Source organism: Lytechinus variegatus, chromosome 7, assembly GCF_018143015.1.
Source record: "Lytechinus variegatus isolate NC3 chromosome 7, Lvar_3.0, whole genome shotgun sequence".
Taxonomy (NCBI): Eukaryota; Metazoa; Echinodermata; class Echinoidea; order Temnopleuroida; family Toxopneustidae; genus Lytechinus; species Lytechinus variegatus.
In genome coordinates, this window is record NC_054746.1 from 1,008,344 (window position 1) to 1,152,522 (window position 144,179).

Genomic DNA, 144,179 nt, shown 5'->3' on the forward strand with positions numbered 1-144,179 from the left:
ATAAGTGTAATGTAGGTTTTGTGCATGAGAACGATCCAAATGATTTAAATATATATTGTACTGGTAACCATTTTATTCATGTTACATAGATAGAATGGAGATTAAGCATAGATTTTTGTCGTATCAACGGATAGTATTGAATAGCACCATCCCATTCAATAATGTGTAATTTATCTCCTATTTCATGTATGTGAAGTTTTAATGCATCGATATATAGCGGAGGGCAAAATGCAATTACTTTTTCTCACAAAGTCTCTTCCTGCTAAACTTATTTTATACAAATTTAAGCAAATCATTTATAGCCGTGAAAAGAGTTAGTATTGGTCTTTACATTGACTCCGACTTTTTATTGTTTTTCCAAGGGTCTATATGTAAAAAATAGTGTTTCAGATTGGTATATTAAAACCATTTATTTATAATATTTTCCAAATAAAAAATTATTGTAAAAAAGATATTTAAAAATTAAAGTTGAATGACATGAGATAAATAATCAAAATCATTAAGCTAATTTATTTTTGTGAAAGTGAAATTTCCATGTCATCCATTGTTTTTTACTTCTTCTATAACCGTTGCTATCAATATGAGTCCAAGATTGAACATAGCGACAGAGACTGGGCAAACAATGTGACTTTTTGTTTCATGTCATTCGCATAGAAGCTGTATAGTCGCTGTATTTGTATGCAAACAGCCTAATCACTTCTCCTATAATTGAAAAATTATTCCACCGTCATCTGCTGATTAATCAAACGCAGACCTTTCTTTTTTTTCAGAGGCCTTCGTTTTTTTTTTCCTTCACCAAACACATGGGACTGTTTGGACTGTCATTAGATTTCATTTGCCCAGAAGAAGGGGAAATTGACTGGGAGTATTTCGCTTTGCATGTGGAGTATGCACTTTATATTACGAAAGACGGAACACAAAGTTTGGTCTCACAGTGGGAATCTACCCGTTAATTGCATTCGTCTTTTCGAGCCTCCCACTTCTTGAATCTCCATATCTCTTTGCCCCCCCCTCTCACTCTTTCTCTCATTGTTATCTTTCCGTCACACACGCACATTTTCAATCACTCTCGAGCACAAACGCACACCCTCCCAAAACACACAAAACACGCACGCACACACACACGTGAATACGCATGGTTACTTGCTCGCTATCAATCTATATAGCCATCTTATTTTTCTCTGCCCTTCTACTTTTTCATCATTTTTACGCCTCAGTATTCTTTTTTGTTTTCACACTAATTCCCACTAAGACAGCTGCATGGAAGAAAAGCATATGTATATGCAATGATAAATATTGCTGTTTAATCTGCAGTTATAATTAGGAAATACTTGTATGGTTTCTCGCTATTCTTGTCAGCAAAGTTAACTTCCCCAAGGAACAAAGCAATATCTTATTCTTTATAATTAATTTTCTAATAATAGAATGTTCTCCACACGCGAATAGAATAATGGTATTTGATCGATTGATATCGAATTTACTTTGGGTGTCTGTGTTTAATAATTTCTCTCTTGGTTTTTAGTGCATTCATATTTTCCATTTATCTATCTTCCAATTTGCTATATATTGTTATAATTATTTCCCGACAACACTGTCCTTGTATATATTTATATTTTAATTACTATTGTCACTCTGTACATTATTCATGTATCATCTTGTTTTAATGAATTGGAAATAAATGACGAATTTAATTGAATTCTATTCCTTAAATATCAAACTCTTAGAAATTAAAAAGCGATAGTTTTATACACGAAAAAGGCCACTTAAAAGCGATTAGAATCGTGTTTCTACTGTAAGGTGTGCGCGGTTGTTTTTACCTTTAAAAAGCATCTTCGAAAAAACAAAATATTTTTCGATGTCTACAAAGCAAGTACTTCTTTCATTCACATTTGAAATCCATTTAAAGATCTCTCTATCTCAAAATAAATCAGGTAATTGCATGCACAATCATATTCCATCAAGACGAGACAGCTGATGTATTAAATGAGTGTCTGCTTCATTTATTTATATCTTTCAGTCCATTTTGAAGGAGCCAAATGAGTCACCAAATTCCATCCTCATTCGCCATTTTTGCATTTTATTTTGATTGACTGAGTCACGACCAGATTACACAGACCGCCGAAAGCTCACGTGGGCTATATAAGGTCCAAAGATTACAGGTACATTGTATATGACGTAATCAATGTGAATGACGTCCTACTCTTTTGGAGAGAGAAAGAGGGAGAGAGATAGGGGGAGCTGGAGAGGGAAAAAAGGACAAATATATTTCAAAGAGCGGAACAATGCAAGATATTATTTTTTCTTCCATAAGCAGAATGGAGCAATCTCGCCCCTTTTTTTGGGGGGGGGACTCATTACAAAAGATGAAATCTTTAGATGCCTAATGTCACAGAAGGCTATAATAAAAAAAAAACGTTTACTAATATATATGTATATCCATAACATGAATAACAGTTTATGGAGATGAGTGGAAATACATAATAAAGGAGATAAATAAAAAAAAACATGAACATTTTTTTAAACGGCGGAGAAAGAGAAATCAAGAAATATTTTGAGAAAAGGGGGTTGAGAAGAAGGGGGTGAGGGAGAGGGGGGGGGGGCTAGTTGAAAGAGGGAAAATTGCTAGCATTAGGTTCCATCAAATAAAAATTCAATTGTTATAGCTACAGCGTTTTTCCCCTAACAAAGTGGATTTATCCATTTATTTGGGGGCGCGCTACATGCTGCAGGGATCAATTCTCATTCATAATTCAATACGCGTATTTTCCATTTCTGGAGGAGGAAGTCAATGAAATATGGGTAGTCGAGATTGCAATGCCATCTCATTTCCCTACTTATTCCGTCAATTGAGTTTCTCGATGATACACTTTCGGCAGCATGATGGATGATATCCATGCTTTTTTTTCATACAAGAAATGCAATGAAAGCGTATTTAGGTTTCCGACTTCCAACCATGCCAGCCAAGGTTTTCATAACCCACTACACGTGTACAAAATGTGACTGCGTTGGCCTATCTTTGCGATTGTTTCCAGAGCATTAATTCACTTAGGCCTAAGAAACATTTAGCTATGATATAAGACATGATTTTCAGCATGAATGGGTGAAATGTGGAACCATGTTCAAGCATCGAAATGTTGTTTTGTGGTTCACATTTATCAAATTGTTGAGTCAGGTATAAACATGTATAGCGTTTGATAAAAAGTTTTTTTTTTACAGATCTACCGACGATCACAACATTTGAGAAAAACAACAACCTACTAACCTTGGACCCGTTTCACAAAGACTTGCATGTACAACTGTAGTACCTATTATTGTAACTACCGTGGAAACTTTGATTGTCATTGGCTAATAAGCCCCGTTATCATGGAATTCTTCATAACGGCAAAGTTACCATTTGTTGTATCTCCTATGAAACGGCCCCCTGTACATTGACACTTTCAATAATGTCTGGTTAAGGAAAACTGACTCAATTATTGAAATGTTCTAAATGCAAAAGCAAAATGTGAAGAAAAAGACTTGCGTCTTAAAAAAAATAGTTCGTCATGCATTACCCCCAAAATATAAACATTGCACATTTATTATAATTACCCTTTCCAAACAGTAGAAAATCATTGTACATCTGATTTTATATGTGTGAAATTGCCTATGCATAATTTATCAACGGGTGGTCCATATGCCATAAACATCTCCTTTCTTCACTTTATCTCTCCCCACTGTGGATCTTATAAATGTAGAATCTTATCGCTTAACTGGCGGTGCGTAGAACATATTTCTTTCCATTTAACTTCTCATCGGTTATCCGTTCAAGACCAGCGCTCCCGGGCTGCTAAGAGCGATGCATCGTGACCAAGTCTGTTGCATGCACCAGCGCTCCCTGTATATCTGACTGAAAGCCGCGCATAATATCGGAAAGGGGTTAACGGAAGAATGCCGCCAGTCGTTAGTGGAAAAAAAACACGGTAGTTTAAAACTGATAAAAAAGAAAAAAAAATCTTCTGCATGCACTGATGAGGAGTGCACAAATAATAGAGAATGTTCAATTTGTTGCCAGTGCATTCATGTAAATGTATAGCAAATTAATATCAGGTATATTGGTACATGTTCCTAAAATGGAAAATTTGAAAATAATTTTCTCCTAATTCAACATTCCTTGCGTATAATTTCGGGGACAGGAAATTAACGATAACCATTTTAAAAACCATAATCGATTTGATCCCTATCTTGTCAAATGTATATAGTATTGTGAAAAAATGAAATTGCCATCAAACTTAGCTATGTGCCTTGGGCTAAAAGATGTTCTTCAATCCGATTTGCTAGAAATTTGACGATTGCCGGTTTTTTTTATATGTCATTATCTAGAGTAGATGTGAATATGGGGGAAATGTAAAAAGGTTAATAACCGCAGAACAAAGAACACGACAAACTCCTAACAACTATCAGCTGTTTTTGTTGGTTAATTTAGTATGACTGTTCACATCAAAGATATAGACTCATGATGTGTTTTTTGTATGGCTTTCTTTAATAGCAAACACTGCGTAATTATAATTGTTCAAATGCGTGGTGTCTATGACTGACTGAAAACACGAGGATAAGAACGTGCAAATTAACGACAATCAATAAAATTGAAAAATAGTTGATATGATTTGGCAATATTTCCTTGGCGGTCCATCATAGTGAAACCGACAGTAATTTGAATAAATATAAAAATTTGAGATGACAAAAAATATATATCTTATTTGGGGAGATTTTTTAGCTGACGGGTAGAGTAGTTTAACGGTCATTGCCTTATTGAGATAATTGACTTTTTGTAGCTAAAAATGATGACTTATTATTCCAAAATATGAAAAACTTAAGGAATGGGAAAGAAAAAATATTCATGGCCCCTTGAACATTATGATGTGTAGAAATATAAATTGTGGGCTTCAACATCAAACATAGTTTATATTAGTATGCCCAACACCCATTACAATACACGTATTTCTTCGATATTCAATGTGCATGCATTCAGTTTGAATAATATAACCGTAATTACTTTTACTCTCATATGAAGTTCATTTCTTCATTGATGCAGAGTTAAATGCTTACACGAGCTAAAATTAAACAGGCAGTTTCGAGATAACTATAAATGTCCCATTAATTCATCCTTGCTTTGAAAATAAAACTGAAGATGTAGGAGCGGTATTGCCATTCGTTTCTTTCATTATTAAATGTTCGATGATAACGATCCTTTCTATGCTTTGTTCCTATTTTAAAAAAGTAAGTAGTATTCGACGGGTTTAAGAAAAACAGTAACAAGGTTTGTCTTAGAATGAAACCACTAAGACTTAATATTTACTGCGGTAACACTAATATTGAATTGATAGGAATGAACCAGATTAAACATTTTCTTTTTAAATTAGAGACACGGAAATGATGAAACAATTACAAACAGATAGTAAAAACGTTTACTATTCAATACTAATGAGTAGATATGATTTTTAGCACTATGAAAAACATATTGTAAAAGACAACTGTAAGTTGTTGTTTTTATAGCGTTTTTTATATCCTTTGCAAATTGACCTTCCAGAAAGAGGGAAAGAAAGTAGCAAATGAAGAAAAAAAAATCGGGCAAGGACGGAAAAAAAAGAAAGGTGGGTATGCAGTTGCATCCACCCCTGCATCCAGGAATTTTTTGAGGAGCCAGAAAAAGAAACAAACTTCAAATCGTGTCATTTGCTGGAACGAATTAAAGGTCAGTGCACTTATGCGATCGACTTACGCTTCCTATACGGGTCATTTTGCGTGTCCCTTGGGTAAGATTTGATTTCAAACTTTGCCAATTCTTCTTTTACAGTCGATCCTGGTGAGGTCCCGAGCACCTAATCCCTCCTGCGCGGGATATTGGCAGCCTTCTGTCACGTCAGTTGTTTACCTTAGGAGAAGCTCTACCCGAGCACTTTGGCTGCATCCGCGTGGTCAGTGTGACAGTTTGATTATTTTCAATCCGCCAGACTGACCACACTAGTATACAGAAAATCCACTTAAATGCGTTATTTCATAATATTTTAAGAAACGCGATTAAAAAAAATAAATAAATAAAGTACCATCAGAAAATTGACGGTCGGCCTATTTTCAGTTAGCCCAAGAGGACATTTTTAATTTATATATGCACGTACAGGCACCCTCATACACGCCCTCTCAGATCCTCACCCCTCCAACACACACACAAAGAGACATACAACGCTTCCCACGCGTATAAACGTACTTTGTATATCTATAGTAACCGATAAGAGCACGCAATTTTAGTATTATCTAACAAAATCATCATGCTAACTGTCCATGATAATTATGAAAGCAATTTAGGACCAACTTTGATCCGCATATATTTTTCCTAATATTTTTGTCAGAGCTTAAAACTATGAAATGAAATATCCTTTAATAAAGGTCACTCAAACGGTTTTCGAAACTCTGTTTGAATTTAAATAACGAGGTATTTAATTGAGTCAGAAATCAAACTATTCATAGTTTTCCAAATCTCTCGAATATGATGGACAGATGGTATCGAGATGAGATGAAATTTTAAGTGATACATTGATATAGATGGATCGACACCAGTGGGGGTACACACGGTTAAACAAAGGTTTTCTCTTTTCTTTTTTTTTTGCTCTACGGCTATAGTAACACAAAATAAGGAAAACAGAAATTATAATTCACAAAGTCTGCATTTTCCAAACATTTCTTTCCAGCTGCCTTGACATCATGGCTATCTGTTCGTTTACTATAAGCTAATAAGGGAATTTTCGCAATAACTACGCGGACGCTATCCAGAACGAATATATTTTGCCCTTCAATGACAATAAAGCCTTTGCCAAAAGTAACATGGGACAGCAATGCCGTCATGCTTTCTAGACAAACGACGTATTTGCAATTTTTTGTCCGGTCCGAATCTTAGGACGGTCAGTTTTCCCTGTTCGCCAATTTTCGACAAATACCTTCCCGCTTTCGATTGTAATTTGACTTACATCATTTTCAATGCATTTGCTGTTTGCTAGGATCGACTCAGCGTAATTGAGCAAAAACACGTTAAAGAACCGATGTAAGACTGAGAGAGTGATCTCGAGCTCATTAAGTAATCCATTGATCAACGTCACCGCTTTGCATCCAAGGAGACAATTTGGCAACGCATGGATGGTGTTTAATTAGGGGGAGGGAATCTTAACAGCTTTTATGATTTTCTACGACATCAATACGCAAAGCCAAAAACATGTGGGGCCCCTTAGAACAAAAAGTCTTATTTTTATTAGGTCCTTCTAAACATTTTAATCAATGCAAGTCGCGTGTTTTGGCGGTTTTTGCTTGGTCACGTGCCTTGCAGAGTGACTTCAAATCACAATGAACAGCATTGTTTCGTCAAGTATGGGATCAAGAGTGTTAACATGGATCTGATTCACTAATCAGCAGATGAGTAAACAATAATTTCTATTTAATTTTGCATATGATTACAAGAACTAAAATTAGGGACTGCAATTGTCGTCTTCCTCTGAATAGTACTTATAGGTCGAAAATCTCCATAGATTCTGTTCATGATGGTGATCCCCTCCCCCCCAAAAAAAAAAAAATATGAGGCCATGACATATTTTATGGAACTTTTTTACATTTTCAATTTTAGGGATAAACCCAGTAATACATTCTTTTAATACAAACGAATATGTTATAATCAGTCGAACATATAACCCCATGGTTACAAGGCTATTTCCAATAGAGCATAGCAATGCGCGCTTGGAAAACATTTTATTTTGTTTACAGTTACAATTTGGCGCATCTGAGGTATAAAAGGGTGCGAAGTTGCACCTATACTAGTAACTGAAAACATTTCAGGACCCGAAATTGAGGTGCAAAAAGGTACTCTCGACGGTGCTTCCATAGGAGAATTCGGTTTGCCTCTTTTAAAAGTGCAAATCTGAGCCTCTTTTTACCTAACTGTAAATGATCATTTCATTTAACCCCTCCTTTTAAGTCTTCCCGGAAGCCATGTTTTTTTGTTTAAATATTGTTGATAATTCCATGAAATTACCTGTATTCTCAAGAGCTTTTGTTTGTTTCATGTTCCTGGATTATCAATATCCCTCTACAGACTTGACTAAACTACGTTTACAGGAACTTCTTGCCTTTACATTCTGCGAGAGAGGCATACCACACAAGCGGCAAAGACTAATAGATCCTTCAAAGGCCATATCGCAATGGTTCAAACCAGGCATACAGAATCATGTTTCATCATAATACCACCGTGTATGCCAAGCTTTCAGTAATGGAATCCTGCCCGGTGTTGTGTCAACAAACTTGGGATTGTAGCCCGCGCTGCCAATTGCCAATGATGCAAAAATCGATGAAAATGATCAATCACATTCCATTTTTCTTCTCTTCACCTCTCTTTGGATGGCACACACGGCCACAGATTTCAAAGGTTGGATCATTGCCGATCGATGGGCTCTGACAAACCATTTTTTTCTTCACCTCTGTTGAGGATAATACCGCGGTCACACCGACACTGCGACTTCAGACCGATCAAATATATTGCGTTATGTCAAATAGCTTAACATCGCTTGGTTCGGATCGGTTCTTTGGTGCGACCGACTTCAGACCGATCAAAGATATTGCGTTATTTTAATGGCTTATCATCGCTTGGTTCGGATCGGTTCTTTGGTGCGACCGATTTCAGACCGATCAAATATATTGCGTCATGTCAAATGGCTTATCATCGCTTGGTTCGGATCGGTTCTTTGGTGCGACCGATTTCAGACCGATCAAATATATTGCGTTATGTCAAATGCTTATCATCGCTTGGTTTGGATCGGTTTCTTTTGTGCGACTGAGTCATTCGAAAGCCCTGCATTGTGTTGCCATGGGAACTATACCGTTCCGCAGTAGAACATATGTCTCACTATGACGTACGTGCATTGTTTCTAACTCCCCCCCAAAAAAAAAAAAATAATAATAATAATAATAAATAAATGAATAAATAAAAACCTAACGATGTAATATTTTCGAAAATGAGATCAATTAAACCGATTTCTTACAAATGGATGCTATTTATTCCGCTATCATATTATATATATGGTGTATTATAATCATGTTGTAAACTAGATAATATTACACATCGTTATACTACACCGTAAAATATGTAAATTTAACCTTCCAGTCTGTGTTGTTGGTCAATCCTCATTCCCCGTTTATATAGATAAATTAATAGATTAATAAATAATGAAAAAATATATAAATGAAAACCGATACAACTATATGTACTCTTTCTATTGCTGTTGCTGCTACTACTACTACTACTCCTACTACTACTACTACTACTACTACTACTACTACTACTACTACTACTACTACCACAACTACTACTACTACTGCACTACATATCAATAACAATGATGATTACAATGGTGATAATTTTTAACCAATAATAAATGCGATTTTTTTATAATAATAATGATAATGAATAGAAATAATGACAAAATGATAATTGTCTTTCCTTTTTTTTTGCCCACAATAAAAGTGTTCATTATTATGGCAAATGAATGATTAATTAATGAATAGTTACAATAAGATGATAACATCGTTGGTATTTTTAACAAAATAATGATTATAGTAGTAAAACAAGAATTATATCTGCAACCATATTCATCTACAAGAACGTTATTTTGTGATATTAATTTATGTTTTGAGAGCCCAGACGAGTTTACACATTAAAAATATTGATACAAAATCAGAAAAAGTTAAGGTAGGGACATACTTCTGTAAAATGCAATTATTTTTTTTTCTTTTTCTTATGAAGGCAGAGACATGATCCAGGTTAAGGCTCGCAGCAAAAATTATTTGAAATTTTGACCTTGACAGGGGAGGTGCGAGCAATTTCACGTGATCTGTCAAATTGACGTTCTGTAGAATTGGTTTTCTTATTTTCCGCCCGCCGACTGTTTTGGAGAGATTGTGAAAAACATTAATATAAAATGATTCTTCTCCCTCTCCCTCATACAAACACACATCCACACGCGCAAATTTTATATCTTTCTTTCTCTCTCTCTTACTCTCAAGATTTTAGGATTCTAGAGATTATTAAGTATTTTACTAACAAAAAACCAGTAACATGATCTAAAATGAAGATGTATACACAAGTTTTCATAACTTAATAAATATCCCTAAACACCTCTTTCTCTCTCCATCTCTCCCTCTTTCTCTCTCTATCGTACATAATCATAAAGAACGTTTCCGCCCAATGCAACGTACTGTTTTCGTCTTCTTTGTTGTCGACCTTTCTTAAGTTTAGGTAAAAACACACACACATATATATATATATATATATCCACAACCAATTAGGAGTCCAATATTCAAAGTGGCTGATATGATCTTGATATTTTGGGGCTTGTGTCCTGTTTTCTTTTTTTTTCTTGTGATTCGGTGCGTTAGTAATACAATTTTAAAGACAAATTCGCACTAGTAAATGTATTCAGATTTATCCTACTGAAGTTATCACGCGTTGTATGTTTGAGAAAATAAACAGCTCCGCTGCATTCTTATACGAAACGTTCCTTTATATTCGATACCTAGTGCTTTCAACAGCAGCAACAACAGACTGATTGACTGCAATAAACACACTAGTTCTGGACACATAACTAACATCAGCAGTGAACTATAGCGATTCATCTCTATGAATGTATTGATGCACACCATGAAACACATCATCTGCTCAGTGACGATACCGAGAATATTTGAGTTTAACCATTCGAAGTGCAATATTCGTTGCTAAGAATACTGGATAAAATTGACTTGTCAGAAAGTGCATGTTCCTCTCACACATTAGTTTACATCCTGCTCTACTGAAGCCAATCTTTCCATTTACATTTGTATTCATTATTCCTTTCTCTCTTTCTTCATTCCTTATGTCACATGCTAAAGTATTGATACCCATCATACCAAGGGTAAACTAACATCCCAGGAAAAAAAATCGTATCATACTACTATATATATATACATATATATAATCGAGAGATTGGCGTTAGAATACATTAATAAAGGAACGAAGACACACAAAGTACGCAAAAAGCAAGTATCTAATCATCATACGACTATTCGTTCTAAAATATCAGTCATTTGGAAGTCAAGACTTCCCACACAATATGATATCAGGCTTAATATGCCCATGTCACATCGATGATTTCGACTCCAGTCCGACAAAACATATAACACTATTTTCAATGACAGACTGTCGATCGGTTTGGTATTGTTCGCTTTGGGGTGACTATAGCATAAAGTAGTCAACATGGACGAACCAGCGAGTATTATTGTCCTTCCTTTTTTATTTCTAGGAAGCCAGACATTATTTTTAGTAGGATAGTTGAGAGAGGCTCACCTGCTTGGGCCCATTTCAGACAACTTGTTAGAATAAAAGATTTGCAATAACAGTTAAAAGCTACTGAAATCACTCGATTAGATTGGCTGATCTTGGGCACTGTTCTGATAAGGGACCCAATTAAAGCCACAGTGCGATGCATAAAGTTATTATCTACCGTAGATATGAAACAATTCATTGTCTACTCAGGGTACTGTTTCATAGATCATTGGGCTAGTAACTACAATCGTATTGATTTTTTTTGTATTATTAATCATAAATATAATCACCAAGATCAATCATTAAGTTTTATGATAAAGGGCCCAATACTTTTTATTATAAACATTCAATTTTTAGCAAAGTTTTCTTATCAAAATGAGATTTTGCTCATCAAATGTAAATTAAAACAGTAGAATAGAGTGAAATACATCATTTAATGGTCGGATATTCACCAATGCGTGTTTGAAAAACTGTTTGATTTATCATTACGAATGTACAAATTCTGCTGGTTTAGCTTAAGTTGTCATCTGGGCTCAAGTTATGGGTCTTCACATTATTACGACCAGTCGTACAGTAGAATGATGGAAGCACTGTCTTGCAAGCTCGGTGACAACCTCATTCAACCAGCGCCAGATTGCTTAACAAGCTCTGCGCCCTAACCCCGTCTCTCCTTGATCAAGATCAAATCAAGAATCCTTAATGGAAATACCCAGCGATTTAAGCACATCCTACCCTGGTTTCCCCTTTCACGACCCGCCATCAGTTAAGTGGAGTGGCTGGCACAACCCGACTGAGGACTGGTGCTGGGTTATAAGGGGGTATATGGTATCAATGCAGAGGTACATATCGTATACCTGTCGTGCTCATCCTTTCAGTTTTATGAGTATTCCATTATATCTACATAAAAGACGACATCGCGTTGATATTCAATAACAAATTAAGAGGAACTCCCTGGGAATATAACTCCGCAGAAAATAATGGCAAATATGTTTTATATAAGATGCTACAAATATAATTATCATCTGCTAGACGCGTTTAGACGGTTATGTATTTTTTCTTTTTTTTGCAAATCGTCCATAATAGGCAAATGAAACGGGATATTGAGTAGTGGTTTAGAGACTATTATGTAATATCGTTACCATGGGTTACATCATCATAAGCAACATAACTGATAATATGATGGCCGAAACGGGATATTCTAAGCATGGTAAACCATAAACAAGCTATGTAACTTTGCTTTATAAAGATTATAATAATTATTAATGTTAATTCCCAATTTAACATCTCCCGGAAGTCAAACCGGTGTAATATATATATTTTAATTCCACCACTTTTCCAGATAAGGTTCTACCAGGGGTTTGTGGGTGTGGATTGGTAGGGTGTAGGGTATGTTCCATCACCCCCTTCGCTCTCCTAAAGCTACACCAATATCACTTAATAACGTAATGGCGTGCTGTTCGGTGTTGAATGTTATCAGGCCTGAGTCTTTCATTTGGCGATTCCGCTGGAATTACTTTCATGATCTTGTGATGAGCGGAGGTTGCTATGCATCTTCTTTCTCATTAAAATGTCTCATCTTCGTCTAATATAGCAACAAATAGTCCACACCGTTTACTTCAAACTGATATGGGAGTGCTTAATCCCCCCCCCCATTTTAATAACCAGCAAAAATAAATCACACGGTCATCAAATATTAGAATAAAACAATAAATGTACTTGAGTTTGTTATTTTGGTTTAAAAATGCGTCCATTATTTTCGATCAAATTCACAAACCAAATTTTCATGATTGTTTGTAATGAAACTAGCAAGTGGCATATTATTCAAAGATGCTTAGTAGCATTTCAGAGATATCTGAATTAGGGTTTTAAGACCAAGAATCGCAGGAAACCATTGTTCGAAATAAGCAGTGCATAATCGCTGGTGGTTCACCGCCACTGCACATTGTTACAAATAATAGTTCATATTCCTGTTGCGCCTTTTCCACGAGACGCAAAGAAGCAACATAAGATATATATATATATATATATATATATATATACATACATATATATATATATATATATTTTATTATTTATTTATATATATATATATATATATATATATATATATATTTATATATATATATATATATATACATATATATGGAAATTGTGGATGTGTGCCTTTGGAGAATGGAATTATGGATTGTCCTGTTAACATCACTTACATAGAGATTTATTCTTATGCGGTCAAATTGGTATCTATAAACAGAGAATGGCGCCATTGGAGTCATCACCATTATTCCAATGTGAGCTCGAATATCAATGTCACATAAAATAACAAAAGAAACTTAAACTAGATTGCATTTAGCCTGAGGAAAAGGGATCCGTCATTACTCGAGAAAAAAAATTCCCCCAAAGGAGAAAAAGTATAAGGATTTCATGGAGCTGACGTTTCTAAACTAGACGTGGAGGTAATGGTAAAACAAGAGTGATTGCAAGTGAGAGTGACTCGAGTCCGTACCTCCCCAGAGCTGCACAAACATTAGAGGCCTTCCGTTGTCTGCATTTCACATAGAATTATGCGCACACATTATATGGCTGAGGTGTTAGTGATCCGACGCCTCGGGCTGGTGTACAGATAGCACATCTAAAATCCGTTCCATTATCATGCTAAATTGGTTCAAGACGTCTATTCTTTCCCTGAATTTATATCTTAATTCACCTTCTTCCTTTCTTTTCCTCACTTTCTATTTATCTCAATTTTTATATTTGTATGTATTCTAACATTTTCAGTTAAATCGTTAGCGTCTTCTCGTAAAATCTCGATTTCCACGAGTTTTTACCAGCGTGATTCGCGGTTGTTTATCTCCGTCAATGCTAACCGATTTATATCGCTCATGATTGAATTGCGATGGTAATGTTTATCGATTTTCCGTTTGATTTACAAAGCTGTTTTCTTATTATTACATCTTGGACTCGTATTAATGAAATTTGTTCACTGTTCTCCTTTTTGTACAGAAAATACTTCACCGACTCGCAAATATTTTTTTGCGATTCATTTTTAGCGATGCAATCTAATATGAAAGACGGTATTCTAAGAGTGCATTTGGTTCAAGAGCTTGCTATGAACTCACATTTAGTGATGGCAATATCTGTTATTTCGAAAATAGGGATGATAATGATTATCGAACTGACTTCACTGATCATGATAATCATAATGAAAGCAATTATAAGTTTAATTTCGTTTGATTGTGTTTCCCGAAATCGCATAAAGCAATATTATTTTAAACTATAGATAGGAGAGAAGCAGCTTTTGGAGAAGCTTGAATTTAAAGACCTAAAGTTATAGACAAATTTTTCATTACTTAAAAATACATATAGTATGACAAGCCGGAGACCAATACCATGATATTTAGTATATATCTGGAAGCATAATTATTTGAATAATAGTTTGTGGTATGTTACATTGAGAGGAAAAAGTAGAAGAAGGATGAGGAGAAGAAGAAAAAAGGGAAGCAGAAGAGGGAGGACAAGAAGAAGGAGAAGAAGAACAACAACAACTACAACAAAGAGAATTAGGAGTAGTAGTAATAGTATTAGTAGCAGCAGCAGTAGTAGTAAAAGTAGATTTATAAGTAGAAGTAGTAGCAGTATAATACTAGTAGTAGCAGAAGTAGTAGTAATAGTTGAAGTAGAAGTAAAAGTATTAGTAGTATAGTACTAGTATTAGCACTACTAGTAGTAGTAATAGTAGAAGAAGTAATAGTAGTTATAGAAGTATTATTATTATTATTAGTAGTAGTAGAAGAAGTAGTAGTAAAAGTTGTAATAGAAATAGTAGAAGTAGTTGAAGTAGTAGTAGTAGGAGTAGTAGTATTACTAGTAGTGGTGGTGGTGGTATTAGTAGTAGTAGTAGTAGTAGTAGTAGTAAAAGTAGGAGTAGTAGTAGTAGTAGTAGTAGTAGTAGAAGTAGTAGTAGGAGGAGTAGTAGTAGTAGTAGTAGTAGCAAAAGTTGTAGTAGAAGTAGTAAAAGTAATAGTAGAAGTAGTAGTTGTAGTACTGGTAGTAGAAGTGGTAGTAGCAGTAGTAGTAGTAATAGAAGTAGTAGTAGTAGTAGTAGTAGTAGTAGTAGTAGTAGTAGTAGTAGTAGTAGTAGTAGTAGTAGTAGTAGTAGTAGTAAAAGTAGTGGTAGAACTAGTATACAATTGCTTTGTTAGGTCAAAGTACAACAAATCATCGATTTCACAGATTTTTCTTCCTTATTTCCGATATCGGAAACCAAGTTTTACGCACTACTCGGTAGTGTGGACATGACCCCTATAAGTGATGTATACAGTATACAGTCTTAAGTGCTTGGGTATTATGCCTGGTCCCAATACAAATACGCTGTGCAGGTGGCCGCGTCTGTGCTTAGATTTCCCATCGGAGAGCGTGAGTGCACGAAGCTCGATTGCTGATGATGATGATGAGCCTTTTCCACTTTTTTCATGCCACTGCTAGTTTGCCGAACGAGCCTATAGCACTCATCATGAATTTAACATCAGCAAGTGGTGGCGACACGGAATACACATCAACATTCTGTCCCCTTTGTACTACCTTCATTAGTCCGACATATTGACATTTATGGTGTTCATTAGAGTCTTTTTCACTGTTTGAGCAGACGATAAATAAGCCAAAGGTCTTGTCAATTTCCCTTTTAATTACACATTTTGCCTAAGGTTCTACTGACATATCTGCTGTGTGTGAATGTGTGTAGCTGAATTACGGACATTTAATTACGAGAGAGAAAATTGCAGGGCCATATCACATAAAAAATGTATGTATATATATATATATATATATATATATATATATATATATATATATATATATATATATATATATATATATATATATATATATATAGTGCGTCCCATAAAAAAGCGAAACCGTGATTTATAGATGGTTTATCATGCCTTAATCGCAAATACAATAGACAAATGACCTATCATTGTAAAGCTTAGGATCTCCTCTTTCATTTGAAATAACTCAGATTTTTCATCAGTCATGCATAAGTGAGCAAAAAAAAATGAAGAAAGGAAACCAAAAGCTCACTTGGCGGGCGGTATCTGTTTCAAAAGGAAAAATAACAATAATTTGTATAAAGTTCAATATAATTATGCTCTTTGATTTGATACCTCAATTACAGAAAACGGTGACAAAATATCAAAGTTTTGTTTATTTAAAATAAGGCTTAAATTCCAATAATTTCATAAATTGAAGAGGTTGTACAGGAAAGCATTTAGACTTACTCGACACTCCGTTTTGTTGACTATCAGCCATGCACAAAGTCTTTTGTTAACTCTGCGATAGCACCGGTGGGAAACCGGTGAAAACACGTATGTTTCATGAAATTATGGAAATAATGGAATTATGGAAAATGGAAATGTTTTATGAACAAGCATTAAATTCGTAACTCTCTTGTGACTAATCGCAGGCTTCAGATCTCTACCTATTATTTCTTTGAATACAAAATATGCTTCAGATCCCAACCCCACACTAACAAACACACTTATACACCCACACATACATTAACCCACACGCACACACACCCTCACATATACACAAAACACACAGATATACTGCTACCTACTTCCCTTCAAACACCTCATAGAGTCGGTCCCAAATCTTACACGAGTTTAAAGGTCAATGCTTTTACTAGAGTTTAGGCATTCCCTCACTAGCACGCCTTACGAGTTTGTGAAAGCAGGCAGGCAGACATGAGATAGTAAGATCTAAGCACTCAGATTGACTGTAAAGAAAGTGCACTCACATTATTATTCACGACCTGCTAATCACTCAGCATCATTCCCACCCGAGCTTTCTTCGATTTCATTGTCTTTTCCTCTCCCCTCCCTGATAATTATTCTCTAGATTCGACCACACTATGAACAAGTTATCTTTGATTCCCTAACCCTCAAGTGATTGTCTTGTAAACCATGTCGGCTTTTGACCTATATACATACTTATATTTTGTTTAAGCATGTGTGCATAGATTGGGTATGTGTGTTTAACTTTGTCAGAATTATCAATGTTTCAGTATAAATGTGAGGAAATTTGACTGGTCAATTTATGACGTTTGAAAGTATTTACAGACAGTTGTATCATTATAAGCATGGCAAACTGCAAAATACAATCGGAATGAAGTAATAACTTGGTTAACCTTTCAGAAATAAATTAACTTGCAGATCATGTCATTTCCCTTAGAAGGTATAACTGGTTTGATAACACTCTAATTTCACTCCATTTGTTTTATTTTGTGATGAAGCAGCTAATTTCTTTTCCTATCCACTTTATTCGGGGTTTTTTAATGAAAGTACAAATTGAATACAAGTACTTTTTGGATATTATTTTGAATGCGTTGTGTTGTTTGTAACTGAAATAATAATAGGTTATTGATATTCTTCAATCTTTAATGTTTAGCAATTCTACAAAGCAGTGATTTCATTTCAGATTGGCCAACATTAATTCTTCTGTTCTTCTCGAAAATTATAATCAAATTCAGTAAAACTGAATCCGGACAATATCCCGTATAAAATGCGAAATAACCAACTCTTCTCAACCTTTACATTTACATTCTTCTTATTCACATGAGTCCACCAATCCATCAAACTGTATTCTTTTCTTTCCTTCCCTCTTAATCTCAATTTCATACATGCTCGAAGTCCATTTTATCATCATCATGCCCTACATCCAAGCACACAAAAGCCGATGACAAAGAAATCCATATAGCCTTTCCGTATATGATATTGCCCAGGTCGCTACAGCCAAATATATGATTTGTGTATTTTTAGCTCCATGACCTTTTCTTCTTGAATCTACACTGTCCGCAACGCTTTTGGAATAAAATACGTGTGGAAAATTGGCACATATTAATGGATTTTTTTTGGTGATACTAAGTGTATTTCTCTACAGCCATCCAAATGTTGTTAGAAATTAAGTGGATGTGGACGACCTCATTCGTGTGATATTTTGCATGACATGGCTCATAGGTGTATTGGTTTGATATCCGAACAGCAAAGCGATAGAATTTTCCTAATATTTTCTTCTAAAAGTTTGTTATTTCGAAGATATTTTTATTTCACGACCAAATATAATATATTACTAAGATGGTCATTTTAAAGGCAGTGAAAACGGGATAAATGCTTGTTGCAGGGAAACACGCCTCAACTAGGGTAATTGGTAAAGTTCAGGTCCCATGAAACATAATCATATTGATAAAATGATGATAAATAGATGTTGAATGCCAGAAAATGCGTTCACTTTATTGGAGAATTAATGAGAGATGTACAAGGTCCCATGAAATAGATGATCATATTAATAAAAATGATGATAAAGAGATATTCGATGCCAGAATATGTGTTCACGTCATATGAAAATTAATGAAAGATATACAACATTAAGACGTACATAGTAACTAAGTTACAAAGACACCTGTTATCGCCTGGATGCTATGGAAGGAAATTCTGATTTCTCCTTTTACCGCTCAACGACAAGCCTCGTAATCGAGTTTAGCATACTGTGCATCCTCTAATGTTTGTACAGAGCCCATTAACCTTTATACATAAGAGGCAATAACTCGTTACAAAATCAATGCCGAATATTACGACTTGGGCTCGCGCCATGTCAGAAACGGGGGAAAGGATGTATTTTGGATACCCTACTGCGAGAGCGGAGAATTATGAAACTGTAAATCCCCTTCGGTTCTTGTTAATAAACCGTGTGTGTAAACGAGAGTGGGTGGGCTGATAATGCGCGAGCGTGGACTGGTGTGTGTTCTTGTTTGTAAAGTAAAGAGATTTTTAATGATGTGAGGAAGGCCTTGCGTTGGTTCGTGGTAAATATGCGCTACATTTGCATTTTTTTGTCGCGGCGGCAACAAACTGAAATCAAATATAAAAGAATTTTCAAGCCTTTGTGCGCGCACAATGATGGCGGTCATTTTGAAAGGCTCGGAAAGCGACGCGCGTTATTAATGGATCATCATCGGGGAGTGCAAAACATCGGCTTTGGTGTGGAATTCCTCACATTAGGTGACACGAAGAGAGGGAAGAAGTTGCTGTCGGGGGACACTGCTTGAATGCAAATGAATATCGAGTGATATAGTCCTGCAAAGGTTAACTCTTATCATGGCGGAAAGTATCTGTCTTGAGCCAATTAATAATGCAAGAATGCATCCGAGTTTATTTTACCTCACTTGATGCAAGGGACGCTAGCATTTCCTTTTGTTTAGTGATATAGTCATGGTAAAAATATTATTCAAGTGGAAGGTAAGCAAAAGTTGCCATAAAAATTACAATTTTTGAATAAATTTAGAGTGATTAAACTTCCATATTTAATATATCAGTTGACAAATGATTCATATGAAGAGATCTTATCTCAGTCATCATGAACCTTTAAAAAATGACAATTCTGTAAAAAATGAAATTCTTCATGTCATATTTGTTGAGTGTTGCTCCTATTTGTAGTAAAAAAAAAGGCAAAACTCTTTAAGTTTACGATTGATAATCTCCAAAATTTTACAGTTTTATTCAAAATTCATCTCATTTTAATGATTTTTACCAAACCCTATATACTTTATGATTATCTGGATGAACTTCTTTTTAATATGGTTTCCATTCTTTCCAAATATATGTGTCGCATTACTTTGACTTATATTATTTATTTTGGAGGAAGGTTGTTCCTAAAAGTTGCCATGGATTTTCATATCAATTTGTTTGCGCTCCTTTTTTGCAGTGCGTAGCGTGTTAAATTATTTCCCTATGGAGAATATTAAAAATAGAAAATACGCCGTTTTTGAGGGATTTGCTAAGATATCTCCCAAACGCGTCAACAAGGTGATCTATCAAAACAGAATAGAATAGAGCAGATTCTCACCTTGAACATGATATGATTTTCATTTAATTTTAGTCAAATTAAGTTCTGTCACTTTTGAGATTTTTGGAACCTTTCTTGATGATTTTGGAAATCCATTTGTACATGAGCCAATGGGCAAGTGCGGGAAACGAAACGTTTGGTGCGACTTCACATTGTTGTAAAAAAATATATACGTCACAATAGACCCTATCAAAAAAAGACATTTTGCAGAAAATGCTGTAGATTGCGAATACCTAAGAATGATTTTGATTGGATAAAAAAAACCTCTGTCACTTTTCACATTTGCAAAAGCTTTTGCAATAATTGGTCACTATAGTTTGGCGGGTTCAGCCGATGGCATTGTGTGTACACAGTACACACGCATAGCTAGGCAACGCAGCGCGTGAAGAATTTTGCACGTTTTCATTTATTCGTACAGCGACGACTTGAGTGTATGTTGGATAGGACCGTACCATTTTGACCGGGGGGTGTGCCAATGAATGCAAGTTTTCAAGAAGAGTTACAAAACTGAAGTAAGTGAGAAAAAAAGGAAAGTGAGAGGGAAATTTATGAAAACAAGTAATGCGAGGAAAAATGACAAGAAAAGGAGAGAAAGGAGAAGAAGTGAAAACACGCAGCTGAGTGCGCTCACGATATGTAAGTTGAACACCCCTGCACCGCAATGTAGCAGCCCGCCACTATACACGTAGACTGCCTGCACGATGCGAAGACAGCGGCGCGTATTAGTGACTGTGCGTTAAACGTCCCATTTCTATGCCTTATAAAAGGAGCGTTTTTTGTACACAACAAATTGATATGTAATTATTTTCCCATTCTAAAATTATACCTTCCACGCTTAGTACTCAATGCCTATGCAAAAATTATGCATTCTGAATGGTGGGAATGGAAAAACGTCGGATAAAGCTAATTAGAACCTAATATAGTCCTAAATATACTGTACGTCCTAATCAAGGCCCTTTTGCATCATTCATTCCCTGGAGCTAAAAATATCAATTGTTTTGACAAAAAGAAAGTCAAAGCTGTAATTAGTTGACGACGAGTAGGCTTCTTTAATTGTCAAACTTCTAAATTGGGATTCAAATGGACGGGACACATTCATTTTGGGGGCAAAAGTTTCTAACAAGCTGATATCAAGCAAAAATGTATACCTTTTTTAATCCTAATATCTATATCTTCATAGATTTTACATGATGTTTAGAAATAGAATCACATTTTACTATTCTCTTTCCTTTCATTTCCTTTTCTTTTTTTCTTGGTCATTTTTTTTATTGGATCCATGACCCCCAAGGCCCCCCCCCCCCATAAGAAGACACAAGTGAGAGAAAGTGCATCTGGAGTCGTATGGAGTTTGATTTGGGGGGAGTGTAGACTAGTTGCTTCTTGAAGGCGTGACGGCCGCCCGAAAGCAATCGTTCCTAACAAGCAGAGATCGATTCAGAAATACACAACACCTTCCCTCCACTGAGAATTCATATCGATCAGGACCCGATCGAATGACACTCCCAATGCTGGCGCGGCAAGCAAGGTGTCAATATTTTGGGTTCTCACAAAAAAAAAGAAACGCAAAGAATAAACACGGGGAATATTGTTGACATTTCATTTACCAGTGCGATGGATGCCCCGATAGTGACGTAACAAAGGCGAGGTGTGTGACAATTGTGTCGTCATCGTTTTGAGTAATGAAACTCCCAAAGAGTAAAATCGTGATTATGGTCAAAGCGGAAAACGTGGAAAAGTTGTGCAAGATTTATGTTTTGCAAGTGTATTTAAAGCATCGATATATCGATATCATTACCTACCTAGCTAACATCGTTAATACATAATTATGTAGGAATAACCGCTTTGATATTTCCATAAACATCATAAAGACAATATATGCATTCATTCTCTTACGACATTGATTTAGCACCAACCCCACAACCTTTCGGTGACATGACATCTGCTCTGGCGACATTTGCCCCAGTCTTAATATCTCAGAGGGCATAGGGTTAGGATTGGGGATTATAGGTTTTGGAGGTGGGTATTATGTTTGGATTAACCTGAAGATTTTCCATCGGAGTAATTGTCGCCAGAACAAATGCCATGGAACCAATTTCCCCAAACAGTCATGTTGATGCATATGAAAATACATTATATCATAAAGGTATTTTCCCTTAGAGAAATGACACCATATTGTATTGAAATGATGCTCATGAAAACAGTTTCTCTGGTAGGTGCATCATTAAGAAAATACGTGATGTATTATCATTCGTAATTTTCTTCTTTTTTTTTAATAAGGAACCGCATTATCTTTACAGTTAGCTCCTGTTTCCTCATTCTTTTGGATCTGTGAACAATACGATTCCATGACATTTTCTCCTGCGACAACTGCTCCGATGGAAACTCTGCACGTTCAGCCAAACTCACGATATCGGTTCAATACAACATGGTACTCATTTCTGATATGATGTATTTTCATATAAAACAACATAACTGTTTGGGTTAGACTTTACTCATCGCAATCACATACCCCCTATATCAAAGAAAGGCCGTGAATCGAATAGGTCCAATATCAATGCAAACACATTGCAATGTGAAGCATCTGTTTTCATTCGATAAGAAACTGACGTGCTATAAGTATTATGAAGGGTAAATTATGGAGATATCATGTGCGAATTGAGCGTGCTCAAATGAATACAGTCGCGGACGATTTCGGCATCGAGTCCTTGAATTTTCCACCGTGAGCTCGGCGGGAAAAAAAGCTACTTTCTTAAAGTTTACTGCCGGGGCTTACGAGGAATTGGATTCACTTCAGGCACAGGAGCATGCAAAATGTCACGTCTACTCTGGAACTGGCGACTTTACATATCACACAAGAATGATCGGTTTAAGTAAAACGAATCACAAAAGGGCAATGTATTCTGAAAGGTTTGTTGGATATTCAGGAACAATATAAATTTAATGGAAGCAAGATTCTTGTTTAAACCAATCATACGAAAAGAATCTTTTTAAATGTATAAGTAATGTCTTAATATGATCTGACTTGGGTGATTGGTTTGTGTCCTGTGTTATCATCAAATTGTTTATACAAAAATCAGATTTATCTCCAAGCCATAACCCAGGCCAGCTGGCCTAATAGATCGAATCTACATTTTAATCAAATTCTCTCAGTTATCTTGCCCCGTCTTGAAAACCAACATTTTGTTATAAAATGTTTATTTAATATCACTAGAAATGTTTAAACCCCCAGTAATACGTCATTCATGTGCTATTCTTTTTTCAATTCCGGATCTTTAAGGAATAAAATGCAATTCTTCCAACGTAATTTAATTTAGGTTAATTTCACATTGTCTCCTGACATATAATAGTGTTTATATCATTTTGTGTATCCGTTATTTTTTTTTTTACTTTTAATGATTATTTTTCGTATTATTCATATTGCTTTAATTGCTGAATTCATGACCTTGCTGTAAAATGGCTCGTATAGCTGATAAAAATAAATGCAATATAAAAATGATATGATAATGCAATACATCAGATAAGTATTTCAATGAAATTTTTTTTCCTGTAATAAAAAAAGTAATAGCTTACTTCATATAAATAGTATTCTTAAATAACGATCTTTGAAAATCATGGTTGTAATTCTAAAAGTATACCCTCGCTGTATCCCATAATAATGGATTTATAAAGATTGAAAGAAGTAATGTTTCATATCAGCTGCAGACAATAGCAACCCGTGTCATCATCATCCAGGCTGCTACAGTGTGTTATTTGCATGGTGAAGGTATCTTGGGTGCATTGTGTATATCTATGCACAGCAGAACACGTCTCCGCTGTCATATGCAAATGCTATGCATACTCGTGAGAAGGCGAAATCTTACCCTCTCCAGTTCAACAAGCTTCATCGCCCACGTAAATCACTTTTCTATTCTTCTCTCTCTTTTACTCTTTGTTTTCCCTCCTTTCAATCTTGTCATTATCTCTTTCTTCCATCAAACCTCTTTCTCTCTCTCTCTCTCACGCACACAGAACCTCACACACTCTTTTTTAGCCATCGGTCTTGATCAAATCTAATATATTAATTTTCCTCTTATAAGCCTAAGATTTGTAATTCTGATTATGACAAGATAGAGGGCGGATAAAGATGTGGAGAATTGATGAGAATTTTCTTGAGGTTTTAAATGTCGCTGCCTTTTTGAAATGAATATTCTCTCATCAAAAGCCCACTCTCCAAATTCCATAGATTGAAATAAATTGTGATCATGGACCAATCGGAAGTTGGATTGAAGTTTTCAATCTAATAGATTTAGAATTAAATCTTCTTCGTCCCTGACCCCAATCTATTATATTGACTTTCAATTTATTGGTGAGCATGCAAGATGATGAGCACGGCTTTTGATTACATTTTAATCTATAAATATTTTCATCTGACAAAAAACAGTTTTATCTAACAAAAATATAAGGTAGGTTTTCGCTATGATTATAGCTATGACTTTGAAAATATGGATATCACAATTTTTTTGGGGGGGAAAGAAAGTGGATAGGAGAGTGACATGTCGAAACCGTGAATCTGACCCAACGAATCACCTTGTGGTACAACATAACAAGAGCGGTCGATCACATCATTTGGGACATTCGAATAGAAATAGAAGAGTCGTTTTTTTTTTCTTTGCCTTCAAGATGTTGCTCCGACGTTCAGGGGGCAGTTGTCTCCTTCAAATAACACTGAAGAGTTTCGGAAAACAAAAGTTGGCGTGTTCCTACCCCGGGCGATATGTCAAAGTCAACAGTGGGACATGATCTGGGAACGCTTGCCTGCAGAAACAAGACAACACCAGTCTTATTATTTTGTAAAGGAACAAGGAGGGAGAGACAATCAGAAAGGGAGAGAGGATATAAAGAGGGTGATGATATTTTAATATAATAATATCTCTTCACATGTTCCCTCGAACTCACAACCTTACAATATAAAACTTAGGCAATTACGTAAGGCCTATCGTTTGACAATACTGGTGACATGATGGTTATTACTATATCTCGAATTTCGTTTATCCTATACTCCCTCCTGTATTCTCAGTATCTTTTTTTTTCGCTCCGCAACGTACCGACGATTCAAGAACATCGTAAATGCATTGATTGTGGGGGCAGGCGCGAATACAGGGGGCACATGTCTCCTCCCCCCTTGAGAAGCAAAATTAAAAAATTTTGATGTACAAATGCCATGAAAACAGAGGTGTCGCCCCTCTCTTGAAATTGAAGACCTTTTTTTTGCTGTCATTTTTTGGGGGTACAAAATAGCCTTAATTTGTGGTAGAAAATCCCCCTTTTTTTGCTTTTCCAATTTTTTCGGGTACGAAATACCCTTGATTTATGGTTATAAACCGTTTTTGTTTTGTTTTTGTCATTTTTTTCGGGTACGAAATTTCGTTGTCGCTTTGTCGTTGAAAACCTTTTTTTTTTTTTGGGGGGGGGGGCTGGTCAACATTTTCATCCGAAAAATTCCCCCCCCCTTGGAAAATCCTGGATCCGCCCCTGTGTGGGGACGTCCTGGTCTAGTGTTTACGAATCCGCCTGTCAATAAGAGTGGTGTGGGTGCGAATCCCAGCCACGGCGTGTTTTTCCTTCAGTAAAAAATTATCCACATTATTCTGTACTCGACCCAGGTTAGGTGAATGGGTGCTCGGCAGGATTAATTCCTTGAATGCACCAAGCGCCATTAGCAGCTGGAGCTCCAGCCGGGGTAATGTATAGTGGGCCATCGAATAGGAAACTATATAAATCGGCACCTCATAAATTCTATATTGTTATTATTATCATCATCATCATCATTTTTGACAATGCCCGGTAAATGACAAAGAACGACTGAGAGATCCTTGTCGTAAATTAGTGAACTGGAAGAGAAGTTTTATCCTAAGTTTTAGAGCTGACGAAAATTGCAGACAAGTCGTTTGCCCAGAGTCAAGGACTAAACTGCTGTTTTGATTTATCAAATTTTGACACAAAGACTTCATGTTTTGTTTGTCATGAAGGGCATTTCTATTCTTCAATCCTTCGTAGTTTGCTGTGTGAAAGCTTCCTAATAGCAAGGAGATGGGTTGACAGAAAGAGGCACGAATCCCAAACGAAATTTAACCAAAACATTTGTCTTTATTTCAACGTTTTAAGATTGAGCACCTCCACTTTGCATCTATAGTTGTGTTCTGAAATTCAAATAATACGGGAAGGGCTCGCGTTTCACAGTTTTAAGAAGCAGCGGTATTGGCGACAACCTCCCAACCCATGCATAAACTTGAGATCGCATTCCATAATATGGATGACTATTTTGGACAGTTATCCGCCACGCAAACTTTTCTTATGTGTGCTTCAGTCAGATCAACGAAAATGACCCCAAACCGAGAGTTGGTCTGTCATTTATTGGACATTACGTTATAGCTTTGTTCGGCCTGGAGTCGGTTTCGTATGTGTGACTGTCGCATATTGCATTATTTCTTCTTGTTTGTCATGTTTACTGGAGACCCTTTACCTCTCTTTAATGGGCTACAGTCACAACAACGTGATCGACTCCGATCTGACCGGTTGTATGTCATTAATAATGAGGTTATAAAGCTTTCGAAGGTGTGACTGTGCATGGCATCAAGGCCTTAATGAGCCAATTATTTTGAGGGGGCAGACAAAGAGTATGGGGCAATGTTCTAAACAGCTGCGAGCAAGCGAAGTGGGCGGGCAGAAAAAAATTCAACTTTTAAATATAAAATCTACTTTTGTGACATAACAAAGCTCACATTTCACTCATATTCCTTTCATTTTTGTTTCTCTTTTATTTTCTTTATCATATAAATTTTGAGGATTTCCTTGGCCCCCAAAACTCCCCCCCCCCAACTGTATGCAATTGGTGAAAGGGTCATCTAGTCCTGCATGGTGTTCTGGGAAATTTAACTGACTTTACTGTTTATTGTATAGACGCCTATCATCCAAGACAATTTGGTTGAAGCAGATCAATAAGCTGCCGCGCTTATAGGAGTTAATCTGATTACATATTGTAACTCCAGTGGACTAATTTTTCGTCACACTGACCATTTTCGAAGAAATAAATAATCAATACTGGATCTAAACGGTTCTCTTTTTACATCACTCCTCTTTCATTATTGTAATACATTTGAGAGTAGACAGAGGTGTCTCCAAAATTGGACGAAATTAAAATGATTGCATACAGCTTGGTGTAGTAAAAATCATTCCTCCTCGAGAAGAACTTAATACATCTGCAACTGATTTATTCGCTGTTATCTTCTCGTTGGTTTGGACAACGAGGCTGTATAGCTACTGCTAATTTCCGGTGAGAAAATTCAAGGCGTATACATCATGTACATTGACGGAAGGACCAGGCACTGTACTTTTGATGTTGTATAAGCCGTTCAATGTAGATCGGATGACGGACTCGCTTGCCGTCACATCACAATTCAAGAGGTCCCATCATGGATTGTTGACAGGCAGGTTAAGAAGACTAGTATCCCATTTCTTCTCCTTCTTTTTTATATTTTCCTTTTCTTCTTCTTTTATTCTTCTTCCTTTCCTTCTCTTTTCTCCTCCTTTCCTTTCTTCTTCTAGTTCTTATTTTATGTCTTCCTTCTCCTCCATCTTCTATGCTTCTCCTTCTTTCTATCCCCTCCCCCATCTCTTATACTTCTCCTTCTTCTTTCTATCCCCTCCTCCATCTCATATGCTTCTCCTTCTTCTTTCTATCCCCTCCTCCATCTCCTATGCTTCTCCTTCTTCTTTCTATCCCCTCCTCCATCTCCTATACTTCTTCTTTCTATCCCCTCCTCCATCTCCTATGCTTCTCCTTCTTCTTTCTATCCCCTCCTCCATCTCCTATAGTTCTTCTTTCTATCCCCTCCTCCATCTCATATGCTTCTCCTTCTTTCTATCCCCTCCTCCATCTCCTATACTTCTCCTTCTTCTTTCTATCCCCTCCTCCATCTCATATGCTTCTCTTTCTTTCTTCTATCCCCTCCTCCATCTCCTATGCTTCTCCTTCTTCCTTCTATCCCCTCCTCCATCTTCTATGCTTCTCCTTCTTCTTTCTATCCCCTCCTCCATCTTATATGCTTCTTCTTTATATCCCCTCCTCCATCTCCTATATACTTCTCCTTCTTCTTTCTATCCCCTCCCCCATCTCTTATACTTCTCCTTCTTCTTTCTATCCCCTCCTCCATCTCCTATGCTTCTCTTTCTTTCTTCTATCCCCTCCTCCATCTCCTATGCTTCTCCTTCTTTCTATCCCCTCCTCCATCTCCTATACTTCTTCTTCTTTCTATCCCCTCCTCCATCTCCTATACTTCTTCTTCTTTCTATCCCCTCCTCCATCTCCTATACTTCTTCTTCTTTCTATCCCTCCTCCATCTCCTATACTTCTTCTTCTTTCTATCCCCTCCTCCATCTCCTATACTTCTTCTTTCTATCCCCTCCTCCATCTCCTATACTTCTTCTTCTTTCTATCCCCTCCTCCATCTCCTATACTTCTATTTCTTTCTATCCCCTCCTCCATCTCCTATACTTCTTCTTCTTTCTATCCCCTCCTCCATCTTATATGCTTCTTCTTTCTATCCCCTCCTCCATCTTCTATGCTTCTCCTTCTTCTTTCTATCCCCTCCTCCATCTCCTATACTTCTCCTTCTTTCTATCCCCTCCTCCATCTCCTATACTTCTCCTTCTTCTTTCTATCCCCTCCTCCATCTCCTATGCTTCTCCTTCTTCTTTCTATCCCCTCCTCCATCTCATATGCTTCTCCTTCTTCCTTCTATCCCCTCCTCCATATTATATGCTTCTCCTTCTTCTTTCTATCCCCTCCCCATCTCTTATACTTCTCCTTCTTCTTTCTATCCCCTCCTCCATCTCATATGCTTCTCCTTCTTCCTTCTATCCCCTCCTCCATATTATATGCTTCTCCTTCTTTCTATCCCCTCCTCAATGTTATATGCTTCTCCTTCTTCTTTCTATCCCCTCCTCCATCTCCTATACTTCTCCTTCTTTCTATCCCCTCCTCCATCTTCTGTGCTTCTCCTTCTTTCTATCCCCTCCCCCATCTCCTATGCTTCTTCTCAATCTTTCTCTCCCCTCTATCTTCTTAGAAACACCAATCACAAAATCCTTGTTTGAATAGAAAATATTTCCTATTGATTGCATGAACAAGAGGAAAGCTGAAATAAAATGCAAAAAATAATGTCGTCAAAACATAATTTCAGATGCTATTTTTATGTACATAGCTCTTTTTCTGAAGCGAGGCAGACGGAAGATAGAGGCTACTTTTATATCACTTTATAATTTTATCATTTTATTTATCTTATTTTTTATTCATTTATTTTTATTTATCATTATTTATTAATTTTTTTTTTTGGGGGGGGTTCATTCACTGAAAACAAAAGGTGAGTATTTGCTTCCATTTTTACATCCAATATTATATACAATCTTATTTTGACTCTATGTTTTAGAAATTGTATTTAATCACAGAGGCTATTTTTTTTTATTTTAACCCCCCCCAAAAAAAAAAAATCAATCATGTCGCGAATGATATTTAGGGATGTGTTTGATTGCAGTTTTTTAGTAACAGGTCCCTGGCGGGTTTTTCATAAAGCTTTTAGTAAGTTACGAGCTACTTTACGAACTACTGGTGATCCTTTCTGAGGAACTAAATTAAAACCAATGAACATCCGATGTTATTCAATATCATTGACAACGAGAAATGCTCATCAGTCGTTCGAGAAGTCGCTCATAACTTACGAACAGCTTTATGAAAAACCCTCCTAGAATTAAAATTAAAAAAGTCTATCACTAGGAGTATACTATCATGTTTATCGTAATTATGAACAAAGATAACTTTGTTTTATACGGGACCATCAAATATGAAAAAAAATTGTCAAATTCGCTATCTCAATTCAAAATGGACATAGACGTAATAATGATGGTTATATCATCAAACATCATACTCATTTTACTTTGTGAAGTGAATTCTTGTCTAGAAAGTGGGCAAGATTTCCAAATTATTATAACCTACGATATGAAAACTTTTTTTTACAACTATCATACCATTTTACAAATTAAAAAATGAAATGAGATTTAAATTTTAAATCAGACAGTTTGTTTCACCATTAACACTTTGCAATACAGCTTTGTTATTATATTTTTGTTGTTATGATAATAATAATCATTTTTCATCACATTTTTCCATTATAGTGGTTGTTGCTGTTATGATCATTCCTATATCTCTCTCCTCTCTCTCTATCTTCTTTCCCTCTCTTTCTCTATTCTTTCTCACTGTCTCTTCAATTTTTTAAATTCATATCTAGCTGCATCGTTGTATTTATTTTCCTTTCTCTTTTTGATATTGCTCAACAAAGATTTCACAGCTAGTCACTGATCTAATCAGTCTAATGGATCCATCACCCGCCCTGTACCATCAGAACAATTGTTGTTATAAAGACAAAAGCAACACCTTATCCAATTAGATTAATTTAAAACCACCATGATGTCCTTATGGACATTTCAAGAGTTCTATTTAGAACTTATTTTATAAGAAATTCCCCATGCAGGAGAAGACTCGGGATTTGAATTTGATGAGGGGTTGAACAAGGTAGTAAACACATGCCATTGATTATGAATAATCTTATATGAACGAATAATATGTGTATTTTAATTCCATGCATATATCCTTGGTCATTCAGCCATTGATTTTCAACAGCATTCTTCCCGCACAATTCTGTAAATATCCTCCTTCCTAATGAAGGTTTTCATTAATTATTATTTTATTTTACCTTGTACTAAGGTATTGTTAGACAAATTAGTGATAGTGAAGTCTGCATCGTTATATATTTTTTAAATATTCATTTAAGCGTTAGTTTCCTATAAAAAAAAAAAGAGTGCCATAAATGAAAATACGATTCCAGATAGCCAAAGATGCATTGGAAATATGTTTCAATTTTCTAAAAATGTGACGGATAATTCTGATTTGATGTATTCAACACCTAATAAGTGTTGATTATGATTATATATAAGACTGCGTAAAGGAATAAGAGGTCGATGTTATTTATTGTTTGGCTTGAAATTAGGAAGAAATGAAATCTGCAGCAATGCGTTCAAAATTGAAATGATCGAAATGACATTTGGTTCGAAAAAAAATCGAGGTCATATTTATGACGTCAAAACATCAATTTTGGATTACTTTCATGTCGTCATCTCTATCTGGTGCCCGTAAAGCAGAACTTAGCAATGATCATAAAACATTTTTCTACGATTGATTACATTGACTACAATGCAGGGGCCGCGGAACGGTGTTCAAAGTAAGGGGGGGGGGCTGAGCCAAAAGTGGGGGGGGGGGGGGACTGATCATGCAGAAAAATATGGTCATTTTTACGTTTTTGTACACGGTTTTGGAAAAAGAGTGGGGGACCGAAGCCCCCCCCCCCCTCGCTTCCGCGGCCCCTGCAATGTACAATCAATCGAGAAAATCAAGCGTACGATCAATCGCTAACCTTTGTGTTACGAGACCCTGGATATTCTCCTGTCACATCAACAAAACAGACTCCAGACCGATCAGAGCGTTTACGTTATATCGAATGGCCTATCGTTCATGAATAGTGTAGGTTATGTTATTTGGACTGTTATTTTATTAGCATCAGTATGCAGATGAGCTATTAGTCTAAAGATAGTTAAGGGGGATGATATAATTTTAGGATGTTTTAATCAATAAGATTACGAGCTTTAATGAATAGGTTTCTGATTCGATAATATTAAAATCGTTTTCGACTTTTTAAAAGTGAAGGTGCTGTGGCCGAGTGGTCTAAGGCGCCTGACTATTAAGGGGGTTCGATTCCCGGCCGCGGCATCTCTGCCAATGAGCAAGGCATTTAATCCACAGTGCTCTTTTATCCTGCATTTAAATAAATAGAAATGATATGCATTCTTGGTAACTAGGTGTGCACTTGTTAATAAAAAAACACGCTTATTTCATCTGAAACCTTGTTGGTTCGCATCGCATGTGGCTAATACTAGAAGATTAAACATTAAAACGCCATAAATCTTTATAATATTCATTGCCTGAATAAATATTATTAGTTCTTGTCAGTCGACTGCCCACAACCGTTCCCATCGAAATAAATCGAAATCATGTCACAGTCAATTGTAATTATGTCGTTTTCATAAACCTTACACTCACATACCCCCGACATACCTCTACTTTTTCAAAATGACAAAAAAGTATTTCAGATACCGACTGTAAAAAACTCCGTGTCGCTGTAGGCTAAAAAATGTTTTTGTTAACAATAAATTGTTACGTCAGACTAGATAATCATGTTAGGTATTTCCCCAAATATTTCCTAAATCTCTACTTGTCTAACCAATACCAAGGCATTGACGATTAAACACGTTGACGATTTACCTGGGGGAATCACTCTTAACCAACGTGGCTAGCCAAACGCCATCCAAGGCTTTTGATTGGTCAGTACTACAAGTCATGTGATCTCAACGCTCATTCGTGCGGCACCACCATTCTGCCGCCAGTGTAAGTTTTAACACCCAAAGTACATGGCGAATACTCAACATTCTAAATTCAAGGTTTAGGGTCGAACATTAAAATGTATATAAGTCATTTACATCCTCTCAAGGTGAAACATTGCAAAAGTTTATCCAGTTCTTGGAAAAGTGTGTCAAAATGAACTTTTGACGGAAAAGGTGTTCACTTTAATGCTACCAAATATCAAAAGCATTTCCTTCATCTTCTACAGCACAATGATGTCAGTATTTAAGATACAAATTATTTTTTTTAATCATCTAAATGATATTACTTATCTTTTATTTTGTTTCTCCCGTCCTTTGAATTCATATATTCAGTCTTAGTCCGATTGCTACATACTCTTTGCTTAATAAGAATTTGGTTATGCCTTTTCTTTTGCAATTTGACAACCTTCAGTATTTCCGTGATAACAGAGTTTTCATATTGCAATTATTTTTTTCCCAATATTGCATTCTGAGACAATGCCATTGTTGGCATAAATATGTGAAATATATAGATTATAACATCATCAACATGATCACATAGGCATAATGTGATACATTTCACGATTACTATGGGGTTTTTTTTAGTGTGTGGGAGGATCAAACCTGATGACTACTCCAGAGTATCCAATAGGCATATTTCCTAATGGACTGGAATGATTGGTTGATATCTACACTAGCAAAATGCAGGTCACGATTTGATAAATTCGGACTGTATTATACGCAGATAAAGCAACGGCGTCGGAAAAGCGCTCCGTCTTCTTTTAATGATTTATGAATGCCTCGAACGGCAACATTAGCAAGTAATGTATGATACTGGTGAAGTCACGCATGCAAGCCAGCGATTCGCCGAAGAAGAGAGTCCATATTTTGAGCAAAGCATGAGTTGTATTATATTTCCATGTACTTAATACCAATTTTGAAGTGATGTTCAAATCTGCGTTAACAATTTCTTCGGAAAATACAATTTTTTGTCCGTGATATTCCATGTCCAGTCGTGCTTAGAATTGCTCAAGAATTGAAGGAAGGTAGACGTGTTTTTTACCATTATTCTTGTTTAATCGTTCATGTTAATCCCCTGCCGAATAGAAAAATATGTTTATGCATTCTAAAGATAAAAATGATGTACGCCTACGGAAAACAATTCACAATAAAATGTAAACGATGATGTTGCACTGAAGCGAAGCATAGCTACAAAAATGGCAGAATGAATATTGTTGGCGTCATGACTTAGCAACGAAAATATCACAGTTTTTTTATACAGTGATAAACAACACATGAAATTAAAATGTCACTTAAAGATAACTAAAGTGATGATATCGGGGCGTTTTAACTCACTGGCTGGCGTAGATGGAGTGTGTAAGAAACTAATATCAAAACACAACTTTTTATGTATCCAACTTTCGTGAACTTTAGAGGTATTTTTTTTACTGCTCAAGTCTCCGATTGACACTAGCTGTCATTGGTTACCTGGCTTGTATGCAAGCCCTAACGATGGCGCTAATTTCTCTCCATTATAAATTAATTTCGTCCATCGTTGCCCAGGCGGAGCGAATATCATCATCACGGGTACTATAGTAGTTTTAGCCGTCGCTCTCCATTAATCGCTATCCTTACATTAGAAAGCAGAGGGTTTAATTACACAGAGAACTTAACAGGTCCATGTCCCGCTGACGTCGGGCTTGGTTGTCTTGACGCCCGCATCCGGTATACTCTCTCGCTCCGTGCTCTTCAAGACCAGCCAGTCCGTTTGCACAAAAGCGCAGAGAGAAGGGGTGAAAAACAAACAAAAGAGTTTTTGGACCCACTTCCAATTATCATCTTCGGTTTCTTGCTGGTTTCATTTAATTGATGAGAGCGAATTTTAATTGCTTTTTTTGTTACTCCGGTTCTTTTCTTATCAATAAAGTGGAGAGCGCTCGATATAGCTCGGTGTCCTCTGAAAGCACTGTTATGTAAAATGAACGTCATTAATAATGTCAATAGATATGGTTGAATTACCAAAGACGATTTTCTTCTTGTTGTTTTCTCCTTAACATATATTTCCTCTGGGATGCAACATACATAACAAACATTTTTTTTTCATTTCTTCCTTTGCGACAAATGAAGCAAATTATGGTATAGGTATGCTTATACACCCTCTAAAATGCCTTTCAGGCTGTAATGTGTTCGTTTAGGCACTCATTTGGAATGAAACATTCCCCAAAATATGATGGTCTTCGAGTATTAATTATACCAGAGATATTTGTAAAAAAAAGAGGTGGGGCACGTAATATGACAGCCAATCGATATTTCCTGCATGCAGTTGGATTGTCATTAAGTTGATATTGTATTTTATCGGTATTTTTGTCTTTAGTGCACTTAAATTATATTACATTGATATTTTTTGGATGAAGCTGGATATGATTTTGATCCTAGTTCCACAAACTTGCTGCTTTTCTATGAAGACCTAAAGCAACAGACTAACATGATTTCATATCATATGAAACTATAGCTAACTTCAGTTTTATTCATTGGTATAAAACAACGGATGGATATAGGACTTTCTAATGTGATGGATCTGAAGTAACCCGCCATTTTTCTCATGCTACAGTCACACAGACGAAACCAACCCAAAACCGACAGCTGTTATGTCATAGCTAATAACGTAATAGCTTTGGTCTGTCTTGAGTGAATTTTGCCAGTGTGACTGAGGCAAAACTGACGTGGAGAAAGTCCATATCAACCAGAATTCGTCGGAGGTATTAATTATATTTCCTCTCACTCTTTCAAAGGGCAATTTTTTTTTCATGTTATATAAATACACGTTACAATTAGTGAGATTGTTGGGTAAAATTGAATGTTCAAGTGGACTTTGCATCTCCTATTATGTAAGAGTGAACCTTGTATGTTTCCCTTTTTAAACTGTCTATATAAATAATTCTCAAGCTGATGAGTATATCCACTGAACTATTCCAATTTTTTTATATTATATTTTTGCTTTACTCAATCAAAATATTTGATTTCAATAACATCTACTTCAAAATTCAGATAAGATTGATCCACCTATATCAGTTTTAAATCCATAGTGAAAAGACGCAATATTATCGTTTTCAAAACAATCGTTGTCCTTCTTTCATAGAAGTAAAATAATAACTATAGAAAGAATAGAATTTTGTTAACTATTCAATAATAGTGTAATAATACTACTTTCAGATTCATAAAACTCACATATTATCTGTCGATACATAACACTGAATGCACACAATATAATTGATAAACTTGTAAAATACCCAAAAATAAGTGAATAAATAGATAATAATATAAATAGCTATTGAACTAATCGATTGATAAGAAAAAACAACAACGAAAATCCGGTAATCAGCTGGAGGTTAAAGTGGAAAGTAAGCCTATAACAATCAAGCACATGCTTGCTTCACAAAGCGATTCTTAAATTTGTCGCGGAAGAATGTGTTCGTAAAGCTGATGTGTGAAATTAAATAATTAAAATAAAAACAAATCACAAATTTAATGAGTGATAAAGCAGATAGGCTTGGAATCGTGTTTTTTAATCTTAACAGAATTCCATCCATGAAAAATTATTGTGTCACAACGAAAACATCTGTGTATTAGGTGGAGATGTATGCATGGAGGAAGATAGTTTAAGCTTAATTCAGGCAAAAGAGAGAGGAATATAATTTACGTTTGTCAGATATTTCAAATACTAGGGAATCAGTAATGTGATATCTTCAGGAATATTTATATGATATCACAGGCTAAAATAGTATACTGCATGCCAATTGTAACCAAACAGCTGTTGTGAGTGAAGTAGCTTTTACATAACCCCAGGGCATAAGTATCAATTATTTCAATGAAAGGTCATTTAGGTCATCATCTACTAGAAATTCCAAAATTGAGATTAGCTTTGCTTGAACTTTCATTGTTTTAAAAAAGGCTTGAAATATGAGTTTTTGCTAACAATATGACTAACTCCACCGTCGCTATTATAATCGGTCATTACTGATACAGACGACTCTTTACATTATAGTACTACATGAAATGAAAATGTCCGTAATTTTACACAGAAATGTTAACAAAGTGGTTAAAATATAGGTATAATAAATTCGATTTTAAACAATCGAAAACTATATAGGATGGAAAGGTGTGCAGGAACTAAAGTATTTCAAAGTTACCAAAAAAATGTCATAGATCATTTGCATTTGACATTTTGTTATGAATATCTATTTAAAGGATTTGAATAAACTTGTAGCTATCGTAGAAAGGGATACTTTGAGTTGACATTTATAATATAGAAGGTCGCTATAAAGGGTTTAAAAGTCATCAAGATTTCTAGCATCGAGCTCGGCTCAATCATTAAAGAAAATATGGATGTTATTTGAATGGGCATCATCTCCCAAACAGGGGGTTGTGAATACGTCCAATCGCAAGGCTGAGTCTCAAACTGCACACCCATTTATACTCCAACGGATACAAACATACATCCACCCACACCCCCACACACTCACCCATTTAAACACTCAGAAACGCACCTATACAAAATAATTCACATCATCGGTGTCTGCATATCCGCAATAATAAAAGAACATGTATAATTATACATAAAATTGATTAATCTATTCAAAATTTTTATAAACCGATATTTGCTCTCAGGAAGCCCATGAGAGGCCGAGTTAAAAACTTTTGTGAGTTGTTCAAGGCAATTTGTTTTGCATCTCATTCCGCATGTAGTAGAGACCGTCTCCTAGCTACAAACATGCACAGCGTATAAGCATTCTTTTTACATTGGATGACAGACATTGGATGATTTAACATTCTTGTTTAAGATAAATTGATAGACTTTGTCTTACCTATTGTTGATACCACCGTTGCGACAAAATAGAATGAACCTGGGAAATCCCATCGCGGTCTTTTATGAGGGAGCAGTCCTTTTGCAGACGCCGTGGCGTATCTTTCTAATACCATCCTAAATTCTGTTGCATTGAAAACTGCATTCATGTTACTGTGTCTGAATATATAATCATCAAAATATTCTTGGTATTCATTCCTTTCCTTAAGCTCGTAATCCCCTTCGATCACGTGAAATATCCCTGCACCGATTAGCATGTACAACATAAGAATTATTATCAGAAGAACAAAACGGGCGTTGTCTTCTTTGAGATGAAGAATTGCACAAAATGTTGTGCCCCGCGCCATCACGATGAAACCCTGTTTCTACCTCTTTTGGGTTTTTTTTTTGTTCCTGCCGAAAAGATCCCTGAAAACAAATATTTCTTTAAGGGTTTCAAGACGACCACACGGTCAGGACAATGGATTACATCCTACAGAATTTTGCGTAATTCCATTATTTATGTTTAGGTTATCCACGGTATAGGTAATCCTCCATCGCACTTGGTTTGGAGATCGTCGGATGCAATCCAATTGTCTTTAAGTTGGTTTCGGAATCCAACGTCCGCTTCTTTGATCAAACTCTGATCCAAAAAAATATATGAAACAACTTTCAAGCATACAAAGGATCGTTACAGAGTTTTGGTGGATGTAATGTTCCAGAGAAGCAAGCTTGTGAACCTCCAGATTGATGTTTCGATGCTATCGTGATATCCTGGTGATTCGAAAAACCAAGATGGCTAAATCTCATCGGAACACCATCCGCAGCATGGTTTGGGTTGTTGGGTCTGATGAGTTACCATGGCCCTGGAGGCTGAATTAACGAAAACCACTAAAGAATCCATGTAGTCACAATATCAGCACTGTAGATCAAGATGGCGGATAAAATCTCCCACCAGACTGACACTTTCTATATACATACTGCGCACTAATTGTTCGTTGAGCACTATCCGCACTTTCGACACAAGTCGTCAACAACAGTTTGGAGAAACCTGTTTGACGTTTTATCGGCAGGATCCTCAAACTGCAGACATCACTTTATATCTGGACATCCACAACACCCTATGAGAATGTTGAAAGGCATTATCTTTTCCTTTCACGCTTTGCCTTAAAACAAGAATAGTGATTTGCAACCATCGGGCTTAGATTTTGATTGTTGGCCATCTTGAATGCTCACCGACAACAGATTTCAGTTTGTAGTTGAGAAACATCGCATGCAATGGGCGGCGAGGCATCTGTATCACCATGGTTTCGTGTAGCACTGTACACTGTAGTAGGAAACCCTTCATGTGGAAGAGAGACAGAGAGAGAAAGAGTGGAGGGGGGGGGGTAAGCTTGCTCCACACCTAGTCATGTTAATTGCCAGCTAGGATGTCGAGCTCGCTGATTGGCTGAGCGTTGCTTCATAATTTATGAATATTAATGAAGTCGCCAAAACCCCCGCACCTGATGGGATCGCATTAAAGTGATTGAAGCGACGACAACGACTCGTATCGCATCATTGCTATAAACAAACTTCATCTGCGCATCATGCACATGTTTTTGGAGGGACTGCTTCTTTAGAGAGGAGGCGAGTAATAACTCTCATCCATGTTCATTCGTCGTATGATCAGAGGAATATTTTTCATAATCTATCGACACTGTGTTAAAGTTTAAAAAAAAACGTATCAAGACTTTCAACAGGTGTTTTGAAGGCTGATCTAGAGTAGATATGGAATGATTCACCTGCCAGTCTTTCCTAACCAATGCGGACCCACTATACTGTATTCATTGTCAATGCGCATGCTCCCTTTATCGTGTCGGGTGAGAAAAAAATTATCGCAATACCCCAGACGAGTGGAAAATAAATATTGCCTATATAATTCATCAAAAGCTTCGCAGAAGTTACTTTTACAAGTTTATCGACGATTGATATTGACATATTCGTTTTCTCAAATGATTTAAACATTAATAAAATGGCGTTTTAAGGAGTGGAGGGGTGCGTCCTAGGCCTTCTCCCTAAAACCATTACAATTTAAAAGTATCCAGGTTTGAATCCACGGGTGTAACCCTCGTATGTAATTTCGTTACGTCATTCGTCATAATATAACTGGGTTAAGAAGAATGGATTCGCATGGTTTATATTAACCATATAACAAATCATTAATATTAGAAGGGGTACTCCAGGTAGAACAGAAATATGATATGAACAGAAAGAGAAAAAAAAAACACGAACAAAAAATTGCAAATTTCATCAAATTCTGACAATGAATAACATGGCTATGACATTTGAAGCTTTTGAATTCTTTCAACAAATAGGTCCATGCATGTCTTCATGAATATGTTAGGCCTATGAGAAAGCTGATCCCCACTTAATCTTTTATTATGTATTTCATCGTAAAAATTTATGTTTATTCAATTTTGTCATACAAAAATTAGAAAATTGGATTGGCAACTGATTTTTTGTAACAGAGGCAGTATGATACAAACCTGATAATTATGTAGGCCTATATATATTAAATAAATATGATTTCATGTAATAATTACAAAATAATTCAGACCATTAAAAAAATTCTTGTACAATTCACCAATCGATTGTTCAGAAATTTCTTGTGAATAGCCATGAATAAAATCATACAGGCTTATAAAACTGGTCTATGAATACTCGTTTGAGTGCTCATGTGCATAACCAGTAGGCCTAGCGAACCTAGTGCCAACTGCGGAACGATTTTGAAAGTGGGGGGGGGGGGCTGACCATACAAAAAATAACTTTTACGTTTTTGTACACGGTTTGGAAAAAAAGTGGGGCGGGGTGCTGAAGCCTACCCACCCCTCCGTTTCTGCGGCCCCTGCTCTATCTACGAACTCTCTCATTACAATAAAAAGTGCCAACACTTCCCAAAAATACAGTATCGTATGACAGTTTTTCACAAGTTTATTATTTCTTGTAAAACCGTTCACCATTTCCACGTTTCCACAGTTCCGATATATGAAGAGTAGTTCATGCTCATACGAAAAGAAATAGTGGGAATTTGGCGCGCCCGCTGCAGCTGCGAGCCCTCAATGAAGAGAGCGGCCAATTGCCAGCTGCCCTGTTCCCATATATAAATTTGTAAGCACTTAGTGTGTGCAAACAGTATCACTGGTGCTTTTATAGTTGTTCATTGATTTATGGATTATTAATTTCTGCTTCACTTGATTATCGACACATTTCCTACTGTTATGATGTCAAAAGAGTCGAGATTGCAGGCCTGCATTGATTTTTTAACCGTATATAGCAAACTTGAATTCATTTGTTTCAATGAATTACAAAATTTCCAAATAAAATACAGTCACTGTCACTGGCGTATAAATAGAAGGGTATGGCCCTCCAGCCCTCACAATAAAAAATATCTAGAAATACGGCCAAGAAGAAGAAAAAAAGAATAGGGAATGGGTGAAATATTATGTTATTTTAAGATTATACATTTATGCATGCATTTTTTATTTTGGTGTAAAAAAGTTGAAAATTTTCGACCGCTTGTTCGCGACTTTTTAAATTAAATACGCTCCATATGCCATGTTTGTCCCCCAAATACTTTTGGCTAATTCTATTTGTTTGGTTATTTTTGTTGCTGTTGTTGTTGAAAATATCAATATTGGTATGCATTATCTAATTTACTCCCCACCCCCCCCCCCAGAAAAATAATCAAAGTAACAAATATTAATTGCATGTAAACACCAACAAGAGGAGCACCTCTGGCAGTCTCACCTGCATCACGCGGTTTTAATATAGCAGCAGTGCTGACTTTGAAAACTACTATAAAATAATTATTCACAAAAAACACCATTCATATAAAAATACAATACTACATTCATTGACAATAAATGACATTTGACCATGATCATGCGACCTAAGACTTGTCAGTGATACTTGATCACCCCTATATCCACATTTTATAAACTATATCTATATCTTTGAAAGTTATGACAGGAATCTAATAATTACCTCCAAAATGGCCAAAGTTCAATGACCTTAAATGACCTTTGACTTTGCTCATGTGACCTGAAACTCACACGAGATGTTCAGTAATACTCGATTACTCTTTATGTCCAAGTTTTATGAACTAGGTCCATACATTTTTTAGAGTTATTATAATTATTCAACAAATACCCCCAACATAGCCAAAGTCCATTGACCTTTGACCTTGGTCATGTGACCTGAAACTAGCAGAGGATGTTCAGTGATACTTGATTACTCCTATGTCCAAGTTTTATGAACGAGAACAATAAACAATCAATTTATGATGGTAATTCAACAGATACCCCCAACATTGCCAAAATTCATTTACCTTTGACCTTGGTCATGTGACCTGAAATTTACACAGGGTGTTCAGTGATACTTGCTTACTCTTGTGTCCAAGTGTCATGAATCACAATCATAAACTTTCAATTTATGATGGTAATTCAACAGATACCCCCAACATTGCCAAAGTTCATTGACCTTCAACCTTGGTCATGTGACCTGAAATCCGCACAGGGTTCAGTGATACTTAATTACTCTTATATCCAAGTTTTATAAACTAGACCAATAAACTTTCAAAGTTATGATGGTAATACAACCAAAAATCCCAACTTGGCCAAAATTCATTGACCTTAAATGACCTTGATCATGTGACCTGAAAATCGCACAGGATGTTCAGTGATGCTTGATTACTCTTATGTCCAAGTTTCATGAATCAGATCCGTAAACTTTAAAAGTTATGATGGTAATTCAACAGATACCCCAACTTGGTCAAAGTTCATTGACCCTAAATGACCGTTGACCTTTGTTATGTGACTTGAAACTCAAGCAGGATCTTTAATAATACTTGATTAATCTTATGTCTGAGTTTCTTGAACTAGGTCCAAATATTGTCAAAGTTATGATGACATTTCAAAAAATTAACCTTAGGTTAAGATTTTGATGTTGATTCCCCAAACATGGTCCAAGTTCATTGACCCTAAATGACCTTTGACCTAAGTCATGAGACTTGAAACTCCGGCAGAATGTTCAGTAATACTTGATCAACCTTATGGCCAAGTTTCATAAATTAGGATGAATTAGGTTCATATACTTTCTAAGTTATGCTGTCATTGTGTTGACGCCGCCGCCGTCGGAAAAACGGCGCCTGTAGTCTCACTCTGCTATGCAGGTGAGACAAAAATGCCTATTGCAAAGTATTCATCGTTCATTTTTGTAAAATGGCATTAAGCTATGCTGCCTAATTTGAAGTACATAAAACGAAATCAATTTACACAGTGATATACAAAATGTATTCTGATGTTAATCGAGGGGCCGAATAAACGTTACATGGATTCCTAATAGACTATGGATATAAATAGCAAAATATGCGTTTTAAGGATTAGTTCTTACACAGCAGGCCCAAGATTATTGTCTGAGGGATCCACTCCCGAAAAACACTGCCTGTCCGTTCATCTCCCATTTTCCATACATATAAGAAATAAACAAAATCATTATCATAATTTCACCCCCCCCCCCGCCCCGATGACAGTTGGTAAAAACACCAACACATGTATATTATATGAGGGAGAAAGAGTTGTTCTAAAAAGCATACTAATAATATCCTCTTATTTATCCCATTCTTTACAAATAATATTTGCTAAATTTTAATGTTATTTACTCCTTCATCAGAATTACTTCCTACTCTTTACGAACGATAAAGGCATAAAGGATGTTCTTTAAAGTTAACTGTGTGGCTCTCTCTTACACTGGACCGACGGCTTAAAGCCTCATCTGAAAGACTATAGGCAAGTAAAAATAAAATAAACTTGTGTCAATTGGTTGTGACAGGATTTGCCGAAGATGACCGCTGTCCTCACGGTCGGAGCAAATATGAAAGGAAGAAGCGGTGGTAGAAAAGAATGAATAATGATGAAATTTAAGAATGAAGGAGCAGAATAGGAATTTAAAGGAAGAAAAAAAAGAATTTAAAAAAGGAGAAAACGCTGAGAGAAGAAAGGAAACACAGATTTTCAACATTTTTTTTTCAAACAAGACAAAAACAAATACATTAAAAAGTAACATTGTTCTTATGAGACATGAATATTATCGTGGACAAGTCATCACAGAAAATGCACACAAGATCTCCATCACAACTCCCTCATGCAAACATGACAAACTCAGAGGTCTGAACACCAATATGATTACATCTGCTACATACTCATTGCATTAAAAAAAAAGAAAACATAGATGTATTTTAACTATAACCATTCATTTGATCAAAAGTTGTCAATACAATGATGATATACAGATAATAGTTCATTATAAAATGCAAAAGAATCACATCAAAACAAGTGGAACGCCTCTGGCAGTCTCGCCTGCATTACACGATTCAATGCCGACTTTGAAAATGACTAACATAATTATAAAAAAAAACATTCATACAGTACTAAGTTCATTGACCCTAAATGACATTTGACCAGTGTTGTAGTGCCTTGATGCTCGGCCTTGGCCTTAAGGCCTACTTTTTCTAAGCCTTGACCTTGAACATTCAAACCTTGGCCTTGAGGATTTTGAGTCTTGAAGTTTCAAGGCATTTTGTATTTTGCACTTTCATTTTTTTTTATATAAGCAATTATAAATTTTTAAATTTTCTGTATATTTAATTACACTAATGGTTGATTCTACCAGTCAACAATAGCAGAAGCAGCAACAGTAGTAAGTGTACTAGCAGTGCCATCAATTGTAATTATCACCATTATCAAGAATTATTATCACACTGTTACAAAGACCAAACAAAGTAAAGAAAAATGTTAATTTCTTTTTAATCATATGGTTTGACAGTGAATTTCATTTCACTACAGTTTCAAGGAAATAAACAACGTATTTGTTTTGGTTTCAATATGGTTTAATAGAGAACTCCATTTTACTGTTTCAAGAAATTATTAAGATTTACCCTCCCCCAATTATGGGGTGTGCCTGCGTATTTTATATCCTTTTGAATATAACTTTATTTTGTAAGTATTCTTTATTCCGGTTTTTAGGTAAAATAAGAGTAGAAGATACAAAAAATGAGAATGGAAATTGAAAAGTAGTTGTAAGCAGAAATAAGCATGAAAATCGAGTCCTAAAAATGACTAAATTTCAGTCCAGCATCTGAGAATTTCAACTTGCGCTTTGTGCTCTCTTGCCCCCCCCCCCCGAAAAAATTTCATGCAGGAAAATAATGCCCCTTTTCTAAATCGAAAATGCCCTTTTTTCCCCAAATGAAATATGCCTTTTTCAAAAAAAGAAATACCTTTTTTTCTAAAATTTATAGTAAACCATGCATTTTAAGTTAGAAAATCACCAAATTTTGGATCGCGCTTGCATCAATTATTGTTTAGTATGGTACTAATCCTGTTCATGGTTTCAAAAATGTTGAAATTGGCATATCAGTTTTGGCTCGCGGTTCTGCACTCGCATCATTTGTTAAGTAAGGTACTCATGTGTCCGTTTACAAAAATGCTTAGAATGTCCAGTTTTCAGGTTGCAATATCACAAAATTTCTGAACTCACGCTTTGGGTTCACATTATTTTGATTGGTGAGTTATGTATCCTCTTTAAGAGTCACTCAATGCAGTCAGTGAATTAAAAATTTCAGCTCGCGCTTGTGTTATTTAGTTAGAAACTTTTTATGATTACAAAAACAGCTTGGCAACATCTCATAAGGATGCCCTTTTAACAGTGATTAGCCCACAATTGACCAAAAATCAAGTTTTACCACTTCAGAATTGATTTTTTTTTTCAAAATTGCTTTCTCGCGGAAAAGTAATTAGAAATCACTTAAAAGGGCTTTGCTCAACATAATTTCTTAAAAACACACAACTACATCACGCAGTCATGGCAGTTGATAATCTCATTTTCAAAGTATCTGTTTGCACCAAAATGTCCATTTTGACATACAAGTGCCCTTTTTGGGTTTGACCCCCCCCCCCTCCCCACAAACAAAAATACATTCTGCCACCCTTGTCATGGGGAGTGGGGAAAGACATACGTTGAGAATGGGCCTGCCAGGATCAGATGACCATGGTAATAATGATTGCAATGTAAATGGCCTAGAAAAATAATGTATTAAATGTACAAAGGTAACTTTATGATTATTTTAATATTATGTCTAAGTCTATCATAAAATTATTTTTGTTTTACATGTACAAGGAGCAAAATTTTGCTCGCTCACACCTTTTATACAGTTTGCCCTGTGAGCCATGTCTGCCGCCTAAGCATTGTTGACTCATTGTTCTATATATCATTTGAAATGCCTTTGCCTTGAGGTTTTTAGGCCTTGGCCTTGGAGGTTTGAGCCTTGACTACAACGCTGCATTTGACCTTGATCAAGTGACCTACGACTTATGCAAGATGAGCAATTATACTGGATTACCCCTATGTCCACATCTCATTAAATATATCCATAAACTTTCAAAGTAATGATGGAAATTCAAGAAATACCCCCAACATGCCCAGAGTTCATCGACTCTAAATGACCTTTGACCTTGGTCATGTGACCTGAATCTCACACAGGATGTTCAGTAATACTTAATTACCCTTATGTGTAAGTTTCATGAACACATTTCAAAACTTAAATCTAAGGTTAAGATTTCAATATTGATTCCCCCAACATGGTCTAAGTTCATTGACCCTAAATGACCTTTGACCTTGGTCATGTTACCTGAAACCACTGCAGGATGTTCAGTAATACTTGATTAACCTTATGTCCAAGTTCCATGAACTAGGTCTATATACTTTTTAAGTTATGTCATTTCAAAAACTTAACCTTGCTTAAGATTTCATATTGACGCCACCGTCGCCACCACCGTAGGAAAAAACGACGTCTATAGTCTATGCTATGCAGGCGAGACAATAAAGACACGAAAAGCAAAAATATGGACAAGGAGTATTGAAAAGAATTATCTTTCTTACTTAGCTGAAAAAAGAAAGAAACTCAAATTTCAATATTTTAATATTTTAATGTAAACATGTGGTTTTAGTGAACACATGAATTACATACAAAAGCTTATTATACACACACAATTCCCAGAAATACAATATGAACCAGAGATTTCTCTTTCAATTATGCTCATGATAAACAAATGGGTCTTAACAGGAATAAGATATATGTATAGTACATCTGGTATATATTTATTGCAATCATCAAATAGATATACATGACTTATGTCATATAACCATTAATTGATCTTCTAAAATTGTCATTGTAATAATGTAAAGATAATTCATTTAATAATGCAAGAAAAGAATTAGATAGTATGAAGATCTTATACATTCTATTGATTCTAATGATAGTTCTACTCATTAGCATTAAAAAACATTTGGAAAATAATCCTGACAAATAAATACAAATGGTTTATACCAGGCTCAAATATTCATTAATTAAATTTAATTTAATTCAATCAAATTAAACCAAATTAAATTGAATTTAATTAAATAAAAAATTAAGAATTTAACAAAAATGTTGTATGCCACCTCCTCCAAGCATATTAATAGGTTACAAATCCCAAAGCCAAATATTGGTTTCCGGTATTTTGATTATGGGTCTCAAACTTTCAATAAATGACTTCAGGTGCATCTCAACAGGTGACACTAACACCATTGAAAAGAATATGTTACATATATTGTCCAACATAGCAAGCTTCTGCATTCCAATTTCATGAAAGAACAAATGACCAAGTCAAAGATCATATTGGAAAGCATATCTGTTGCATGGTCTTCTTTTCATGCATTAGAGCACATAGAATATCATTTTGCCTCCTGTACTATTACTAGTACTATCTATTCATGAACACTGTAATTTACAAGATTTGATAAACAGTACATAATTAAAAGAATATATGTGTTTTTAATGTTGCCATGGTCATTCAGTTTTGGCTTGAAGTGAAATCTTTTATAAATATTAAATGTTGAAAAACATTGAAACCACTGCAATTGAAATCACTACTGACAACAACAGAGTTACCAACATTGAATTTTGACATCGATGCAAATTTATCAAGAGTCCATGATTATATAAGTATTAAAAAAATGACACATCATTGTAAAAAGGAATAATCAAGGTTTCCAATTACATGTATACCGTTTTCATTTACAATGAAGATGATGCCAGAATAAGAAATTCATTACCATCTCCAAAAAAAAATCTTTTTAGGGGCTTAGAAACTTTTTATTACCTTTATTTCAAATCTCTGATTGTTGACATCAAGCTAAAAAATATGGAGAACCTTAACGGGTAAATTCTTGAAAGATAGATAAATTCAAATGAAATCATCACATCTCAGTTAAAAACTGACATAAACATGAATTAAGAATTTTAAAAAATCTTAAAGAATATTACCAACAACATTGGACACCAAGAGGCCATTTTCCCAGAACACTCATATTCAGTATTGAAAAGAAAAAAAACCCCATTACATTCACATGTCAACTACATGCATGAAGCATACCACCTGAAAAGAGATATAGATAACGAAAATTGCTGAAAATAAAGATATTCTTTACTAAACTTGGTGTAACAGGCCCCATAAGGGGTACATGGGGGAGCTTTTCATGAAAGGACTTGTTTCATCCAACAAGTCCTGTTTTGTCCGACATTTACCAGAGAAACTGTATTTCTCCACCTATCACAATCAAGGAAAGATGTCGGATCAGACAATTTATTACAAGAAATATTCTCCAGGAGACATTTGAACTTGATACATTCATCCAAAGTAAAGTGTATTATGAAAACAATCCATCATGTGTAATGTACATGATATTCAACTGAGTGAGTAGTGAGAAAGAGAATACAACCGTAAAACTATACAACCAATAATATAATCCATGTTATTAACCATGTTACATTGGCAAAAACTGAAGAAATGGTTTGCAAATATTTCATTCAGAGCATCCCTTTAATCATGGAATACTAACAAAACTATTATTTAGAGAGTCAAAACGGGCCTAAGCTTTCGATCCTAGCAGAATCTTCTTCGGAGGCAAAAATAGGTCATATTGCCTCTGAAGAAGATTCTGCTAGGATCGAAAGCTTAGGCCCCTTTTGACTCTCTAATTTACTCCATTGGCTCTTTTTTTAGATAAGCAGTTTTCAGCAGCTTTTTTGCCATAAAACTATTATTTATTCGGTTTTATTTTAAAAAGAAATCATGGAAAAGATGTATTCCCATAATCATTTATGATATATGAATTGCTAAATACATAATAGAACAGGGGTCCTCAAACTTCTTCTTTGAAGGGCCAGATGAGACTCAAAATAAACCTGAAAGGGCCAGGGTATAGTGGATACTTAGAAAAAAAAAATGTGCGCGAAGTCTCTTGCGGCCGTAGACCTAGATACTCGATTGCGGCAAAATGAATGCATACTTGTCTGTCCATCCTTCACGGAAAACACAATTTTTAGCATCCACCTTTCTTTTTTTCATGCCATCTTGACCTGGCTACCAATTAATGATGACTAATGTAACCCTGAGAAAATCTGCAGTACTGAACCAGCAAATAAGCTAACGTCTTAGCCAAATTGATCGTGTGTAGGAATGTGTGCGCACATGTTTTCAAATGCAACGTGTTATCAACATTTTATGTGAAACAACTTTTTCAATGTGGCGCTGTGCTGGTCATCTAATAAGAAAGTACAGCAGACAGAAAAGACTCCACTAAGCTTTGTTTTAAAGTCAAATTATTTTGACTGCCATTACTTTTATTACGGTTTCATGGATACACAATGTAATCATTTTGAGCTATGTTTCATATTGTGACTTAAAAGTGATTTAAAAAAAACAACAAAAAACAGCAGAGTCTTGTGGGCTGGATTCGGCCTACGGGCAGTAGTTTGAGAACCCCTGTAATAGAATATAAGACTGATTGCACTTTAATTTCTTACACCTGGTCAGTTTTTGTTTGACTGTAATATTTTTGTACTTCATGATTGACGGATCAACCCAGATCTATCAGAATCTGAGATCTTTAACACTCACTGACATCCGTTGGAGCACATTTATAGGTGGAATCCAGTTCTGACTTGGAGGAAACATAGTTGCAAGCCTCCTCCTCCTCCTCTTACTTCTCCTTCCTTCTTCTTCTTCTTCTTCTCCTCCTCCTTCTCTTTCTTCCTTCTTCTTCTCTTCCCTTTTCTCTTCCCTTTTCTCTTCCTCCTCCTCCTTCTAATTATTCTTCTTCTTCTTCTCCTGATTCTTCTTCTTCTAATTCTTCTTTGCCCCTTTCTATTTCTCCTCCCCTTTCTCTTTCTCCTCTTCCTACTTATTTTTTTAATTCTTCTTCTTCCTTCTTCTCCTCCCTTTCTCTTCCTCCTCCTCATTATTCTTCTTCTTCTCCTTCTTTAAATTCCCTTTCTGCTCCTTTCTCAAATTTTATCATCTTTCATTCTGTTTCTACCACCGCTTCCTTCTTCTTCTCCTACTTCTTTGCTATGCTGCCTCCTACATTTCTGAAGTTTCTTGTAGCATTGCAGGGTCCAGCAGGTGCAATACACTGAGTGAACACCCTCCTCTCTTATGCAAAGTGTAATGGTTTTAACATGGATAGGTTGTGACCCTCCTACACACAAGACCAACAGCAGCATCCATTCCAATGGATGGAGTGTTTCCAACTGAATTCATACCTGCACTGAATACAGCCAGCACATCTGTTTTGTAAGACGTCTTTCGCCATGTTGGACTCGACCGAAAGCACATTGCGAGTATTTAATCTTATCCCAAATACAAGGTGTTCTTACTGACTGATCTACACCACCTTTTGAAAAATTTGGAAAGATCTGTCATATAGACTTATAAGCCCCTGTTTATCCTGTTTTGGATCTGTTTGTAATGATTGAGTTCAAGCTCTGAGATAGATGGAACTAATCTATCAAGAGCTTGCAAGAAGTCATTCTCCTCTACCACTATGCTGCTTTGGTCAGTTGTTTCACCTGGAAAGTAAACAAGAAAAAAATCCAGAGAATGCAATCATTAGTTCCTTACTGGACTACTGGATTACCTGGATATAGCTTTTATCCTGCCACATCACTTCAGTTCTTTTAAAGTTCAGTATATTTCATAATCACAATCAGCTGATTTGCATGACAATATGCAATCAAGAGTGTTGACGCCCTCTACATTTCTGTTTATGGTAACTCCCGCACGAACTCGGCAGGACAACGTTTTGCTAGTGGTTAACGCCAAGCTGGTACATAACCAATTACCTAGGAAACATTATACATCTAGCTTAATCAGTCATAGTGACTGTCCTCATAGACAACAGATATTGTTCTCGGGCCCTTTTATCAAAGTGGAGACAATGGCAGAGTATGGATTTGAACTCACAGCCTTGCGATTATGAGTTCAATGCTCTAACCACTGGACCATACGACCCGTTCGTCTGCTAGTAACTGCCTTCAATTTGGTGATTTATTTATCTTTGGTACAACATGGTGAAGAGCACAGACAACTCAGAAATACATGCCATTTTCAGAAAATGCATTTTAAAAAAATTTCAGCAATTTCAGAAATGCACCATCACCGTACAGAAATTATTGAATTCCCTAAAATCAATTTTGCACACAATGTGTCTTTATTTTCATTACATTTTTTTATGGTTCATATCTCCAAGAAAAAAGTCCTTGCAATTTTCTTCTATCATTTCCATCATCTGCCATGTATATTTGGCTAGAACCTGACACATTGCACAGCCTTATTTACAGTTAGATTACTCATTGAGGTTAAGACATTAAGGGAGTAAGACATGTACAAGAACAGCCTGGGAAATAATTATTAGACTGCAAAATACCGGAGCTTAGTAGGAAAGTGGTCTAATAATTTATTTCCCAAGCTTCATTTAAAAAAAGGTTAAGGTATGATTTGAATGAGAGCGGTTACCTGCTTCTAGACTTGCTATCTTTCTCTTGATAGCCCCAAGCATGGCATCAGAACACAGTGCATAGAAATCAGCTCCAGTCAGGGTCAAAGGGCATTGCTCGGCAATCACATCAAGATCCAGTGACTGACTCAGATTAAATCTAGTTAAGAACATAAAAATGACATCATTATGACATCATAACATGGTGTAGTGGTTCTTATTCTTGCCTGGAATGAACCATATTAAAAGTCCCGCAAATGGTAGCTATTGGACCAACGGTTGTTGAATTATGAGTGATAAGAGTATAGCAGGTACACTTTAATGTTTGAAATGAAATGACCTTTGACAAAACGATGTGACATCCCGGCCCCATCTTACAAAGAGTTGCGATTGATCCCATCAATGACAGCTATGGACAGCCAGCAATGTCAACATCTATTATGCATGTTTGTTCAAAATATTTTCTAACTATGATGTACATTCATGCATTCATTGTTTTCTTGAAAATTCACTGTGCTTCTCTTTAGTTACAAACTAAGGACATTGTGCATATTTCCTGGAGAAAAAAATTATGACACCAATGGATTTCCATAGAGTTACAATTGATTGGATCATCATAACTGTTTGTAAGACGGGGCCCAGGACCCCGTCTTACAAAGACATAAATCCATCAGTGTCATAGATTTTTCTAAAGGAAATTTGCAAAATGTCCTTTGTAAGCAAAGGATAACACACCAAATTGTCAAAAAATCAATTTATGGATAATATCTATTTTTTTTTTTAAATCAAACATGCATTTTAGATGTTGACTTTGCTGGCTTTCTACAGTGCATACCAAAAAAAGTTTACACTTTGAAAAAGCCCTGGGAATTAAAAAAATATACAACATGTGGGTAATTTTTTCACCTATAATGCTGGGTTTGGGTCTCATCTATTCCATAAAAGTAAAAATTTTGACAGAATGTTACACTTGAGTGAGCACTGTCCATTTTTGTAAAACTCGCAGAAATCTGTTTGCGCAGAAATGCTTGTTTCATGCTGTGTCAAGTGGAAAGGGCGAAATCAAACTTACCCTGCGAAACATTTCTCATACATTTCCCTTGCGCTTTTAGTCAATAAAAATAAAACGGATACATTCAAGCATTGTGTAACAATTTTGCCACCCAAATTGAAATTTCATCACTTAGTAAGCACAACCTTAACCCTGTTTGTGCCAGCTAGATCTGAGGATATAACTAAATCTGAACAAAAGTTTATATCAGACATCTCCAGCATTTTTCACTAAGTTTTTATCATTTAAAGTGGGTTTACATTTTATTTTTCATTTAATACTTGTTTCTCCACACTTTTTCCAAGCTTGACAATGATTAGCAAAATGAAAATGTAAATGAGTGCTCAGTGTAAAGCAAATATCATCACGATGGCCTCAGTGTGTGGTGGAGTGGGGTGCAATGCACTCTTTGAAGTGTTTTGGGCAAGGAAACAACTTAAAAAGGGTAAAAGATATCTTCAAATCAATTTTATTAGCTAATTTCCATGTGTTCGTCGTGATTAAGATCTACTTTTATTAAAATAACTATCTCAAAGTTCATCGCAAATAATTTTTCATGAACTTTTCAAAAGTAAGTGGTGCTCACTCATGCGGAAATATTTTTCGACAGTTATATTGTCATTTGCTTAAATGGGTCTGTACTAATGTAAAAATGTGGAAAAATCTTCAGGATATTACAAATGTATAATTTTACAGGATTTTTCTAAGTGTAAATTTTTTTTGAAATGCACTGTATAGTTGCGATTGATTGCATCAATCACAAGTCTTTGTTAGACGGGGCCCCTGATGCCACTACACAATGAAGGTTCCCCATATGCATCATCACTCAAGTTTAGTTGGAAAGGGAGCAATTGTCTTTTTCTGTACAAAATAATCAAAACAATAAAGTCAGGACTTTTTCATCATAATACTCCATACAGACAAGCACCTTTGAAGATCATTGGTGTATTTGCTATTGTTTAATCCTGGTTGTTCCTTCGTACATTGACCTACAAACGTAATGTAGGGCAAAATTGTAACAATCAATGAAAATCATGGAATATGAGAGAAAAAGAAGGAATCCCTAGACCACCTCCTCCCCCCCCCCTCACACACACATGTGCATAGTCTTATTAGATTTCATGAATTTTTTCTGCAAAATCATTCTGTCAAAAGATAATGAAGAATTTTTTTTCATTATCAATCAGAAATAGCGATAAAAATTAAAAAAACACTGGTTTCTCAAGTGGCTTACGTCATTTGATTTTAAAATGTTTAAAATAATCAATGAAGATCAAGCTTTATTTCCGCAAATAAAGTATTTGCAATGAGCTGGAAAGAAAGTTTATAATATAAAACTACTTGTCAACACTCATCCATCCTGAACAATGCTATACAAATATCTTTGACATTTAGGGTATGCATATGCTGTCATCAAACAACAATTTATCAAAGCTTTAATCTTTACTGCATTATACTTTCTTTTATAAATAAGATTTACAGCATGATCAGGAACATCTTTATGCATTAATTATGTCATGATGGATATCTTGGATTGCTATTGCACTTTGTTCATCTCATGGGAAGGATTTGTACTCAGCATGCCTTGTCAATTAAGGACTTGATGAGATCATTTATCAAATCATAAGAAAGTAGGCAATGTACTTGAAGAATACATACAAAACATTCTGCAAAATACCAAAATGCACTGATACAATCATGTAACAATTTCATCGCTCAAGTTTATCATCAGTTTCTTGCAGATTGATGTTTTATTAAAGGAGAATAAAACCTTTGCAGGGGCCGCGGAACCGGGGGGGGGGGGGGGGGGGGGGGGGGCTTCAGCCCCCACTTTTTTCCAAAACCGTGTACAAAAACGCAAAAATTACCATACGATTGTGATTTTTAGCATGGTCAGCCCCCCACTTTTGGCTCAGCCCCCCCCCCCCCACTTTGAAAACCGTTCCGCGGCCCCTGCTTTGGACCAAGATAGCTTGTGTGAAAACAGAAAAATCAAAGAAACAAATCAACGAAAGTTTGAGAAAAATCGGACAAATAATGAGAAAGTTATGAGCTTTTGAATATTGCGATCACTAATGCTATGGAGATCCTCACATTGGCAATGCGACAAAGATGTGTGATGTCACTCTTGAACAACTCTCCCCATTACTTTAGTATATATTTCACTTAAATTGCCTCTTTTATTACATCTATCAGTAGAACATGTATTCTTTCTATAGGAGGGCATGTAATACAGATTTTTAAAGAATACATCATGGATAAAGAGTTTGTATCACCATACGAAAAAGCAAAAAGACACATTTTCAGGGTATTTCATAGTCCATCAAAGGGAAAGTTGTTCATGTGTGACATCACACATCCTTGCCGTGTTGCCAATAGGAGGATCTCCATAGCATTAGAGATTGCAATATTGAAATGCTCATAACTTTCTCATTATTTGTCCGATTTTTTTCAAACTTTCTTTGTTCTTATTTTTTTATTTTTCTGTGTTTCGACACAAGCCTACCTGTTCCAAAGGTTTCATTCCCCTTTAATTTAGTAATGGTTTACCTATAAACTCTGACATCAATTTTTTTTTTCATTTGGCCTGGACTTCTAAGAACCTCCTACAGTATGCACTTGCATACAGGTACAGACCTTCACTCAATATTACTTACTTACTTTCCTCTCTTTTCACTTAAAAAATTATGATTTTGGATACATTTATTTCTTAATGTATGTGAGGCAGAGGGGTTGGGGCCAGGCTCAAACTTATCATGCAATAATGCAAAAGATATCAATGAAAAAGGCATTCAAAATAAAATCACTTCGGATTTTCAACCAGAAAAGTGCAGAAATGATAAAAAACATTGGGAAGTATCATGGTATATTTTTTAAGTCTCTAATAATCTATGAACCATATTAAGGTCAAGGTCAAAATTGAATTACAGCATCAAATACTAGGGTAGATTGACCTACATAAATATGTACCTAGAAGAAATTCACATGTATGTCCAGAAATGCTACAGACCATTATTAGTTTCTATTCTGAAGCCATGATTAGTGTGTGCCAGAGTTCCTGGATCCACCCCGATACAATAGCTTTGAGAGACCGACTATTGTGCAAAAACACTGTGGGCCCTAAAATGCTATTGTGTCTAATCCAGCTCGATTTGTGCCTGGACAGAGTCCAGGGTAAAACTTGTGGATCAACACGGGTCGTATGTCTCACAGACATAGCATTGTACAAGACATCATGGTTGATATACTTATCAATTACTGAAAAGTTCATGTTGATGTAAACATGTTTTTTATAAAAACAGAAAAAATGAGGAGACATATTCATGAATTTTGACAACAACAACAAAAATGTCAAAGAACCCTGTTATTGGAATAACATAAATTGCATAAAAGTGGAATGCCTCTGGCCGTCTCACCTGCATCACGCGGTTCAATATAGCAGCAGTGAACTTTGAATACTACTCTAACTCGCACAAGATGTTCAGTGATACATGGTTACTCTTATGTCCACTTTTTATGAACTACATGTAGACCAATAAACTTACAGAGATATGATGGTTATTCAACAAAAAACCCCAACATGGCCAAAGTTCATTGACCTTACATGACCTTTGACCTTGATCATGTGACCTGAAACTTGAACAGGATGTTCAGTGATACTTGATTACTCTTATGTACAAGTTTCATGAATCAGATCCATAAACTTTCAAAGTTATGATGGTAATTCAACAGATACACCCAGTTCGGCCAAAGTTCATTGACCTTTGACCTTGGTCATGTGACCTGAAACGCGCACAGGATGTTCAGTGATACTTGATTACTCTAATGTTCAAGTTTAATGAACTAGACCAATAAACTTTCAAAGTTATGATGGTAATTCAACAGATACCCCCGATTCGGCCAAAGTTCATTGACCCTAAATGACCTTTGACCTTAATCATGAGACCTGAAATTTGCACAAAATTTTCAGTGATGCTTGATTACTATTATGTCCAAGTTTCATGAATCAGATCCATAAACTTTCAAAGTTATGATGGGAATTCAACAGATATTCCCAATTCGGCCAAAGTTCATTGACCCTAAATGACCTTTGACCTTGGTCATGTGATGTGAAACTCATGCAGGATGTTCAGTGATACTTGATTAACCTTATGTCCAAGTTTCATGAACTAGGTCCATATATTTTCTAAGTTATGATGACATTTCAAAAACTTAACCTCAGGTTAAGATTTGATGTTGACGCCGCCGCCGCCGCCGTCAAAGCGGCGCCTATAGTCTCACTTTGCTTCGCGAGTGAGACAAAAATGCCATTTCTCATGACATTCAAGAAGGAATTTTACCTATGCATTCAATATGTTATCAGACACATTTAATTTTATACACACTTCTGTTCTATGAAAAAAATGTTATTAATCATCATGACCCATTAAAAATGTGTATTTATATAATTAATATTTCATGACCAATTGACAAGGGCTGCTAATCCCATATGACATCGCAAATTAAAAACTTTAATATTATAACTCTCTTCTTCTTTGATGAAATTTAGTCAAAACTACACCAATATTTTCCTGCTTTAAAATAATGTTTAGATACATCTATACTTTAGATAATTTTTACACCAGTTCAAAGGTCAATAATACTCACTTTCTTGTCAGGGCATGAAGAATTCTTGACTGTGATGATCTATCTTCACTTACTCCTAGGTAAAGAAGTTTATCAAACCTGAAAGACAGGAGGAAACCCAACCAAAAAAAAATAGAGAATTGATACATGGAAAAGGCAACAGAAATATTCAACACAAATCTAATGAAGTACAAATTTGTCAAATGCTTCAAAACCGTAATCAACTGCAACTGAAACACCATTTAACAGCAATCTGAGAAAGTATTAGGAATCAAGATGATCAGAAATTTGAATTATAAGAGATTGTAAACAAATGAAAATGTTCCAGTGTGTGAAAATTAATTGACAAGAGATTCTTATTCTAGGAGCATACCCCAAAGGAGGGGGGGGTCAATTTTTCAGTATCCGTGAAAGTGATGCTGAGCTGGTCTTGTTGATTATATTCTTTTCATTATATTACAATCTCTTATAATTCAAATTTCTCATCATCTCTCCTATTAGCATGTATAAACCAAGAAGTTGAGCTGTCAAAGGGTTTATCATGGAAACAAAACATAACGCCTCCAAGAAACCACAACAGGCAAAAAAACACAAGAAACTACAGATTTTCTTTGCTTCGAAAATGAAAATGTTTGATATGAGTGTAAGTAACTGTCCCTTATCTTGAATTCCTAACTTTCCATTAGAGTCATACAGAGGCAATCCAAATACCACTCTCAATACTTAATAATTATTATAATATGCAGCATTTATATCAAAGCACTTCATACAATGTTCTGAAGTGCTGCATATTAAAACCTTGGCTTGGCATGGCTACCCTGATTAGGTGTCATTTACTATGCCTGGGTGAAGAGTGTCAAATGCAGATAAACACTTCATGTAAGAACATGAGTGCTACCTGTAGGATTTGAACCCTGGACCTTGGGGTTCAAAGTCTGGAGACTTAGCCATTGAGTGACCATACCTCTACTCTATTTACACATACCTTCCAGGTCTTAGAAGGGCTGGATCTAGGAGGTCGGGTCTGTTGGTGGCGCCAATCACAAAGACGTCCGCAGACTTGTGGAGTCCATCCAACTCCGCAAGTAATTGAGAAACCACCCTAAAGACATTCACCAAATGATAACAATCTTTAGTTACAGGTACTTCAGACAGTGGGTAATTGTGAAACCTGAAAAAAGTGGTTTAGAGGTTTGGCAAAAACATCAAAGATTGACTGTCCAGACAGCCTTCAATGCTCATCTACTTGTCATCGCTCATATACTCATAACTGCCAGGACTTCTAATCTGAACTCATCTACTCATCTTCCTCTCAAAGCCACCAGGAATTCTCATCTCGTCTCATCCAAGTCATCAATTTTATTTGCATAACAATCCCTTTAAGGACTACACATTATAGCATGAAAGATATTTCACAATTTCATGTTCTTCTTCCCCCTCCCCGTTATTTTCATCTATAACCAAATAGCAGTGGCGGATCCAGCCTTCGCCAATACGTTGGGCCCGGAATTTTTCTCGGCCCATATTTTCACTGATCGGCCGCTCAAAGTTTATTTTTGTGTTTCTTTGAAGAGGTAGTGATAATAGTCACATCTTAGCTTTATTCTTTTAAATCAACATAAATATATAATAATCTCAAAATCCTTATTAAAACAGTGCAAGCCCGACGCGCAAGCTAATTTATTTTTTTTTAATTCTATGTACTTTTTATAAAATCTGAACATTCTGGGCAATGCTTGTGATCCTGAACAATCCCCCAAAACAATGAAAGTTTGATTTTCAAGCTGAAATATGTTTTGTATATTGACTTCCAAACTTTTTTAAGCTCCACATTGAGCAAGATATGTAAATCACCTAACAGGCAATGCGAGCGCAAAGCGCAAGTGAAAATTTTATATAGTGACATGAAAGATTTTTTTATCTACCAAGTTTTCCCCTTATCTTTTTTATTCACTCATCTTCCTACTCTTCTTTTTTATCTCCCTTGTTTTCCCTCCTTTTTTCTTCCCACCCCCCTTTTTTCTTCCCACCCCCTTTTTTTTCTCTTTTGTGCTCTGCCAAGGGGGGAGGGGCAGGCCCCTTGCCCCCCCCATCTGCCTTTGCCCAATAGTAATGATGTTTTATTGATTTAGTCATAAAAATCTCACCTAATCAGTTTGTGTGTTTGGAACTGGTCTGCTTTCCATATAGTAATGTTTGAAAATCTAATTATGTTGTAATACCATTAAACTAAACTTTATTATCACATGCATCTCTTGCCGAATACATTTGAATTAAATTTACCTATCCATAACTCCTCCGGAATCTCCACTACGTCCCCTGTTGGGTGCAAGGGAGTCTAACTCATCAAAGAATATCACACAAGGTGATCCACTCCGTCCTCGTATAAACACTGCAAGAAAAAAAAAATTGTATGAAATCCCCTTGCCCTCGAAGGAATACTCAAGGAGTGGAAAAAAAAAGAAGAAAAGAGATGAGTACAAAAATCCTTCCTGGGATACTCCTCAAGGAGTGGAAAAAGAAAAGAAAAGAGATGAGTACAAAAACCCTTCCTGGGATACTCCTCACGGAGTGGAAAAAGAAAAGAAAAGAGATGAGTACAAAAAACCCTTCCTGTAATACTCCTCAAGGAGTGGAAAAAGAAAAGAGATGAGTACAAAAACCCTTCCTGTAATACTCCTCAAGGAGTGGAAAAAGAAAAGAGATGAGTACAAAAACCCTTCCTGGAATACTCCTCACAGAGTGGAAAAAGAAAAGAAAAGAGATGAGTACAAAAACCCTTCCTGGAATACTCCTCACGGAGTGGAAAAAGAAAAGAGATGAGTACAAAAACCCTTCCTGTAATACTCCTCAAGGAGTGGAAAAAGAAAAGAGATGAGTACAAAAACCCTTCCTGTAATACTCCTCAAGGAGTGGAAAAAGAAAAGAGATGAGTACAAAAACCCTTCCTGGAATCCTCCTCACAGAGTGGAAAAAGAAAAGAAAAGAGATGAGTACAAAAACCCTTCCTGGGATACTCCTCACGGAGTGGAAAAAGAAAAGAAAAGAGATGAGTACAAAAACCCTTCCTGGGATACTCCTCAAGGAGTGGAAAAAGAAAAGAAAAGAGATGCTCCAGAGGGAGGGTAGAAATTTAATACGTTGTGTACAGGCAATCAAGAATCTGCTTACCAAGAAAATACCGATCACAGCAGATGAAAACAACAACCGTTCCCCATATGCTATTATTTCACATCTTTGTACATCCATTTCCTGTTTTGATTTGTGCCCGAACATTGAAAATTTGAATATCACTCAACTTCGTAATCATATACAAGTGAAATTACACATATTCTTTTTTTTAATATATCACACAAGTTTCTGTTCCTCGCTTGAGACAAGAAAAAATCCCTCTCTTTGCACCATCCATTTCCCATTTTGTATATTCTTTTCTTTGTGATCAGGTTTAAAAATCATAGAAAAATCAACTGAATTAAAGCATGTGAAAATTTCAGTTTCTGCGCTATTTGCAAGAAGGAATATCTTCTCTCTGCATACCAAGTCTTCTACTCTGTTTTGTAAGTTAAAGATGAGACCCCTGTTAGATCAAGAAAATTGGTGGTCTGGGGCCTGCCCCAGGTAGGCAAGAAATCTGATGTAAACATTCCCTGATAATTATCTAAACCATTCCCAGTTTCGCATGTTTTCTACATGTATTTTCAGGATAAAAACTATAATGTGAAACTAATTAATAATGATAATAAACAGTTCTTGTATAGCGCATATCACAATTATGAATAATGTCTCTTAGCGCTTCCAAAGGACTTGGATATTATTACCCCAGCTGTAGCTTGGCTGCCGTAATTACTATGATTACAGCGCACACGCATTTCAAGGAATAAATTCCTGCCAAGTACCCATTCACCTCACCTGGGTTGAGTGCAGCACAATGTGGATAAATTTCTTGCTGAAGGAAATAACGCCATGGCTGGGATTCGAACCCACAACCCCGTTTCAAAGTCCGGAGACTAATCCACTGGGCCACAACGCTCCACTAATCAGCACCTCCATAACCATCATTCAATGGATGTTGTTTTGATATGCAACAAAATATAACAGATTCTGACTGACTACTGTGCTTTCAACTTTTGAGCTGATAAAAATTCTTGATTTTTCCCTCATATGCCTGATTTGAGGTACAGTATGTATTTCTGATCAAAGTCCTGATATTTCCCTGACTGGTAAAAATTAAAACCAATCTCCCTGATTTTGCTGATGGACTGGAAACCCTGAATAAAAACAATTTGTGAAGGGTTTCAGTATTAAGATAAGAAGATACCGAAGGTCACTTTGGGGTTCGGCCTTTACAAACAAGCTTAAAAGGACTAATAAGATTCTGGCTTACGTTGAGAAACCTTTGAAGATCATCAAAATAACATACCTTCTCTGACGTTCTCTTCACTCTGCCCAACATACATATTGATCAGTTCTGGTCCTTTCACACTATGGTAAAAACAAGAAAAAAATTCTTGATTTTTCTTCAGGATAAAATGGTCATATTAAGCACATTTGTTTTAAAATGGGCTAAGCAATTTATCGCTTTGGCATTTGGTGGCTGCACAAGCAATGAGGTTTGAGTTGAGTCTGTGGAGGGTTTATTTACTCCACATTTAACTCTGGTTAAAAAATTTCGATCTCAATACTTGATAAAAATTATAATTAAAAAAACGCACCAGGCCAAGTGCAAGCTGAACACTGGCAAGATGCCAGCCAAACAGCCACTAGTACCCTTATATATCAACACCATCCGGTGCTGGAATTACATCCAGCAAGAGAAAGTCAATGTCATGCAATAGTGTGGCCAACATAGCACCTAATGTCCACTGAGGAAGCCTCAATAATCACTGATTCTTATTAAGGCATGCGGAATATCAAAATTTCATTCAGAAAGGTACTTAATTAAAGATATAGGCACATATATTCTGAAGTCAGGTTTAAAGTTGTGGTTTAAGTATGGATAGTCAATTGTAACATAAGTCACTAACAGTAAAGATATCATATTTCAGCTCATTTTGCTCTCAAATCATTCATAATTGTCTAAGAAGTATAATAGATGATTGTCTTAACCATCAATAAATCAGGTAACAGCACAGTAAACATACCAAACATACAACTTAATAAAAAAATTTACACTCTTGTCTTCCCATAATTCAAGCACAGAATTAGACCACGGTCTAAGTTAAACCTGACTTCAGAATACGGGCCATAGATTCTACCAAAGGAAGAAATACCACTGAATATCCTTCAGCTTCTATCATCAAGGGGACGTACAGTACTTATTAGATTTAGCCCTATCTAGCGGGGGGGGGGGGGGGAGGGAATGGTAAAAAAATAACTTGACATTTTTCACAATAAATCTGTAACAAGAAAAGATCGCGTTGTGATGTTTCATGAGGTTTTTCTTCCTTTGAGTCTCATGCAGCTATGAAAACCAAATTCAATTCAATTTATTCAAATTCCATTCAATAACAGAGAAATACATAACCGAAATATGTCACAGAATTTCTTCCAGAATCCTTTGATACATATTTTTCTTACAAATACATACAGACACTTCAGTGTTTTTTATTCATTTTGTTATTGCACCAACATACCACTTTATACATTTCTGAAGTTTAGAAGAGTCAAATTACTTAAAATACACAACCACTTTTCAAGTAAATTTGAAGTACTCATTCAAAAATGAATATTGCAACCTGCTCAAGTGATGTAACGTGAGTAACCGAAAAAACTGACTTTGTTTTCTGAGATAAAAATTCTTCACAGTTAATTGGTGGGATTTCAAATTCTCTTCCTTCAAACAATCTTTGGCACAGTGATGACTATCAAAATCATTAAAAAGTACAATTTTTTATAAAAATGATGAAGAAAAACTGTAAAGTGAGTAACTTTGTAACGTGAGTAACCATCATGTAATGTGAGTAACCAGTAAAAATTATTCAGTTAGGTAACATTTTCTGTGGGATGTCAAGTTTTAAGTCTCATGGTGAGTTGTGAAGTTATTTTTGATTAATTAAAAGCAAAATGAGGGTACACCTCTTTGATGTGACTCTTTGTTCATCAAAATATCAGTGGTCATACAATCACACAAAAAATTGAATATTAGTAGAAGTATTCACAATGCGAGAGTGCATTAGTAAGACTTGGTTTCGATTAACCAAAATTTAAAGAGTGTTCGAACAACACATTGACTACCCTTTATACCTGTAACCCTATCTAGGCCGGGGAATTTGGTAGTTGATATGGCCCAGGGGGGGGGGCCTCCCAGTCCCCCCTTGAGATCTCGGCCATTGGCAGCACGATCACGCCGAAAATTTGCGCGCAGGTTGTCTTGGACATAATCTACAATACTATACAGTAATTTATTTCATGCAAATTGGTATTAAGCAATTATGCTAATTTATGCATAATTAGTAAGCGAAATCATACTTTTCCCTTCTACTCCCTAATAAAGCTCCAATTGTTCCAATTTTTGGTATAAAATCTCTTTATGATGTTCCTAGCCTAGCAATGAATTTTACACACATTATTTAATTTTTAATGACATGTGTGTTGTTAACCATACATGGACAAAATGTAACGTGAGTAACCATATTATCTACACCCCAAGTAAAAACCATGTGTTCTTTATTTTTTTAATTATATACAAAGTTTGTCTCCCTAATATACTTCTTTGAAATGGATATAATCAACTTTCATTAAAGCCTTGTATCAGGAGACTTTTCACTTATGTTGACTTTTCATTTTATGCATGTCCAAATCATGTAACGTGAGTAACCAACACATTCCAAAGATTTGCGAGGAGCATAAAAAAATTTCCCAAGTTTTGTTTTTATACAAAGGATAGTCAGACTGTGTACTTTGTTGTGATAAGGAGATGTTTAGTTCCTATCAATAATAATGGAATTACCGCTCCAAGTATGAGTCGTGTCTCCAAATGTAACGTGAGTAACCGTGGAATAGCCCCTCTGGCAGTCTCACCTGCATCACATGATTCAATATAGCAGCAGTGCTGACTTTGAAAACTACTATAAAATAATTATTCACAAACAACACCATTCATATAATGATACAATACTACGTTCATTGATCATGTGACCTAAAACTTGTCGGTGATACTTGATTACCCCTATATCCACATTTTATACACCATATCTATACTCTTTGAAAGTTATGACAGCAATCTAATAATTACCTCTAAAATGGCCAATGTTCAATGACCTTATAAAATGACCTTTGACTTTGCTCATGTGACCTGAAACTCGCACAAGATGTTCAGCGATACTTTACAAATCTTATGTCCAAGTTTTATGGACTAGACCAATATATTTTCAAAGTTATGATTGTAATTCAACAGAAACCCCCATTTGGCTAAAGTTCATTGACCCTAAATGACCTTTGACCTTAATCATGTGACCTGAAACTTGCACAGGATGTTCAGTGATACTTGATTACTATTATGTCAAAGTTTAAAGAATCAGGTCCATAACCATTCAAAGTTATGATTGTAATTCAACAGAAACCCCCATTTGGCTAAAGTTCATTGACCCTAAATGACCTTTGACCTTGGTCATGTGATGTGAAACTCATGCAGGATATTCAGTAATACTTGATTAACCTTATGTCCAAGTTTCATGAACTAGGTCCATATATTTTCTAAGTTATGATGACATTCCAAAAACTTAACCTTAGGTTAAGATTTTGATGTTGATTTCCCCTACATGGTCAAGTTCATTGACCCTAAATGATCTTTGACCTTGGTCATGTGACATGAAACTCAGACAGGATGTTCATAATACTTGATTAACCTTATGGCCAAGTTTCATGAACTAGGTCCATATACTTTCTAAGTCATGCTGTCATTTCAAAAACTTAACCTTCAGTTAAGATTTGGTGTCGACACCGCCGTCTGGTGTTGACGCCGCTGTCGGAAAAGCGGCGCCTAAAGTCTCACTCTGCTATGCAGGTGAGACAAAAACCAATTAGTACCACCATAACCAGTCATTCAATGAATGTTGTTTTGGTATGCAACAAAATATGACAGAGTCTGACTACCATGCTTTTGACTTCTGGGCTGATCAATATTTGCTGATTTTCCCCTCATTAGAGGCATTTTCCCCTGATTGGAGGTATTTTTTTCATCAAATTCCCTGATTTTTTTGATGGGCTGGGAACCCTGCAAGAGAAGCGAACACTACATATGTTTCATAATCAATGCTGTAGAAATAGTGCTCTGGCATTTGGTGCTGCACAAATAACAGGGTTTTGAAGGATCAAAACAGGTATTTTGTTTTTGCCAAGGCCATATGCAGACATTTTTCCTGGGGGGCAGGATGCGTATTTTTCTTAAAAAGAAACTGGAAAACAAAGGAGTGAAGCAACCAAGCTCGTCTTGGGGAGCTTTCGCATTTTTAAAGTGAAATTAAATGATTTTGTGCACATATTTGGTGAATTTTGAGAAAATTTTCAGTAATAAAATGTGGATTTTTTAATATATCTGGGGAGGGGGACAACTCCCCCCCACCCCCACCCCGTGTACAGCCATGTTCATGACAATATCTTCCTTTTATATAATACACAAAAGTACATGCACAGGTTATCTTCTATTCTTTTTTACTTGAACACTGTGTACATACATACATCTTATCTTTACACTGTACATGCACATCTAATAATTATATTTCGTAATACATGTACATGTACATCCACAAAGGTTTTGCCCAAATTGTGACGCAACTCTTTCGTGTCAATCCTGGGAGATTGATGAACGAATGCTATGGATTAATCAACATGTTTTTGTTAAAAGTGATTAGAAAACCTTGTTGAAGCACTTCAGTTTTTCTGTGATAACAATTACCAGTATAGGTCTGCTGATTAATCCTTTATCATCCCTGATTCCTTTATGTACAGTGATCCCACACGCAACTGGGGCCCGTTGCAGAAAGAGTGCGTTTAAACGAAAGTCAAAAATGCGCACTGTTGATTGGTTGAAAATCAAGTTACGCATGATTTTTAGAGTTGCGTTTGATTGCAACTCTTTCTGCAACGGGCCCCTGGACAATTCCATAAACTTTATAAAGGACAAGTCCACCCCAACATAAAGTTGATTTGAATAGAAAGAGAAAAATCCAACAAGCATAACACTGAAAATTTCATCAAAATCAAATGTAAAATAAGAAAGCTATGACATTTTAAAGTTTCGCTTAATTTCACGAAACAGTTATATGCACATCCTGGCTGGTATGCAAATAAGGAGACTGATGAAGTCATCCACTCACTATTTCTTTTGTATTTCATGATATGAAATTTGAAATATTCTAATTTTCTCCTCATTGTCAAGTGATACAACGATTAATTCCTCCATGAACATGTGGAATTAGCATTGTTTAATACTACACGTATATGGTTCAGTCAAGTTGGTCCTTATTGTCAAATCTACAAAAAATGAAATATTGTATAATTCAAACAATAAAAAACATTAAAAAAAATAGTGAGTGATGGACATGATCGACTGACTCACCTAGTTGTGCATATCACTGTTTTGTGAAAAATAAGCAAAACTTTAAAATGTCATAACTTTCTTATTTTACATCCGATTTTGATGAAATATTCAGCACTATGCAAGTTTGAATTTTCTCTTTTTGTTCAAATCAACTTTAATTTGGGGTAGACTTGTCCTTTAAAGGTCAAGTCCACCCCAGGAAAATGCTGACTTGAATAAATAGAGAAAAATTGTAATAAAAATAGTGGAAGGAAAGTGAATTTTAGTCCGAAGATGGTATAGCTATGTCTCAGAGCTGGTATGTGATTGCGCTGTGTTGAAATATATACACATGTGTGTTGAGGATTCATCTTGAAGTCTTAAACTTGTAATAAAATCAACTTCTTCTTGCAAGCTTCAAGTCACAGGTATTTCTTTGCATTCAATGCAAGAATATAATTAAGCTTGGTTTCGTGACCCCCCCCCAACCAAGGAGGAAAGGGTGTCATTACATCTACAAAACAGTACATTACGGTTTTCTTTTCAGGGGTGGGGGCATTATATATCTTTTCAAGGTGTGTCACATATCTGTCTATGAAGCATTATATTCATGAGTAAAAATGACTGGTCAATTGGCACTCATGTGACAAACTTATATTATTTCCATTAAAAAACTATTCGGAGCCAAATAAACATTGAGCATAAGCAGTTCTCCCCAGAAAAAATATTGAAAACAACACGGAGTAAACGGAGAATCTCGGGCATAGCAGACGGTAAATTGTCTCAAGTGGGGAACCCTTGGTGTGTAGCCACGCAGACACCAATCAGATTCCACTGAGCACAGTGGCTAAACAAATTTGGTCCAGAATAGGGACAACTAGGACATTTAAAACCACCAAGGTTTATCGCTAAATTAAGGGAAGAAATATAACAGAAAGAAGGAGCATTTTTGTGAATTTTGAAAAATTTGCATGAATTAGCATGTTTAATGAGTTTCAAAATTCTTTGTAGATGTTTTGAATCCCCCGCCTAATGCTATCATATTAAGCAAACAGAATTTAAATCGGACTTGACATGACGAAGGAGCATTTTGAAAATCAGTCAACCAATAAAGAAGATGAGGCATTTTCTGTGCTTTATGAATTTTGCATAAATTATCATAAAAATTGCTCTAGACAAAATTTTAAAATTCTGTGTAGAAGTTTGGTGAACCTCATGAAGCTCTACCAGATGGAAGCAAAAAATAAAAATCAGTCGACAAATAAAGAAGAAGCACTTTTTGTGAATTTTGAAAAATGTCATGAAATAAGCATATTTAATGAAGTTTCAAAATTCTGTGTAGAAGTTTTGAATCCCCCACTTAGTGCTATCATATAAAGCAAACAGAATAGAAATCAGACTTGAGATGACGAAATAGAAGCATTTTGTAATTGTGGAAGGACGATAGACGACGGACGCCATGCCACGGCATAAGCTCATTCGGCCCTTCAAGCCGGAGGAGCTAACAAATATACTACAAGTTTCTTTTGAAAGTATTAGTGACAACCATTCATCCTCGGTTGGACTGGCAATCAGAAAAAGATATATTTGTCTGTCCAACCTCAGATGAATAATTCCCAACTATACTTTCTCAAAGCCTGGTATATTTGTATAATGTTCATACCTTAAGAAATTGAGAGAACATTCTGTAGCAACAGCTTTGGCTAGAAGCGTCTTTCCTGTTCCAGGTGGCCCATACAACAAGACACCTTTATCGAAAATGAAAAAAAAATGGGAAGAATACAAAGCAGAAAATCATTTACGTATTAGAGCTTCATGAAAATTCAATAGCAATATGAATCATGATTGGAAACGCAATTACATGTACAAAACACAGAACATGAACACAATCAGGGGTACACCTTTAAATGTTGAAAATATAAAGCTGATTGTACATCGATTGGCTACACGCAAGTTTGCTGAGAAAAATCACTGAAAGATGCTTCATGAAACTCTCTCTCTCTCCCTCTCTCTCTCCTGAACTAACATACTTGGTCTCTCAAAAAGCTCTTTGTAAGTTACAAACGATTTCACAACCACTGGTGATCCTTTTTGTGATAAATGATACGCACCAAATTTTCATAGGTACCGATTTAGTTTAAAAGCAAGTGGAATGCCTCTGGAAGTCTCACCTGCATTACGTGATTCGTTGTATTGCAGCAGTGCTTATTTTGAAAACAGCTATTAAATAATTATTCACAAAAGAAAACATTCATATGATAATATACTGGTCCATTGACCCAAAATGACCTTTGACCATGATAATGTGATCTAAGATGTGTGCGAAACAATCATTTATTTTTAATACCCTTATGTCTATGTTTCACGAACTACACCCATAAACTTTCTTAGTTATGATGCCAATTCTACAAATACCCTCAAAATGACTAAAGTTCATTGACCCTAAATGACCTTTAACCATGGTCATGTGACCTGAATCTCGCACAGGATGTTCTGTGATACTTGACTACACTTATGTCTAAGTCTTATGAACAAGATCCATAAACTTTCAAAGTTACGATGGTAATTCAACAATACCCCAACATGGCCAAAGATTATTGACCATTAATGACCCTTGACCTTGGTCATGTGACCTGAAACTTGGATAAGATGTTCAGTGATATTCGATTATTCTTATATCCAAATTTTATGAACTAGCTCCATGACAATTTAAAGTTGAAATGTAAATTCAATAAATACCTTAATATGCTCAAAGTTCATTGACCCCAAATGACCTTTGACCTTTCTGTCCTGAAACTCAAGCAGGATGTTCAGTAATACTTCATTACCCTTATGTGTAAGTTTCATGAACTAGGTCCATATACTTTCTAAATTATGATGACATTTCAAAAACTTTACCTTAGGCTAAAGGGATGGTCCAGGCTGGACCACACTGTATTTATATCTAAATAAATAGAGTATAATTCACAGAGCAAAATGCTGAAAATTTGATCAAAATTGGATAAAAAATAACAAAGACATTGAATTTTAAAGATTTGCATTATTCCGGTGAAATTCATTAGGTGGGATGATGTCATATCTCCACTTTTTTTGTATTTTATTATATGAAATTAGGTTTATTCAAAATTATACTAAAACAATTGGATTGACAAATGATTAAGTGCATTACTTATCTATTGCCACAACTTATTTCATCATAATGGAGACACATCATTTACACATGTATGAAAAAAAAGAATCAATTATGATTTCATGCAATAACATAAGAAAAAGGAAAGTGGGGATATGACATCATCAGCCCACCTAATAAATATTCATGATGATGTGCATATAACTGTTTTCACAAAATATTTATAAGCTTTAACATTCAATAACTTTGTTAAATATTTGTTGTCTGATTTTGATGAAATTTTCAGCATTTTGCTGTGTGAATTTTAGCCTATTTATTTAGATATAAATATTTTCAGCCTGGACCATCCCTTTAAGATTTTGATATTGATTCTCCCAACATGGTCTAAGTTCATTGACCCTAAATGAACTTTGACCTTGGTCATAAGACCTTAAACTTAGGCAGGATGTTCAGTAGTACTTGATTACCCTTATGTCTCAAGTTTCACGAACTAGGTCCATATGCTTTCTCTTTCTAAGTTATGTCATTTCAAAAACTTAACTTTAGGGTAAGATTTGATGTTGATGCTGCCATAGGAAAAGTGGCGCCTATAGTCTCGCTCTGCTATGCAGGGGAGACAAAAAAGGGTTTATACCAGTCGACCATAAATTTCTTGTAGCTTACGAAAAGTTTTGTGAAAAACTGACCTGATCTTCTGAGTCCTGCAGCAAACAATTCAGGGTGTTGTAGAGGTAACTGTATGGTGTCCAGGATCTCAGCCTTCACATCGGACAGACCACCAACATCCTCCCAGCTCACATTAGGAATCTAAGTAATAACAATAATAACAGTTCATATTTATACAGCTCCTGTTTCATGGGATACAACATGCTTTGACATGCCATCCCTGGTCTGTAAAGGATATAAAATAAATACAAATTACCAGGCAGTGACAGCATTGCTCTAATTCCAGTGCATACATGAATAGGATACTAAAAAAGGTAATGTAGGTCTTCAAGTTTCATTTTAATTGATCCAATATTAGTGATGATTTAACAAGAGGAGAGAGTTTATTCCATAGCCAAGTGAGAAAAAGAGATAAAACCTACAGCAAACCTCACATCATTTGGTGGTAATTTGTTTTGTTTTTTTACCCTAATTTCAAAGAAAGCATGAATGCTTGTAAGGAAGCAACCAAAGGACCGAAGGTTTAGAGTCCTCTCTCCGAGAGACTTGGTGATGAGGATAAATACCGTACCGAAGGTCACTAACACACAAAGAGGGAATCAAACTCAGGTCATCGCAATCCGAATCCCTCTCTCAACTGCCTTAGCGATCATGTTCTTTGCAGTAGTCAAATTTGAATATATGACCCCGTTCTTATAGCTATTTCCTCAGTCTCCAGAAACTTCATCAAGATTGAACCATTCACAAGAAGGGTAAAGATTTTTTTTTTTTAATCTGACTGAATCAGCAAAGGGGATGAATAACTTCAAAATACCTTAGGAGCACCAATGCTGTCAGCATGCGCAGACTGGAGCTTGCTGAGGGCCACCTCAAAGTCACTCTGATGGATCTGTACTCCGGCAGCGCAGATATCCTTCTCCTCCTGGATGGATAGCTTGCTACCTACAGAACAGGCAGCTACAATCCTGGACAGTGCCGCTCTGATGGTGTGTGCATGAAGAGCAGCAAGATCACCAAGGACCATACCCTGAGGATAAGAAAGGCAATAGGAAGACTATTATATTATAATTTCATTTGGTATGATCTGCAAACATATACAGACCAAATATACGCAATAAGATCAAGAGTCACATGGATCTTTGGAAAAGAAAAAGATTAACTGATATGAATAATATACATATTTAGGGGACAATTAAATAAGTGCTTGGTAAAAAAAAAAATAATAGAATAAAAAATAGCATTAAAAAACTGACATAATGAATGTTGCAGATCAAGGCACGCCGTGAAAAGTACAATCGAATGAATAAACATAAAGCTTGAAAAAAAAAAACAATAATATAGAATTGAACAATTACTGTGGACGCGAAATGATGAGCTGTGATTTATTGTCAAGGTAAACAAATTAGGCTTAGTAAACAAACATTAATTCAAGTATTAGCAACTAATTAATGCAAAGGTTCTTACACATTCCTTTTGTTGGCACAGTATGGGGTCCAGGGAAAAAAATTACATCTGGGGGTGATTTTGCCCCTAAAATGCTCAAAAGAGGCCTGGAAAATGAAACAGTGTCCTTGAAATCCTCATTCACTGCCATGTTAAAATCCATCTAATGTTGCAGATCAAGGCACGCCACGAAAAGTTTCATGCCCATGGAGACAGCTAAAAACTACAATACTGTATCGCAAAATCTTCAAAAAATTAATTGCTAATATTTTTCATCAATTAATTATGCAAATAAGCGTATGAAAATTGCTCATAATTTTTGGTTTGTGTATGTTCTTGCCTTTGACTCACTTTATGTAGCTAGTAGAATGCTAGTAGAATTTGGTGAACATATTAATTTTTACATTTTTAATAAAAATCTGAAAAAACAATTGCCCCCAAAATAATTAATTTCCAATGTGTTTCATTGTTTTTAATTCTTATTTATTTCTTTGTTTTTTTCAAACCTTCGTATTTTATTGTTTTTTATGAACTTTGTTAGGGACCCTTTAGCGATCATAAAGAACACAAAATAAATCCATCCAAACCAACAAAAGTAAACATAATCATACATTTATGATTTTTGGTTGATGAACACAATTGCATTGACTTTGTACATGGAATCATGTTTTTGAGCAATTTTGGGCGTCGCAAATTTGGTCTCAAAATATGCGCAAGACTTGAAAGTAAAGTCAGTGAGCGGCACGGTAAAAAAAATTGCGCAGTGGAATGATGATGAAATTTGTTGAGGGGGTCAAATTTACCCCCCCCCCCAGTTTAATAGGGGTTAAATCATGTTTACTTACGGCTGTTCTTTTAGCAATGTGGGGTATCTCAACATCAGCTGCCAAAGACACCTTCTCACAAAGGGCTTGCAATATATCACACCTCTCCTGCTCATTGGGAACCTTGAAAGAAAGAAAATACAAACATTAGAGGAGATATCACTGAACTGAAAGAATTAGAGAAAAGTAAGAGAGTAAAATAAGGGTAGAGAGAAGGGAAAGAAAGAGGTAGTGAAAGAGACATAAGATGATCAATGAAATAGAAAAAGCAAGGCAGAGTGCAAAACAAAAGTTATAAGTGGAAGAAAATACCATATACATTTAATTTAATAATTGTCATTGTGAATTTGAAATAAGCATTGTGATTGGTTAAAATTGCATTATGTTCTGTGCAAGATGATTGTTATAGCTGTATTCAGTGTTGCACTTGTGATGGAGCGATAAAGACGAATATAAAAGGTACTTTGTTCAAGATTTCTGTTCAATTCCTCTTAACTTCCTTTAACTATTCTTGAAAGGCACCTTGAGCACTTTACAGATTAAAGTTGGCACCATATCATTATCACTATCATTATAACATTAGGGGCCCATTAGTCTGCAGGCACTTGGAACTTTGATCAACAAGTGTGCCTCCACGCAAAGACAAGCACATACAAAACTTGTTGTTCCAGCCTTCAGTACACAAGGCATGAGTAGGCTGCAATTCAGACCCTTTACTCGAGTGAAGAGTTTGCCCAGCAGACTAGGGGCCCATTACAGAAGAGTTGCATTTAAATACAGCACCCATAATCAAGCTGAAATCCCTAAATGGCACATTTTACTCAATAAAGACAAAGTTGCATTTGATTTCTAGAAACCGAATAGTTCACGGTGGACTGTGCACTATTTAAACAATATGAGCTGATAGATCTAGGCTAATGTTGACGATTTATGCATTCACCAACACATAACACTTTTCATATTGAAGCAATTAGTATAAAAATAAAACAAAAATTAAATGAAAATACCTCCATTTCCAAATGGTGTAGGAAGCAGCTCTGGATGTCTGCTGTCACACGCTTTGCCGAAGGTGCTGATGCTACGACTATCATTGGCCAATCAGGATATGTTGAATGGAGATTGTTAATAGTCTCTTTCAGGTATGCTGCTACTCTCAGGTCTGATATAAAGAAAAGTAACATATACAGTACAAATGAAGGTAAATTGCCATTGAATTGTCTACTCACCACATGGTCTACCTTCATTTAGTCTAATGCCATTCTGTCCATCAACATTTTATTTCGTCTCATAATTTAAAACTCAGTTCAATTAGACCAAATGGTATATGGACTAAATGGCTATTGGACAAACTGGTTATTAGATGGAATGGCATTAGACTAAATGTAAGTAGACCATATAGTGAGTGGGCAGACTGATGGTAGACCAAATAATAGGAGACGAGTTGGCAATTGGATGAATTGGAATAGACAAATTGGAAATCAACCCATATGAATCACATGCAAGAAACTTGAATCAAGAACACCACTCCTACCAGTGGCCCGTTGCAGAAAGAGTTGCGTTTAAACGCAAGCCAAAAAATCAATCGCAAGTCTAAAATGCGCGCTGTTGATTGGTTGAAAACCAAGTTGCGCATGATTTTTAGAGTTGCGATTGATTGCAACTCTTTCTGCAACGGGCCCCTGATCATCCTAAAAAATTGTGAAAGATTCAAATCAAACTCATATTGTGATTGCTCTAATAACAAACTTGAAAGCCCTGTCACTTTGGGCAAGGTCAAAACTTTTCTGCATGCAAATCATTCTTTTGTGCACTTCTGCAGGCAACTGCGTGTGAAAAATGTGCGAAATACCGTCAATGAGGGCCAACTGCAGGAGACCTGCGGGTAGCAAGGCTTGCACTGACCAATGTGACAGAGCATTTATTTCATTTAAGTTCTTTATTTCAGATCTATCGCAACTCTTTGAAGATAAGGCTGTGTACATGTTATTGTGAAGAAAACTGATAAGATTTTGAATCTATATCTTGACTACAATCAATACTCGAGATATTATTCATGAATCAGATTAAAAAAACTGGTTCTTAGTTCTAGCTGTGACAAAATTTGCCTTGCCAGGAATTACCTATTCATTTTTTTTTAATCTATCATTCATTCAGTTCTGAAAGTCATACTTTGCATTCGACACAATATGGGCCACACAGTTTACAATTTGATTTATAAGACACCATAAATTTAAATTAGTCATCTTCAAATACAAGTAATTTTATAGATTAAAAAATAATGTATAAAATGTTGAAGGTTTAATGAAAATCAGTCAAAGGAATACAAATTTACGAATGCTCAAAGTTCTGATTTTGTAATGTCACATATGAGCAGCTCCTCAATATGCTGCATTATATGAACTCTAAAAATGCAATTCTCAAAAAATTGATTGTGAGGAGGATATGCCATCATGAGACACATAATTTAATTATACCCTTTTCTATATGCTCCTGGGGGGTTCTAAGTATAAATGTATGATACACCTGTACGTGAGTGCAGCCATTGAGACCCCCATTTTCAGCCTAAATTTCTGTTCCAGAGCATCACCAATTCAGAAAGCCATATAAATTCTATATTTCCCCATTACGGGGACCCTTAAATTTGTGATTTCTCGTTCCAATGCACGCCAATTATGAACTACTCAACTGGATCCCCGAAGCTCACCGCGCCTGAAAATAGCTAGTGCTAGTCTATATGAATCTAGCAAGACGCGCATGTTTTTTCCCACAGCCGCTACCCATTACACCTACGATCTAATAAGTTCCAGGGACCCCCGTCTTTATGTGGTCAGTTCCGGAGCATTGCATTTTTAGCAATCGTAGATCCAAGAGCCATTTCGGAGAACCCCGTTTTAAGACAAATTTTTAGTTCAAGAGCCACCATTTTTTTACTTTGGCGTGGGACATAGGTATCATGTTATAATTCAAGTACCTCCCCCCCACCCCGGGGATTTCACTTCATCATGTTCCAATGAAATTGGAATTTATTGAATTCAATTTGCATGATATATGCGGGGAGAGCTACATGTATATGACATCACAAATGGAATAAAAAAATCAAATTCATATCTCTCTTGTTCTTTGATAGATTTTTATCAAACCTTCACCAATATTTTTCTCATATTTTTCTGCTTGTATTAAAACAAAATTATGATCAGAGTGAACTTCCTCTTTAATACTAGAAACATTGTACTAACAAATGTAAATGCTGCATATTATTATCGTTGTTGTTATAATTATTACTGTTATTGTCATACATACCATCTCCGGACCCTTCTCGGTCTCTGCCTATAGCATGTATGTTCCTCAGTAGAATGATGCAGGGGACACTCATACCAGCTGGGAATAGAAAAAGAAGAAAATAATGGCCTCAATGTGGGTATAAATCGTTCCATGTGACCCATTAATTTCCTTGATTTTGATTTGGCTGAGAAGCACAGATGTCTGACTGTTAGCTGTCATACAAATAAAACATCCAACAACTCCTTTTATGAATGTTCCATGTACTTCTGTTATGCATCAATAAAGTTTAGATAAGGTGTTTTAGTAGGAATGTTGAAAAGCTATATTGATTTATCCAATTATCTAGACCTAACTAACTTTTCAACCCTTAATACAAGTACTTCTCACACTTTGATTACCAATAATTTACATTTGTACCATTGCAATTAATTTGATGAATCAATGACAAAGTGTGGTGATGAACTATTTACAATTCTAATAGGTATATTCTGAGATAAGGTGGCCACATGACCAAATATTGCATTGTGGGTATAAAGTAGCTTTGAACAATGTGAATAGTTCAGAACTCAAGCTGAGGCTATTTAAGTTGATGTATTTGCATTTAAGTTGATCACCTACTCAGAATCTATGTTTAGTATGTACATGTGTGGGTGGATGTGGTTGTGTGTGTGGGGGTTTGTATATATGTGTGTTTGTAATAGTTTTTCTATTCTATATTTAGCATCTTAACCTTATTATACATTTTTTTTTCTCTCTCCTTTGTATCTTGTAGATTAGTATAACCTGTGTTTTATGTTAATAACCATAAGTATTCCAGGGCCCTACTCACAAGCTTTGCTTTTAAAGGGGTCCTAAAACCAATTCATATGTATGCTATAGTCTGATTGATGTCTGTTCATGTACTCATTTACATTGTATGTACATCTATTTTGATTATGATGTGATGTTTTTGGTTTTGAATAAATAAACTTGAGATAGCTGTGCTATTAAACTATTGATTTTTAATTATTTGAAAGTAAGGTATCACAATGAACAGGATGTATTTCATAAGCATGTTTAGTCTTAGGACAGTATGATAATCCCTTCAAAGAAATTTCTGCTGACCATCTTTTGTGACCTAAACCTGATAGATTATCAGACGGATCAAAGATTGAATAGACTATAAACTTCAAATTCTTTTCTTTTTAAGATATTGCACCAGGAATGTTCTTGTTTCATGTTGGAGCACATTGATTACAATGTATATCTCTACCTAAAAAACCTATATATATATATAAACAAATGCATCAGCAATGAGTCAGCAAGGAGATCATGGAGCTGAAGTTAAGCCATTTTGTATTTAGGGAAAATTTACAATCTGAACTATGTTTATTTGAACTGAATTAAAACTGAAATAATCAACCAGTTTTTCATGCTACCTTTGAAGAATGTATTCCTGACTTTAGCCTCAGTAGCTGCAGAGGTATCAGCGAGAAGATCGTAGCAGTTGACATTGATGCAGTGCAGGTTGAGCTGACGGCAAACGGCTTTCACAGCGGTAGCTTTACCACTACCAGCAGGACCGGTTAAGAGAATAGATGAGGGTAGTCTTTCACACTGGACCCTGCAATGGAGATGTTTGTCAGTGAGGTTATAAGCTCCTGGTAATCCTTGCATCTGATTGGCTAAGAGCAAATTAATCTGTGAAAATTACTGATCAATACTCTTTATGACATGCTCACTTTGTCCAATTTTCAAGTGACATACTAACATGTTAAGGAATAGGATGTTCACAGAAGCAACCTCTAAAGGATTTAGAAATGTCCTGTTTTATTAAAAGCAATTTGATGTTTAATGATATACATGTAATGACAATGTAAACAAACTTTTACAGATTAACGTAAAATGAGAGTAAAATGATGCTGATTTATGTTTCATTATTAAATCATGACACCAATATATTTTCAATGGATTGAAAGATATAAGCTCATATATTTCAGATGGAAATTAGGGCACTTTTTTTCTTGAAACTGCATAATTTGTTGCATACTTCGGTGTGGATTTGGGGAAAAATTTCAAGAAAAATGTTTTAAAAATCAGAAAGAAAGTGATAATCAGTTTTGTCTTTACCTTCCATTTATTCAGGGGGCGGCTGGGGTGAGGAGTTTATGTTATCCCTCAAAAATTCAAAGTCATTATTTTAAAGATATTCAATGATTTTGGAAGCATTCTACAAAATACAAACCAAATGATAATTGAAAATATTTTTTTAAATTACAAACCTGCCCAAAAGAAATGGAAGAATGAGTTGCTCCAATTGAAATGGATATTTACTGATCCCTGTGGGAACTGGAGATGCCCACAGTGGATCTAACTTGTTGCTAAGATAGACGTCTGATGTCACTGGAATAAAGCTTGGCTTTGGTCCTTCCTATTCACATGAGAAAGAGAATGCTTTATTGTATAATAAGTAGGTCTTATCGTTTCTTTTGTGTTGAATTTCAAGTTTTATGACGATAAAGGAATCCCAGTACAATGTATCATAAATGAAAGGTGGCAGCATATCATTCAAACAGAACTTATGATCAATTTTCAATGTTGATTACAGCACAATATTTAACATGGGCATGGTATACCAAGTCTTCATTACATGTTGTAGTAACCCTAATAGAGTTTACAAGTGCATACACTACTGAGAATCATATGCATTGGGTCATCTCAGCTATTGAATCCTCTAACATTCATAAGGCCTTCCTAATATTTGAGAAAATACCATTATAAAAGTAAATTATACATACATGTATGAAATCAATTTCTTGGACATGGTGATTTAAAAAATGTGAATCTATAGGAGGTTGAACGAGCCTGCCTTTCTTTTTTCTTTGAGCATGCAAATGGTTACATTGAAAATGAAAGTGTGACAAATATTATACTTTGTACCGAAGTGAACATTAACACAGTGTATGATAATCAAAATCTGCATGATATCTTTCAGCTTCAAATTAATGTGGCTATCAGAAGGTGAAAGAAAAACCAATTTCAGCCTTCCTTATATTACAGTATACAGTGTATTTGAAACATTTCAAATATTTTTATGACTACCCCCCCTACCCATTACTTTCATACAAACCTGATAGACTGTTGTGTGCAAGACGTTGACAAGGTAAGATAAAGCTCTTTCCACTGGTGAAACTATCTTGTTGACCAGGAAGTAAATGTTGGGCAGACGTTGACCTCCCCCTTCTCCAGCTTCTTGGGTGAATTCTGGGAATGCTCTTGTGCTGAGGCTGATCACATCCCCTTTGGATAGTAGCCTGTAAAGAGTTAAATGATTGATAGAAAATAACTAGCAAGATTAAAGGTCAAATCCACACCAGAAAATTGTTGATTTGAATCCATACAGAAAAATATAACAATCATAACCAATCGTATTCAATCTCGGATGTAAAATAAGAAAGTTATGACATTTAAAAGTTTCGCTTATTTTTCTCAAAACAGTATATACACAACTCAGTGTTATGCAAATTATGAGAGAGTTGATGATGTCCATCACTCACAATTTTTTTTGTTTTTTATTGTTTGAAATTTACAATATTTCAATTTTTACAGAATCAACAATAATGAAAAACTTGACTGAACTACAAAATATTAAACAATGTTAATTCCACATGTTCAGGGAAAAATAAAACTTGATTTCACATGAAAAACGGGAGAAAATCAGAATATTTCATATTTCCTATAATAGAATACAAAAGAAATAGTGAATGGGTGATGTCATCAGTCCCCTCATTTGCATACCAACCAGGATGTGCATATAACCGTTTTGTGAAATTAAGTGAAACTTTAAAATGTCATAAGTTCTTTCTTACTTTTCATCCGATTTTGATGAAATTATCAGTGTTATGCTGGTTGGGGATTTTTCTCTTTTTATTCAAATCAGCTTTTTGTTGGGTTGGACTTGTCCTTTAATGATAGAAAATAACTAGCATGGTTAAGAAAATAAAAATATTGTGAAAGCAACAAATTTACATGTTTGCAATAAGCTGATGGGATTGACTACATTTTCTCAATGAAGGTAATCTGCATAGCACAGGGTGGGGCTATTCGTGCTTGGGTACATGTACATCGCTGAAGCAGATACAAATAGGCCTACATTGCGAAAGTTGCTCCAAGATGGTTTTGTGCATTAGTTGAACTAATTCATAAAATAAAACTTCCTTAGTTCACTGAGATGTAAAATGTAAAAAATGAGTTGAGCAATCTACAACCCCATTTTGCTGACATGACAAGATATACTGTCACCAAATTTCTTGCTTGTAAATCACCAGCATGTATTGAATTTTCATTTAAAATAGGTCAATAAATCAAATCAAATCAATCGATTTAGTCTGGATATATCTTTCTAAACTGGAAGTCAGGGACAAATAATTTCAGCTGTTCATCAGGTCCTAGTCTTATAAAAAAGTGTGATAGATACCACTATGATACATGTACCAATATCAAATCTGGAAAACCAGCAGCACCTTATTTCTTGCGAGGTCTTGCTGATGGACCAAATCAATTTAATACCTAGATGTATGGTAGTTTTATACTCAAAGGGTGAGACTGAAAGAAATTAAATGCATGTGAAAATGGTTTCCACTTATTAATGATAACCTACATTACATGTGTTGGCCTATTTTTATTTCATTTCATTTTACTCTTGCCAATTTTGTTTGAGCATCCCCTCCTTGTTTATTTGAATTTCTAAATTTAAATATCCAATGGTAATATAGAGAACACATCATATAAAAAGAAAATCCTCATAAATATACCTTCCATTTTTATGCTGTTCTTTCTTCTTTCTTTCTTTCCCCCTCCCCTTCTCTAAAACTATTTGGGGGCACAGGCACAGGCCCAGCCCCCCCCCCCCCCCCGAATCATCCCATCTCAATGACTTGCCTAGTGACAGAGAAGTACTTCTTTATTGCATCATCAAACTGGCTTGTCATTGGATAGTGTGGTGACTTGATGAGGGAGAGATGAACAGCAGTGGCAATAGGAGGCTTGCAGCTTGTAGTGATACTCTGTGATGTGGCTAGAATACTGGAGTATTCTTCTAGTTCATCTGTCGCAAGCTAAATGAATATCAAAAGATGTCAATGGAGAAATGAGGAAAAGGATAACTGAGACAATGAAATTAAAGGGGAATCCAGCCTTGGCCATAAAATATCGTGTCGGGAAGGAGAAAATAAATTAAACAGAATGGTGAAAGTTTGAAAGAAATTGGACAAGAAATAAGAAAGTTATAGCTGCTTTAAAATTGAGATCACTAATACTATGTAGATTTCAAATTGGCAACTCAGTAAGTAAATTATGACAAGGGCAAGGACAACTTCCTCATAGGCCATGTACTTTATTATCAGGGATTTGTGGTTTTCTCCAAAGTACCCATTCCCCTGGGGCAGTAATCTAAATATAACCCAGGTAGTATATTGTTTTATGTCCTCATGAAAGAAAAATATAATTTGAAATACAACTTTTGGGAAAAATGACATTTTAGCCAAAATATGTATTGGAGTACATGGAGGAATAGTCCTTGCCTTACATCACTATGACATCCCATATGCGGCCAATTTGAAGTCTCCATGGGTATAGTGATTACCAATATTTACAACTTTTAAAAATTCATAACTTTCTTTTTGTTTGTCCAATATTGTTCAAACTTTCACCTATCAACTTGTCTGATTTTTCTTTTCCTTATGAAAACAATTTTTTATTTGGGTTGGATTCCCCTTTAAGAAAAAGAAAATTTAGAAATCTAAAAAATAACAGTTGACAAAAATTTGAATAAAGTTATTGTTTTTACTACTGGTTCTAGTTTTAAGAAAAATTACAAAATACATGCTGTACAATTTCAGAATCATTCCAAACAAGAAATTTGTAAACTGGACAATACAGTTTAATAGCTAATTAATCCCTTTTCTATATAGAAAAGCAAGGATAATAGGAACCAGAAAATAACATGAATGCTAGTCAAGTCTGGCCCCTAGTCTAGATAGATAGAAACATGTTTCTTAACTTGTTATTTAAGAATGAACAATCGTGAGTCTACAAAATATACTCTATAAACAATGATTACATAGCAATTTAACACAAGTTAACAGTATTTACATAAGAAAGATATCTAGATGATAACAAAAATACCATATAGATAACAAAATTCATTTTTCTAACAGAAATATGGAATTTAACAAACTACAAAAGTACAAGTACTTTATACCATTAATTCACATTGGATTCTGAATTGACATGGGTTAAAAAAAAATCAAGTTTAAAAGGTGCAAACCATAAAACAAACTACCTTTACAGACACCATGGTATCTGGTTGTATGAGTTGAGAAGGGTGATCTTGGATGTTGAACCAAAGCTGTGGGGATATCGCCAATGAATCATCTTCCACAATGAATTCAACTTCATTTGAGTTAAAAGGAACATGGGCTCCACTTCTCCTACCCCTCTTATCACCATTTGGGAAGAGTTTGGGGTTGACAACAAAGATTTGAGCGAGATGGGCTCGCTTTTGTTGACCTTCCTGAGATGGAAGCAGAGGTTGATCCAATGTTTTTTCATCCTTTTGTTCATTTCTTTTGTCCTCCTTGGAATCAATGACATCATTCTGTGAATCAGAGGCTGTTTGGTCAGACATTGGTGGCTTTGACGAGACAGATTTCACAGTCAAATTTTTCGGGGTGGACGTTTGAATGTGGTCCAGATTACCAGGTCTTGGGACGAGTATTGAGATGGCAGCTTCGTCCAGTTCAACGTCCGTATTGATTAGGTCTGCTCTCACAGTTTCATCTTCCATCTCTGATGGATGTTCTGCCAATGTTACTGTGACCCAACTACCATTGTATGCATGAAGTTTGTCCAGTGTATCTTTTGTCACACCAAGCTTATAAGCTAATTCACATTGGTCACCAATGAATGAACTAGAAATGGATCTGTTCCCTTTTCCAAAGGTATTCCGATGTGCAGAAGATGTTGGCATCAGCACTGGTCTCAATAGAAGACTGGAGGCAGTACGATGTTCACCATTCATGTTAATCGTAGTTCCAGATGAAAGAGACATGTCGTCAGCTGTACCAGAATCAGAGTGCTGATTTTGTACTTCATGGTGGTCTTCAATCTCAAGCAGCCCTTGGGCAAAGTCGGACATGATGCGAGGTTCCGGGAGCTGAAAACAAGGTGATTCCATTCCATCTTCAGATCCATCTTTTCTGTCAATTCTGTTTGGTCTAGGGCTGATATGTCTCTCATCTGGGAAGCCAATGCTGCTAGAAATATCTGTGATCACAATTGAGGTGTTGACTGAAATTATCCCTTGTGTAACAGGCTCGCATTCCAAGGCAATCAAATCCATGTAGTTCGCTAGGCTGTACGTCTCATCCCCACTAAACACTGGGATAACAGGTGCAAGAAATCTATCATTTGCCCGCACTAAGACTTTTTGTTGACATGCCGACACAAGGAGTCCTGTACTAAAAAGCCTCTTCTTTGACCATTCGTAGCATCTGCTTGTCCTTGCTCCAAACACAGCCTTTGCGAGAGGAAACGATTTGACGGGTCTGATGTAGACGTCTTCATGATCTAATATTTTGTAGTGTTTATGAAATATTTCAGTTGCATAGACAGTAACAGTATCTGGACATTCTGACACTTGAGAAAGTGAGATGGATTTCTTCACCACCGCATCATCTAAAATTTGTAAACAAACAAACAGCTCCCTGTCCTCTGCAGTTGAGCTTTCATGTTCAGTAACCAGAGACACAATTGCATAATTGTCAAGTTTATCTCCTAGAAATCTACTAGATGCACTCTTAGATATGCCAAGGTGGAGAGAATTGTGGTCTACAGGAAAGTTAAATCGAGAAAACTTTGCGTGGGTCCGAGTGACAGGAAAACTCATAAAAGCCGCCATTCTGAGACTGAGAGGGAAGCGAGGTCCAAAACAATGGCAATGCAATTATGAATGGATTCCAAACACAACGCAGTATAGCAGTACGCGTGTGTTCCTCAAATTGGAGAAAGGTCACGCCCCCGCGTGGTGAAGTAACCGCCGAAATTCGATCAGTTTACTTAGCATTTATAGTAATGGACAATCTTTATAAAACGAGAACAAATATTTTTGGGCAAAAAAAAATATTTAGAACATTTTTAGTTTTAATATAATATTTGTATTAAAAAATAAATGTTCTTTTTTAAAATAATAAAATATATATTTTATAGAAATTATGATGGAATCATTACTATATTCCAAAAATCAAATTGGCTGTAATCCAATATTGTCCGCGACTACAAACGCTCGGCGATAGCGAGCGACCAGCACGAGCCTAGCCCGGCCGCGCAGGCGGGCCAGGCTAGGCGCGCAGCCAGCTAGCTAGCTACGAGCGGCTAGCTTTGCTTGGCGGCCGATATTCCGTTGACATGATCAGCCATGAGCAGCCTCCACCTCCGCCCGACTTCCGCCGCCAATCCACAATCATTATTAGATAGTACATGTGCCTAAAATATTTGTGAACCCGTATATTAATCTTGGAGACTGCAAGCCGAGCTCACTGCAAAAATTCAACGCAAATAATGGTAAGATACGGTGCCCGTTATTCCTGGATCGTAGATCATAGATCGAGGTAGAAATAGTACGGTACGGTACCGGTAATATTATATTCCAGCGTGTGCGATTCGAATGCACACATCTCAAATACAGGAATCACGGTTTCGTGTGAAATATGTTCAAATTGCAAAGGAGCAAAATTGCCGGATGTAGCTAACTAGCAGCCTTGATGTCGATAAGTATGAATTAATTTCTTATTCCCCAAAATGCCAAACTGTAGTTTTAACTTCCATTTGATCTATCTGATCATCTATGAATGATCTAGTCATCACATCTTCACATACGGTACCGGTACTTAAGTCAATGTCTTAAAGGGAAGTTTACCCTGGCCTGAGCTGTCCCTGAGACTGAGTAAGTTTATTTCAAAAGCAGAAAAATTAATTAACATAATCGGTGAAGCCTTGTTTGACTTTTTCTTGTCTTGCCTCTTGGACTGTTAATTGTTAGGCTTAGCCTAAGGCCTAAGAGGAAAATTCTTTCAAAGACAAAGATTTTATTTTAAAAGTTAGGTCTATTAGAATTTTGTTATTTGTGACATCACATGCTAGCACAGTAGCAGCTGATTATTGTAAATTAAAAAACTTAATGAACATGATCATTTGAAATTTTATTTTCTAATTTGAAAACGATGTAGACTAACGTTAGATCTAAGTTTAGTAGACAAGTCAACAAACAATTATTTCACATCTGAATGAAAGAAAAATAAAATTTTAGTCATCCTGAACCATTAAAAAATTGAATTTTTTATATAACATAATATGGGGCAGCTGCTGCTGCTTGTATTGTAATTGTATTTATGATGCCACAAATCAATAACTTCAATTTGAAATAATTTTCTTAACCTTTAATGCTTTAATAATCTTTCACTAATAATTTTAATTATTTTTTCTGTTATTTTTACAATAAAATTGCTCTTTTTACCCCCTTGATATGTACGTATTGAATATTGTAATTTGTTGTTTTGTAATGTTCTTTAAAAGTGGAAAATAAATTGGATTGATAGATAATTTCAATGATTTCTCATACTGCATGAGTGAGCAAAACAATTATAAAAAGAAAATAATGAAAAAGACATAATTCAGACTCAGAAGCTCAGTGAGTTTCAGTGGGTTAAATGCTGCTGCTGTCATGTTTCATATCTGAAAAAAGGTCAATAATATCCATTTGCACTTATTTGAGTTATATTTAAGATTTTCAGTTATATTTGAGTTTTGAACCTATCCGATGATGGCGAGAGTCAGCGTGCGCTAATTAAAATATTTCTTAAAACCACGAAATTACAAGAAGCTGAATATTTTGGGTTGAATTAGTTTTGCAATCGGATTTGACTAATGTGAGTTAGCGTGAGGCTACGGCTACAAATGTAGATTGTGTGACTGTGTAAGCTATTAGTAAATGACTATATTTGAGTTCTACAAGTCGGGCCTAGTTACGATCCCATTTAATGGTTGCGAGAGTATGTGTTTATTTTTTTAGTTCCGATCGAATGAAATGAGATGCAGTGAATTTGACAGAGGCGAGTATAAGTGTGAGTCTACTATTACTAAAAGTCTAAAACCAGACAGGCCTACATCATTCAGCTCACGCACGTGCTGTCCTGTCTGGATGTGTCTGGAGTGAATCGTCCGATATACATTTGGTCACATTACACTCGCTACACCTTCAAATGGGATCGTACTTATAATATTTTCAATTTCATGTCGGGTTTCTCCCCATTCCCCAAATTATAGCAAAGCTTCTCATTTCTCAACTTCTGTAACATAATCACACTTCAAACAAAGATTCAAGACAAGATTTAATCACAGTAACTAATCACTTACATTCATCACCAGTAAGTTTTACTGAAAAACACGTCAATTCACAACCGACCACATACTCAGCGGGCGCACATCATAAACCTTTCTGGCACGATACCGCCTTTTAAGTATTGTTGTTTACGTGATGATATCAAAATTTATAGTGGATATGCCATTTAAACTGAAATAAGGAAAATTTGTGTTTTGTAATTTATATATTAAATATTAATTCATGAAAGATTTTCAATTGACAATTATCATTCTTTCATAATTCTCATCATCATTCATCACTACTGTATCTGTAATCTTGATAATCATTTAAAATCATTTTCACTAGCCATCACTCATCATCATCATCATTCATTTCATTTTCACTCTCATTATCATTCATCACAAAGTCCGCCATTATCATAATCACCAGTAAATCAGTATCATAATAATTGAGAGTACACATTAAAACAGAAGTCGAAATGAAATTGAGTTGGTGAGCTGAACAGATGCCTCAATTAACAGGAATTTAAAAAAAAATTCTAGGTCAACTTCTTGCCAGTCAAGGATATTTTAATAGGAGGGAAATACGTTCTCAAGTTTTCCTCCACACTTTTAAAGTCTTAAAAATAATGCTGTTTAAATGTTTCATCTACTTGAATGATTTAATCCCTTCATTCTAACAACTATCGTTTAAAGTAAAATATAAGATGAGTTACGCATTTGAAATCAAAACATAAGACGAGAAAGAAAAACGATCTTAAGCGACACCATAGTAAAATCGCCATCGTTATCAGAATGGAACTTTACTCCATTCACGGACGGTCATGCTCCAAATCTGATATAAGGTCATGTTTCAAAAGTGATATAAAAACTATGGTTTTCGGCGGGAATATATTACCAAAGAAGATTAATTAATATTGGTGATTATATTGGTGACTAAAACTTATAAATTTTGTTGGTGAGTCTTACTAAATTTAATGAGTTTTTGTGACAGGAAAGTGGTGAATCAGTGTCCACGGATACCCGAACCTGAAAAATGAAAACTGTTATCCATCCACGCGGGCGGAAACCGTTGGGATATCCATTTGGTGGCAGCACTAATCATGATGATGCGATTCGGACTCTCACCTTGTAATCAGGGGGGCATGTGTTTGAATCCTACCGCAATCTACATGTACATCCTATGGCAAGGCATCAATCCACTCATTCAATGAACAGCTATACATTCTTTTTATTATTATTTTTCTAAATTAAAAATAATGATTGATAAATGAAAATTTTCTTGCCAGCCCATATTACTTTTCACCAAATAGAGGGCGTATACAAAAATATGGACAAAATTCAGTTTTGAGCACTCTGATGAATACAAAAATCATTCCCAAGTTGCTAATGAAAATTAAATTGCAACTATATAGAAATTAGTATTTTTGGTCGCAAAGGTGTTATTTTAATGATTTTTTTAAAGTGTGTGTCTGCATTGTCATACATGTACCATAGTCCTACCTGTAGATTCCCCACAGGCTGGATGGTTGCAGTGAGCAAGTGGCATCCATCCACATTTTGCCACTCTTCACCCCAGTGTTAAATTGGTATCCGGTAAGATGGGAAAGCCTGTGTAGTATTCCGAGAAATAGATTCCTGAAACTTTTAATACTCCTCAGGGAGTGGAGAAAATGCATGTATACATTATGTGCGGGCATGGAAGGATTGATGGCTGGGGTCTTGATACGATAAATCCTCTAGCAGCTCCAAAAAGCTAAACTGGAATGAACTTTGCAATATGTCATGAAAGATTGGTGTCATAGTGAAGATCTATATTTTACAATAAAAGGAGAGTGTGGTGTGCAAGTAAAAACCTGGATACATCTTAAAGAACAAGAGATCTGGTTGGAGGCTGCAGATTTCTAATAATGGGAAGCACAGCCTCTTTGAATGCTGGTAGACCTGTTTTGTATACAACTTCGCCAGGCAGGAGGTTCCATATTCGGATTGTCCTTGGGAAGGAGTATAAGTTGTAGGAATCAATAGACGATTTTGGCACAGCAAATTTCAGTGTATGGTCCTTCCTTGCAAGATATGTTACCGGAGTGACTAAAGCTGGCATTGGCATGTTGACCAGTCTGTAGTGAATCTTGAAAAGAAGAGAGCATTGGTCCAGGAGTCGCCGATGATGTGTGTCCCATCCGCGAGCAGACAACAGGTGTGATGATGACGTAGACCACCTGTAATCATGGGCAACAAACCGAGCTGCTATTCTTTGTACTCGCTCAAGGTTTCTGATAGCAGTCAGTGTGTAGGGATTCCATGCCTCTGAGGCGTATTCAAGCTGGGGTAATAATAATTACAAGCACTTAAAAACAAAGTATTAAGCATAAATGGGCAATTCCATAAAGGGACCAACCTTTTTGTATGTCCGACCCCCATTTTCCTCAAGTTTTACTTCACTTCATAAACTGACCAAGTCCTGTTTACAGGCTGTCAAAAGAACAAGAAATCAGAGACAGAAAATTTCATTAAGGTCCCACATATAGGGGGTCAGACGAACATATTTGACATGTTGTGGTCTAGTGGTTCTGACTGTAGCCTTTCAAACAGATGGTCGTGGGTTCAAATCCTAGCCATGGCATGTTTTCCTTCAGCAAGAAATTTATTCACACTGTGCTGCACTCGATCCGGGTGTGGTAAATGTGTACCGGCAGGAAGTTATTCCTCAAAAAGCTGTGAGCACCAGAATCGGTAAACTAGCTTTATAGTCGGGGTAATATAGGAGCACCTTGAGCACTTAGCAAGGTGGATATATGCGTTAACAAATCCTATATTATTATGGAATTGCCCAAATGTAGCTACATGTATTATTTGAAGTAATGTTATGTGGCATCATGAGCTTTGAACTTTGACCTGAAGCCTGTCAGGAAAACTGTCATAATTTTTTTTTTCTTGTCTGATTTTGATAAATTTTACAGCTTTTTATTTGTCTGATTGATCTGTTACAAGTCATATACTTTCAGCCTGGTGTATTACGAGACAATGTGAATGTTTTTCCTTGGCATGCTTGGTGAATCCTATAAAAAAAACTTACCAAGTTTAGGTAGGGATCAGTGGTGATTATGGTGATAAAGATGATTGTGATTAATATTGATGTACAGAAATAATGATAAAAACCAATTCGCTGTGTTTTGTATGATTTTCTACACTTGGACTTTGAATCTACATAATACATGTAATTCTTTATACATGTATGTATTCTACTTTGTTTGTTCCTGGTCTGTTTTTATTTTTCTCTTTCATCCAGATGCACAGGCCTATTCCTAGGTACATGTAATGTAAAATACATTTATTTCTTGATGTTTCAATTATCCGATTTGGCTAAAGTATACTGCATCTTGTGAATCTGGATTGAAACAATATGGGATGATGATGGGTCACCATAAAGGCAGAAAACTTTTTTTGCCTTCAGATTGTTTAATCTTTTTGTTTGCATCGTTTGTTGAAACATCTTCTATATGTCATGTACATGTATATAATTAAGATTTGAATTACATTTAATTTGGCGCAGTAATTTTGATTATATTCTAGGTTCACTTATTTTCAAATTTCACAAGCTTCTACATGTAGTAGAAAAGAGTGGTTAAAAGGCAAAAAGTGCAGATTTTCCCTAAAAACAGCATGCAGGTCATATGAAATGTCATTTAGGACATAGATCACTCACTAAACCTGTATTTAAAGTGACTGAAAATAATATGTGTCTTGGTATCATTCTCCTAAATATGGTAGGAGGTTCTTTTTTTAATCTAGTATTTTGAAGACAAAGTGCTGAAACAGATACTGAACATTCCACTTTTTTTCTAGGACACTTGGTAAACATGTAACCCATATTTTTCTAATTTCTTAAATACAATTGCATTCATTATTCTCAATCCAAATGATCTGATGATGTCATTGATTTTGATAATGTGTACATAATTTTTCTTTTCCCCACTCTTTCATGAATTAAAATTTGTTTAATTGTACTTTGTCTTGTAAACTCATTGTAAATTCACCTTTTTGCATTACATGTTTTCCTAAAGTAGAGTCTGGAGATCAAGGGAAATCCCATTCTTTTACCTGACATATGGAATTCTGTGTTTATTTTGCTAATTTCCCAACAATTACACATTTTTTTCCAATGCCATTTGGCACATATATTTCATTTATGTACATACATGTACAGACACTTATGACGTCATTTTCTATTGGAACTCATTTTATGATCATTACCACAAATCCGCAACTGGTATTTACTAAAATGTTGATAATGCAATAAAATGATGACTCATTGTATCAATATAAAATATCCCCAATTAAAATGACATGGTGCAATGTTCAGTTCTAAACATAAATGTCTGCATTACATTTCAAATCCAGAAATTTCATAAGAGGTTTGGGGATTACTCATGGCATAACCATCTCGGTTCACAGATTACTGCATTTTTATAAAACCCCCATTTTCGCAAAATCATATCAGAATTCGTGCAGATGATCTGATGAATGAGACAGGTTTTTTTGTGTGAATTGAAGCTTTGATGAGCTATTATTTGTCATCGTTTGAGTACAAAGTAAATGTAAGTGATAAAAAGATTGCTTTAATATTATAAGTTTGTTTGAATTGCTCCCATTTACATGTAGAAGGCATCTTTAATCATAAATTTAATGATTGACTATCAGAAAGCTACAGAGAAATATTGTACAATGGTCATTCTGTGCTTGAGAAATCATCTTAAGGGGGGGGGGGTGCACAGTGCACAACAGGCTCCCAATCAAAATAAGTATTCATGATGTATTATTATTATTATTCATAATCTAGTCATAAATTGGAATAGTTACATTCACTTTGGGGGGATGTGCAGACCTTTATAGTAATGTGTACATTACTTCTGAAGAGAATGACATGTCCAGTGTGTGTTTGTGTGCCTCAGGGGATCTACTGTACATGGTCGCATTTCATAAGTTGGGTATGCAAAAAGGGTGGCGTACATGTATGAACAATTTTCCACACGGTGCCATGGATAAATTGTTGCTACATCACAGCATCTTGACCAAATTTATTGAGTAATATCTCATTTTGAAGCTAGAACTATAGGCTAAATATATTACCGGTACTATGAATTAGATCAATACAATAGCAGGAACAAAAACTATAGCACATTAAGTTTGAAGTAACAGGGGTGGTGGAGCCGGTGGATGCGGTAAATGATAAAATATTAATTAAACCTAATTAACAACTTACTATAATATGTAATATGACTGTTATCCTCATATTTCTGGGAGTTTTAAAGCAGGGAACAACTAAATGTCATAAAAATTTGACAATTTTGAAAATATGCAGCAATGGAATACATGTGTATGTCAGCTCTGATCTGCAACCTAATCAATTAGTAAACCGGAGAGATTTGGTTAATTATCTAATTTGTAATCTTAATTTTTAGTACAAATGTTGTGTATCATTGCAACAAACATTTCTACCCATGATGTTGTCATTTTGGCAAGCATATAAATACAGTGACGGGTATTTTGGGGGCAAAAATGTGAAATTAAATACTGTTAATTAATTAGTATAATTAATATGCATACACTAATAGATAATTATTCGATTTTTGGTACAGATTTAATTATTGATGTTTCAAGATTATAACTGCAATTTACTAGGGTGATCCAATGTTGCATTAACTTTTGACACCATTTTATGTGCAGCAGGTCCAATTTGAGAAAAACCCATTTCAAAATTCACATTTACATTGACGTCTATGTAATAATTAGCTGTTAATTAGTCATTTTAAGGAAAAATAAAGGTATTTGAGACTTAAAACTTTTCCATTATTTAGAGAATGGTAATAGCTATAACATATCAAAAAATAAAAATTATGACCATTTTTACCCTGTTCGCGAAATTGGACCACCTTATGACATGCGACCACATACATGTAGATCTATCAAGAGATTAAGGTGTAATTCAACCTGTGATAACCCAATCTGAAATCTAACCCATGCCTAATTATGGACAATGTGACGTGAGTAGGTCCAGATCGTTATAGGATCAGAGATTTGTGGTGACCTAAATCGCAAAGAGGAAGGGGATCACACTACCTCAAAATTGTGCCCCAAGGGATATATACCTGAAGCTGTACATGTACAGTACTTTCTTAATAGCTTAGAAGGTTATTTTATATACACATAGAGTATAGTATGTAGATTACTAGATTTGAAATAATTTCATTGGTATTCCTGCTTCATTTGACATTTTCAAAATAAATTATGAAAACTTGATAATTTCAACTGACATAGCAGTCTTTTGAGTGCAATGGTAGACTACCATTTGAGGCAAAAAGAACAAAAGAAAGACCTAAAACGCGAAATAATTTTTCATTGATTTCTTAAATCTGTTTGTAAAGACCCTAGTGTCTGTACCTCACATTTCGTAGTATGCATGTACCATCGTATAGCCTACAAAGAAATAACATTTTTTTCTTAATTTACAGTTTAAATCCTTGGTCAAACTAATATTTTAAAGTAGAAAGTATTAACATTTTCCTATGACAGATTTCAGTTCTTGCTCTCTTCAACAACGTGTGTGTTCACATGTACTATTGATTTAAATATTGCTAGTCCTTTAATTTGTAAGCTGTCTACATGTACATATTTTACATGTACTATGTATTGTTGCTTTTTTTAAGCGATTAAATTGGTTGCCCCACACTCCGATCTTGATGATTATAATAATAACTCTTATTTACCCAGGGTAGCCACTCTCAGCTGTGAGCTTCCAGCAGGCCAGGGGTGCATAACATTACCCTTTTCCATTCTCATACATGTACATCAAGCACCTGACAAGGCAGAAGATCTCTTTTTTTTAGTCTTTGGTGTAACTTGGCCAGGGATCGAACCCACAACCTCCCATTCATGGGGCAGACGCTCTACCACTGAGCCACCATGACCTCCTAATTTGTTTGATAGCTTTGCTCTTCATTATCGTGCTAGGTCTGCATTCCTAAATTTAATATTTTCATTCTTTGTAATTCATGAAATTTATGTTGTCACTAGGATTGACCTTGGTAGATCAATATGGCCTTTACCAATACCCCCCCACCCATGCACACACGCGCATTTTGATTTTTTTTTGTATTAATGTAATATATTCAAACTGATTTTAAATGTATTTTATTGTATTTAGGTTTGTTTGTGTATTTTTTATACTTAATTTTTGGACATAAATTTGAATTGAATAGGGTTGATTGTAAATCTGTTATGAAAATAGGTTTTATGATGCTCCGTAGAGACTACATGTATGACATCCCTTCAGACAAAAACTTTGTAGAGCGAATGTGGGTACTAGGCATTTTATAGAGTAAATTGATAAACTTTATAGCTTCAGGGAATATTGATGCTGATGCGGTTTCCATGATGAAAAAGTCATATTAATGTAACAATAAGATATATTGTTACCTACATGGCTACATATGTGCAATTTGTAAGTACATGTACATGTTTGTCACCAAATGAAAATGGCCCCATTAATAAGATATTGTGTTACACGTGTAACCTTGTATAATAATGACAAACTTATAGGTTTATGAAGACCAATTTTATTCTCTCCTACATGTATGAGACACTTACATTAAAGTTTGGACTATATTTGTGTTTCTTCCTTCACAGACACGCTAGTGCAGTCATGGGGCCATGCTGGCTTGACACCTTCCAGAGTCTACTTCCTTCAGGATGGCATTACATCATGTCCGGACTGAGTGACCTCCTCTTGACCACCGATGACCTCCAGTCCTTCGCCTTGGCTATCTTCATCCTGGGTCTACTCTCCTTCACGGTGGGCTGCCTGGTTTGGGGGCTGCTCCGCAAAGGGGTGCCAGCCAAGAGGGGAACAGAGCGGCATGGTGGGACCAGGAGGAGGTGTGGTACCAGGGGAGATGAGGTTGCGTTTGCCGCAATGGCTACGGGTGTATCGGCAGGCCATACAAAGAGATGGATTACAGTATGTACTCTTGCTCAAGTGATTTTATTATCCAGATATGTCCATGTGATACTTATACATGCAGAGATATATTAGCATTTGTGGTTGTTGGAGAAAAGCTTTCAATTATGTTATTTAAAGTCCTACATTTGTGTGAAAATTGCAACACGAAGGAAATTTTGTTAAGCAGTCATCTGTAGACAAATTTGGAGTGAACCGTGATGCGATACCAGGGCCCTGTTGCATTAAAGTTACTATTATGGTAATTTGCCATCCATTGGTAACTTGCATGGAATCCTTGATTTTGATAGGCTGTAGATCAGCGTTAGTTACCATGGTCGCTACCATTGGATGGCAAAGTTATCATTATTAGTAGTAACTTTTATACAACGGGCCCAGGAATATCATTCCTTGACACACATGCATTAAAGTTGTTTTTAGTGTGCAGGGACCATAACATTGAATGGCTTTAATAGCTTTTGGTGTCATCTGGAATATCTTGTGTATATATATATATATGGAAGACATTTACATTTACACCAGATAATTTCTAGCCTCTTACAAAAACTAAAACCCTATGACCCCCCCCCCCCTCCATGGAGATGTTGCATGTAATGTAGGAAACCTTTCGCAACATCAACTTACATGTATCACTAATCAGTATAGAGTGAAGTTTGTCAATTGATGCAATTATATTTCCAAACCAGGGGCAGATACATGATTTTCCAAAGGGGGGGGGCACATTTTTTGAGGGAAAAAAAAGTTTTCAACAAAAAAAGGAGATTTCGTCCACAAAAATATTTGACAAGCAAAAAAAAAGGGTCTTCTATTCCAAAGGGCAGGGGGCACACTTCTGTTTTACAGTATTTTTACATTGCAAATTTTAATTGTGCCTCTCAAAAGGGGGGGGCATGGGCTGGCTTTGCCCTCCCCCTGGATCCGTCAGTGTTCCAAACTGTTATAAATGAGCTATCACACCTCTTTGTACTTGCAGCATCGCAAACATGAGCGCTTCTCATCTAACATGAGGAGGGACAGTCCCCGGCGCTCCGGTGGTGAGGTCATCATATCTTGTAGGGAAATCCCCAGGTCACAACCCTCCCTTTCCTGCAGGAGCTGCAGGCTTTTGCCAGCAAAGAGGAAGTGCCGGTGAGTGAGTCATTGATATAGAGAGAGGAGAAAGATAGAGAGATAAGGAAGGGGGTATTGTGTTGTTACTGATAGAGGTAAGTTAGTAGTTTGCTGTCCAAACCCGTCACTCATTTAAAGGACAAGTCCACCCCAACTAAAAGTTGACTTGAATAAAAAGAGAAAAATCCAACAAGAATAACATTGAAAATTTCATCAAACTCAGATTAAAAATAAGAAAGATATGACATTTTAAAGTCTCGCTAAATTTCATGAAACAGTTATATGCACATTCTGATTGGTATGCTAATGAGGAGACTGATGACGTCATCCACTCACTATATCTTTTGTATTTTATGAAATGAAATATTACAATTTTCTCATCATTGCCAATTGAAACAACAATTAATTCCTCCCTGAACATATGGAATTAGCATTGTTTGATACTATATGGTCCAGTCTAGTTGGTCAAATATGTAAAAAAATGAAATATTGTATAATTCAAACAATAATACAAAAAAAAATATTGAGTGATGGACATCATCTACTGTCTCATTTGCATGTAACTGAATTATGCATATCACCGTTTTGATTAAAATAATCAAAAGTTTGAATGTCATAACATTTTTATTTTACATCCGAGTTTGATGAAAATTTTCAGCATTATGCTAGTTTGATTTTTCTCTGTTAATTCAAATCAACATTTTTCTGGGGTGGACTTGACCTTTACATAGTTTCATTCGTAGGTTTCCCATATTCCTTTGTGTTTTATGAAGTTTAGATTCAGAACTTATTGATATTGTCCGTATAAATTTCAGGCAAGCTGGAGTTTTTAACATTGTTTCCATATTGTGTAGGTATAAGCAGTGTGGAGCCTGTTGCCGAGCTAACAAACTATCGATCTGTTCAGCCCATGGGACAGGGGATGTCAAAGCCAAGGGTATGGTAGAGACTGCGTGTGGTGAAAAACCTGTAGAACTAGATATCAGGTTAGTAAACTTTTGAATTTCCAATTTTGGAATTGTAATTGGAAAAGTATGTGTGCAAGTTTCTCATCTATAAGGAACGAGCACTGTTTCATGATAGAACTTTGCCGACATCCAATCAGATTCTACCATTTCAGTAACTAATAACCCTTTGTTCTTTGTGAAGCAGGCCCACATTATTCTCTATACATCTTAATATTTGTTTGATGTTATAGGATGAAGTACAAGTACCATCTTGATATAAAGATGAAGAAATAAAGATAATGATAAATATAGCTTGTCCGTCACCTGGGAAATGAAGAATTACCAGAATTTGATTGAGCATCTCCTCATTTTTTTTAATCAAGACCTTACTCATACCAGATATGACTGTTATTCTCATAGACCAGAGGTAGTGATTCAATAGAAAGTGAAAAATAATGATAATGATATGCATTAATATAGTGCCATCTACATGTATCTAGAAATAATCTATCCCGAAGCGTATTGTTTTTATTATTATTACCCCGGCTTTAGCTTGAATTGAAAGTGATGAGTAAGTAGCCTAAAAAAAGAGGGTTTTTAAGAGATGACACTGACGCTCGATATATTACAATACTTAATAACAATGGGTATGGATTCAAGTATAATTACTTTTTTTTACGTATCTGTTATTGATAATCATATTGTCTTGTCTCTGTAAACTGCAGTTACATGAATTTGAAATACTGCCCTCAGCTGATCGGGTATGTTGGTCGTCAATTGACTGTACTGAATTTGTCTAACAATCGCCTTGTCTCATTGCCGGAAGAGATCGGTCTGCTGGGCGGATTAGAGCAACTCTTTCTGCAATACAACTGCCTTGAAAAGCTGCCAGTAAGTTGCCCTACTTAAATTAGAATCCACTTCCCTTTATTGAAAATCATAGTGCAATCATTGTAGATGTCAATACTATCTATACATGTACTTGCCTATTCACCTCAGATTATTTCTTTCTCTCAATGACAATCTATATGAATTGCTGCATTTCAGAAATTTAAGAATAACTCTTTCTACATGAATTTTGCCCTGTCAAAACTGCTTATCATATGGCCTACATATTAATGTCTTGTAAGGGGCACTAGTGTTGGAATTCAGCTCAGGATCTTGTAGTGCACAGCCTAGGAACCTTTCCACTGATCCACATCACTTCTACAGTCTGAGGGATTTTGGGAATCATCTCTATGTTTGCAATGTCTCCAGAATAGTCTATTTTCATCTGGTGTTTTTAATTGTTTCCTCTTCCCTCATCAGAAATGTATCGGTAACTTCAGTCGTCTCCAGGAGCTTGACTGCAAGAACAACCACCTCCAATCCCTGCCATCCACCCTGGGACGGCTCTCAGTCTTGGTCATTCTCAATGTGACCAACAACCTGATGACCGAAATGACCAGTAGCGTCGGTCAGTTGACACACCTGGAGGAGCTCTGTGCCCACTCCAACCAGCTTACCGCACTCCCGGATGAACTCTGCAACCTGGTCAATCTGACCGCTCTCTATGTTGGTCAGTGCCATTTGTTTGTTGATCATAGAAACTGTTCTTGAAGAATTTTAATATAAGATGTAGGGAGTTTTTTAAGGTTAGATTAGTGCTGTAGCCGAACTGCCGAACCGAACGAAAGTTCGCCGAACTTGGCACTTCCGAACTGAACTGAACACAAAGGTCTGGTTTGATGGTTCAGTTTTAAAAAATGGCACATTAATTCTAAAATCTGGCACACTAACCCTAACCCCGATGAAAAAGTTCCAGGAGAAAGGATTTACAGCTAAAACAACAACAAAAATTGAAATAAAATGTAATAAAAAAGGGGAAAAACAAATAATATATATTTCACAAAATTAGGATGAAAACAGCATTCTGGAGACTACCACTACCCATACAATACTATGAAATCACCTACTAGAATGACCAATCATATTTGCAAACATTATTTTCTATGCAGGAGAGAACCGTTTGCACAGTTTACCCTCTTCCTTTGGGAGGCTTGTACGCCTGACTGAATTAGATGTGTCATCCTGTGAACTAACCCACCTCCCTGCCTCTCTATCAAGGTGTACATCACTCAACAAAGTCTGGCTTTCAAATAACAGGTATGTACAGTTTCATGGACAGGGAAATATTACATAAGGGCCCTGGGTTATTTTGCCCCCACATCGCTCAAAAGAGCCCTGGAAAAAAAAAGGAGTCGCACAAATTCCCCATCTACTAAATTATAATAGCTTATCCAGTGTCACCGATTAAGGCTTCTGGTTTAAAAGTAGCCCATGAAAGTTTTTATAATGTACATCTTTCAAAACTGAGTGGAAAAGATGTGAGATTGAGCCAAAGTGAAGGTCATTGATTCATTGGTAAATGCTACATAATTGATGACTCACAGATTGGAATACATTTATATTATTTTTATGCCTCCACCCAATGTACATGAAGGTGGTTTTCGGAGATATTAGGGGTTTGGATTGTTCCTTCACTCTATCCATTTTCTTTTAATTCTCATAATAAACATAGAATTATTTAATAAATCAACTTCAAAGACAGTCTGAGAATATGTATAGGAGTAACTATGATTTGATTTAGATACATGTATCTTGGCCAAAGGTTTGTTCTCACAATAACTGAAGAATGGTTAGAGGTATAAACTTCAAAATTTGTTTGAAGGAGATTAATCTGGTCAGGATTTGGGGTCAAATTGTCCAAGGTCAAAATTCATATAGGTGATTATTTGACAAATTTAGTAGTTGGGTTTTGATATATTAAATTTTGACTGTTTCTATTTTTTTCTCTACTGATTCTTTCAGTCCAATAGTAGATTGTAGCAGTTCTGTCGATCTACATGTATTCTCATTTAGCCCATAATTAATGCCTTTCTAGACATCATAGATTGATATGTATCTATTTTTTAATGTTTTTTTTATTTTCTGTCATTGAAGTACTGAGTTCAACAAATCATTAATAAATCCCGATATTCAAAAGTGATCACAAAATAGAAATATTTGAAAAAAAATTGGTGTATGATCATTTCCTGCTTTCTATGTCATGTACACTGCACTTCTCATTGTTTGTATTTATTAAACAAAAGTTCTATATATCATTACGACCCAGTGTTTTATTTTTCGTGTAATGAAACTAAGTTTATTTAGGGGCTTGCCTTTTGTACAAGCTTTGCTTTTTTTCGGCAAGACCCTCTGTTTTACTTTAAAATACAAATGTCATATTAGGTAATTTTATTTATTGAATTGTGTTCCTTAAATCTAAGATTATGTTATATAATTATTTTATTATGTCTTGCAGTATTTTCGACCTTGTTATATTTATCATACTTATGTTGTGAAACGGAAATCAATAAATCAAATCAAATCAAATTTCATCTTCTTTAGGTTGACATCCTTACCAGATCAGATAGGACGTCTTCACCTCCTCAAGGAACTGCATGTCAGGAACAACCCTCTGGAGTACTTCCCTGCATCTCTTTCATACCTTCAACTTTATACATTCAGTGGTAAGACATGTCTTCAACTGTTACTAATTACTTATTGAAATAATAAAGTTTTGAGAGATACCAATTGGAACCAGTTGTGGCCAGGGGTGTTTCAGGAAGAGTTAAGTAAGACAATAATAGAGTCATGCTTAAACACCGACAGGCCCATGTAATTTAATGCATGGTCTGAGTGATTAATACACATCCCATGTGCATGATCTGACCAGTGCGATGCTGCGTTATATACCGCATGCAATTAGAATAATAGTGCGACACCAATCCACACTTAAATCTTAGTGAAACAACCCCCCCCCCCCCGACAAACCCATTGGTGGTAGATTATTCGTCATTAACACTTAATTTTTAACCCCCCTCCCCATTCTTTGTCTGATCATTTGGTGTTCAAGTGCCTGTGGTTGAGACTTAAGTTGTGAAAGTTCAATAAATAGTAAACATAGAAATGGAAAAAGTTAATCTTTCTCATAAAAATTAGTTAAAATCTTTAGAAAATATATTTGGGAGATTAAGATAGTAATCATAGCACCATCCTTGAAATGTGATGCAAAACAGATGTCAGAATAAGTTTGCTTTCATAATGAATGATGATAAAGAAGATGACTAAAATGATTGTCTAATACATGTACCTTTCTTTTCTTCTTTTCTTTTATAAAGTAAATCATGACAAGCTTATAGATGAGTGGGACCAGCCTTCTCGAAATAAGATGACATTCCATCCTGAGACCAGTGTACCACCCTTACAGGAGCTAGCAGCTCGATGTATATCAAGCAATGGGCTCAACTGGAACGAGGGAGATCTACCCGCAAATCTATGTGGTAAGCCAGCAAAGAAATTGTGAAATAAGCAATGTTTCGCATCATCTAAACCAGGGGGAGGGGATATTTCATTAAGAGTTTTTGTCAGTGATTTTCGCCAATAGATGTATAAGCTTTTGCAATTCCTTGCATCCGATTGGCTAGCCAGTGAAAATCACCGTCAAATCTCTTCATGAAATGCTTCCCTGCTTCTCCCATTGGTTTTAAAGAACTTCAAGTTTTCATTTAATATCAATGTAAAGAATAAGACACATACAGGTATTAAATTAAAGTTGAAAAAATTAGTGACAAGGACCCTCTATTAATTATCTTTATATGTATCTCATTTATGTGAATTGAGTTTGTCTGTTCAAGTTAAGAATGTGCCATAATCCCATTGAATTTGAAAGTTGATTGTGGTAGAACTTGTAAAAGTTAAAACTGATAAAAGCAAGAAGTGAAAGATTCAATTATTTGCACTGGGCCAGTCTTACGAAGAGTTACAATTGATCTGATCAATCGCAACTATGAACGGCCAGCAACGTCAACATCTAGTAATCATGTTTGTTCGAATTATTTTCTAACTATGATGTATATGCATGCATTCAATGTTTTCTTTAAAATTCGCTGTTTCTCTTTGTTTACAAAAGACATTATGCAAATTTTCCTATAGAAAAAATTACGACACTGATAGATTTCCATAGAGTTACATTGATTGGATCAATCACAACTCTTTGTAAGACAGGGCCCAGGTATACATCTGGGGAGCATTTCAAGCAATCAGTGATTTCCATTGACAATCAACCTTTTAAATTCTTCCATGTGATTGGCTAAACACAATTTAATCAGTAAAACTTACTGACTTTTTGCTTTGTGAAACACCCCCTGTGTTCTTATAGTGTGGGTAGAAGCTATGTAGTAAGAGGGTTGGGTAGAATGTATCATGCCTTTTTAATCATTTCATACGTTATTGTATTGTGCCAGTAAAGCTTAATTAAGTGGTAGCCCAAATTTCTGTTTTTGTTTGGTCGGGTATCTTTTAAGTATTAAGCCTGTGATAATGTACGGATAGTACAATGTACTTGATGGAGTAAATATCACTTTCTTTTCATTATAGAAATGTTTTACAACATACAGTAAACTCTGCTTAAGTCAAACAATTGCCTATTAAGTCAAGGCATTTTGCAGACCAGAAATTGCAAATTTATGTTATTTACTTCTCTTAAGTTTAATTTTTCCTAAGATTTCCATGGTCCTCTACTGAGGCAGATTCACTTGATTGGGTGAATATGATTTTTTCTTATTATAGAAATGCTGCGGAATGTCCGACAGTGCTCTTGTTGCGAGGGCCCCTTCTTCACGTACTACAGCTCTGAGCTGGTCTTTGCCAACATCGGTATCTTTCATCGTGTGCCACTATACCAGCAGATCTGCTCCCCGTACTACAACATCCGCTGCCAGCCGGTTACCTGGAATGACCACCAGGTCAACGACTGATGATCATCATCAAAATTAATGATGATAATAGGCATCTATCAATATATGATATATTCCAAGGCACACTATTATTGTTAACCCGGCTTTAGCGCGAGCTTCCTTTTTCATCGCTCGGTGCATTCAAGGAATTAATCCTGCTGGGTACCTATTTACCACACCTGGTTCAAGAGCAGCACAATGTGAGTAAATTTTTTCTGATAGTGATTGCTCTGGTTTGCACAGGGATGTTTATCTACTATTGCCGTGGTGAACAGCGAGATTGGAAAAATAAATAGGAGGCTGTTTTCTCTATGTTCCTAAAACTAGTTTACTGGAAACTAGTTTAGTGGAAACTAGTTTAACGTGTAGTGAGAACGGTCAAAGCGGTCTTGGAAGCGATCTTCCAAACCAGTTTGGAAAACCACCTCGCGATGTAGTTTTCAAGATCGCTTTGCCTTGTTAAACTGGTTTTAGCGTAAGTGAGGACACAGCCGTTCTTCGGGAAGCGATCTTCGCACATTTTGAGCGCGCTACTCCACACGACAGGTGTAGAATGCCTATGCTGCGGTTTCGAATTTCACGCGAAACGTGTCACCCCACTGAGAGCGTTTCCATAGCAACAAGAGCGCTTTACGTGAAGTGAAATTGAAAACCACTTTCGTGTGATCAAGTGAGAACGCTAGCAAAGCGATCTTCCAAAGTGGTTTCCTGAATCGGTTTCCAGTAAACTAGTTTTAGAAAGTGTAATGAGAATGGCCTCTAGGATTCTTGTGGATGGATAGGAGGAGTTTGCAGGGCCCACGATCATGGTGTATTCCTACTTCATATTTCTACTTTGAACAATGAAATATAGATTTTCATTTTGTGACAAGGGTATGATCCTGCTAATCCATTGCCTAACACAAAATGTCTGATCCCTGTCCAAAGATCCTCAGTCCGATTAAAGCTGTGTTATTTCTAATAATATAGTATAAGTCGATACAAAGTTCAGTTGGTTTCATTGGTTTGACACTGGTCTGACTCATGAACATAAAGTATTTGATCTCATTCAATGTCTTTTTCATTTCTTGTGTATTGATTCACTACTTTACAATGTAATTGACTCAGTTTGTGCAATGCTAATGTCTGTGAACAACTCCAATCCCCTTCTCTCTCTCTCTCTCTCTCCCTCTCTCTCTGTTATTCTAAGGGTGAGATGAGTATAGGGATGAAGCTTTTTATATTCTGCTGTGTGTAAGTGATTGCAAATCAGTATGCAATATGTAATGCCTTTAGTAGCAAAGCCAAGTTACTCTGTTGCAAGTTTAAATGTTGCTGGTACCTTGTTTCAACTAGTTTTGATATTATATCATTGATTAACAATTGGTGTTTTAATCATAAATGATTAGTGTTGACTGGAATTTTTTTCCTCTGATTTTGCTGATGTGGGAGGTGTTCTATAAAGTGTGTTGCTTTTTCATGATTGTACGACTAAATTTCCAATATTCATATGTGATATTTCTATGTTTTTGTATACGCTGCTCTGAGCTATTTATCTTGACGTAAAATCCTTGATTCTATATTCAGAATGATCTTTTTTCTTTGTTATTGCCTGAGAGTCCTTAATTATCTACATTTTGAAATAGTTTTCATCTTTTTATCTTACATGTGTACAAGATAAAAGCTAGCTGGCCACGCATTATTAGGTATTGCTTATCATTAGGCTGTATTGATTTGGTTTTAGACAGCTCTGTTTGGATCGTTTAATGCTGGCATTAAAATAAAATATGTGTGCACACATTAATGGTTTCGTTTTAAGTAAGATTTTTTTTCTACTTGTGCAACGAGTGAATATAACTTAACGTGTTCTGTGCATAAAGGCATGTAGGCTGTTTTATATATTTTTCATATTCCGTTTGAAACTGACTTAAAGTACTGAAGTGTGATATTGCAGTCATTCATTGCCATGGCAACTGCTTCTGAATGTTTTAAAAGTCTCAAATGTCTGTGATGACATCATGTGCTAATGATCCAAGTTCCTAATTCCAACTTGCTGATTAATGCCGTGCACATTGTTGTTTTAATAAGCATGACTCTAATAGGGTGTTGCAAGAAACTTGCAATTGATCGCAATTCAGGTCCTAATATCAATTGAAAGTCTTGTATTTAATTGCAACTTTGCAAATGATGGTCTGCTCCTTACAACAATGATTGTAAATTGCTTTGCTTTAGTTGGAAATAATCTATCACTTGTAAATTTGCATCTGAGCTTTGCAATTGATTGATGGTCTCCTTGCATCAACAAATATAAACTGATTTGCTGTGGTTAAAATTGACTTATCACTTGTAAATTAGAATCTGAGATTCTAAATTGATTGCAATTTATTTCTTGGAACTCCCTGTAATTCACACTTAACTCTTTGTGAAAAACATCTGGTGTGACAGTCCCATAAGACCATGACATCATCACTTTGCTACTCTATAGTCTATACTACTTGCAATTCTACTACAAGGGTAATCATGGTATATTATGTGCAATTATGATGATATATCTTTATTTTCAAGCAAAGAATCTTTTTTATGTGTAATGTATTTTGATTGGACTGTAATCAATTCTTTGAAATTTTGGAATCTTGTCTGATTTCTGCTTTTGTGTCAATTTTAGAATTTTAATGTTTTGAATACTTGAAAGAGTTACATGTACATGTAAATTATATTTTTGAAATTAGGGCACTTTAAATCTGTGTTATTGCTAAACTGAAAAAAATAGTAAGAATATTTATTATACAGCACTGAAATATATGACATCGAAGGGAATCAGTCAACAAATACTTTCCATATGTATTTAGTATACATTGCAATGGTCTTTTATTTTTCAAATAGACCCATAGTAAATGATGATATTAACATGTAGTGAAATGAAAGTATGTATACAAACTTACAAATACTGTATTCCTCTCAAACAGGAAATTATTCTTAAAGTATGTTTCATCTCTAGGATTGTTCACAGGCTAACTGAAAACACTGTTTTGGATGAGTTTTCAAAGGATAAATAAATTTAATCATTAAATGCAATCAATATACATTGTACTGTTAAGTACACATTTTGACATTTTTAACTTAATTAAAAGAATTTACTCATTAACATCTCAATTTTATTTGACTTTATGCAACATTGGTTGTGTATATCTACTGTAGTTTATTTCATAGCAAATACTGCTGTGTTTAATTATTTTGCTCGCCTCAAAGGCACTGATTTTATGTATATTTTCAGAATACATTTGGTTTAAGCAACATGTTTCCACATTCCTGTGTGAACTAGATAAAAAGAGCTACTAGTAGTTTAGTCCATTTGCAAAATCATTTGATGTCAAAACAATGCAAAATCATTTGATTCATTTGGCAATAATAAAGATTGCTACACCCAAAATTACTACTTACAAATTGCTCCATCATGGTAAACTTATATACATGTATAAACTATTCAAAAAAGTTTGGAAATCTGATTTTGATCGATAATCCCTCCTCAGTTTTAGTAAATATCAGTATGTAAATAATATCAATGAATAGATCATTTAATTTTCTTTAAAATGATACCCTACATGATATGATTATGGTTCACATGGAGATGCAGTGCCTTGAAATGTGGGGCAAGGTCAAAATTCAAAAGTTGTAAAATGACACATTATTTAAGGTCGCCGTTCTTTTTTCTGTGGTGATGACTGAGTTTCTCAGCAGTTTCTTTTGACTTTGATCGACAATCCCTCCTCAGTGTTAGGAAATATCAATGTGTAATTAATACCAATGAATAGATCATTTGATTCTCTTTAAAATGATACCCTACATGATATGATTATGGTTCACATGGAGGTGAAGTGCCTTGAAATGTGGGGCAAGGTCAAAATTCAAGTTGAAAAATGACACATTATTGAAAGTCACTGTTTTTTTCCGTGATGATGAGTGAGTTTTTCAGCGGTTTCTTTTAATTGTTTTCATACACCTTAACATCAACATTAACATGGAATCAAACACACCTCTGCACAAGCAAAGACATAACAAACAAACATGCATGGGTATTTCAATCCACGGCTCAAAACATGTTTTCTCACAGAAACATCACTACATAAACCACAACAAAACATTAAAAAAAATAAGAAACAGGGGCTTGATTTGAATGGACTTTCATCTCTATTGACACAGACAAAAGAATCATGTTCGGTATTGACCCTTCATGACTATTTCTGCTCGTTTTGCAGCTTTTCAATTCAGACCTCATCCAACACTTTTGAATCCAGCTCTGTTCGTGATGGCATGATCATTACAAGCATGGTATCATTTTGAATAGAATTAAATGATCTTTTGAATGATATCAAATATGCATTGTGTAAAATTGGGAGTTGGGAGAAATAAATTGGCCAAACCCAGATTTCCAAACTTTTTTGAGGGGTTTATATATTACTAGGTGTGATAGCTCATTTGATACAAGAATGACCCCATGAGCCAGCTATCTTGGATTGAAATGAATACAATGTGCCAGTGACTGGTGGAGTATTAGAATTTTCCTTTGGAGAGCATGTAAAGCAGTTTGTCTTATGGCTCCTATGTAGCCAGCATTATCTGTGCTGGCAGGGCAACCTGTCATTACCCCCCCCCCCACACACACACACATACACATCCCATTACAACCTATACAAAAAAATATTGGATTTTAGTTCATTTACAATTCTGATGTAAATGATGTAACTCTTGTATATTTTCTTTACTTCTTTGAAAGTGTAACCTTTGATATAAGATGGATTATCTCAATTTTAGTGACTCTAGAAAGTGTGATACCTAGTACAGGGCTTGACCCGGTTGGGCTATAAAAGTTTTGATAAATTGGAATATGTTACATTTTAGGGCCACCAAATTTGCGTTGCAGGCCACCAAGAAAAAAAAGCTAGTGTATAGAGCCTTGACTAGTGGTATATACATTATCGTCTCTCAAGACGATTGGATGTCGACGACTATCTCTTCTCATACTTGAGAAATCACATTAAAAAAAACAGATTGACTTTTTGCGTATCTACTTACATAGTTACAATCACTGCTAAGGTGCAAATGTGATATCAAAAATTGTGATTTTGTATGCCCTCTTTGGGTTTTTTTGTAATATTGCAGTTATTTATTGAAAAGAGTGTTATTGAATGGTGCAATATTTGTAACAGCTGTTTTTTGTGTACTTAATTAAAATATTTGGAACATAAACATTGCGTGGTTTCTGTTCCTTTCAAAGATAGATGGTGATACATTGGAGGTAAAGGCATAGATGTGTATACTTGAATATTCAGTTACTTTGAGTATTCTTTAATTTGCTGCTATATACAGGAGAAAGTTTTCAATGATTAGGAGTAAGATGTTAATGATGTTAGTATTATTGGTGATTGTGTTGATGGTGGTGATAGTAGTGATCATGGTCATGATGATGACGATGATAGTTGGGGTGGTAAAAATTAAGGATAGTGAAGATGGTGGCGGTGGTGTTTGTAGTGGTTGTGGTGTTGATTATGATGATCGTGGTTGTGGTGGTGGTAGCAAATATGGTATGATGATGGTGTTGATGTAGTCTGTTGGCAAAGACCCTTTGTTTTTGCACTTCGCATAGTGTATAATGTAGAGACTGGAGTAGTGAGACTAGATTCACTAGGTACTGTGGCTGGCTCTACACAGACAGAGCCTTTGGTATAGATCTAGTCTTAAACTCTAGACCTGTTATTGGTTTAATCGTCAAATATGGGTCTCAGTCTGTGGTTGCAGACTAGTGTTGATGGTGATGATGGTGGTGGTGATGATGATGGTGGTGATGATGATGGTAATGATGATGAATATGATGATGATGAAGATAGTGATGACAGTGATGATGATGAGAAGGTGATGATGACGATGATGATGATGAAGATGGTGATGATGTAAACGATGATAAAAATGGTGATGACGGTGATGTTGATGAATCATAAAGATGGTGATGATGACGATGATCATGATGATCATGAAGATGATGATGATGATGATGATGAAGATAGTGATGACAATGATGATGATGAAGATGATGAAGATGGTGATGATGATGATGATGGTAATGATGATGATGATGACGATGAAGATGGCAATGACAGTTATCATTATCAACATGATAATAATTTTCATGATGAGGAAGAGGTGGTGTTGATTTGATGACGATGATCGTTATAATCACGTGATAATTTTTCATTATTATGATGATGATGAGGTGATGGAGTTTTTATTTTTTTTTTTTTGTCAGACGAACAATAGCACTGTATTTTCATCTAATCCGGCTGTTCATGCAGCATTAAACCGATTTATTTCAACTTCATGGAATAAGAATTATTTTTCGAATAACCGATACCATAACTCACTACCCGAAACCAACCCGAAGTATAGTCAGACACTCCATACTTTTGTTGCTAGAACGGGCAGATCCATATGATAAACCTAATTTCAGTCTACTTTAACATTATTAATGTGGTGATGAAAGGTAAAATCATAGTATCTGACACTTACTCTTTTCCAGTGGGACTTGTTAACTAAATTTGTGAAGTTGATGGCTCAATTCTTCACACTAAGCAGCAGACACTGACATGCGTGCCAATCCAACACCTTCAAATATGGTGTCTGACGTGTCACCGCGAAACCTAGTTGGCAATCGCCAATCCGAATCTGGAAATTCACCTTTCATTTGCAGTAAAATAATAATTTGAATTTTACAATTATATTTCGTTTCCAACACAAAGTTTCGCTCAGCAAAACAACAATAATGAAAACCAGTTTGATGGAAATCCACTAAGAACCAGGTGTAAGGATTTTGCAAAGTTTATTTTGTGACGTCACATGCGAGCAGCTGCCACACAATGTCATGTGATATGAATTTAGATAACTAATTCCCTTGATTGGAAATATTGTTTCATGGAATCGTACAATTAATAATGTGTCTGATAATAGATCTATATGAAATTCATATGTCAAAGGTGTTTCATGGAATTCATTTGATATACATGTATGGGGAGCTACTTGCATAATTATGACCTCACAATCCTGAATTTCTGAAAATCTTTAACAGTATGTCAATCTATTTTCTTTTGTTTTAATCTTTTTGGAGACTGAGCCTACATATGTGTGGGCTGGTCGGTTGGAATCATGGACCTATTACGGAATAGGTCCATGGTTGGAATCTACGGAAAATATGATTTATATGAAAAGCATTTAGTCTCAAATGGGCAACTGTTACTATATTTTTTTCAATCAAAGACCTACGCGAGTATCATATTCATAGTAAAAAAATAATATATTTCTGAGGGTTCCCCATGAACGGGCGGCTCCGAACGTCGAACATCAGAGGGACCAGGCTTTTTACTAAATCCAGATTGCCTACATATCTTGTTGATATGTCTGGTAAGCCTCGAGTAAGTTTTCTTGTCAAGAACATCTTTATTTGAAATTATGCGTATTTAGAAAAAAAGCTCAAATGGACAGCTGCTTAAATGAATTTCTTGTCTGTTGGAACTCCAGTCTAAAAACGTTCGCACCCCGTCTCTCTTTCTTCCTATCTTTTGTTTTTTTTATCTCACAAGCACGTGCACAATCATTTTCACCCACACCCAACGCACGCCCACCATGATTTCTTTCTAACACAATATGGTAAATGTATAATGCTTGTCTTCTAAATTACGTGCATTGTATACATGTATTTCTTTATTCTACTTGATTGTTCAAAAGAAAACAAATGTATCATTGCTTAAAAAGAAAATCAAGATAACATACCTTCATTATTTTCAAGGATGCATGTTTATTATTTTTTTATAATTCATCGGAGATAAGTATCTGTTCAAGACTCAATCCGAAACCCACGCGGCAAAATCGTTAGGCCTATGTTTCATCTTTAAAAAGAAGTAATACATGTATTACCACTTTCATTACGAGTTGTTTAAACACATAAATATTTTTTCTCCTTTTTTATGCGCCTTCTTGAAAGCAAAAGAGCTATTAGGAGGCCTAACTTATAATACACATTAGCCCGGGGATTATCTATTATTCCACATGTTTTAATGTAAAACTTGGAGATGCATCGTCGGAGATGAAACAAAAACAGTTAAATCCGAGTTGTTTGCATTTTGATGGTGCATTAGGATCAGAAAATGGATGACTTGAAAGCAGCTCAGATGAGAGCAAATGTTCGTCATCAATGACGCTCCTAAGCGAGGGAGGAGTGCTATGGGGGGGGCAGGGTGTGACCGCCCCAAGTGGAGTGAAAAGAAAGGCAAAATAAGGGGAAGAAAGAAAAGGAAAAAAGAAAGAAAGAAACAAACACAAAAGAAAGAAGGAAAGAAAATGAATAAGAAAGAAATAAAATAAGAAAGAAAGTATGAAAAAAAGAAAGAAAGAAAGAAAGAGAGAGAGAAAGAAAGAAAGAAAGGAAGGAAGAAGGAATTAGAATATGAAAATGTAAGGTATGAATAGTGTACACGCTAAATCATACATTGTACCCCCCCCCCCCCCCCCCCCCCGTTGGCCCTTATCAGGAAACCCTGGAACCGCCCCTAATAAAAAGTCCTTCTACTTACTCTCTTGCAATTATACTACGGTGTAGGAAACTTTACATAAACCATGAGATTGGAGTATTCAATCCTCGCCGATATATTTATTCTTTAGGAACAGATATGATGTGAAATGCGTTTTTTTTCTATTATCATTTATCAACCCAGATACAGTACAAATCGTGGTTGTGATTTTCTGATACCATCACAGTTGGATTCCCGCAGTATGATTTTTCATTCTTTCTAAGGGCTTAATGAATATTTGTAATATTTTTTGTATCATTAATAAAAATAAGAGGGGGTATTTGTATTCACATGCTGAAACACGTGTCATTTTGATTAATCGATAATATAATATTTTGTCTCTAGCCCAGCATAAAATCACCACGATATTTTATTCAACCTCACAAAAATACAAATCAAGTAGGAGAGTAAACTATTTTGTTGTTACCGAATTAGGTCTCAACTTAAATGTGTCATATGTGATCTTATTTCGGGACTCTTTTTGACCGGAAAACGGTTTTTTTTAGTGTTCAATAATTATTCTTTTCAAATGCTGTTATGTTGAGTAAAATATTTAAAGTCAAAATGAAGTCTTCGTAATTCAACTGATTGTTATAGTACATTAACCCTTTCTCTCCCACACATAGGCCTAGACACATCTCCTCTCTCCCTCTCTGTATCTCAATCCCTTTCATATCTCCGTGTCTTTTTGTATCTCATAGTCTCTTATTTACACAATTCTAATATGTTTAAGCAGATGTACAAAATATATATATAATGGATTTTAAAGCATGATTGAATGAATTTTTATTATGTATCTGTATGTACTGACAGTTTTGAGCAATAATATTGACATGATATCAAACCACAAAGCAAAATTAACGCGCGAATAAATCGAACAAATTCAATAACCAACAACATTTATCATTGAATAATCATGTGAATGTTACCTCCCCTGTCAGTGTGATTTACCAATTATTCAATACAAGACAGATTTATCGTGACACCGTGAACTGAAGAAACAATACTTTTGACACACAATTTCCTCCATAGAAAAAGCACCATTCAGCTTATATGAAAGCGCTCAAAGTCACGTGACATTTCGTATAAGGAAATAAACCAATTAAATAAACAAAATAAATGAATAAACCCTGTGGACAAAGTGAACTGATGATTAATAAAAAATACCGAACATAATTTTATAAAAATCAAGATAATTTTACCGACCATTGTCTATATTTGTTTATATTTTAACTCTACGGTATATTATTTCCAACTTAAAATGCTACACAGGGATTCATCTTATACCAAGAAGCGGTTCTTACCGACAAAGTCTTAATTTCATGTACTTTTTGATACCTTTTCTTATAATAAAAAGTAGATTATTATTCACATTTTATACCAATCATGATCTACTGGATCCGATTATTTACAATATCAGTCACCGTTATGGTAAAATGTGTCAGAAAAAAAGCAACATTACATCACCAATATCAAAATAAATTGCAAAGAAAAGTACTCTACATCGTCAGGATTAAAAAAAAATGGCAAATACAAAGTTGACTGATGCAATACAGTGTGTGAGGATTCAAAGAATATTTAAATGCACTACACGATTAAAAACTATACAACTACTACCAGCAGATTACAAGACAATGCGTGTGAAAAGTCCGAAAACAATAAATTCTTATTCCAGAAACGTGAGTTGCAAAAATAATTATAAGAGAATTCAACACAAACAGAACTGAATACAGTGATAAATATTGATAATGAATCAAATGAAATAAATAAGGCAAGGTTTTAATAGAAAGCAATGAGCGCATATGTCAGGCCTATGCACTTAGTCATAACCTATACATAGCATCAAAGTGATAAAACAATATTGACAACAAAATGTGTTTTTTTCTGCTTGAAAATGACCACAAATTAAAAGTCAAAGCAACTTTCAGTAAAGAACGCAATGATACTGGTATATTGGCGATCTCAACATGATGGCCTACACTGTAAACACCGTCGGGTGTTAAAACTTACACCAAAGATGTTGACCGTAACAAAATATAAGTGTTAAACAACAAAAGGTTCTTATAACATCCATGTGTGGTGATGTAACACTGTAAATTTAACATCGAAGTAAAACGTATGCACCGGTTATACCCCCACGGTGTTAGGTGTGGAGGTTTCTCGACTGAGCGCAGTCAAACTTTGCGCCTCTGTAATTTTCAGATGTAAAATATATTGCACACTAAAGTTATATTCATTAAAAAAAACCACTCATATCGTCACTCCTTTCTTTTGTATATGCTATTTCGAAAATGAGCAACAACCTCTATGACCTTTGACCGCGTGATCCTATCCGAACCTGAATTCACAATGGGCCACGTTTGAAGTTGATCCATCATATAATAATTTATTTTTAATTCACGAGACTAAAGATTGGCAGATATGGCGCGCCGTTTGTCCAATGTCGCTAAAGACTGATCTTCGATATGATCAGTATACGGCGCGCCACACACTTAAAAAAAATCAGTCAAAAAAGACTACCGGTAGTTATTAAGGGTCAGCTGAGTGCAACTTTTATCCTAGTCATATTTGACTATTTTCTAGTAGTATAACTCTGACTAGAATATGTCAGAAATGTGACTATCAGTGTTGCCATATCAGTTGCACCCAGCTGACTACTGGTCTAGTCAATTTGACTGATTTGATTTAAGAGTGTACACAGACGGACGATTTGAAAACATAATGCGAAGGGGATAAAATTCAATTGAAAGCTTTTAACAGTGTCACACTATATGAAGACTTTTCACATGTGCAATACCGCACCTTTCAAGTCTATAAGATCACCTCTTAAAGGGGAATGAAACCTTTGAAGCAAGTGAGCTTGTGTGGAAACAGAAAAATCACAAATTAAGTTCAAACCAAGTTTGAGAAAATTCAGTCAAATAATGAGAAAGTTATGAGCATTTGAATATTGCGATCACTAAATGCTTTGGAGATTCTCCCATTGGCAATGCGACAAAGGTGTGTGATGTCACATGTGAGCAACTTTCCTTTTGATGGACTATAAAATGCCTCCAAAATGTCTCTTTTTGCTCTGTCTTATGGTGATAAAAATATTTTATCCATATTGTATTCTTTGAAAATCTGTTTTACATGCCCTAATATAGAAAAAAATATATGATCTACTGATAGATGTGATAAAAGAGGCAGTTTAAGTGAAATATATATACAAAAGTAATAGTAAAGATGTTCCCAGGTGACATCACACATCTTTGTCACATTGCCAATGGGAGCAACGTCATTATATAATAATGATCTAAACTTCTAATGCTCATAACTTTCTTATTATTCATTCAATTTTCTCAAACTTTCGTTTATCTGTTTCTTTGATTTTTCTGTTTTCGCAAAAGCTATCTTGTTCCAAAGATACGATTTTCCTATAAAGTGTTCCATGATCAGAGAGGTGTCAAATTTAACCCCTTTTCTAAGAGTTTAAGTAATAGTCAAACAAAGAAAATAACATTGCAATTGTAAATAGGAAAATATGATTAAAAAATTATAAGAGAACGTATGGTGAGTTTGTAATACAAACCAAGAGAAAGTGAATGTAAAGGGAACTGAGAATTAGAGGCAGAGAATATTTCAATATGACAACTGTAATAACATGAAATAAGTATCGTATGCATTATATGACAAAATATGAGTTAATAGTATTTACGATATAGTAGAAACAAAACAAACACGACTTCAAGACCACTAACTTTGAAGATTAAGACGACAAGAATAAAAGAAAAACAATACCATGTTGCTAATAATATATGTACACAAAACAATAAATATAGATATATCTATGGGCCTGTTTATCACAAACTCTTCCTTCATAAAGAAACTCAGTGCAATTATATAACACATTTCCTCTAGTTAATCTTATTCAAGAAAAGATTGAAACCATTCAATTTTCAATACAATGAAATAAAATAAGTAATGTTGATTCCTATTTTTTAACAACACGTAGGGGAAACTCACATGTGCAATACTACATAAATATATAAAATAATATGGATTCATCCTAAATGTTGAATTCACGCCTGCATGAAAGTATCAACACTTTATAATGTTAAGGAATACAATGAACTATTACTTATAGAAGAGATGGGGGGGGCTTCACATCCACTCTACAGACACGAAGTATTCAGAATTTTTTTATTAGACACACGGATTAATTTTATTCAGATTTCACAAACAATTAAGGGCATAAATGTATTTCCTTTTTGGGTATAAACTAAGGTCCATAAACAGAACTGCTTGCCCACCTCTCCATCATATTACATACTGACTAAATCGTACATGTATCACCCATAAATACATGATGCAACTAATGAAATGCAATTTATTTTATTAAAATCTTCATTTTCTTTGGATCAAAGATATAAAACTGGAAAAAAAAAGAATCGCGCTTTTTAAAGACAAGTGGAGCGCCTCTGGCAGCCTCATTGCGCGATTCAATATAGCAGTAGTGCTGACTTTGAAAACGGCTATAGAATAATCATTAACAAAAAACACCATTCATATGATATAAAAATACTACGTTCATTGACCCTAAAATGACATTTGATCTTGTTCGAAGACTTGTGCAAGACTATCATTGATACTTGATTATACCTTATGTCCACATTTCATGACTAGATCCGTAAACTTTCAAGGTTATGATGGCAATTCAACAAATACCACCAACACGGCCAAAGTTCATTGGCTTTGGTCATGTGACCTGAAACTCACGCAGGATGGTCACCGATGCTTGATTACTCTTATGTCCAAATTTCATTAACTAGATCCATATACTTTCAGTGTTATGTCATTTAAAATACTTCACCTTGTTAAGATTGTTAAGATTTCGTTTTGACTCCCTCAACATAATCTAAGTTCATTGATCCTAAATGACCTTTGACCTTGTTAATGTGACCTGAAACTAACAAGAAATGTTCAGTGATACTTGACTACTCGTATGTCCACGTTTCATGAACCGGATCCATAAACTTTCAAAGTTATGATGGAAATCAACAAATACCCCTACACTCTAAAAACAATTCAGTCAAAATTTACTAGTATATAGGGTCAGCTGGGTGCGACTGTTACTCTAGTCATATTTGACTATTTTCTAGTCGTATTTTACTAGAACAGAGTTATTTCTTACTAGAATATAATTCAGAGGTGTGACTAGACCTATCAGTTGCACCCAGCTGACTACTTGTCCAGTCAATTTGACTGAGTTGTTTTAAGAGTGTAACATGGCCAAAGTTTATTAACCCTAAATGACCTTTGACCCTGGTCATGTGACTTCAACTAGGACAAGATCTTTAGGAATACTTGATAACCAATATGTCTAAGTTTCATGAACTAGGCCCATATACTTTCTAAGTTTTGATGTCGACGCCGCCGCCTATAGTCTCGCTCTGCTATGCAGGCGAGACAAAAACTGATTTGTTAATAAAATCACACACACACACAAACACACACAATGATATACAGCGAAAATATACATCACACTCAATCAAACATATCTAGGAAATAACACAAATAGATCTCACTTTTCACTTAAAAACCCACTAATAATATATACCACTTATCTAGAAGACATTCATTTACACTGTCATTTAGTTTAAGAACGAAATTAATGAAGACATCACTACCCCTTCAGAGAAGAAAATATACATTCGGCTACATTCTAGTTCACTTCTACCCAAGTACATATACAATATTCAGGATAAATAAATTATCAAATCTTTTACGGTACAGTTATTTAATTTCAAAACTGATTTTCTTATCTTTATAGGCACTCCATAGCATATGACGCGGTAATGCCGCACTTCAATTTTATTTTGTCCGTTATACAAATTTATTTCATAATTAACATGTAATACTATAGATAAACGTCATAAACATCAAACATCTCATACACTGTTAGAAAATTTATCCTTAAAATAAAAGAAGTTCCTGCAGCAGAGTCTCGAGATCATCTGTAATCTTATTGAATTGTGTAATCTTACAGGAATTTGGTATTTGGTGTATGGAATCTTCCAAATTTCCTTGAATAAAACACCCTTTTCCCCTTTTTTTAACAGACCTGTTATGTTAAATTGCAGAAAAATTCCTGTTTTATGAATTTACAGAATGATTCTGTTATTGCTTTCTGCAAAATCTTCTGTTTATTTTCTGTAAAATCACGGGTTTTTAACAGTGTATCTTATTTAAAAAAATCACTTCATTCTGTACTTTATTCATGACCTCTTTTGCATTCCATTAATTTATAGTACACAGGTGGGTTTTTGTTTAATACATGATCTTAATCTTTTGGCCGTAAAAATAGTATTAGCTTGTTAGTGGTATAGCAGGCATATATCAGGAGCCATACTACAGTAGTAGAAGTAGTAGTAGTAGTAGTAGTAGTAGTAGAAGTAGAAGTAGAAGTAGAAGTAAAAGTAGTAGTAGTAGTAGTACTAGTAGTAGTAGTAGTAGTAGTAGTAGAAGTAGAAGTAGAAGTAGAAGTAGTAGTAGTAGTAGTAGTAGTACTAGTAGTAGTAGTAGTAGTAGTAGTAGTAGTAGTAGTAGTAGAAGTAGAAGTAGAAGTAGAAGTAGTAGTAGTAGTAGTAGTAGAAGTAGTAGTAGAAGTAGTAGTAGTAGTAGTAGTAGTAGTAGTAAAGTAGTAGTAGTAGAAAAAATAGTAGTAGTAGTAATAGTAATAGTAGTAGTAGTAGTAGTAGTAGTAGTAGTAGTAGTAGTAGTAGTAGTAGTAGTAGAAGTAGTAGTAGTAGTAGTAGTAGTAGTAATAGTAGGTGATAAGCAGTGGTAAAATTTAGAAGGGAGTTGAAGTCATGATAGTAACCAAACGTTGGCAGTAGGCATATCATGTAGCAGTATTAGCTCGAGAATTTCTAATGTGAAATCGCATGGGAAAATGTATTTCAAAGACACCTTTCAAAAAGTAAGTCAATCGTCATATTGCAAATGCAGTAAATGGGAGCAGCTGAATCTACCATGAGAAAGTACTTCAAATATTTGCTCTTCCTTTTCCATTTGCCAACACAAAGTGAAATCAAATAACCATGGATCATAATAAAATCATACTCCATCGATTTCAGCTTGAATGAGACTGCATAATATCGTTTCAAGTGCAGAGTAAAAAGCAAGTCAATGCCTGGTATCTGGGCGAAATATATAGGGGTTTTCCCTTGACATAGAGAACGTGAATTCTAAAAACGCGGTTTCAGTGACTCGTATCCAGTAGCATTAAACCTCAATCCCTCATAGAATTTAAGGAGTATTGAATTCAATAGAAATGTAACTTTATACACACTAATACTGTTGACTTTTTTGTTTTCTAACGGAGAGAGTAACTGTTGACAGTGATAGTCGTTAGGCACACACGTAGACTGCATCATTGCATCTACAGGCTATGACATTACATGCAAAAAAAACCCTAATATTTCATACACACTCAGAAATAAAGGTTCAAAATTGAACCCCAAAAGGTTGATGCAAAATCAGCACCCTATGGGTTCAAAAATTGAACCCCTGACTTGGGGTTCAAAAATTAAACCCTGCGGTTGGGGTTCATTTTTGCACCCTGCGGGTTCAAAACTGCACCCCTAAGTGTTCAATTCTAAATTAAAGGGGGGGGGCAGTTTTGAACCCGCAGGGTGCAAAAATGAACCCCAACCACAGGGTTCAATTTTTGAACCCATAGGGTGCTTATTTTGCATCAACCTTTCGGGGTTCAATTTTGAAGCTTTATTTCTTAGTGTGTACTGCTTCATTTTCACAAGAAACTTGACATCATTTCAAGATATTAGCATTTTATTCAAATGAGAATGGATAAATTGCAAGATATATATATTTCGACTGACTTTTCAAACGGGTGGCCAGTCATGTAGCAAATTGGAACACACTATATGCTTGCATGAAATCAGGTAAATGAGCCATTTTAAACCACAAATCTACTTGTATTTTACATGTAGAAGAAGAGTGCTTTATCAGAATAAGTGGTAAATCGAATGACTTTAGCTACACAATATCAACTTTTATAGATTGTAATTATACGAGGTGAAAAGAAAACGGAAGATACAGTATTTCTGAAGAAAAAAAATACCATCATAAAGTGAGACAAGTAAGGCGAGAGACTTGCAGTTCTAATAATAAATTGAAACCAGTGGGACATTATTATGCGCAGAATATCAACAAGCGTCCTTTTCTGTCCGGCTTTGGAACCGATCGCTCGACTTCAAACTAACACAATGAACAATCAAATGTATTACTTGATCAGACCGCCTTCCTTTTTCATCACTTTCACTCCTGAAAAAGAGTTTTTTGACAAAGAAATCATGTTGCAGGTTACTTTTTCAGTTATTTGCAAAGATAACCATGATAACGACGGTCACTCGCATTTTAATTTACAAAATCATGCGACTTAATGATCGATGCCCTTTGTAATCACGTGACGTGTAGTCATAATACTGATATTACAGATAGTGATAAAAACACCATCAAAACTTATTTGAAATGGCACATGAACTCGTCAATCATTACATAAGATATTGTGTCATCTTGAAACCTGGAAACAGGACGTATGGACCAGCGAGGCACAAATAGCCGTCTTGCTCAATTTTCATTTGCTTACACCATGAGTTAAGACAAGCTCATATTCCATTAAACTTAAGAAGGGCCAGGCCTGCCCCCCCCCCTCCCCCCTCCCTCCTGACTTCAGCCGTCGTCCGCGCGACTGCGCCGAAATTCGGCATGTATGTAGTTCCTCACTACAAGCTGTATTAAAAAAAAAAAGTATGAATTAGTATGTAAATTAACATTAATTATGCCCCCTTTATCCCCCAAGATCATTTGCATGACAAATATTCAGTTTTATTATTCTTTATTTTGCAGATGCAATCTTTATAAACTTCATAAAGAATTTAGAAAATCAAATTTTCCGAATTAATGTCTATTGAGCATTCTCTACAACTTTTGTTATTTGTAGTTGTTTTGAATTAGATTACAGACAATCTATTATGTAACGTTCATTTCCATGACGACATTCAATTGGAATGTTAGAATTACAATAACCCAATTAATTTCATTAAATTAGATTAAATTATTTTATCATATTGTACCTATAAGCTAAGACGGCTTTTACACCTGTTGGCAAGCTTCAGGATGACGCAATAACTTCTAGTTCAGTCGATAATCGTATTTCCGTACAGGTATCAAAAAAAAATATTACAAAGGTTGATTATAATTTCATTGTTGATAATCACGATAATAAAAGTAATAAGCAGAATGACATAACACAAAGAAACAAACTTCTTACGGCGCAAAGCCCGCGATCTCAAATCATAAACAAAATTTGACGGCAAATGAAAAACTTAACACTTTTCACGAATAGTGACAACGTTCAGGAATTTCCCTTCCATTTCTAATTTACATTGAAAAGTCAAGTAAGAAAATCAGAAAAAAAATAGACGAAAATAGACGATTTTCTGTTTAATGCTATATCTTCATGTTAGAAACCTGATAAAAGGCTGTAATTGTATTACAATATTTCCTTACACCAAGGCGCATGAAAACCAATTTCCACTTGAAAACACATTAAATTTTCTTTTCCCTCTTGGCCCCGCGTGTAAGCTTTTTGGCGATCGATTACAAATCGCGGATGGGAATCAGAAATCCTGATGGAACCCGACGGTTAAAGATACGTTACTCTGGTTCATTTTAAAATGGATAATTCCCTTGGATTTGCAAACATTGGCGGATGCTCGAATCTCATGTGTAAAGCAATGTGATACACTGTCATCGTCGTTACACACTCAATAAAATACAAGACATCTTTTATATTCGATTCTCATCCAGCCTTGTGTCCGAAACGTCAATTACCGCTTTTATCATGTTTGCTCTTCTCCGCCACATCAGCTTCGCAACGCTTGGGTTTTATCCCCAAGTATATATATTTCATTTTATTTTCCGAGAGCCTGGTAGAATGATGCCTAGCACATTAGCTCACAGGCAAGGGTAACATTATGTGTTATCCGTCAAGTGGGGCCCTGTGTTTGCTCACTTTGTGACGAGCGATAAGAAATACAGCTCATCTCCCATAAAGACACTTTTTCGTCATGTCAACGAATCCCATTCTCTCATTAAAAAAAACCCCGAGACATTTGCTCCGTCCTCATCATAATATCATGACGTCATTTCAATGTCAAAACATATTTATTTACCCCTTCAATAATATCACACATAGGAGCAATTAAGGGCTGATATCCCTTCCATGCCCACGCCAGCAACATTATCATATTGTCTTTAATATTAAACGACGCATTTCGAAGTCGGTGAGATTTCGAAATGTTGAGATGCAAAAAAAGCACTTTAGTTCCCCGTCTGGCACTCAGAAACGTCCTTGAATTCTGTGAAAACGGGGTCTCTGTGGTAAGTGCTCTCTGGATGGTTATTAAGCAGTATTGGGTGGGTGACTTTCACGCTGATCTGGCCGAATCGCTTCTCAGTACGGCTGCATGATGCTTACCCAGTCGAATCTGCCTGACGTAGGCATATTCAGCTGTGATAAAGAAAAGAAAGAAAAGAGATTTAATAGACATGCTCCTGTCTATCTCGGAGAATCAAAATATAATCAACATGACGAATACATTTTGTTAAGTGATTAAGGGTGTGTTCAATCATGGACCTATTAGGTCCATTTTTCAATGTTGATTTTCAAATTTTAACAGCAAAATTGATCATGATTGAAAACGCAATTACAGATCGCTCTTATAATGAAAAAAAAGAAGTTTTCAACGTCCCCATTCCCGGTTGTAAAAAGTAAACGTCTACCGAAGCTGACTGCAGCATTGTGTATTCCCGTTTCGCGTATAGACGGGGGGGGGGACTTCGGGGCACATGAGCCTCCAGAATTTCCGCGACCAAGGAGAAAGAAGGAAAAACGGAAAGAAAAAGAAAGGGAAAAGGGTGAGATATGTCACATAATTTTCTGATTATTCATCCCAATGAATAACAAATTTGATTGTCATTTTGGAAAAAAGTCTAAATTTGTTCGCTTGCAACTTTTAACTGTTTGTCCCATACGCCATGTCACACTCCTCCATTTTTTTTTGGGGGGGGGCGCACATGACGCTAATGGTAGATCTGGCCTCTGACTATATTTTCTTGACGAAAGTGCAGACTGCCATATGCTAAATGCTTGAACATTTCATGTGATACCAAATTTCATCTGCAATAGGTTTGCACTCATCTCGGCCATTTTGAAAGAAAGTAGAATGAAATGCGATGTATAGATTCGATGACAGAGCATTTAGCTTTTAAAGTACTGAATATGTATATTTTCATCCAGTGTTTTCAATTTCCAAGTGAAGGGGCGGCATTGGCTTTATTGCTCATTCTTGCTCTCTTCCTGAAAGTCATGTTACTTTTTAGATTGCTTGTAGGCCTATTTCTCTCAGGGGTACGTCAGAAATATCGAATTTGAAAATTTATTGATTTATCAATTATTGCAGTTCATGTCACGATTATTTAAACGGATTTAAGAGTAATTTTTCGGAAATGTTATGAATGATTTTGTAAGAAAACGGTATCTATTCTCAAATCGAGATGAAGAGCTTGCACGTGCTCTTTCAGATTGATAATGGTGATAATGGAAAAAATCGAAATGATTTAAAACTATAAATGCAACTCTCACAAAGAAATGTAAACCAATATATGAATTTGCAACCTTTGCTAATTCATTTAAATTATTTATAAAAACACTGTGGAAAGTTATTTTCGTTGGTGTTTTGTTTTCCCTCAGTGATAGAAATTAATCAAGATGCCGCAAAATTTCATTTTGAATATCACTGTATTTTTCTTTGCACACCACAATTATGTACATAATTCATTTCTCACTTCCAGACGAGCTAAATTCGTCTTCTCCCTTGTATTTTGAAAAGTATTAATGAACTGCAGCGATCTGACTGGTGCTGAAAATGCTTTACAGGGGTAAGGTTTTTTTCGTCTAAAATGCATGTAAACAAAATTAATTCATCGAAAATATTTTCAATAATTATTTTTGAAGTCATATACAATTCATGAACATGATAGATAACAAAAGAATATGCTAAAATAAATTGCAAGGGTGTATTTAACAAAGAATGGTCCATCCCCTCACACACATAATGATATTAACGCTTAGATGTGACTTCTTAATTATGGTTGACGAGTACCGTAGTTATACTCAATGTCGGCGGTGTGTATCTGTAAGAAAATCTCAATTCACAACAATCAATCAGGTTTCCTCGAGTGATACACTGTAAATGTCAATTTTACGGCATTCGTGGTTGAGTTTCAAACACTTGGGAAAACGTTTAAAGGAAAATCTGAAGTCTGGGAATTGAAGTCATGATTAAAATGAGTCAGTCATGCAATAATCGAAAGAAAAAACACAAGAGTGTCGCTGAGGTGAGCACATAATATACGCCCGGATGTAACGCGGAAAATGGAGTTATTGGTCAAGCAAGAAAAGTGGAAGGTGGGGGAAGGTGGCGACTTCACCTTTGACTGTCTGACCTCAAAATCAATAGAATTCCTGGGATCTATGCTAGTATCATACACACCAAATTATATGAGCCTATAGGTTAAGTTAAACTGAAATTATCACATTAACAAGGACTTCAGAAGGGTAAGATTAAAGCGTGTCACTGTGATCTTGACCTTTGACTTTTTGACCTCAAAATCAATAGGCTTTCTGTGATCCATGCTAGTATCACACACACACACCTTATATGAGCCTACGTTAAGTTAAACCAGGGTCGCGTTTAAAATATCTGCAGAACGTTAGATGAAAACATGTCACTGTGAGCTTGACCTTTGACCTTTTGACCTCTAAACCGACAGGCTTCCTGCGATTCATGCTAGTATCATACACACCAAATTATATAAGCCCAGATTAAGTCAAACTGAATTTATCGTGTTTTCAAGGAAAAGTTAACGGACGGACAGACAGACGAAAACCGAGCGTGATAACACAATAGCCATCTTTCGCAAACCTAAGTGGCGGTAAGATTAGGGTCCCCTCACGATTTATCATACAAATGATTTTAAGATAGATTGTACATTATAGTCAAGAGAATCAAACGTAGAAAACTGCTCTACAATCATTGCTAAGCTTTGTGTTACAGGCCCTATAGATCTGCTTCTCGTGTGCAAAATTCTTTCATGCGACACCCGCACCATACATGCATACGCGTACATTACGACTGATTGTCATCATCATACATGCTCCCTGAGCCGGCGGCGAGCCTCTCATATTACAGCTGGCTGGAAATATTCGAAATGCTGGGCCTACAATAGTTTATAACATGGATAAGAAAGTGGTTTTTCAAACAAATCGAGTACATATTGAGTGGGGAAAACTTACTGAATCGATATTGCATTTAATGTGGATTATTGGTGGATCACTGGCAATTGATTCCATGAATCAGATCACCTCTCCAGCTGTAACCATTTCGCATGCGTTGATATGTATACAGCATATACAATAGGCCAATACCATGAATACGTCTGAACTACAGCCGATTTTGAGGGTTTTTTTTTTCTTTTGTTTACTCCTTCTACACAAACGATATGCCTCTAGGACACAATGTAATGGGCATTATGTTTTACTTTCCCCAGAAATTGGGGATTAGATTCAAATTCCCGGGGGACCACTTCCATTGATGAGTGGATACCAGGCGCGACCATGGGGTTTCGAAAAGCACCCTAAACAAGGGAAGCAAGTCTTTTCCAGATTATGAAAATGCCTCTCTTAACAAGCTTGTGAAACCCTACAAGTATTGTGTCCCCCTTTTCAGAATGTTAAACATCGTTTTGGACACCCTTATAACGTCTATACGTAACGCACTTCCTCACTCTTTCCCCTTTTACGCCTGGTCGCGCCTGTTATCCACCATTCAATGGAAGTGGGCCCACCGGGCGGCCTCTCGAGCTCTGGGAGGAACCAAATGTGGCTCTGGAAAGTCGTCCTAAATCGGATATATCGCTGTTACCGTAGTAGCAACTAGAATTTTGCACAAGAAACGCAGATTGAATGTTTCCATTCCAGATGCGAAACGAAAAAAATCTCATGTCACACAATTTGCATTGCAGGACAGAGTTTTACGACCATGACGACGGGCCCAAAAGTCTCTTCCAAAATCAACTACCGTCGTAAATAAGCGTTCGCGTTCTCCAACGAAAGGTCGGGAATATGTCCCTCTAGACGGGCGTATAAAAAGAAACAAATTAATTTGTCCCATGATTGGATCAGTTTCTCTCAAAGAATCTTTATATAAATATAATTACTTCTCTTGATCGTGTTGATCTGAATCCTATTGCTTATAATCACATAGGCTATATAAACGTGGAAAATGCAACCTATAAACCGATAGAAAACGTCATTAGAATGTATAATTACATGCCGAATTCAATGATGATTAATTAGACAAAACAAAAATGAAGGACAGAAAGATGATTGGATTTTGGAATACGCAGCTTTATATCATGTACTTGAAAACTAATTAGCGTTTGGGATTCATCTTGTTCTGTGCAGAGACACAGTGAGTGTGGGCGAGTGTGCCCTTGCATGAATGAATAATACTAAAGTTTTATTTGTATTTCAACGAGAGACCCAAATGTTGTCTTCGACATTCACGTGCAATAAAGTGTGTGTGGGTGTGAGTGTCAAGCTGGGACAATCTTTGCAGATAGTGAATAATGCACGCTGGTGATTTGAAAAAAAAATGTTATGAGAGCTCCATGGGAATACTAATGTAATATCTTGCTCAGTGGCGTACCATGGGTCACGGCGATTGGGGGGGGGGCACCAGCAAAAAAATTGAGTCACTTATGCCAGGTATACTAAAGGGTCTGTAAGTTTAGCCTAGTCGAACTAGCGGCACATTATCGCTAAGAACTCCTTCCGGTATCAGCGGTTCTCGCTAGCACATCGGGAAGGTGACTTGAATGCAGTTACAACGAGGTGAGTTCGAGTCCCAAGCAAGGTAAGCAACTCTTACAATCCATAGAAAAATCTGAAGTGAACAAACCGGAAGTCTCGACAATCTTTCGTTACTTTTTGGTGGGGTACATATGGAACTCTCTCCCTAATTTGCACCTTTCAGAGAGGAACAAAGTTGCACCTTAGAGGTTCTCCCAGTGTAACATCAGGGCCCCGTCTTACAAAGAGTTAAGATTGATCCAATCAATTGTAACTCTATGGAAATCCATCAGTGTCATTTTTTCTACAGGAAATTTGCACAATGTCTGTTGTAAACATAGAGACGCACAGCGAATTTTCAAGAAACATTAAATGCATGAATATACATCATAGCTAAAAAAAACATTTTGAACAAACATGCATAATAGATGTTGACGTTGCTGGCCTTCCATAGTTGTGATTGATCGGATCAATTGCAACTCTTTGTAAGACGGGGCCCTGGTCTGCACTTTTAAAGGTGCAAAGTTGAAACTATTTTTCTTAGTGTGTAGCCTTACGTTACATAATTTAATATTCATAGTAACCCAAAGGAGATTACCAAGAGCCTTAGCAGCAATGTATACTTACAAGCTAAAGACATAAACGTCATGCCCCATATTATGCTCCATATCCAACCAACTATGAAGACAAATGTTAGCATCTGAAGTAAGGCTGCGAAAAGGTTCCAGAAAAACGCCATGACGGGACGAACCTCGGCGTAGCCACAGCAGAAACAGGCAAATGCTGCGACAAGTGTTCCTGTGAAAATAAAATGTTAAACATGTTAAATAAACTGTGCATTCCAATACGTAATCAATTAAAACAGATACTCTGCGCCATTTAACAGTGAGTTTTGATTGGTCATCGATTCCATAGTTTGATAATGGGTCTTATGTCTCATAATGGTGTTCATAAGGGTCACTATGTAATGTGAGTTTATAATGGCCATCGATTTCATAAGATTTATCATAATTAAATGGGTCTTCTTTAAATCTAGTATTGGCCTTCGTAAGGTTAATTGCGATTCATAAGGTTCACTGATATATCGCATACCGTATTTTTTTATAAGATCGACTTTTCAGGACATTTAATATGCAGAACAGGCACCCGTTCTTATCGATAATCAAAGGTGATGTGCAAATTTGAGCAATCCTTACAGGATTATGACGTGAAACGAGTGTGTAGTCGATTATATGGTTTGTGTTCTAAAACCCGTCGAAAATCATGACTTCACTTAGTTTGAACAATAAATTTACCCATTACAAAGACGAATTGTGAGGAACGATAAACAGAGGTTTGTGATGTTACTTTGACAGTATGCCATTACAAACGTGAAAACATAATAATCAGTATCCAACTGGATGAATCCTCTGAATAACCATGGACCTATTACTGACTCGATATGAGTTGTACAAGAATAGAAATGAAATCCCAGGCCCCTCATCATATTCCGTTTACATATTCTCATGCAGGAAAAGACATGAACTGGAGTGTTAGATTGGGAGAAAATCTCTGGAGATGAAAGCGGACAAACGAGGCTTAGTTGACGGATCATGATGGTTAGATTGTGGGTAAATATAGCATCACTTATCCCGAAACTAAGGGAAAGAAAGGGTAAGGGGAAAGAGAAACCTGGTTAAGATCATAAAAGAAAAATAGATTTACAGAACTGTTAAAATTTATATAAAAAAATGCCAGAAAAAGACAGGGGGAAATGGGAGATCAAATCGAACGAGGAAGTTTATAAAACAGACAGAATAATAAGATGATAATCTGCTTTTATTATATTATGGCGTTTAAGATGGATGTCTATACTGAGGGGTCGGGTTATCAAGAAAAGTGGACGAAGAAAGGAGAAGCAAAGACGAGAAAGAGAGGGAGACAAAGGGGGAGGGGTAAAGATCAGATAGGAGACGGTGATAGTGAAATCATATCCTCATGTTGTTGGCAAATCCACAAACGGTGCCTGCCCATGTCAATGTTCCGAATAATCGCTAAACTTACTATTTGAATGTGCGTGCCCGAAAAACGTTTGTGACACAAGAAAATGTTTTTCTTCCTCTTCTTCCTTTTCTGTAAACAGTATGGGATAAATTTACGGATTTTCTATTTTAAAAAATCTGCTTATGTTAGGAGTAGAATAGGCAGAAAATTGTTTATCTAATTATTAAATATGTAAAGTAAGGAGTAGAATAGGCAGAAAATTTCAGGATACCATCATTGTTTATCTAATTATTAAATATGTAAATTAAGTTCTCCAAGGGCTGTTGGTAAATAAATGAATAAATAAAATATTGCCGAAAGGAAATTAAGTATACAAATAATGCACGTAAGCAAGTGCATGCAGGGCCAAATAATGAACAATGTGCGAGAAAAGCCAATGGAAAAACCGTACCGAGGTCCGCAGGACCGAGTGCGGTATATCCATTTGGCAGTCGAGCACAGAGTTCATTATTACTTTAGGTCCTCTATGCACAAGAATGCGTGCATTGTTTGTTTTTGACAACCCCCCACCCACGTTACTGAGTTGCCCCGAATGCTATATTTATCTAAATTCTAGATAATTCCAGAACTCGCACTATCCTGCACTCTGACGTCAGAGGGATAGTGCATTTGGTATGACGTCAGAGTGCAGGATAGTGCACTTTGGATGCAATAGTGCAGTGCGCTGAATATCATGTGATCCGATTTGAACCAATCAGATTACGGAACATTCTTGGGAGTTGTATAATTCACATACTGACCGTTTACACGGGCTTATTAAATATTCAGGTGACAAGAAGGAAGATTATATCAATCTCTATGATGCAAGACAACGGCTCCCATTAACCTATATGATTTATAAACAATAGGAAAGAGGTGGAAAGTTGTTCAATATTTCAACTGATTTATCTCATCTCACTTCGGTCTTTTCTGCAGAAGATGCCGGTGTACTGGCACATACGGTCCTGCGGCGGATACGATATCCACTGGCGATTATCGTTCACCTACACCGGCAGTATACCAGCATAGATGCTTACACCAATCAGGGGGAAAATACTCTTTTGGAATATGAAGGCTACAACTACCAAACACTTTTCTTTCTCTTTTCCTTGCTTGTTAGTATTGTTGGTTGTTGCATGTTTTTATAGAGAGCAGAAGACAATTTTACTGAAGGAAGGCACGTTCATGGTCTGCACATTCTTAACTGACCCCCTCCCAATACCAATGTGCACTCACATCGGTTCCACCACCAATAACCGTATTTATAGCATCGGTTTCTTCTGGAGGGTGGGGGTAGGCAGAAGAAAGTCGGAAAGATGGAGTTACAACACATGGTTATAACCCATCAGCAATATTTTCAGACACCTCGGGTGTTGATTTGCAACCAGCCGAGAAACTATACATGACCAAACCAGACAAGTATTGAAACACCAACAGTTTGGAATCAAACCGATGCTGTTTAAATTCTAATTGGTGTTGCTATTATTACCCTATCTGGTGTTAGACCAAAACCAAACTGGTGTTGTTTTTAACACTTCTCTGGTGTGAACATTATATAGATTCAGGGCTGGTGGTAAATCAACACCGGAATTTTTCCAGTGCAATATAAATGCGACAGTCACACTGGATCCATCGACTCCAGGACGACCTGGAGCTATTACGTATTCCGACGACATACCATCGGTTGGTTTCGTTGGTATGAATGCATCATAACCCACACAGGTGAGAGCAGAGAAAAGAGGTGATCGATCATCAGACCAATTTCGAGAAGTGACTGACACCATGATTAATTTCGTGCCATTGAGAGGTATGGCATGGGCGAACCTATTTCATTTTATAGTATTTCAGACAGCATAGATTCAAAATGCATGAATTGCATTAAATTTTTGAATCTACGAGGACACCATGCATGCATTTGAGAGGGGAGTTTCAGTGCAACATGCATGGTTTGAGGTGAAATATTGTGCGAATTTCCACCCGAAAATTAATAAGTCTAAGGTATACGGCACAAAATCTTTTTACAAATCAAGCCTGATTTCACAATATCGATAAGGCTTCGGATGAGGGGCAAAGGAGAAGCATGTAAATTTTCATCTGCTATCTGACACAATACCATTCAACTTTCCATGCAGCTATTGTACGAGTCCATCAAATCAATTTATATATCCTAGTCAATAATGACTAAGGACGAAGTCGTTTCCATGCCACCATTCCAGATCCTTACTTAAATAATCACTTAAACTTCTCCCAGAAAATCCCAATTTTCAAACATTATACTTACAATTCGTTGGGATAAGCACATGTTATTACGAAGGGAACATCACTTTCCTATTAGTAAATTATTTTCAATTATCATTTTCGTTAAGGGGTGCTGGATAAACTAGCATGGATAAGAAGGAGATATACTTGTTTTTGCCTTTGAGCAAGGAAAGGCAATTTCCGTTATGAACGAGCAATTAATGACCATCACTGATTGGGTGATTTTCTTAAGAGCGGAACTAAAACCCTATCATAAAAAATCTAGCCGTTAGGCCTGGGCTATTTAAAGCACAAATGGATGAGCCATAAGGTGTATAAACAAACAACCAACCGTTCTTCGTGGTGATAAACTAACTTTGTTTAGATCATGATCATCAAGAACAATATAAAACAATCATCTTCATCTTATTATGCCATCGTGACTAACATCCCTTATCACCATCGCCACCACCATCATCTTTATGACCAATACAGTTTTTATCACATGAGAAATTTTGTCCAGCAGAACTTTAAAATCAGTGCATATGACACAAGTTCTATACGTAAATTTCATAAATTCATTGTCAAGGAAACCACACTACACGAGATCTTCCCTATATTCCTTAAAATAATTTAAGAATACTGCAGAGCCTTGACTTCACTGATTATCACTTCGATCCCAAGTCCTCGATTCTTAAAAGGCAAATCTTAATTTGAAACTACTTGAATCGGATAAAAAAATCAGTAAAGAAATACATAATTTAAAGAATTCAAATATAAAATGTTAACGATCATGATGGTACGCGGAAGGAGGTAAAAAACCTTGGGAAGAAATTTTTTATGAAAATCAAGTCATACACGAGATACTTTTTCTTCGAGTGAAATATTAATGAAAATGCTTGTTATCAGCGCGGATTCTTCGCTCCCTCGAATTCATATTCTTTTTAAAAAGATGTTTCATTTTTTGCCCGCTTTGGAAAAAAATATCTGCGTAGAGCAATGACTATATACAGCAGGGACACTCCAGAGTTTGAAACTGATTTTTAGTAAGTCCGTGAAAATGAGGGGGTTTTTTAGGGTTTTTTTGGAGGGGGCGGTGAAAAAAACCACCATTCAAAATACAAAAAACATCGCACTATATTTTCAGTACCAAGATTTTTAATTTTTAATGATTATGATATATACAGCTGGAAAACGCAATATGAAAGAAAGGGAACCGAGTTGCAGACAGAATACTCATTTCTTATGAGTGCTGTTGCGGTAAAATAGCTTTGTTTGTTCAAAATATTTATTTGACGTCCATTAACCACATTGCAGAAGAAACCAATCTCCGGTTGAAGTACCGAGTTCCACTTTAAAATATTCTAGGCCAAAATACGCATTTCGCGTCATTCCACTTCTGTGGACCAGAATGAATTATCATTACTCTCATTTGTATTAGTGTTTGTGCACTGGCACATGCAAGGGGGGGGGGGCGGGCCGGCCCGTGCCCCCCCCCCATTTGCGAGGCACAATTAAAGTGTGTAAAATGTAAAAGTGCCCTTAAAACAGAAGTGTGCCCCCCCCCCCCCGTTTCGAAAGTGAAGACTTTTTTTTCTCGTCAATTTTGTTAGTGGACGAAATTTCCTTGATTTTGGGTTGAAACCTTGTCAAATTCTTCCTCGGGAAAATGTGCCCCCCCCCTCCTTCGAAAAATCCTGCATCCGTCTCTGTGTTTGTGTCTTTGTGACTCTCATCATCACTCTCATCTCTGTGAAAAAAAATGCACTTTCAAAAAGATGAAAATGTAGGATCACCTTTTCATTTTACTAATAATCAATCATTAAAACAATATATTTCTTGGATGTAAAAAAATGTGTTGGTAATTTCATAAATGCCTTCAACTAATTCATTGACATACAATTCACTTTCGACAATAAAATCGACAGATGTCCCTTGCAACCCCTTGTTCGTGGGGGTGATCGAAAAAAAAGAATTTCCCACTTTACATGGATCTAGCCAAATACATAACTACTTCTGTTTTTTCATGAAGGGAACCCATGTAACTGCAATACACTATTTGAAATAAAAATGTAAGTTAATAGCTTCATATCTTCATCTGATTCTTTGCATCTTTAAAAGAAATTATCAATTCATTCCATTAATAATCATCTTGCAATCCGACATTATCATCAATCGTTGCATACCGATTTATTTGTAATTCGTTATATATTTAATGGAAATCTTAATATTCCTCTATTTTTATTCAACTACAGTGCGTATCAACAAAGACTTTACACTTTGAAAAAGCCCTGGGAATTACAAAATATACAACATGTGGGTAATTTTTTCACAAATAATCTGGGGTTTGGGTCTCATTTATCCAAGTTTCAAGTTTATTTTCATTGATTTCAAATCAAAACATAAAGGATTACAAGCAAAATAAAATGCACATTTTTATTTTTTTTACAAATTATCGAACATACATGTAAGTTACAATGATATATTAACATTTCTAACAATAAACAGAGTCACAAATTTAACGAAACGAAAACAAAAGGAAGAACATAACAAAACAAATGAAATGCAAGAAAAATCAACTACATGCTGTTAGAAACTGTTTTACTCTACTATCTGTCAATTAAAAGTGCATAATTATTCTATTCAAAACTATAATCAACAGGTACTGATACGTCGTTCTAATTTATCGACTGCAAAATTATAAACTTTGTGAAATATTTAATGCTTTAATTTGAGTCCATGCTATTGATACTAGGATCGCAAATCATCTTTGTATTTATTCCGGTGATGCACATTTTAGTTATATCCCTTTCTTTGGGCGCTAACAAAAACTAAAATTTGTCAACACCATTGTATTTAATAAAATCAGGTATTACGTCTTTGTCAATCAGGTTGGTACGGGGATTGTCGAGATTTCTATCCAATGAAAGTAAAAATTTTGACAGAATATTACACTTGACTGAGCACTGTCCATTTTTGTAAAGCTCTCAGAAATCTGTTTGCGCAGAAATGCTCGTTTTCACGCTGTGTCAAGGGAAAAGGGCGAAATCAAACTTACCCTCCGAAACATTTCTCATACATTTCCCTTGTACTTCTGGTAAATTGAAATAAAACGGATACATTCAACCATTTTGTAACAATTTTGCCACCTACAACCTTTATCCTTTTTGATGACATAACTGAATCTGAACAAAAGTTTATATCAGACATCTCCAGCATTTTTCACTAAATTTTGATCATTTAAAAAGGGTTTACATTTCATTTTTCATTAATACTTGTTTCTCCACACTTTTCCTCAAGCTTGACAATGACTAACAAAATGAAAGTCAAGCCTAAGCCACTTCATGTAAATCACAGCTCAGTGTAAAGCAAATATCGTCACGATGACCTCGGTGTGTGGGGGAGTGGGGTGGGGCGCAATGCACTGTTCGAAGTGTTTTGGGCAAGGAAACAAGATAAAAAAGTAAAAGATATCTTCAAATCAATTTTACTAGCTAAATTCAACGTGTTCTTCATGATTTAGGTCTACTTCTATTCGCTTAACTACTTCAAAGTTCAGCGCAAATCATTATTCACTACCTTTTCAAAAGTAAGTGGTGCTAACTCAAACGGAATTATTTTTCGACTGTTATATCGTCATTTGCTTAAATGGATCTGTACCAATGTTAAAATGTGGAAAATCTTCAGGATATTACAAATGTATAATTTTACAGGATTTTTTCTAAGTGTAAACTTTTTCTGATACGCACTGTATAATAACTTAGTGTAACATATGCAGTGTACTGACATGACTGACGCTTTCGAAACTGTTCATATCGTTATCATTCTATGTATGTATGGGGACAATGTCATAGATACCTTTTCCAAAGATTATTTCAACTTCAAAAACAGTCTATCCGCATTATAACAAACTCAAATTATTATGCTCACTCCAAACCATTATTCAAAAAAATACAAATTATCCCTTTGAATGACCTTTATAAGTTTCACGTTGCAGTCTTTATGTATTCTATTACACATAATCTACTTCCTCTATCAATGAATGAATATTTTCTCTATATCTATAACGTAAATGAATATAACTGCAGAAATTCTACAGACCTATATATTCCACTTCTTAAAATATGATGTTTCCAGAGCAAGTATATGCTATCAGTGGAGCGTTGTGGCTCAGTGGATTAGTCTTCAGACTTTGAAACAGATGGTCGTGGGTTCAAATCCCAGCCATGGCGTAATTTCCTTCAGCAAGAAACTGATCCACAATGTGCTGCACTCAACCCAGGTGAGGTAAATGGGTACCGGTAGGAAGAAATTCCTTAAAAAGCTGTGTGCGCTATGAACGCCTAGCTTAGCCGGGTAATATAGGAGCGCCTTGAGCACCTAACAAGGTGGACATGTGCGCAATATAAATACCCTCTATTATTATTATTATTAAGGGCCCCAGATTTAGAACAGCCTTCCAAATCATTTAAAAGATAGTCAATCGTTAAACATATTCAAGAGAAAATACAAACATGCTCTCTTACATACTGTACTATAGCTTACTCTGGTTCTTATGTCATACAGCATGTTGGTGCAAATATTTTTTCTTCTTTTAAGTCATATTAATCATAAAATATAGAATAATTAAGTGAAATTGTAAATGTTATATAAACATCTGTATCACTATATTTATGTGTATATACGCCATAATGACTTATTACAATACAATATTATACAATATTAAATAATTAACACTTGTGTCCCCCCCCCCCCCCCCTCTCTCTCTCTCTCCCCCGCAAGTTAGGATTTTAATCCCTCTTTATCCCCTTTCTTGCATTATGTTTGTTTGTTTGTTTTGTTTTCCTGTTGTACGGTAATCAGGGGGATAAACCTCGATAGGCCAATGGCTTTCTGTCTTTCCCCCACATCCACAAATCATTTTATTTACTGTGTTTTACTATCTGTTTATGACTACTTAAAATTTATACTTGTCAATATCTGTTCTGTTGTATAAGAATTTTATTTGTATGTATGTATTTTTGTGTTTAAAGAGGTGTGAAATAAATGAATCTGAAAAATCAGAAAATCTATCAAGGGGTTCTCGTCAATACACCCCCCCCCCCCCCCACCACCATCACAACCAGTAGAAAAAATCACGAAAGTTCGGGTATTTCACATTTTCGAGCAACTGTCATGTTAATTTACTCGTTCCATCCTTTCGCCTTTATCTCCAGTGATCCTAATGTCAATCCTCATCCTCAGAACTTCATTTACAATTCTTTCTTTGAAATTATTTCATTCTTTTCATTGATGTTGTACTATTCAGAGCTGTCTGCAGAAATGTACACCCAAGTCCCCTCCAACGTATCATTACCCAGTTACTGATGTGAATCTTGATAGAATATGGTAGTGTCCCTCGTCTCTAATATTCATTGTTGAACATATATAATCTCTGGATGGCATTTAACCGTCTGAGAGTTTCAGTCAAAAAGATAAATTGACCACTTATAAGAAATGTTAAAAATAATCACAATGATGAAAAAACAATCAATTTTTAGTTCACTTCAATTCAATTAGTTCATTTCCATTTTTTTCACACTTACGTTTTATAGCAAGTATAGCATAAAATAGCCACGTTTCAAGAACGTAGATTTTTAAAATGAAAATACAATAAACAATAATCGAAACAAAATATTAATTGACATTTAAGTCATAAACAAGTAATTAGTTCCCAATTTTACAAAATGCTATGGTATAACATCTTGCTGTTGCGCCCTCTAACAGGCTTGGCCGTTCATTGTATTTGCCCTCTTTCCACCCCCCCCCCCCTTCTCATTTTGAATGTTTTCCGAAAGCACTCCCAGAGCGCGTTGCACCTGACCGTGAAGACCGTCGTAGCCCGAGGGCAACGCACTCGAACACTCCATGCAGCGGGAGTCCTACCAGCCTATGTAATTAGAAGCTCATCTCACTTGCATATATCAGAGGCAGGTGTGAGAGTTGTGTGTGCATAGAGGTTTATAGGTTGCCTGTGTCATTGTCTGCTTAATTATGAAATACCTACCCCATTAAAGTCATTTAGGCAATAAGACTATGCTTCCAGATATGGTCGTGAGTGTACGTTAAGACAGCCCCACCCACCAAAGGTGGCGGGAAATAAACGCATTATACACAAAACGCAACATTTTGCTGCGTTAGTAGCTCTTGCCTCGATCGTTCTTAAATCTTGAACATCTATCCAATACTAGTAGTATCTAATTAGTTTTATGAAAAACTAAACACTCCTTTTGTAGTATAGACAATTTAGTCATTCTCTTAATTGGTCGACAATCCTGACGATTACAATCGCTTTATGAAATCGAAGTTTGCATACCAATTAAGGCTCGATGTGACCATTTACGATGGTCTATATCCACTCGTAATTAAGCATTGTCGATGGCGCTTACACCGATGCTTATCGAAATAATCTTGTAGAGTTATCTCCGTCATAGCTGACAAGATGACTTTCATTACTCATCTCACAATAGGTGTAAAAAAATTATTAAAACCTAATTATTCTGGTTGCTAAGAGCGGGAGAGGACAATAGTCGCAAGAATCTCTCTACAGACCATGGCATGAATATAAATGTACAATTACGCCCATCTCATAACATTATCCTAAACCTGATCACTATAAATGCAGGGGAGTTTCATTTAGGGTTTTTGATACCACGGCGTGAGGTACATGTTATATTCATTCAATTTTCTCTATTTTGAAAAAATCTCTTCGTCACATCTGGCTTTTAAAAGAGGTATTTGCAAATATATGGAGTTTACCAGCAAAGGTGAAATATTCATAGGAACTTGATGGAATGGCAGAACATACGGCAATGTCATTTTCTTGATCAGTGTGTTTTGGGGAACTGCATTTATAACACTAGTGATTTACGTGTTATAATCATCATCATTCTCTGCAATGCGAATAATCTGTTGATAGACCCATTACTATACAGAAACATTGGATAGATATAGGCCTATAGACAAATTGACAAAGAGGAGGCTCTAGGCTTTAAAACCATGTTCAATAAGACATTACTTTTCGAAGGACAAGAAATTCCGTATAAGAATCTTTTTCTTCTATTTTTTATTGAATATAAGTTTTTAGATTAAATACAATTTACAAGCACTTGTCTCTGATTATGGACATTTATAGTTCTATTTGTCATATCAGTTCATAGTAATTTCAAACAGTACAAAAATGTTATTGTTGTACCCAAAATATAACGAAAATGTTTATGCACAGAATAACTGCAGAATAATCGCGACTGATTCTTGGAGGAAAAAGGCAAAAATTCGATACAAATGCATTTGCCTATTTTTTATAGCAAGTATGTATAGTGATTCGTACTATGCACAAATTATCTGGAAAGAAAACGTAAAATAAACAAACAAGGGACCCATAGTCACCTCCAAATTAAATCACTCAGGTCGATAATGGACACCCAACGTTTCGACTGGAGTCTTGAATTTGTCGTTTTCGTGAGGAAGGTGTCATTTTAGAATGTTTAGACTAAGAAAGAGCGGTAAACAATCTGTGATCTCTACGGGATAGGCACTGGGTGATTAGTGGCGTCACCATGGTATGCCAGTACACCTCTGGCTCGGACGAGCCCAGTCATAATTTCACTCGAGATTACATCAGCCATCTTAGGTTTTCAAATTATCGAGTTGTTGTCAAGAACGCGACGGCTCAAGTGTCAGCTATACGGCGGACTCGTCGTTCTTGTCCCTATAGCAATCCACAAAAATAATAGTACGACTCCAATAAACACGAAAAGCTCGCTTTACCACTGGAGAGAGAAAATATAAAGCATAAAAGAAACCGCTGATGAAAAAGACTTCCCTAAAAATAAGTCACACGGCACAGCTGTCAATCTATACTGCTCGGACACGGCGTCAAGTGTCATGTATTTTCGCACATGATTAGTCATGTGCATATTGGTTACGGTGTGTAAATTTATTATTCGATCACTGTTTATATTTAACGATTTGACGGATAAATACGAATGTACTAGGCGGTTAAGAAGCATTTTGGGAAAACTAGTTTAGGTATCCCATGAAAAAACGGCTACGTGATCTTACTTTGAGATTGTTCGTAAATATACTATTTCGTTGTTGTTTTTTCACCAACGAGATACTCCAATATTAACGACGGATAGTTGTATTAGTTCTCAAGAACAAGGAACACCATGATACCTACTACATGGAACTATACAAGAAATTCAAGATGATTTTTTGTATCTTGTTCCTTTGAATCAGCCGGAATTTCAGTTCCCATCCTGGCATGATTAGCAGCCTGAGCCAAGAGGGACAGAAGATGGAATGTCGCTCTCTCGAAACACACCGTATGACATCCGATCAAAAACAGAATTCTTGAAAAACATGTGGTGTACTTTGCAAAACCAAACCCAGCGGTTCCTGCAGGTATTAGCAACATGGAGTATTTGAAGAATTTTTCTGCTTCCCTATGAGGACTTGAGTTTATCAAGACACTTGATGTCTCGGTCACGTGTTGTATTTCAATCTCACGGTCATATGCCTACGTAACGGGCGCATCTTCGAAATAAACCATTAAACCTTTCGCCCGTGGGTGATCCTATTTATGTATTGCGAATTGTCCTAGTATTTGCTGAAAGAAAAATAAAATGAGATGAAATGAAATGGAAACATTCGAGTCAGAAAGTTCAAGGCATCGTTTCATGAAAGCGCGGACAAGTCGCCATTCTCGAGTTACCATAGTAACAGTTGGAGACCAGTGCTTCTTGGCCAATCAACACTAAGTATTTTCATTGAAATTGTCTGAGCTGGCGTCAGTGCTGACAAAATTTTAATGAAAAAGGTTCAGATATAAAGATTTTTGCCAGATTCAGTGAAATCCAAGTAAATATTGGGTTCATGGAAAAGGTCGATGACCTTTTTTGGATCCTCTAGTTCTTCAGGCATACTATTTCTCCATTCCTTGATTACTTATCCTCTCCTCTCCCCTCTCCCCCGCCATCCTCTCCCTCCAGCTTCCATCTCTCTTCATCTCTTTCCCTCGCGGCTTCATCTTTTCAATGAATCTCGTCCACATCAAACCCATCAAGCGTGACGAATTGGTAAGATGATCACCAAGGTTAGTCAATGAAGATCAAGATCATCCCGATCGTTCACAAGGGAGATCGATGTGTGTGAATGGACACCTGACATGACCTTTGGTTGAACCTGCCAAATGCCATACAGTCACAACAATGTAACTAACCCAAGACCGATCAAAGATATTACGTGATTTCGAATGGCGTATCATACGTCGGTTTGCTGTCGGTTTCGTTGGTGTGAGTGTAGCAATGCACACGCTGAACACTATCATAAAATATCCATCTAATGAGATGAAGGACAGTCAGACTAAATATTGTTGATATTTATTCACAATTCATCCAGTAAGAATTGAAAAGAAGGGTATTGTCGAAACCGTGATTTACATGACAGGACTCTCAAAAAAGTCGAATACATTACAATATTCTACAAAATAAAACTAATAGAAGAAAACCCGCAGTAATTACACATTCATGTTGGCCTGCATTGGATCAACATCTGTACAACTTTTTATATCTTTTCATTGATGGAAAGTCTCAGAACTTCACTCTTTATACTTTTTCACTCTATGGCGTTATTCATTGTAATTCTAGTTAGATTTTGAAATAAATGAATATCAAATATATAGTTATAATTTGCATGTCCTGAAACAAAATAAGACGATCTTCATCGTTTTTCGACTTTTTAGTTGATGTGAAAAAATGAATGGCTGCCAATATCACTTAAAAGTATGCATAAAGGCTGAGCGACCACCAGCATATATATACATACCGAAAGAGTCAATTTACAAACAGTTCCGTAAAGTATAAAATGCACAACATGGCTGAAATGCATAATAATAAACAACATAATTGCACAAAAAAAAAACAAATTATCTCATACTAGTACTCATTAGCAGACATGTATTGATAACACGATATACATGATAAATTTGGCATTATCAAGCTAGTCCACGGGCTTAGCCTATGGATTTAAAATATCTTTCAGAGAAAATATTCTAAGCATGGCACGTTCACAGAAAGCCATTGGAAAGTCATGAATATCTTTCGATCCTTGACAAGCTTTTCCCTAAGTAAGCACCAAGTACGAATCCATCACACACCAACACAAATCTGTCATCTTGTAAAGCCAGTCACACCTACGAGACCGACTCCAAACCGACCGATGGTATGTCATTCGAAATAACCAAATAGCTTTGATCGGTCTAGAGACGGTTTCATTAGTGCGACTGTAACATTATTCTCGGGTCATTCGACTATTCCCGCTAGATTATACAGCAACATTCCTTCCCGCATCCATTTAGTAAGGGGGGGGGGGTAAGAGAGCGAGAGAAATAAATAAAGAATAGTTATTTGCCTTCTTTGACGCGACCATGCTCTCCTAAGTAACAAGGTTTGGACCTAGAGGCTCAGGTGAAAATAGAAATCATTACCTCGTCCGTTTTTTTCTTTTGCTATCGAAGTAATAGAAAACACCTATCCAACTGAAAAATATACAGTAGAAGGAACCTGAGGCAACGATGCTGATGTTAAAGCAAATATCTTGGTCGATGTTGAGATAATTTCTTTATACAATTCCACAAAGATAGGGATGATTAACACTATACACAACAGAACTAATAAATGGGTTATCCTTTTAAACTTAAAGGTTTAACACAGGTTGCTTTAATTGACATCATAATAGCATGCCTGATAATTTTTTACTTAGAATTAAAACAAACAAACACACACACCATCAAATAGGTCCATTAGTCTGGAAATTAATAAACAATTTCATGGAAAGTTGACAATATAGACTTGTCTGAATTTATTTGTCAGTGTGCATGAAACTTGTTTTAAGGAGGATGATCTTCTTATCTAATTTATCAAGATCATTATCATTTAGGTTTTCGTCATCATTCAGAAATCAGAGCACACAATTATCATTCATCAGCTTGTAACGAATCATCCCACATTAAAATGTACACAGCAGGCATATCCACACACTGCAGCACGCACGCACACATCCACACGCCTACGCACACACACATCAACAAAATAATACATCATACAATGGTTATGACATTGGTATATGTTTCAATAGTTAACGATAGACCATAATGGCGTACAGAGAAAGTTGCCGACTTTTTAACCGATATCTAAAGTAGATAGTAAACTATTGACCGGTGTTATTACACACGCATGTTAACCGATATGTGGTAAATTCACTATGGACAAACTTTTCCTTTTGGGCATAAAAGGAAATATTACCTTCTGTATCTTATGATGTTAATGCCGAAAAAAAATGCCTACTGCCAAAAAAAATAAACCCAAGTCAATCGAAAGAGCGACCATCAATGAATTTCAAATGACATGAGCAGGAAAAATACAATGCTAGAAATAAAATCTACGCAGAAACACCATAAAAATTATCTCGATTTCAAAAAGATCAGTGAATATGATGCGATGCGTCTGAATAATTCATTTTCGGATCCACTCATAATTCTCATTAGACCAAACTAAGAGAGTCCATCAACCTCATAAGTAGAAAATGGCTTGTTGACCTCTTGAAAGAATCGAGGGGAGTGAAATGGGGAATTCCAAAACTGAAGTGATATCTGTAAAATAATCTAATCGATGAGAGAAAGAAGAAGGAACAAGTGCCTAAGAGAAAGTTATAAGAAACTATGATTGAAAGGTCTAAAACGGTTAATTAATAAAGCAATATAATGATGATGATGAAGAAGATGATGATGATAATGATGGTGATGATGATGATGATGATGATGTGTGTGTGGCGGAGGGATGGTCAATTGTGTGTATGGTTGGGTGTTTTTTAATAAAAGGTGCATTTGAGGTCCGTTGGTTAAGTGGTGACTGAGAGTGTGGGTGTGTGCCGGTGTGTGTGTGTGTGTGTGTGATAGGAGAAACAATATTTTTAAAAGGGAGAAGAGAGAGAAAGTTACAATACATACAGAGAGAAATTACATCTCTTGTGGAAAACAACAAATTAGGGCATAAAATAAACAGAAAATAATATTGAAAGTGGACATAAAATTGATGTGATTGACTCATTTTTAGTCGCCAGGAATAACTTTACAGGTATAAGTACATAATATAAAGAATAATACCTGGACAAGACATCCAATGGAACCGAAATGGCATTTCCGATGAGGTTTTTAACATGTGACGAAAACAAAACAGTATAATATTACTAAGCTTTTAGACGAGAGAATGCTCACAGAAAAAACCCTTCTGTTTTAATGAGAGTAGTGGGAGGCGAGAACTCTTCAGTACACCTTAAAATAGATTGCTTCGTAATAAAATATGTCACGAGGCATGGATGACATGTGTTATGATATAGACAATGAGAGTGATAGACTGAACAGTATACAGTGCACCCACTATGGAATAGCTGGGGGGGCTTGTTTTTTTTTTAACCCCCCCCCAAAAAAAAAAAAAAATAATAATAATAAATTAATAAATAAATAAATGAAATGAAATAAATAGAAAATCCACGATCAATTAAAAGGAGGAAAGAAAGAAAGGAAAGGAAAAACAAACAACATTAAATATTATATCAACTTCATAATGTATTGTCAAATTCTAAATTCAAATTACATTTTAATTTCCACAAAAAATAAGTTATTTTTTGCTCGCTAGCGAATTTTAAGATAAACATTTTGTACATTTTGCCATGTTTGTTTGTTTATAACAAAAAAAAAGACAGAATATAATGTTACATATTGTGTCCCCTAAAACTTGTGGCTAATTACGCCACTGGCTTTACGAATGAAAATGCACTCAGGAATCCCGTCAAGAAACTTTTTAAGAACCTTTAAAAACTGTAAGTTTTATCCTGAGTTTCGGAAGATATGAGCTCGACAAAATCTGTCCTGGGGATAAATGATTGTTGACAATACATATATATATATATATCTGTTAATTCTGAAGCTATGGAGCATAATATTATGCTTATACATATTATGTACTGAATGAATGTCAACATGAAATGATACAAAAACACAATGGCCATTGCGGGCGATTAATTCATGTATATACCGGACCAATGCCATCCATGGTGCTAACTGTATTCCAAATGAAGTTGAACCAAGCAAAAAATTAATATTCTAGCGAAGTTCTACAGCACTCACTGAATATGTTTCATGCTCATGCAGTGATACACCAACAGCATAATCATGATAATATATGCCATACAGCTATTGATCATTTGGATAGGAGACGTTGAAAATTCGTTTCTTGTCAAGGAGCATTACGATCAATCCATTTTTCAAGTCTCGTCTCACTCAGTCGCCCGGGAGAAATGACCCCAAGTAACCCAAATCTATTTACGGTGAACATGGTGAAGATACGGGCGTTTCATATCCCCTCCAGTTTTCAGTACATCCTACGCATTTTAAAGTATCATCGTTCAATGAAAGAGACAACAAAATTGGCGAGAGTGCAGGCTTACGTGAAGTAAAAAGAGTCCCATGACATTATACTAATCCTGCGAAAATATTGAAACGCAGCCCAAAGATGATGAAACTGATATCGAAAGTTAACACGTCACATGCGAGCTGTCTCCCGGCAAGGGATTGTCTTTCAAAAACGAATATCCTAAGTATTCAGCATTAGACGTAATATAAAGGTGAACTTCAGTGTTTCCTCGCTGTCCCTGGTTGACCATTCTCATACAAGAATACGGTCTACCCCAGCATCACACACACACACAGAGTCACGCACTCACACGACAGTCCCAACAACGAATCCGACTTCATACCGATCACAGATATTAAATTGTTACGCATAACACTATCGGTCGGTTTGGAGTTGGTTTCGTTGATGTGACAACGCACAACACTCATACCAAAC

The 144,179-nt window shown here is 35.8% G+C and overlaps 2 protein-coding genes across 5 annotated transcripts; one reads left to right on the forward strand and one right to left on the reverse strand.

Annotated features, from left to right (window-relative positions):
* Positions 1 to 49,967: 49,967 nt before the first annotated feature.
* LOC121418157 (peroxisome assembly factor 2-like) lies at positions 49,968 to 84,094 on the reverse strand. The gene is made up of 17 exons (XM_041611875.1): positions 82,401 to 84,094; positions 80,999 to 81,174; positions 79,188 to 79,371; positions 78,340 to 78,488; positions 77,497 to 77,681; positions 76,097 to 76,174; positions 73,804 to 73,955; positions 72,818 to 72,919; positions 71,344 to 71,556; positions 70,550 to 70,670; positions 68,397 to 68,481; positions 61,634 to 61,695; positions 59,497 to 59,605; positions 58,199 to 58,315; positions 57,235 to 57,312; positions 51,557 to 51,696; positions 49,968 to 50,610 (listed from the first exon to the last, which is right to left on the reverse strand). The coding sequence occupies exons 1-17, from the start codon at positions 84,015 to 84,017 to the stop codon at positions 50,471 to 50,473; spliced, it is 3,708 nt and encodes a 1,235-aa protein (XP_041467809.1). The 5' UTR covers positions 84,018 to 84,094; the 3' UTR covers positions 49,968 to 50,470.
* Positions 84,095 to 84,513: 419 nt separating this feature from the next.
* Positions 84,514 to 102,715, forward strand: LOC121418158 (leucine-rich repeat-containing protein 58-like). Of its 4 annotated transcripts, none has more exons than XM_041611877.1 (10): positions 84,514 to 84,726; positions 94,187 to 94,517; positions 95,491 to 95,639; positions 96,476 to 96,613; positions 97,300 to 97,465; positions 97,883 to 98,132; positions 98,572 to 98,719; positions 100,004 to 100,125; positions 100,777 to 100,938; positions 102,227 to 102,715. In XM_041611877.1, exons 1-10 carry the CDS (start codon positions 84,677 to 84,679, stop codon positions 102,412 to 102,414), a joined length of 1,704 nt encoding a protein of 567 aa, XP_041467811.1. In that variant the 5' UTR covers positions 84,514 to 84,676; the 3' UTR covers positions 102,415 to 102,715. The 4 variants fall into 4 exon arrangements, with proteins under 4 accessions (XP_041467811.1, XP_041467810.1, XP_041467812.1 ...); XM_041611876.1 differs by having other exon boundaries at positions 95,491 to 95,645; positions 96,482 to 96,613; positions 102,227 to 102,714; XM_041611878.1 differs by having other exon boundaries at positions 84,514 to 84,679; positions 95,491 to 95,645; positions 96,482 to 96,613; positions 102,227 to 102,713.
* The last annotated feature ends 41,464 nt before the right edge of the window (positions 102,716 to 144,179 follow it).

Excerpts from the sequence above, each read along its gene's own strand:
- LOC121418157 (XM_041611875.1), bottom strand. The coding sequence starts at position 84,017 with ATGGCGGCTTTTATGAGTTTTCCTGTCACTCGGACCCACGCAAAGTTT. Across the intron at positions 57,313-58,198 it reads GCCCTTCTAAGACCTGGAAG|GTTTGATAAACTTCTTTACC; the intron begins GTATGTGTAAAT and ends CCTGTCTTTCAG. Across the intron at positions 50,611-51,556 it reads GATAGCAAGTCTAGAAGCAG|GTGAAACAACTGACCAAAGC; the intron begins GTAACCGCTCTC and ends TTTACTTTCCAG.
- LOC121418158 (XM_041611877.1), top strand. The coding sequence starts at position 84,677 with ATGGTAAGATACGGTGCCCGTTATTCCTGGATCGTAGATCATAGATCG. Across the intron at positions 84,727-94,186 it reads ATCGTAGATCATAGATCGAG|ACACGCTAGTGCAGTCATGG; the intron begins GTAGAAATAGTA and ends CTTCCTTCACAG. Across the intron at positions 96,614-97,299 it reads CCTGTAGAACTAGATATCAG|TTACATGAATTTGAAATACT; the intron begins GTTAGTAAACTT and ends TGTAAACTGCAG.